General features: G+C 40.7%; 1 long non-coding RNA gene across 2 annotated transcripts; it reads right to left on the bottom strand.

Annotated features, from left to right (window-relative positions):
• Window positions 1-69,412: 69,412 nt before the first annotated feature.
• LOC123371921 lies at window positions 69,413-139,282 on the bottom strand. 2 transcript variants are annotated; one of them, XR_006580011.1, is made up of 3 exons: window positions 138,765-139,282; window positions 79,822-79,935; window positions 69,413-69,890 (listed from the first exon to the last, which is right to left on the bottom strand). It is a non-coding gene; the product is annotated as an uncharacterized LOC123371921 (long non-coding RNA). The 2 variants fall into 2 exon arrangements; XR_006580010.1 differs by lacking the exon at window positions 138,765-139,282 and adding an exon at window positions 115,123-115,252.
• Between the last annotated feature and the right edge of the window lie 4,897 nt (window positions 139,283-144,179).

The raw sequence follows: 144,179 nt of genomic DNA, 5'->3' as shown, positions 1-144,179 counted from the left end.
AAATATCTGCTGTATGAATGAGGCAAGGCCACATTCATCTTAAAATGGACTATCTTGAAAGAAGCCCATGCTCTAATATTGTACTTGAATCTCTTTGCACTGGCTACACATGTCTACAATGTCCACGGCCTTATGTCTTCTGTCTGCTGCAAGCCAATCACTGGAGCATGGAAAAGCCATCATACCTGTTAACTACCAATTAGAACACATTACAATATCCTTCTGTCAGGTACATTCATCCCCAAATGTGGTGCATGGCCCTTTCAAGGTGGAATTACAAATTGCAGAACCCCATTTTCAACTTAACTACTGGATTGGTATGTCATATATCCATTATATAGGCATACCTCCTCATTTTTCTCTAGAGGTGAACAACATGGACAAATCTTGTATGGTCTTAAGTAGGGTGATCTTGAGCATTGGAAGTACTCCAAAAGGTGAGAGGGACTTCTTATTCATTCCTATGATCATTGCATGATGGAACTGATACCACCTGGAACAATCTCTGCCCTCTTGTGACAACCTGGCATCATAAACAACACAAACAAGCAAGCAGCTATGAAATGCAAAACTCTAAAAATCTATTAGAACAGAATATCTGAGAAAATATTTTCTCAAATTTAATTGAGTGTATGGTTCTTGGTTATCTCGCTCAAGATAAATCAGAAGAAATATGAACACTTGTTGTTACTCAGAGATCAACACTGGACTAAAAAGATCCATGTGGAGTGCATATCGAAATTAAGGTGTGGCACATCAATCAAAAGATGTAGGCACATCAATCAAAAGATGCTTCTGAAGATCATAAAGATCCGTATATAAAGAGAGATTCCCTTTACATAAGATAGGGAATTCCACTGTTAATATCTCTCCAAACATAAGAAACACTAAGTGCAACCAAAAGTGGAATAGTAAAAGTTGTGTATTCAATGTCAGTGTTGAGAATTTCCTGGATTTATAGGAGATTGATTTCTCAACTTTAACACTGCTTTACTATTAGTTTCAGAATACAATTGCCTTGCCTTGCCCTGTCTTTTAAAGTGTGGGTGTGGGTGTGGGTGGGTGGGTGGGGGTAAGAACAAAAAAATTCCAAATCATTTAAGTTCTGGAGTATGTAATTTCCTTGATGAGGCACTTTTTGGCAGGAAGTTTCCTAAATGCAGCTATTATCAGCGGAAGCCTCCTGAATAAACTGCCCTCATATACTTTGAACTATCTCAAAGTTAAAACTTTCACAAACCAACTGCCATCTCAGAATTTCAGCCATCTCAAACTCTGAACCATCTCCGCAATTTCAGAACCCACCTCCTGTTTTCAGGACCCAGTTCACCCAAAAGGTGGCAATAGTTCAGGGTGCACATGCCCACTTCAAACTTTTATGTCTTTATTTCTATTAAACAGATTTTTCTTCAAACTTGGTGTTTTTGGTAGATCTCATTTAGATCTACTGGTACAAATCAAGTTATGCTTGAAGACAATGAGTTTTAAAATTACATATCATGTACTGTGTCAACTTTACAAATACATTGTTAAAAAAAAGACTAGAAAAATTCTACTGCACGTCACAATGTGGTGATTTGAAATGCTAATTTATTTAACACTAATTTTCTTCAACCTTGACTTGAACACCTTCTGTCTACAAAACAAACCCAGGCTGACATTTCTAGTTTCAATCAATTTTTAATTATGCAATAGCAAAATTTCTGTTCAGAACACATTATGAACACTTGTCTTTCCTCACACGCAACCAAAACCAGAAAATGCTGAACTATGTTGGCTAAAACAACTCCAGAAATGTTCTCCATTTGGTTATGATCAATACTGGAAAGTGTTTGAAGAATTTATGAATAACTATAAAAGGTGGCATCTTATTAGAATATATAAATTGGAATTTAACCTCATTTATAATGGCTACTACCTAAGTCTGCTATAATATATATCTAAAAAAAAAAAGACAATGGACCTAATTCTGACAGATCCTCAGCATAGAGGTGCAGGTGCTCAGCATTATTGCTGGTTATATTATTCTTTGTGCCTAGTATTTGCTGTCAATTTAGCCCTTTTATTCCTTTTGGACAAGAAATGAAGAATAATGTCCAACAGAAACTGCAAGGGGAATTTAGCAATAGTGAGGTACATGGTGGTGATTGTTTCTGAGAAGGCAGGGTTTCTTGTAAGGGTCTTGATGTAACAAGTTCTCTTTTTTCTTTTTGATAGTGTGCTTCTCTAATTGCCAAAAAGTATTTCTTTGTGAAATTATGATTTATTCAGTTTTACCAGAATGATTTGACAGTTTAAGAAAAATGATCATAGGATTTAGTAGGATGCAAACAGTTTGAGTATTTGATACATAGCATATTTTACGTCTGAAACTGTTTTATGGTTGCCAGTTGCATTATTTCTAACCATACAAATGCATTAAATATATGGGTACTGTTTATGAACTAACAAAGCAACACCAATGATCACCTAATAACACTGTGAAGAAATTCCTTTACTCTTTTGATGGTTAACTGATAATGCTACAAAGTTTCCTGCTACCAGCTTGAAAGCTAAATTTATCCTGGGCCTAATAAAGTGGATTCTTTTAACACCTTGAAACAAAAATCAGTGGCAAGATCAAGGGTCTTTGTTAGGTGGATAATCATCTCAGCCAAATGCGTCCAACTAATGCATCCTGGAAATCAGCAAACACCACCAGCACTATTTGTATTTGTAACCTGATCAAGACAGATAATTGTACATAATGATGAAATCTATATAGTTAGGTGGACAGTCAATGGAATGTTAACTATGTTCTCCTTTTCTTTTCAAGCACATAGGTATATGTGCTGATGTGGATGGAAATGCAGAACAGTTAATTTTTACCATATTATTAATGTTTTAACTGATATAGTGCTTTTCATAATCAAATGATTTACAATCATGAATTAAGCCTCACAACAACCCTGCTAAGTAGCTTTCCTCATCCCCTCTCCCTCCAATCGTGTGTAATACATACTTCAAATTAGATTGCAAGTTTTTCAGGTCAGGGCAATGACCATGTCTTCCTGTGTGTTTTTACAGTGCCTAACACAATGGGGTCACAGTCCTGATTGTGCCATAACACAAATAATAAAATAGTAAAATATAACAATCAAGGCCATATCAGTGTACAGTTACTCACACTGTAGACCCATAAATCCATGGGAGTACTTGTGTGAGTAACTGCTCACTAACTGGAGAAGGGTTCACAATTGAGTTAGAGATTTGCCCAAAGCCACCTTTCAAGTCCTGGGTAGATATGGGAATAGAATGTGTGTTCCTTACTTCCACTCCTGTGTTCATTCATAGCACAAGGTCATACATACCTCTCTCAAGGAAGATGATAGCAGATAAAAGCTAATTCTAAATATGTCTTATAATACAGTTCACAGAGGTTACTTCATTTCAAATGCCAAGGTATTTTATATCTATCATTCTCTTTTTTGTGCTGCTACTAGGGCTTTGTGATGTTTTTGCAGCAAAACTCACCTGCTTTCAGGATTTCTTTCAAAATCCACATGCAGACCACGTTCACTGCAGATTTAGTAATGTTCACAGTCCTTTCAAGTGTTCCTGCCTCCAATTTTGAGCATATGGTAGCAAATCTGGACAGATTTAGAGACTTACATCAAAATCATGTAGAATTCAGGGTTTCATATTGTTTAAAAAGCATAAATCAGTCATTCTAAGTTTCCTTTGACATTCAGGTTAAACAAACCAGCACCCCAACTTGAAACCTGGTGGTACATACTGCTGAGGGTTGAAACCAAAATAACATGTTCACATAAACCCCTGCAAAGTAAAATGCTGAATTTCAAAAAGTTCCAGCTGGAGCTTGGTGAAACTGATTAAAGAACTGGCTAACAGAAAGCAGAGTTTGATGGCTGAGCTGTGTTTATATTACAGCAAAATATTCAGAATTATACTGGGCATGAAGCAATTTAATTTGACCTTTTGCAGAAATGCACAAGAAAGAAAACCTGCTTTCACTTTGTGCTATATTGGGAAATTAAAAGTGAAGTCAAGAAAGGCCTTAACCTATTAGGAAAAACAAATAAACAATTAGCAGTGAATAACATGTTAGGATGAATTTTTAATAGTTTTTCCAGTTTCCCTCTTTTTCTTTTCCAGCCTTAGATACAAATTCAGGCAGTTTGTGGAGGCTCTTCGGGAAATCCACGATGCACAAAATTCCCTTCCCCTCAAAATACATGTAAAATAAAACATATAAAAGGTTTACAGAAAAAGACTCAAGGAATTATGTCACTTGTCTCTTTTGCAATGATCTCCTCAGTCCCAAAGTGTTTTGAAGGACTATGAGCAACCACAGTAGGCTCTGGAATATTTAGAGTTACTTTGTAGAAAGAAGACCCATGGACATGGGGGCAGGCAGCTTCCTCCACCAAATCTTCTATTTAGAAGATTTTGCAGCAAATGGCAGAGGGGTCAGAAGATAAGTGGTTCTACTTGTCATGCTTCCATAAAAACAGAGAGAAAGAGTAGTCTGGTGGATTTGGGCACTAGCCAGGGCTTTGAGAGCCTCATGTTCAATACCAGCTCTACCACATCCTTCCTGTCAAACCTTGCATAAGTCACTTAAACACACTGTGCCTCAGTTTTCTATCTGCAAGATGGATATAATAGGACCTCCCTACTTTAGAGGGGTTTGTGAGGATAAATATATTGAAGATTGTGAGGCAGTCTGATTTTATGGTGATGGAGATCACAGAGAGAGACAAAGGAGTTTAACAATTCATACACTGGGTGAATAATATCATTCCTTCCAACTTTTCTACTGACAGCATTGCCAACTCCAGTGTACAAAAATCATAGTCAGACCCCAAAGAAGATTGAGATTGGCTTAAAAACCATGAGATTTAAAAAATAATTTTAAAAGTGCATTCTTTTTATGTGCTTTCTGAGTGTTGAATCTTTACAACGCACTTGATACCAAGCTCTCTCCTCAGCCATGAAGGCTAGAAACATTTTTTTAAAATGAAAGCTGAGATTCTTGCCTCCAAGGAGCTGGTGATTTAAGAAAAACCTCAAATATCACAAGACTTATGATAAAATTGTGAGAGTTGGCAAAACTGGACACACTGAAGAAGTGTGGTTTCCAAATAACCATATAGGTCGAGTTAGGTACAAACTACGAATCTCCCAAACTTCCAGAGAACTGGCCTAATAGCCACTGCTCTAAATGATTTCCCAGCATGTTCTCTTGTAGTGACACTGGCCAACCATCAAGCAGCTCTGGAGTAACTATTAATTAAGCAACTTCCAGGGCTATTGTATGTGAACTAATTAAGCCAGTTTACAGAGCACCACCTACATTCTTGCATGCTAAACTATGAAGCGGCTGATGTTTGTGTCTTGTGCTTATATATGTAATTAAATGTATTAAAATAACTATAACATAATAGTTTTCAAACTGAGGCTAGTACATCCTGGCAATCAAAGATCACTTGCTTGTGGTCTGTGGAGAACTAGCAGATGATACTGGCTGCTGGCTTTCCTCTTTGTTTCATGTTGCTAAAGCACATTAAATACTTTCCCAATGTTTCATTTTCATGTGAGGAACTGCCATAGTTGTCACACTGTTCATTTGCCATTATGATATTACAATATGCTTTTCTATGGAGGTCCATCACCATAGTATGCAAGCTTCTCACAAACAATAATGAATTCTGTGAAGTAGGGAAGCATTGTTATTCCCCTTTTACAGACGGGGAAACTGAGGGAAGGAGAGACACTTACACAAGGTCACATTGAACCTGTGGCAGAGCTCAGAATAGAATTCAGATCTCCTGAGTCCCAGGCCAGTTTTTTAACCACAAGATGATCTGCAAGCAAATAGGGAACATATTGAAGAAGTTTTTTAATGTAATGTGATTCACATTCTCAATATATCTGTACCTTATTTTGTGCTATAGTCATAACAAAATTATCTTCATAGAACTGCAGAGCTTTTCTCCTGACTTGCCCTGATGTCAGACCAGATGGGTTGTATTAGCTCCAACCCAGAGACTAAATGTCTCTGAGTTTCACAGCCAAACTCAATAAAGAGTTTAGGATGTGGGGTTTTTTTATTTGCTTGTTATTTAAGTTAACAATAAAAATAAATCCCAGAAAGGGGGGCGAGGGGTTCAATTTGGGATTTATTTTTATTGTTAACTTAAAAATGTTTGCAGCATGAGCCACCACTTGTTGATAAACCTGGTACCGGAAAATAAATCTGGAATTCAGAATCTTGAGCGAATTAATGTTAGGAACCATTACAAAGATGGTAGTATGGTAAATTATGATCAGCCTGCAGAAAAGGACTTGTCAAATGTACCCATGAATAGTCCTGGGTCTCAACTGCCAGCATCAAAAGAGGTGAAAGATTGTCCTGCACTCTTGACCAGAGTACAGACATGATGTTGACGTTGATGTCTGGGAAGGAACACTGAAATGTTCTGCCGATGGATACAGATTGCCTGTACTATAGCAAGCAATGTCTGATAAAATATGATTATAGTTGACCTAACTGGAGAGCTTTAAAACTGCCAGGAAAAGCAGCCTAAAGTAACCCATTGAAATACTGTAATAAAAATAGAACTAAACCATCAGGCTACTCCTGTTTGTTTTAACACTTTGTATAGAGCCCAGATAATCTGGTGGTGGGAACTACTGAAACTGATAGACAAAAAACATACATGCATATATTAATGATTTGTATATATACAATGAATAAAAAATCCCTGTTGTCATTAAGTATGTACATTTGGGGATTGATTTGCACAAGTACTTAAGGGGTTTAGAGCCACAAGCTCCACTGAAAGTCAATGGGACTTGCGCTTCTAAAGCCACATGCCTTTGAAAATCCCATCCCTGAGGGTTTTGATTGAAGTGTTATAGGAGTAATTCTGTACAGTAAATAAGTATTCAGACACCGAGGAGCAATCAGGAAGTAACCCTTCCTACCAAAATGGAGCATCCATGAGGGGAAACGTACAGAGATTTCCTCACCCTTTAAACACCTTCCACAGGTTTTCCAATTGGAGAGGGTGATCTGTCTCCATATTAGTATCACCACAATTTTTTGTGGGTGAAAAGAGCTATTCCCTTGACAAAGAGGATGGGACCACAAGGAAGATAACAGTGATTTAAACTACATTTTGTAGTAAATGTTTTTTGTTTGTTTGTTTTTAGAAGGATGTACTGCGTATTACTGAAATTTCCCACAGTTATACAACGCAATGGAGCTATGACAGCTCAGCACTCCTGATAATCAGTCCCTTAACTTTATATGTTCCCCAGCATTTAAGCCCATGAACAAGTTTTGGTTTCCATGAGCTTGGCCAAAATCTCCACTCTAATTTCATTACTTTTGTAATCCTTCTGCCAGTCAGAGTTGGCAGCAACAAGGGCCAGGTTCAGTATCTAGGGTTCCTTTTCAACAATACGATACAAAACCAGCTCAAGCCCTGACCCAGAGTTCTGGGACAATTACACACCACCTCCTGAGCACCTCTAAGAGGTTATACTTCCCCTCTCACAAGCACAGAGTCTGAGTGTAGCAAAAAACTTTTAATAAAAGGAGGGAAATAATGCGGCATTAATTTGGGGAAACACCACAAACAGGGTTTATAAACACAAACCCTGAGCAAAAGACCCACACCAGGTAAGTTGGGCAGTGTCCTTTTCCCCTCAGGTTCTTAAGTCTGCAACCCAAAAGTCCCTTCTCTGCACCCCACTCACAGTTGCTGTCATTAGACAGTGCAGATCCAGAGTTCAGAGCTGCATCTGCAGAGTTAACCTCCCACCCTGGGTGGAGGGGGGGTAAAGAGGAACCTTACTCGCTCCAGTTTGAGCAGTCACTCGCTGCCCCTCTCTGTGGGGCTCTGTTCCAGCACTCTCTGCCAGCTACGCCTCTTCACCAGCCACCCTGCTGGCTGCTCTCCGCACCTCTCCACCAGTCGGCCACATCTCTCTGCCAGCCGACCTGCTGGCCAGTCACCGCACCTCTACGCCAGCCGCCCTGTTGGCCACTCACTACATCTCTCCACTGGCCACGCCTCTCACTGGGCTTTGGAACCCATGTCCCCTGCCTAGCGAGTGCTATTTAGTTGTAGGTGAGTCCCTTCATTAGGGTATGCCAGATACAGTTTTGCTTCCCTCAATTCACACCACAGAGATAACTACCCTAAATTACTCCAAGCTCAATAACAAGGAGACTGGGGCTCCAACACCAGCCAAAAGTCATCATTTGGGTATGCAATCCCATCATGCTGTGCACCTAGGCAAATGAGATCAGCTCCTGAAGTTCTCTTCCACAGCTCACCACTAGATGTCAGGGGAGAGCTCATTCAGACTCTGCTTACACTTTAAAGAACAGATAACAAAAGAAAACGTAGTATTGTACAGGTGCTTAAAATTGTAGGATTTAGAATGACAATAGGCTTATAAACTTCTGGCTAGGGCAAGAAGATAAAATTGTTCATTTATCATTTGTTTGACAAGTCATACGTTCATCAGCTGGTTGACAACCTCCTGGCTGTGGTTATTTTCCCATATATTATACATATATGCATCTTTCTCCAATCTCTCTCATTTTTTTTATTGAAATGCTGTTTGACTGACAAATGTAACACCTGTCCCTCACCTTCCCTCACTCACTGACATATATCATCTCAAATCAACTTTTCTCTCTTTAATGAGCTTAACTCCACCAAGAACTTCCTTAATCTAGTTGAAAATTAATAAAATGTGAAAATGACAGCCTTAGGTATTTGATCCTGATTATATGGAGTGTATACTACCAGCTTCATTCCCTGAGGTGCAGTTATGACAGGTTTGCTCAAAAATTGGCAGAGGTGGGGAAGGATTACATTAGCCTTTTACAAGAACCTAAGATTCAGCAGATGCAGCTAGTAGATTTTTCTGCTGTGGATCATGCAATTATGACAATTCTACATGATCTTTGAAAGCATGTCACTTGTTCATCTATGTGAATCATGAGACTATTTGAGGAGGATGTATATCAGTTCTGTCATCACTGGCATTCCAATGCTTAAATTATTATATATATTTTTACTACTCATAAATGCTTTAGTGATGTTGTCTGATCATTAGAAAAAATTCAACCAAACCAATGCAAACAGTCACTTGGGCCTAATTCTGTCCCCTTTACTTACACTGAGTTTATTCCATGATTAGTCCCATTGAAGCCAACATTTCAAGAACATATAGTGTTATTGACATCTGTTTAGATAGTTAACCATAAATAAATATTTGGAACGTCCTTCAGCCCAAAACTGATATTTAGCATGGCTTGCAGCAACTAACAACTAGTATACAGATGTCAACTCCCAAACCCATCATTTTAAAGAATTTTTTGATACTATTTACATTAATCAATTTCGCCAATTTCAAATTAATATTTTCTTTTTCACCTGAAGGTTTAATTAGCTCTGGCAGAAGGTAGAGGGAATGGTTACAAGTATTAAGCTTGTTCCAAAATGAAATGTGGGTGAGGGGGAACAGAAGAGGTAAAAAAAAGGAAGGGCACAGGGCTTGAATATTTTCATTTCAAATGAGACCATTTTACTCCCCCAAGTTTCAAGCATTACAGAATATGTATCTTGCATTCAGACCACATTCTGTTGAAACTTGGGGAACTAAAGATCAGTTTTTCTGTCTGTACTGTCAGGCAGGGGGCATACCGAGGCCATTCAGAGCACATCTTAGTTCAACATACCTTTAATATATCTTTAAATTTGACTAAGTAAAAGCTGGGGGTGGTATCCAGTCTCAGGCCCAGAACAGTTCAGCATACCTTTCAAGCTGTCTCGGGAAAGGATTTATGAGACTGTCCTGGGTCCCAGGATATTTGTAATAAAGTTGCAGCATCTCTGCCTCCATCTCCATTTCACACTGACAGGCAAACAGGGGAAAGGGGTTCAAATCTCCTTTGGATCAAAGAACTATATTCCAACTCAGGATTTTGTCCATTTCTATAATTATTCTTCCAAGACATGGAAGCTTGTACTAGCAAATTTCTCATGCAGCATGAATTCCAACTCGTACTTGAGGTTTAGCAGATGTGCAAATTTGTTAGGGCCACCTTCCTAGCACATCAAACCTCTCCATTCATTCTCATAAAAATCTTCCAGGCATTGTTTGAGGGGTCCAGTACCGCTGAATCAAAAAGCCACTTCTTTTTTCCATTCTGGTATTTGAAATACACCAATATGCCTGATAGGTGATCCAGTCTTAAAGAAAGAAAAGTAAAACTGGCAACATAGAAGAAATTATCCCCACCCTTCACCTTCTCACATTACAAACAATTTAATTTGTGAAAAATACTATTACATGTATCTCACTATTGTGTGTGTGTCTAGTTCTTCCTCATGAGTAGCAAGGGGGCTGAGAACCAGGGCACATAATGGAGAGAGACAGTTACATTCCATAAATGTTCAAAAGTAGCAAAATTGTGGCATTCTAGTGCAAAGCAAGGTTATGTGGAGGGATGTGTTAAATTTTCCCCATGGCTAAAATATAATCTTCCTTTTGTCCATTTAATTGTTAGGACCTTCTGGAGAAGACACAAATTCTCTCAACGAGAGGACAGAGAAAGAACATGAGAGAAGGGAGAGGAAGACGTAGAAGGGCCCTGGAGGACCTGTTGCTGGGATGGAGCAGAGAAATCAGGGCCAGAGAAGAGCAGTTTCTGCAGCACGAGTGGCTGTTGGAACAATTCCTAGCAGAGATGACAATGAACAGCCAAAATAGTGACCATACAATGGCTCTATTCTCCCTGGTCCCCCGCAGCAACCCCACCCTATATCTTAATCACATTCCATGAAATCTGTTAACAGGGGATCTAAATTGGTGTGAATCGTAGCAGGCACTGTAGACACTGAAAAAGAAGTCAGCCGCACAATGGCTGGATTTGTCCCCAGATCAGTCTCAGACCATAAATATATAGCGGAAAACATAGTGACAGTTGATGGAGGAATCTAAACCCAGTCAGTCACAACAAGACTGCAACTATCCCCTGAAGCAGCTACCAAACACTGTAGCAATCATGATAAGTGGCTCCCCATAGCATTGGAAATTGGAATAAGCACATTATGAGAAGCAATGCAATGAAACAGTGGCTGCAAGTGTTGTCAGCAAGATACCCACCCCAAGACTTAATCACATTGTAGCAAAGCTCTAGAAATGGGTTACATAGACAGATGAATTGTGAGAAGCATAAACACCTTGAGAAATGAATCCATCAGAAGACATCTGCAACTGTTACCAGCACAAACATCACTCCAAGTGGTAAACACATTCCAGGCAACCTGTAATGATGGGCTTTGTATAGGTGTCAATGTTACAAACACCCACATTAATATTCATGAACCTGCCTCTGTGGTCCGCCAAGCATTGCAGAACGATGGAATAGTGTCCTTTGTGGTTCACCTTATCCTTGTTATGGGCAAACTATTGGCATGAGTTTGGGAACCCCATCTATGAAAACCAGCAATTATTTCAGGAATGTTTCTTATGCTAGCCACCAATGGGTAAACCTCAGTGTTCATCACCTCATCAAGCTCCATATCCATGACCCAAACAATGGACTTGCCAACTCCAAAGTGGTCTGTAACAGACCTTTACATGTCAGGGCAATAGCAACTTGCTTCTCAACCAGTATGACTTCCTTAAACAGAGTGTTCTGGAGCTGGACAGTGGGTCCAAGCTCCTCACTTAGATAGACAAAGGTTCATCCCAAATCTGAAGAATGATGTGATCCCACAACCCCTGCTAGTTCTCGTGCACTAGCAGTGATGGTACACCAAAAGAGATTCTGTGGCAGTAGCAGCATTTAACATAAGTCCACTGTACCATGAATGAATTGTCATTGTCCCGCAAGGCCTGCTATTTTCTCTGAGCCAGAAAATGCTGCCAAAATGCCATCTAGCATTTCACCGATTGCCTACTTCACTGCATAAACATTTGTTCCACAATAAGGAGCAGCAGCACAATGACATCATTCAATTGATCCATTACTTCAAGTCCAGTTTTGCACAAATAGAAGTGAGGGTGACGTGATCTCAAACTATCAGCAGCACATGTATGAAGGCAGGGAACATTGTCTTCTGTGCATGGGTTCAGGAAGGCTTAGTGTAATATGTCAGGACAACCAACTCCAGAGGGGTTACACCTGTATTTGACTTCCAATGGGACTTAGGCTTCTAAGTGCCTAAGTCACTTTTGAAAAGAGGATTTAGGCTCCAAAGACATTGAGGTACTTCTGAAAATTCTACCTCAAGTCTATAAAAAATGGTTTACAGAACCATAATGGCACAACTGCTTGCTAAAAGCTGAAAATGGGCGACAGGGAATGAATCACTTGATGATTACCTGTTCCGTTCATTCCCTCTTGGGCACCTGGCATTGGCTATTGTCGGAAGACAGAATACTGGGCTAGATGGACCATTGGTCTCAGCCATTATGGCTGCCCTTATGTTCTCTTAACTAGACTTCATCTACATACTATTTTAAAAACAGAAAGTCTCAGATACCTTTCAGCTCTCCTGCAACAGTGCATATTCTTGTCTTTTTGTAAGATCTGTTAAAAAGCAACGTCTGCCTCTTTTATTTTCCATGTGAAATTAGTTTGGTAAAGTTCTTTTTTTTGTTACATTCTTGATCAATCCTTTAACCATAAAAGGAACAGATCTTTCCTTCAGAGGAATTTTGATACTAACATGACAGCTGAAGAAGGCTGCAGGGCAACAAAATTCATTAGAAGTGAATTTTAACACATTTATTTCTGTTCACTAATTATGTAAGAAAAAAACCCTAACGTATATGCTACAGTGATGTAGGATGAATAAAGCTGAGACGTGAAAGTAGGTCAGAGTTCCAGGACTCATGCCAGCTCAGAAGATTTACTTTTATCAGAAACAAGCATGCAGCATGCCATCTCTATATGTCCTGTATTTGTAGTCTAGTCTTGAAATTAAGTCTTCTAGTTGTTCCAGTGAGACAGAGCACTGTCTTTTGTACACACAAAGCATAAAATGCATTTTTCAATCTAGATGATTTTTATTTCAAATTAAGGAAAAATAGACAGAAAATATACCAAATCTTCAAGAGAAAGAGAGACAACTCCACAGTGCTCACTCCAACAGTCTGTATCTAAACTGAAACACAAAATAGGATCTGTCTCTGCAAACAGGAACAGGTCTTACAGAGAAGTCAAACACAAGAGTCAACAGGTGGGTACGGACACAAAGGGAAGCACAAGGAAACGATGAAAATATTGATCAACTTGATAAGCAGTGGTCTTAGCACACCAGCTGCCTAAAAGTTGTCTAACCATTTATTTTCTCCTCAACATCACCTGACAAAGATATTAAAATGTTCTTTTGCAGATAATACAGCAAGCTTGTTTTCTATAAGTCAGCTGAACAGGGCTGGTGCAAGAATGTTTCGCGCCCTAGGCGAAACTTCCACCTTGCGCCCTCCCCCGTCCCCGAGCCCCCGCCCTGAGGCGCTCCCCCATGGCAGCTCCCCCCCGCCCTGCGGTGCCCCCCTGCAGCAGCTCCCCACCCTCTGCCCTGAAGCACCCTCCCCCTCCAGCTCACCCCTGCTCCGCCTCCACCCCGAGCACGCCATCGCTGCTTCACTTCTCCCGCCTCCCAGGCTTGCGGTGCCTAAGCTGATTGGCACCGCAAGCCTGGAAGGTGGGAGAAGTAAAGCAGCTCACCCCTGCTCCGCCTCCTCACCGAGCACACCATCGCTGCTTCACTTCTCCCACCTCCCAGGCTTGCGGCGCCAATCAGCTTAGGCGGGGCAGGGTGAGCTGGGGCGGGGAGTTCCCCTGCATGCCGCCCCCCCCTTACTTGCTGCAGGCGGCCCTCTCCATGCTCCCCTGCCCCAGCTCCCTCCGCCTAAATGCCAGTGGCAACTGGGGCGGCCAACAATCCAGCCGCTGCGGTCGCTGCCGAAGAAAATGCCACCCCCCAAATCTTAGCACCCTAGGCGACCGCCTAGGTCACCTAAATGGTTGCACCGGCCCGGCAGTTGAATAAAATTGTCTACTATTGTCATACAGCCTCATGTACAATATAATACTCCATAACCTTATACTTTAACAAATGTGCTTCTCTTTCATTTGATTTTGTCTGCTTCTGCATCCTGGGATAAAATTAAGAATTTTATATCCCTTATCACTATAAGAGAGAAATGAATCAGTTTTAGCACTGATTATGAAATGTCTGACTCCAACAATGTCCCTAAAAGAGATAATTTAAGAAGATAAAATATCAAGCCATATATAGTTTGCTCAGATTGGCTTTCTAATATTTTAAATATTTTCAGGAGATAAATTCTTGGCCCTAAATTAACTGTCAATCTTGATTAACATTGCAGTCTTCTAAGAAAAAAGCACTACTTAAAATAACACGATTTCATTAATGACACAGAATGTATTGAAATGACAATCAAAGATGAAGCCCCTGAGCCAAAAAGTGTATAAAAATATGAAAAGAAATGGATAATGAAAAAATTAAACTTTAAACATTTTTGCCATCTTCCAAAATCTGCACAAAGTAAATGCAAAATCAGCTCTTCAAAGAAAAAGGTCCAAAAGAGTGCATTAATGAATATGTTAATATGACACAAGTTTTGGAGGGTTGGGGCTGGGAGAATTATTAAGAGGACTTAAATTCTAAAGTACTTTGGAAATCTTTTTAAAAGTTCTTATGTTAAACAAGAATATTCTCAGAGAAAGGAAATGTGTTGAGTGAGAATGCAATCAAATATGTTTTTGTAACTAAATACATATTGTGGTCAGAAAAAGTATTTCAAAGTAAAAAAAAGTCTCAGACACTATTGCTGATGCAATTTCTTGTGCTGTCATTTTCTTTTCAGGGCTTAATTTCTCTCTCTCTCGGTGAAATTCAACACACACATACAGACACACAGAGTACAGAACTTGAGAAAATGAGCTTTGTCTGTGAGAGTTGGGAGGCACCTGTGTGAGGAGATCTCTGCAACTACTCCAGCATCTGCACTGTAAAGCAGGCTTTAACTCGTGTGCATGCATGTGGTCTTTAGATCTGTTTAATCATGAAACAAATGGCCTTGTACCAATCTACCAACAGTGTTGAGTGAATCTCTGCCAAGCTCAGCGAGTGGAGAGTCCTCTAAGTGAACACTTTCTATCTGTCTTTGCCTTACACACCATAATGGCTCTAGTTACAAGGTATTGGGAGCTTTCCACAGCCACTCTCCCCACTGTGTAAATTTCACCCTCTGTCCTTTGACTCTTTCTTTCTTTTTATCTCTCTCCACCATTCCATTTCTTAACTTTATTCTTTTCTGCTGTTAAGCTCTCATGACACGTCGTGCTTCATGGGATATTTCAATTTTTCTCACTCTTCTCCAATAAGCCTTGCAGGCCTCTAATTCTGCCCCCAGATTTCATCACTAAACTTAACGTGCATAGAGCATTAGAAAGTCTAAAATTAAATTAACTTGTTCTCTCACCCTTCCACTAGAGTTAATATCATAACAGTTTTCAGCTCTGTTATATTTTTAAAGGAAACTATTGAATGAATATGAATTTAGGCTTTCGCACAGCTTAGCAACTGTTGATTGTAATGGTACTTCAGCTCCTCTATTTTGAACTGTTTGTAGAATGTTTTCATACTAGCCTAATTTACTATTATTCACTGTCACTTATGTGAACTAGTAAAATTCTGACACTAGACCTACACAATAAATTCTATTGTATCACCATAAACCTTCAAATTTCGGTGCCTAAAATTAGGCATCTAAACTTAAATTTATCACAGACTATTAAACAAAAACGTTATCTTTGACCAGCCACAAGGTAATCTTAACTCTTCTCCTACATTTATTGTTAACTAGGGCCCAAAGCACATGCCCATTAAAATCAATGGCAGTCTTTCCTTTGACTTTAAAGGCAGTGGGGGTGAGTTCTTATGACTTTTCAATATTATACTTTGGCTAATTGAGCAGATGCATATGTCATTTGCTCATCAGTATCAAATGTAATGGTTTACTATGATAAACTGTGTGTCTTGATGCTCTTGCATAAAAGTAATGTAATGTTTAGTCTATGCTCAAAAAGTAGTTTGGTTTCTTATGATTTGTCTATTGAGGATTACATGGAATTATTTTGCTCTGTAGGAAAAGATTGCTATTTGGATGTCTTTTTAATCTATGCTGTTAGCTACAGTGATAGAGAATCCTAAGACAAACAGATGAATGGTCTTGAATTTTTAAAGTATCTTTGATTTTGTTGTACATGGTTTTATGGAAAACCAAGCTTGTTGCAACATTTGTATGAGTAAGTTATGAAAGCCTGTGTGTGTGGTTCAGAGAGGAAACTCCGAGTTCTTTTATAGGTATTGTGTTTTCGTACACAGGTAGAGTTAGGTTGTTTGAATTCTGGACACTAAGAAAGTTTCCGTGTTGATTTTCCATGTGTGTAAATTGCTGGTTAAAGCGGTATCGGTTTTGTTTCATAACCATAGCTTGTTATTTACTTATTATTATTATTTCCATAATGTTAATATTTGGGGAGGAGGCATTAGCAGATGTATTTAATGGCCTATCTTCTTTTGAACTTCATCTTTATGACTTGTGGTGCTTGGACTTTCAGAAAGACTTTGACAAGGTCCCTCACTAAAGGCTCTTAAGCAAAGAAATCAGTCATAGGATAAGAGGGAAAGTCCTTCCATGGATCAGTAACTGGTTAACAGGCAGGAAACAAAGGGTAGGGAAAACTGGTCAGGTAAGCAGAGTCCCCAAGGATCTGTACTGGGACTAGTGCTGTTCAACATATTAAATGACCTGGGAAAAGGGGTAAGCATTGAGATGACAAAGTTTGCAGTCATTAGAAGATTATTCAAGCTAATTATGTCCAAAGCTGACTGTAAAAAGTTACAAAGGGATCCCACAAACAGGGTGACTGGGCAACAAAATGGTAGATGAAATTCAATGTTGATAAAGGCAAAGTAGTGCACATTGGAAAACATCATCCCAACTCTACATACTGTTGCATGTCTGAAGTGAATGACAATTTGAGATTGTCAAATAAGCTTAATTGGAATTATTTAATCAAAGATTATCAATCAGAGATTAGTACAGAGCCATACAGAATACAGAAAGAATGGATACATTACCACCCTGGATACAAGGTAAAGAGCTAGCACTTTCTCTCTTCTTCACTGTAACTGCTGGGATGTGGCATTTTCATTCCCCAACTAAGTTCCATAACTTCTGCCATTATAAAGATTTTAGGACAAAGAGACCCTTCTTTGCCAAAAACACTGTCCCAGAACCATATGTTATGATGTCATATCTTTTAAAATACTTACATTCTCCATTTACCTGATTGATGTGTGAAGGCATAATTATTCGCAGCTGAGAGGACCAACGTTCTTCAAGATAATATCTTTTAATGGGTCCTTCTTCCCCCATAATAATTCTTGCCCATTGATTCCCCTCTAGGAAACATCTGCCTTAACAATCATCCCTCACCAATCTCCCATGTTTATATTTGTTTATGTAAGCATTATGTGTGTGTGTGTGTTAAGGGTATGGTTTCCATAAATATCTGATGTTCTATAGACATGAAGGCACCAAGAATTATTGTATGCATTAGGCTGTGTCTAATTCCTGAATAGGGTTACTTATAGTTTAAGGACCAGTATTCTAAACCTTAGAATTCAAACAAGCACACTCTTTGTTAACATCATAAAGATTCAAAAATATAGTTAATGTATATATGAATAAAATATACAAAAAGAAAAAGGACTAAAATGGTTAATATTTACTAACAGATACTAACAATACAAAATGATGGGGTCTAAATTAGCTGTTACCAGAGAATAAAGCACTCTTGGAGTCACTGTGGATAGGTCTCTGAACACATCCACTCAGTGTGCAGAGGCAGTCAAAAAAGCTAAGAACCATTAGGAAAGGGATAGATAATAAAATAGAAAATATCATAATGATACTATATAAAGCCATGGTACACCCACAACTTGAATACTGATGTCCAATCTCAAAAAAGATATATTAGAATTGGAAAAGGTACAAAGAAGGGCAACAAAAATGATAAGAGGTATAAAACAGCTTCCATATGAGGAGTGATTAAAAAGACTAGGACTATTCATCTTAGAAAAAGGTGTCTAAGAGGTGATATGATGGAGGTCTATAAAATCATAAATGGTGTGGAGAAAGTGCATAAGGAAGTGTTATTTATTCCTTCACATAACACAAGAACCAGGGGTCACTCAATGAAATTAATGGGCAGCAGGTTTAAAAAAAACATAAGGAAGTACTTCTTCACAGAACACACAGCCAGCTTCTGGAACTTGTTGCCAGGGGATGTTGTGAAGGACAAAAATATAACTGGGATCAAAAAATAGTTACGAAGTTCACGGATGATAGGTTGGTCAATGCCCATTAGTGAAGATGGTCAAGGACACAACCCCATGCTCTTGGTGTCGCTTAACTTCTCACTGCCAGAAGCTGGGAGTGGATGACAAGAGATGGATCATTAAATAATTGCCCTGTTCTGTTAATTCCCTCTGAAGCATCTGGCACAGTCCACTGTCAGGAGACAAGGTACTGGGATAGATGGATCATTGGCCTGACCCAGTATGGCCATTCTTATGTTCGAAAACCTTTGTTCTGTGTCCAAAATCACTCCAGCATATACCAGGTTTCGCTCAATGGCAATAACTTCTCCATCTAATGTCAATTTAGATTGTAGTTGAACCTCGTATGGTTTGTGGTAAAGTAGGTGGACTTTGTTTTTGCTGGCCTCAGCTAGAATTTAAGTTCCTTTGCCCAGCTGGTTAAAATTTCCAAGTCCTCATTCAATTCATTTTGCAATACATCTGTTGCTGTGAAAATATGTGATTGTAGATGAAAGCATTGGGAAGAGACTTGTGAAAGGCTGGATCCCCACAGAAGAAAAGATTTATGAATAATACTGAAGTTCATTGAGAACAAACAGACAGACTTGCAATCTAAAGATAAACACCAGTATCCTGAAAAATGGAGGTGTAGTGGAAATTAATGATAAAGAGTCTGCAAATGTGCTAGTCAGATATTCTTCCAAGACTACCATGCTTATGTACAACAATGAGGATCAGTGGTGCTGGAACTAAGGGTTCTGGGGGTGCTGCTGCACCCCCCAGCTTGAATTAGTAATACCAAATACCAAATACATGGTTTCCATCATCAGCACCCCCACTATAAAAAATGTTCCAGCACTCCAATGAGCATGGAGTCATTGTGAAACACACAGGATGGAGGAACAAGAATCTTAAAAAGTGCACACAGACCCAACTGAGTACCCTTTTAGAAAGATATTTCTCATAGATGACCTAGAAAATTCATCATAGAAGCTCGAATCAAGAAAATCCCCTGGACTTGACTTCAACTAGGCCATATGATAAAGAACTTTGGGAAAAGGGTTAAAGCCAGGTTGTTTGACATTATCAACAAATCATGGATAAAAGGGAAGGTACCTAATCAGTGGAGGTCAGAAGTTATTGTTCCTCTTCTTAAGACTGTTAAGGATCCCTCTTCTCCGGGCAATTATTGGCCTTTATCTTTAACAGTCACCTCTCATATAACGAAAAGAAGGCTTTTAGGGTGACTTCTAAAACAAGGGCATTGACCCTAATGGCATATAGGCCTTTGCGCTTAATTACAGACTGACTGGTGGCCATCCGTCAGCCTATTAGTAATGGGTTTCAACAAAAGCCACCACACTTATCAATAGGAACCTTATTGAATTTCAGTGCAGCATTAAAGAGTTCGGCATGATAAGCTCTTTGTGAAACTCAGTGAGATGGGAATCTGTGGCAAAATGTACTTATGGACAAGAGACTTCCTACAGTGAAGAAAAATAACAGTAAGACTAAATAGTATTTTTTTCAAAGATATAGCCACTCATGAGTACTCCTTAATTTTATTTTAAGAACACACTTCCTATGAAAAAATCTTATTCTCAAGTGCGTAGAAATCTATACAGCTACATGAAATCTGGAGCTGTGAAATATTTCCTGCTCTGAGAAAAAGGTGACCAAAGAATCACGAGTTGCTTTTAATATTTATAGCATAATTGATTTTTGACTAAGTGTCATATGCCAATTTTTCCAAATTCTCAGTAAAATACTAAAAATTATTCTAGCCTAATTTAAATCTCACAAATCAAAGTTAGAGTGGGAAGAAAACAGGGCTTATAATAGACATCAGAACACTCTGATGTAGTTCTAGTGTTAAAATATTTAATTCACACCCACATTATCCAGAAAAGTAGAGAGAAAGACAAATAAATTGTGCAATTTGAGTTTGAAGTCTATCTGTGTAAAGAAAATTTAAAAAACTAAAGAGAAAAATGAAGCAAGTTTGACCCTTGAAAACTTCCAGATTCTCTAATCTATTCAGTCTGTATTTCATTGGTAACATATAATAATAAACTTCCATAAAGTAACTCTTAAAAAGTGCAGTTAATTATATGATGCACACACTTCACAACTATTCTGAACATATATTTTTAACCTGAATATGTGGCAAATCAATTATTGGCTGACTATCACAGATTAGCACTCAGGCGAAGTCTATACTATGGGCATTATATTGGCATAGCTATTATGCCATGGCTTTGCTACTATAACCCTGCATTGTAGAAGCAGACTACAGAGACAGATAGGGTTTTCCCACCAGTTCCCAAGCCACAGTAGCTAGGTCAATGGAAGCATTCTTCCATCAGCCTAGCTGCATCTACACCAGGCATTAAGTTGATCATAGCCACAGCATGCAAGGATGTGGATTTTTCACCCTCTGAGTGCCATAACTATGCCAATCCTAAATTTTAAGTGCAGCCCAGGGCTCGGTTTTCTAAATAATGTTATGTTTCACTCACTAGTTTGATTATTAGACTACAATAACATGAATTATTGTTCCATGGATTATATTCAACCTTCGTGCAGAGGGCCAGTGCAGACTCTGTACGAGGACTGTGTAAGGGAACTGGGTGGAGAGTCTGAGTTGAGGTGCCTGTGCATCCTCTCTCCATCCTAGCGCCACACAGGCTCACGCAACAAATTAACACTGGGGGGATGGATCAGGGGAGGTGCCTTGACATTTATCTATACATGGATTCTGTAGCACCAACAATGTACACAGCTGCAGCTTCAGTATGCATGCAACAGACTTGGGTTATATGAAGATGGAATGGATTTTAAGTCTATATCTGTAGAGCTGAATTTATGCTTCATGTAATGCCTGTCACAGTTTCAGGGCATCTGGACTGGTCTTCCCCCTATGTGGTACATCATTGACACCCACTTTAGGTTTCCAGCTCCCAGTCATCACCTCTCATGGGTGGAGACCCGTGTCTCACTGCCTCCTTACCAAGGATTTTAAGCAGGGAGCTGTGCGTGCAGCCTTTACACTGTGCTATCTCCAGCAACCCAGACTGCCAAAAAAGGCCAGCAACTATGCTTTGCTTTCTCATTGAGGGCTATGACCAGTGTATCACCCACAGTTATAAGTTGCCACACAGCTCTTTCTATGAACATAAGAACGGCCATGCTGGGTAAGACCAATGGTCATTCAAACCTAGTATCCTGTCTTCCAATAGGAGCCAGTGCTTGATTCTTCAGAGGCAATTAACAGAATGGGGCAATTTCTGGTGATCTATCCCCTGTCATCCAATCCCAGCTTTTGCCAGTCAGAGGGTTAGGGACACCCAGAGCATGGGATTGGGTCCCTGATCATTTTGGCTAATAGTCATTGATGGACCTATCTTCCATAAGCAAACACATTTATTCTTAAGCTAAAAACATTATGGAGAAAACATTAAAATAATGAAGAATCTATATGTATGCTAAAAAGTTTACAGGAGGTCACCTCCCACTCCAAACTAGGGATCTGGTAGATTTCAGTCCTTCAAACTCCACAACTGGGATTTCCTGGTGGTTATAAATTCATCCATCTTGTATCCAGAAGAAAGCCTAAGCAGATCACCTGTTTCTTTATACAGCTCAGGCCTTTGACCTTGGTCTTCTATAATAGGTGATCAGCAGACAATGACCATCTCCTCAGGACACAGATTTGAAAGGCTGCTTTTTTGTACAACCAGAGTTGAAGAAATTGCATTAACCTCTCCCTAGGGATTCCCCAGGAAGTCCACTTAACACTTACTGTCCCCAAAGTGAATACTTGTCTGGCACATTTTCAACATAGTCTTTTGAAATCCCAGGTCTCAAATCTATCACATCTCCCCCCTAGAGAGGTTACACACACACAACCTGTTCCACAATAATACATGCACTTAATACAATAAGGTCTTCCATGGATATTTCAGGAATTTGCCGTATCTGTCAATTCCATTTACAGCAGCAAAGTTACTCCAGGGATGAAATTGGTTCATATTCTTCCATTTCACTTTATAGAAAACAAATAGTTCCTGGCAAACAGAATCTCAGTTTATTTCTTGACCCATAAAAAGTTTATTTTTATACAATTTATAAGATCTTAAAACTTGCCATCCTAATATTTAAATATCTGTTTCTTCTGTGAGCTCATCAGTATTTCTTGTAGCTAATAAGTGTCAGATCACTCAACAAAACATGATTAGTGAAAAAAAATCTCTTTAAAGCTTTATTACTCCATACTGATGCACTTATTTAAAAATATTTCCATAGATTAAGCATCTTATCTTTAAAAATCAAACAGAACAGTTATGAATTATGGCGCACATTGTGTTCAAATTAACTTCTAAAATTGATATTTAGATTTCAGCTATCCTTAAAGAACAGCAACTCGAGGTGAATAGCAGAGCAGACATCACAGTAGACCTTAATAATTAAAGTACACATCAGGAAAAAACCTTGGTGAGTCATAAAACCACAAAATGTGAGAGGTCAGTTATCTTACAGTGACCTACTTTTCAACAAATGACGCAGGAAACCAATATCCTTAAAGGTGTATGAGAAAACCGGAGACATTTAAACAAACCTTTTAATGAATGTACTTGTAAACATTTCCAGATACAAACTAGAGCTATCTGGGCAATAAGATGCCCCTTGCTTCCCCCCCTCCCCCCACAGTCAAGAAATTTTTTGGAGATATCATGACACACTCAATTTCTAACTGAGTTTTCAGAACACTTTGTAATATTCCAACTGAAATAAATGAAAGTCTCTGTTCTCTACAGGCAAAACTGTTTGTAGCAGTAGTGGTCCTCAAAAACAAGTTGACAAGGTAAATTACATGACACAGTACCTTATACAAGACCTTTATAATAGAGGTATGTTAGCATTGCTACAGTTATGGTGGAATTTAGCTTTTGATATATATAAATTGCACCCAGAAATTATGTAGAACATTGAATTTGCAAAGTCAAACTCTCTAAAATTAGAAAATGCCAGAATTAAGTTTGTCCATCTTAATTTGCCCTCTAGTGTGTATGCATTATGTTATAGTGCTTAATTACACGATCATGCTATTTTTCACACAAGCTGCTTCATTCAGTGTAAAGGATTGATAGTGCTCACTAAATGGGTAGCTATTCAATATTTCGTTTTATCCTTACTATTCAACAGGTGACTCCAGTCTTTATTTGACTACAAAATATCCAAACTCTATAAAGTACACAGAATTTTTTATTTCCTTAAGCATTTTCCCATTATAATTATCATCATACCCCTCTCTAATCCCAACACCTCTAGCCTGTCCATAACCCCGCTTCTTAATATCTCCCAGCACGCACCATCTAGTCTTTCCCTGTCCATCCATCCTGCCCTGTTTCTTCCCTCCCCCATCCTTACCCCTCTGCAACTGAGCAAATCATGTTGCTTTTCCTCCATGCTGCCCAGGCATCAGCAGTGAAATCTTTGAGAACACAGGAGGGACAGTCACCCTGCTCTCTAATTCTGGTGCCTGGCTGCACAGAAGCCCTGGTAAACCAGAAGGAATAACTGCAGGACAAATTCTGTTCAGTTGGGCCGTGGGACACTTGGTCCTCTGTGGGGATTGAGCTTGCTCTGTGCAGATGGAATCTTTGGAGAATAATTCTGCCCATCCCTAACAAGCCTCTACTGAACATGTGCAAACTGTAATTTTCGGAAGCTTGTAACTTGACCAACTTTGAAAAGATTTTCATGGAAACATGAAAAGGTCCCTCTTGACAGTAAGGTGACCTCCCTACCATGAAGATTCTGGAGCTTCTCAATTAAATAAAGGAAATACTTTCCAGCACAGAATTTTGCATGTTTGAAAAAAAAAATCATCCCAAACCAGGACAAAACACCATAAACATGAACACTTTGATGAGAACAGTTTTTTAAAAATACAGTGAACAGGGGACCTCAAAGAGAAGTTTGAGAGGAAGAGAGGGAGATACCCCTGCCTAACAAACAAGGTGTGAACACTAATCATGGGGTGAGTGAGCTTGTTTGGCTGTTTGGTTTTTGGCTGTTTGTGGTTTTCTCTCTCTTTCAGGTTATTTTAAAGGTACAGGCTCAGTTGGGATTATGTGTTTGGGGGCTGTTTGAACTTTTGTTCACTGGATCAGCCTCGTGATCACCCTCCCATTGTGTGATTAACGAAGGGGTAAGGCTGACCTCGGAGAGAAGGCCTTAAAAGCCGGAGGCTAAACGACCAAAGGGACTGCAAACGGGAATTTGAGAAGGAGTTTGTTAAAAGGGAATCATAATTTAATCGCTATAGTTAGGAAAGGCCACATAGCCAGTATCAATACTGCTTCTGTCTCCTCCACCTGCACCTGTATCCTGACAGAGAACGTAACCATGGATGCTTCTACCCAGATCCTGGCATGGATTTGCAGAAATTGTGGCCTGCATTTCCCACTCTCAGAAAGCCAGGCTGGGGAAACTATACAATGTGAAAGGGGTCTGCTGGTGGAATCTCTGAGGAAGCAGGTGGGAGAGCTACAGGAGGAGGAGGTCAGGCTGAGGAGCACCAATGCACACAAGGAATTCATTGAGAGTATTCATATGGAGATGTCCAAGACTGAGGATGCTATCCAGCTAGAGGACTGCTGTCACATCGCTGTGGGAGGATGATATGGCTCTGTCACAGGGAGGACACTGGCTGCTGGTTACCTCTGGCAGCAGGCAGTGCTCCACCCCTACTTCCAACCCACCCACCACAGTGATGAAGAACCGTTATGCTGCCCTGGCAATAAGTGATGAGGAATCGACTCCAAAGGTGGAGGAGGAGAAGCCATGTACCCCCAAGGCTAGGAGGATCGCAGCCACCGCTTCCAGGAGGAAACATAGGGTAGTGGTGATTCGTGACTCTCTTCTGATGGGGATGGAGGCACCCATCTGTCAGCCTGACATGGCATGCTGGGAGGTATGCTGTTCTAGATTTGATTTTAACAAATAGGGAGGAACTGATTGAGAATTTGAAAGCGGAAGACAGTGTCAGTGAAAGTGATCATGAAATGATAGAGTTCATGATTCTAAGGAATGGTAGGAGGGAAAACAGCACAATAAAGAAAATGGATTTGAAAAAGGCAGATTTTAACAAACTCAGGAAGTCAGTGGGTAAGTGCCCAGGGAAAGCAAGTCTCAGGGGAAAAACAGTTCAAGAGAGTTGACAGTTTTTCAAAGAGAATTATTAAGGGCACAAAATAAAACTATCCCACTACTTAGGAAAAATAGGAAGTATGGCAAGAAACCACTCTGGCTTAACCAGGAAATCTTCAATGATCTGAAACACAAAACAGAATCTTACAGAAAGTGGAAACTAGGTCAAATTACAAAGGATAAATATAAAGAAATAACACAAATATGTAGGAATAAAATTAGAAAGGCCAAGGCACAAAATGAGATTAAACTCACTAGAGACATAAAGGGTAACAAGAAAGCATTCCACAAATATATTAGAAGGAAGAAGAACCACCAGGCCAGGTTAGATCCGTTACTCAATGGAGGTGTGTGTGTGTCGGGGGGTGGGGGGGGAACAATAACAGAAAATGTGGAAATGGCAGAAAAGCTAAATGAGGTTTTGTTTCAGTTTTCACCAAAAAGCTTAATAGCAATTGGACATCTAACAATGAATGCCAGTGAAAATGAGGTAGGAACCAAGGCTAAAATAGGGGAAGAACAAGTTAAAAATTACTTAAACAGGTTAGATTAGAGGTCGGCAACCTTTCAGAAGTGGTGTGCCGAGTCTTCATTTATTCACTCTAATTTAAGGTTTCACGTGCCAGTAATACATTTTAACGTTTTTAGAAGATCTCCTGTGGCACCTTATAGACTAACAGAAGTATTGGAGCATAAGCTTTCTTGGGTGAATACCCACTTCGTCAGACGCACGTGGTGGAAATTTCCAGAGGCAGGTATAAATATGCAGGCAAGAATCAGTCTAGAGATAACAAGGTTAGTTCAATCAGGGAGGATGAGTTGTTGGCTTTTGTAGTTGGCTAGCCATTCACAGTTTTTGTTTATTCCTGAGCTGATGGTGTCAAATTTGCAAGTGAACTGAAGTTCAGCAGTTTCTCAGCACAGTTAGATCCCATCTGGTCTGTAAATAGTTACTCAGTCTCCCTGGCTCAGTTGTTTTTGTAGTGGAAATGGATCCTGCATCAGCATTTGCTTTCCAGAAAAAAATTCAGACTGACAGTGAATTTAGTGACTAACTGATTTGTTTAAACCTGAACAAGCATTTGTCAGTACAGTTTAGCAGTTCATACCATTTTACCACTATAAATCGAGACTGTTCAGTATGATGATGTTCTGTTTTATCTCTAATCATATAAACTAAAATGTTAGCTATTTAACTATATGCTAGGTTGGAACATTACGACAAGTTATATTTCATTTCTCCCTTCTCTGCCTCCAAACACAGGAAAGATGTCCCAATTAATTTATGAAAAGATTAGGCATATGTGCATTTTCTAGACTTGGAGCGGCTACATTACTTTACTAGATTAATAGTGATTTTCAGTGTACTACAATTATTTACCTATCTTTTTAAGGCAAATATTGATACAAAAATGACTTGTATAGACTTGAAGCACCCAGTGCACACTTATGTAAATTGAACTATAAAATCATAATTGAATAATTAATAACTAAATACTACTTTGAGAATAGAAAGTCTCCATGCATATTAGAAGAGTTTACACTGTGCACATACTCAAAATCCTTTAAATATCTGCTTCATTGATTTTGTTGACACTACTGTATAACATTAGCTATATAGTACATTCAGGTTGTATGGTAGCCAAAACGGGGACTGGAGTAATTAAGCTAGTCAGAAGGAGGCTAAAAAAAAACAAAACAAAAAAACAAAAAAAGAAGAAGATTTTAAAGGCATATCTGCAGCCAAAACCCAAGTACTTGTAATAACCAAAACAGAAGTTACTGATACCTTAGGGTTAGAGCTGGTTCTCAGCCAAAGGTTACATTTAGGGTTATTGCTCAGCCACGGATTAGGGTTATGACAAGGACTAGGCAGCTGGTGTGCTGAGACCATTAACTATCATGCTGACCAATATTGTCTCATTGTTTCTTTCTAGTTCTCATCAGTCTGTCTGTATCCATCTGTTGTCTCTTGTTTTGTACTTACTGTAAGCTCTATTAGGCAGGGACTGTCCTTTTGTTCTGTTAGTACATTATCTAACGCACCAGGTCCTGGTCCATGACTAGGGCTCTTAGGTGCTACAATAATATAAATAAATGGTTAGCCAAATATCCACATTCCCACTGAGAAGACCTGCACAAATAAATGATTATTATAATTTAGAGGTGAAAGATTCAGAAGCAATGCTGCAGTCTCTGCAAATGGAAGATGTGAAAGAATTAGGAGGAACCCTAGAATCAATGGTGGTAGCAAAAGGTTCGGAAGCAATCTTAGGGCCTGTGGCCAGGGCGGAGGAGAAAGCTGTGGAAACAATTCCACTGTCTCTGCAAATAGAAGGTGTGAAAGAATCAGAAGGAGTCCTAGAATCTGTGGCTGTGGTGAAGTTGAATATCCACATTCCCACTGAGAAGACCGCAGGAATAAATGATGTTTATAATTAGACTGAAAGCTCTTCAGGGAAGAAAACATGTTCTACTGTGTGGTGTGTTTGTACAATGCCCAGTACAAGGTAGCCCCAATCCTGATTGGGACCTCTAAGCCTTGCAACAATACATATAAGAAGTAATACTATTCATGGGTATGGGTGAGATTTAAAAATGTGATGATTTTTCTCTTTTTGATTTTGTTTTAAATTCCATGAAGGTAGATTAATTTAAATGATGTTTGTTTTTTCTTTCCTTTCCTGTAGCAGAAATTCCAGCTTGATCACACTGAAGAAATTTGCAAAGCCTGGAATATGTTTCATTTGCTTTTACCCTATGACGTCTACTGGATAAACTACACTGTCAGATATCATCAAGTCAGTGCATTTTAAAATACCAAGTCTAGCATTTATTAGAACAATAGATACCCTGGGCTATTTTAAAGCAAGTCTTGTGATGAGTCACAAATATGCAACGCTTATTTGGGCTGTTCCATACTTTCATGAAAATATATGCTCAAGACACCATGAAGGAAAAAGCATCCCTTATCTCTTCAGTTATAAGCCTACAAAGCTATTGAAAAAACCCCACAACTGTTCTCTCTAGATGTGGAGAAATCATTTTCCTTTTCTCCCTTCTAAGATAGCTGTTCCATGTGTGAATGTAAAGGAGAGAAGAAGCAGGGAAGGGATGTAACGCAGTTTCTTTTTAGCTAGAACAGAAAATCATGGATACTTTTCAATTTTACAGATATTTTGGATCTCAGTCTCACTCCAACTTTCTCCCCTTTTCACAGAAATAATTCCATGACTAAAATAGCTATAGGTCTGTCTTGTACATTATGCATTACAACAGTAGTGTCTAGGAGTGTGTTGGTTATTAATGCAGATATTAAAAATTACATTAATGTTTTTTTCCATGCTATTGAGGAAAAAAATCAAATTCTTGACTACCTGCAACACTGCACATTTCTACTGATTATTACAGATGCCTTTACCCTGCACATAATCATGATATTTAAATAGTCTTCTCTAGTAATTTAGAAGTAAGATACTGCATTTCAGTAGGTTCTCTTTTCCATGTTGTTATTTTTAACCTTTGCTTCTATCCTTGTAAGAAAACTCTGTTATGTACAACACATTGTCTACATTGTTACCAGAATATATGGAGCACACTCTTTTGAACCAATTGTATTTCATGCTGTGATGGAGTTGTTTCACCAAAGTGGCACCTCCTGCTGGCCGTCTTTTTGGGTATTAGCTCTCTCAGCCAGTGTGCCCTTTCCTGGTAGTGCCTCTCCTGCCGCCGTCTCCATCTGCAGACCTGCCTCAGTCCAGAAACTGCAGTGTCCTTTTCATGACTCAGCCCTCCAGCTGTGTCACCATCCGTGTTTTTCCCCATTCCTAGGGGAAAGTATTGCCATCAATAGTCCTGCCACTTCCCCAGTGGTGAGTGGGAAAAACCAGGCCTGCCCACTCTACTGGTTCTCAGCCCAGGAAACCTGTAGATAACAGCCTCCTGCTGCCGCTCCTTAACTTCTCTGCCAGAACTGCTTAAATTCCCTTGGCCACTTCTTCACAGACCCAGCACCTTATTTGCCCTCTTCTCAGAGCCTCCAGCCAGCACATTCCAGCCGCCAGCCAGTCCTTTTGCTCCATCCGTCTCTGCCAGCAACTGCTCTGTCCAAGGTGCTACCTTCCTGTAGCCCTCTAGGAACACTGTCCTCTCTCCCCAGGCTCCTTGCAGCAACTGACCCTGCTATGCCTTGCAGCTCTCTTTTATGCAAGTCCGTTTCGCCCTGACTGGCTGCTCCATGCAGCCTCCCTCCAATTGGTTGCTTCCTGTGTAGCCCTCCTAGGCTGCTTGGAGGACTCGCCGCCACTGCTCCTCTCTGAGACGGGGTGTGACAGGCCCATGAGGCCTCTATTAACAACCTTCCTCTGCAAAGGCAGCTAAATTCTGTGAAGATTCCATCTGCACTTAACATGCCCCAGCCCTCCTATGAGTCCAGTACATTGTGCATGCACTATCTTCACAGAGTAAATGCTCCATCCCAAACCTGGAGATGGGGTGAGAAGGGAAAGCTAAGCATCTATGCTCTCTGTGTCTCCAGTCCTGGAGCTGGGAGGAAGGTTGAACACTGAAGCTCTCAGCCTCTCCCGCAGAAAAAATCCATTTGGTTTCTCTCAAAACTCAATTTTTTCTTGAAAAGTCTACCTGTGAAAAAAATTGCATTTTTGGCTTTTTGTCCTGGTTTGAATGTTTATTTTTTTCAAAATGTGAAATTTGTTTGTGGGAAAGTATGTCTGGCCATGTCTATTTGCAGTGGAAAGCAGAATATGTGCAATGGGTGGAACATGTCTTACGCTATTGGCACTATTGGTAATAAATAGCTGACTACACTCTTCACAATACCTTGGAGGCATTATGTCTTACATAAACTTACACCAGTGCTTGAACACTTTACCTGTTAACCTGCTTTCCTCAAGACTCCACTACCTTTCAAAGCTATAAGTAAGTTTATAGCCATTGAACTGGCAACTGACTGTATGGGCAGATCCCTGCACCTGCATGGAGCCCTATTGACTTCAATATTCAAAATAATAACTGGTTGAGGACTTTGTTTTGTACTCATCTTGAGCCTTTTATCTAATGATGTTACAACTTCCAGACATTGGATTACCTTTCTCTGCTAGACTGAAGAGTCTCTTATTAAATATCTATCTGAATCATTAGGTGAATACTTTTAAAAATCTAGTCCCCACACCAACATTTTGTAATTTGGGTGCCTAAAGTTACACACCTAAATCCATTTTAGGCATCTAACTGAAGTGTCTGAAGTATGGCACCCAGAAATTGATGTCTTCAAAACTAGAGGGTATTTTTGAATAACTGTGTCTGTGGTCACGTAAGAAGTGAGTACAAGAACAAATACAAAAGCACTGGAATTTGAAATGCCAGTTCCTGCTCTAACAAAATGACTGCACTTACCTCCACTAGTTTCTTTATCCAAAACTTTAACTGTCAAAAACTTAACATGAGAGAAAAGGAAAGGTGTTGTCAACTTTGAAAAAAACTCCTTATCTACTGAGGTATCTTCTACAGCTCTCACCACCTTTATAATAATAATTATTAATATTATTTATAAAACACCTTCTTTGAATGCCACACAAACAATTCAAAATATATTCACAACACCACACAGTCAAATCATTTGGCTAAACAATTATACAATGTTAACAGGCAAGAACATTTGTTCAAAACTCATAAGCAGTGAAAACTCATGTTTGCAACAATAATACGATGAATGGAACGCAGCCAGTTACTATATTTACTTACTTAATAAAACTAGCTTATTTCTAGCAATCGGTGGCCCATTATATAACAGACATGCAGACAGTAGCAAAATGTCAGTTTGACCCCTAGATCTTGCACATTGTAGGGACCTGGAGGCCATAACTGCCATGGACAATAAGAAGCAGAAGGAGCTGTTCAGAGACTCATGACTTACTTCCACACAAATGTTGCTGCCCCTCTGACATCCATGTGGTTTTCAGGACAACTGCAGTTTTAGGAAAGGATTCCTCTGACAGTTGAGAAGGTGAAAGATGTCGAACTATGATTCCACAGAGCTATGCTGATTATCACCAGCTAATGATAAGCCCCTTGAGATATTCATTAGTATTTTCCACTGGTTAATAGGTTTAAATATTGTGAGTTAGCATGGATCGGTCTCTTGGTATGATTTGTATTTTTTCTGTAACAGAATATATTTTTAACTTCTTACTTTTTTCCTAGATAAATTAATCTTTGCTCATTTACTTTTCTTAGGTTTAGTGGCCAAGGTTTCTGGGTAGCTGCGAAAAACAACAAACCATTAATTTGACTCACTGAAATGGGTGAAAACCCACAAGCGTAAAACAATGGATCATTATTCTCTTAAATTAAACAGTACTGCTAATTCATAAATCCAAATGAATTAATTTTTTTCTAATATTAGAAAGCCTATATTATAAACAGAAAACATTCCTTAGCAGAGATGGTTGAATTTCATAATTTACCTTAAATAATTGTATTTATTTATTAGTTGAGGTCTGTCTGGAATGGCAGAGCAGAGACCATCTACTATAATCTAGCTACATATTCATATATTTCATATGGATATACTTGATGTTCCTTAAAACAAAAAATAATGAATAGATATAGGGTGTCAATATGACGGGGTGCATAAAGCCTGAACTAGACCTGTTTATACATCCCAGGATTGCACTAGCCTTTTTGGCCACAGCATCGCACTGGGAGATGCTGTTCAGCTGACTCGCGACCACATCTCCAAAATCTTTTTCAGGGTCACTGCTTCCGAGGATAGAATCTCCCATCCTGTAAGTATCGCCTACATTCTTTGTTCCTAGATGTATATGTTTACATTTAGCTGTATTATAATACATATTGTTTGCTTGTGCCCAGCTTACCAAGTGATCCAGATTGCTCTGTTTGGGTGATCTGGCCTCTTAATTATTTATCACTCCCCCAATTTTTGTGTCCTCTACAATCTTTATCAGAGATGATTTCTAGGTTCTCTTCTTGATAGTTAATAAAAGTGTTCAATAGCATAGGGCCTAAAACCAATTCCTGCGGGAACACACCCATTCTATGATGATTTCCCATTTACAGTTACATTTTGCGATCTATCAGATAGCCAGCTTTTAATCCATTTAATGTGTACCATATTAATCTTATATCATTCTAGTTTTTTTAATCAACAGGTCATGTGGTACCAAGTGAAACATCTTACAGAAGTCTAAGTATAGTACACCAATAGACTTATCTTTATCAATCATGCATGTTAGCTCATCAAAAAATATCAAATTAGTTTGACAGAATCTATTTCCATAAATCCATGTTGATTGGCATTAATTATATTGCACTCATTCTTCATTAATCGAGTTCCATATCAGCCTCTTCACTATTCCGTGTGCAATCCATGTCAGACTAACAGGCCTATAATTACCCAGCTCATGATGTTTATCCTTTTAAAATTTATTGGCACAACATTAGCTTTCTGCCAGTCTTCTGGAGTTTATCCGATGTTCCAAGACTTATAGGAAATCAATGTTAATGGTCTAGCAAGCTGCTCAGCCAGCTCTTTTTATATTCTTGGATGCAAGTTACTCAGACCGGCTCATTTAAAATCTCTTATTTTAATATGTTGAGTACCATTAACAGCAACTAAATATTAAGGCCTTCTAGTGGTCCCTCTTTCTCCAGTGGGGAGGGAGGCCGCTCTACCTCACTATATTGGGCAGTAACCCTCAGGCTTGCGCTGAGCCGTAAGTAGTCTATAGTTCTGTGTCTGTCTAACAGAGGCAACAAACAATAATAGTCTGGTGCTTTTGTCCTCACCCTTGGGCGGGGCAGTGCGCGGAATAGTCTTTAGCTCGCAGCCCCTCACCTGGGGCTGGCAATACTTAACAGTCTGTAGCTCTAGCTCTTTGGGCGGGGCCAAGCAGAGAGCAGGCTGTAGCCTCAGCTTGCGGGCTAAGGCAGCCAGCATCCACACAATCTAGGGGCTCAGGTGGTGGTGGGGAGCACCACCACAGTCTAGGGGCTCCAGTAGGGATAAGAACCAACTGAGTCTAGTGTCCAAGCTTGATGGACAGTAGATTCACACAGGCCTCTCGGCCTAGGGTGGGGAGTCTGTTGCCCCAGGGGTGGGATGGCAAGGGGTAGGATGACACGGACCCGCCCGACTCCACCGTATCCCAGCCCATGGCTCTAACAGTGCTGGAGTGGTCCGCCACTGGGACAGCATGGATCCAGTCACAACACACTGACCTACAGTCAGTCAGCAGTGTTGCCAGACAGTGCTCGGCTGCCCCTGGGCTACTTTCTACCTCTCCAGGGTTTGGTATATCTATAATCCGGAGGTCCTCTGGCTCCTCTGGATACGCAGAGGCTGGCAGTCCGGCAACTACTCTTCAGACCCAGTCGCCTCCAGGGGCAGGGTGCTGCAGGGTGCAGGTTCAGCTCCAAGGTACAGCAACAGAGTGGTGGTGTATGTCTCCTTCCCTGGCTCCTGCTCCACTAAGCTGCTGAGCCCTCCCTCTATACTTCCTGTCCCACCTTGGTACTTTCAGCAAGGGTGGGAGGGATGGGTTTGGCTCCACCCACTAGGGGGAATGTAGTGGCCCCTCGCTCTCCCGTCCAAAGGGAGGCCACTCTACAGGCCCTAACATTAAGACTCTCCTCACAATGCATTCACAGGAAAATTTCTAACAAAGTTTATTTGTAATGGTTCACAAATAAAACTGGACTTTGAATGAAAAATCCCATGTTTAAAGATAAGAAATGTCAACATTAAAAAAACATGTTTTCCATAACTCTCCTGCCCTTTTCTAATTGATTAAGGGTAGCAAAGAACAACATGTACTAACTGATTCATAATATTGAAATATAAAATGACTTGTTAATGGTAAGATTAGAAGCTTATGCTGATAATTACAAATTATTTAAAATATAGCTATGTATACTGAACGAGTACAGATGAGGTAACACTTAGGCCAAGTCCTTGCTGGCATAAGTGTGGTTTCTCCAATTCTTTTTTACATAGAATTGCTAATCTCCTTAAAATATTATTCATGACAGAACAAAGGTAACACACTGTGTTGGAAGATGTACATAAAAGACACCCAAACATGTACTGATACATTTTAAAAAAAGAACCTTTTTCTGGGAAGACCAAGAGCAGGGTGACACAAAAACCTGATCCAGACATTGAAAACACATCAGAAAAAGTATGGAAATTGGGTAACTGAAGTTTGTGCATGCATAATATAAGAGTTATCTAAAATCAAAAGGGTTAATGTGCTAAAAGCCAGTTGGATAAAGATTAAGTAATCTGTAACATGGAAATGTACAAAAGATCTAAGTGAACATGAATCCAAACTGGCGAATCACCAAATCAGAAACTGAAGAATATGCCCAAGGGACCAGACTATCAGAGAAGGCAATGAAGGTGGAAGACCTTCCTGGTGACTCACAACGTGGTAAATTGGGTCCATACAAGGTTGGGTTTTTTTTAACTGATAGGGCCGCCTCCCTCAGTTGTGGTTTTTTGAGCATCTAGTAAAGTTTTCTTAAACAATTCCCAGTTATTATTCACACTTTTCTGATTAATATCTCCTCTCAACTGATTTGACTCAATTTTTTTTAGCTGGGTAAAACTGGACCTATTAAAGCACCAAGTATATTTTATATATATATATATAATTACTGGTCTGGACTTTATTTTGTTACACATTATAAATGGGATTAAGTCCTTATCACTGTACTTAAGATACCATTAATTTTTAGTTCTGTGATCAGTTCCTCTGGATCTGTCAGGATGAAGTCTAATATAGAATTCCCCAGTGTTGGCTGCAACACTGTTTGAGTTAGGAAATTGTCATCTATAATATTTAGAAATTCCAAGGATGTTCTAGTATTGGCAGCATGAGACCTCCAACATGTGTCACTCGGATTGAAGGCCCCTATGATCACACAGCTTTTTTCATACACATTATAGATAAGTGCTTAAGTGGCCAGTCATCCGGTTCCTTAGTGTGAAATGTTGGTCTATAGCAGACACCAACCAATACCCGATCTTTTGCTTTATCTTTTATTATATTGATCCATAGGCATTCAAGATCATTTTCTTCCAAGTTACCAGTGATCTGGAAACAGGTAATGACATTTTTGACAGTGCCACTTCCCCTCCTTTTTTGCCCACTCTATGCTTCCTAAATAGATTATAACCACTGATTTTAACATTCCAGTCATGTGAGTCATTCCACCAGGTTTCAGTAATACCAACTAGATTGAATTTATGCTCTTAAATAAGCAATTCCTGTTCCTCTTGTTTATTACCCAGGCTGCTAGCATTGTGGGATAGGCAATTAAATAATTTTGTCTCTTCATGGCTTTTGGTTCCTGGATTAACTTTGTTCTTGGTGTCTTGACTTCATACTGAGTGCACATATTTTTCCCTCTTTTAACTCAATTTCATTATTAATTTAATGCCTTCCTGCCTACTCTAGACAACCTTTTCCCAAGGAAATTGTTTCTCCGTCTACTGTGGTGAAGGCCATCCAAACTATACAGCTGCCTTTCCCCTTAGAAAGTGGACCCAAACCCTATATCCTCAGTGTCAGTGATTCACTTTCAGAATCTTCTGCCTTCTGTAATCCTTCTCACATGGGACAGGAAGAACCTTAGAGAAGATCACTTGGACATTCTTCTTCAGAACACATCTAAGTTCTCTGCAGTAACCTATTATCTGCAAGATATCCCATAATGCAGTGTCATCAGTCCCAATATGAATCATCACCAATGGATCCTTGCCCATCAACGTCTTGGAGTGATGTTCTTGTGCCTTGGCTCTGGGAAGACAGGACATTATCCTGTTGTTCACTTGTCCCTTGCAGAATGTTCTTTTGTTTTTTTCTGAATATTGAATCCCCAAAAGGATCATCTGTCTTCCTTGGACAGTTGGAGAACTTTTTGCAGGCAAGCTTGATTTTCTTAAAGGTTGGGCCAAACTGCCATGCACAAGTGTGTCCTGTATATCTCTCTGTTCCCATGAAGTAGTTGGATCTTTTCTTTTTGGCAAATTGAGAGTATTTGTTCAACTCATTGTACAGCTTATCTAAAGCTAGGTTACTCACCTTTTTGATGGCTTGCTTCTCTTCTCAAGATTTATTTTCTATCACTTTTCTGCCTTCTCTCAATTCCTACTATTTTCTGCATCTCCTCATTACACCACCATTCTTCATGAGCTTATGGTCTAACCAGTGTAGCACAGTCATCTAGTGCCTCAGCTTCTGGGATCAATACATTCTTGAAAATATACCACTCCTCTTCTGCTATTCCTATTTGTGTGTCTCTTGGCTCAAACCTTGCAACTTTCTCCCTAAACTTGTCTGCAGAGATGCCACGCAGTCTCCTCACCTAGATGCGTGTCTCATTGGAGCAGAGTTCACTTCAGGTCCATTTGCCACCTCTGACGGTTACCACCAATGGCTTGTGTTGGGGTATGACCATTTCACTTGGGGTAATCTTATAATCTTTAAGCATCTTCTTCTGGTACATGTGGGTTAGTAAGAAATCTATTTGCATGCTTACTGTGCCACTTCAATATGGGTAAAGATGAGTTTCTGTTTTCTCAAACCGAGTGTTGGCAATCTCTCACCCTAATTGCTTTAACACATGTGAAGCAGTGCAGTACACTCTGTGTTATGCCATACCAAAGTGCATTCTATCCCAGCATCTGTTCATAGTCTGATCAACTTGAGCCCATATGAGTGTTGAAATCTCCCAGAATGAGCAGTAATTTCTCTGCTACAGCTATATTTGCTAGGTTCTGCAAGATCTACCTGACCTCTTCTTCAGGGCCACCTTTTTCTGGGGTAGATACCAATAACATAAATAACATGCACTCTTTCACTTGTATTTAAACAGACATTAAACAGACATTCACCCTTATGTTTTCCTGAACAGTTTTACCAAGTTCATTGCAAACCACCATTTCTCCTTCCACTACTGCCACCTGCACAGTACAACTTACAGCTCCAACCTAATTCTTGACTGAATTTCCTAAACATCTGGTCTCCTGCACACAGAGTATATTGTTTCTTCAGACCAATAAAATACTACTATGATCCCTACAAAGTAAACATAAATCAATAAGCATAAACTCTGTCCAGTGACTTTTTTTGCACAGAGTATGGATTTTACTCAGGACTGTGCTACTAAAGACAATTAAATGAAGAACACAATCTGGTATTTCACTGCCCCATTTTAGGAATAGATAAGATGGCAAGGTATAGAAACTTAATTATGAAATAGAATCATGGAAATGTAGGTTTTTGTTTAAACTGTTAGTAAAAACCTCCTGTGAGAGAGATTCCACAACCTCCCTAGGTAATTTGTTCCAGTGCTTAACTACCCTCATAGTTAGGAAGTTTTACTTAATGTCTAACCTAAATCTCCCTTGCTGCAATTTAAGCGCATTGCTTCTTGTCCTGTCCTCCATGGATAAGGAGAATAATTTATCACCCTCCTCTTTCTGACAACCTTTTATGTATTTGAAGATTGTTAAGTTCTCCCCTCCCACACCCCGCCTCAGTCTTCTCTTCTCCAGACTAAACAAACCCATTTTTTTAAATATTTCCTTGAAGGTCATGTTTTCTTTAAAGGTCAAGGCCTTTAATCATTTTTGTTGCTCTCCTCTGAACATTTTCCATCTTTCCCAAAGTGTGGTGCCCAGAACTCGACACAGTACTCCTGCTGAGGCCTTATCAGTGAGGAGTAGAGTGGAAGAATAACTTCTGATGTGTTGCTTACAACACTCCTGCTAATATATCACAGAATGATGTTTGTTTTATTACAACAGTATTAGATTGTTGACTCATATTTAGATCCCCTATAATCCTCAGATCATTTTCTGCAGTACTCCTTCCTAGGCAGTCATTTCTCATTTTGCATTTGTGTAATTGATTATTCCTTCCTAAGCATAGTAAGTTGCATTTGTCCTTACTGAATCTCTTCCTATTTATTTCAGAGCATTTCTCCAGTTTATCAAGATCACATCGAATTCTAATCCTGCCCTCAGAAGCGCTTGCATCCCCTCCCAGCTTGGTGTCATCTGCAAACTTTATAAGTGTACTCTCTCTGTCATTATCCAAATCATTTATGAAGTTGTTTAATAGAATCAGATCCCTGTGGGATCGCACTCAATATGCCCTTTCAGCTTTATTGTGAAACATTGATAACTACTTTTAGTACACTTTTCCAACCACTTGTGCATCCACCTTATAGTAGGTTCATCTAGGTTACATTTCTCTAGTTTGTTTACAAAAAGGTCATGTGGGACAGTATCCAAAGCCTTACTAAAGTCAAGCTATATCATATCTATGGCTTCCCTGCTATCCTTGCTGTGTGTTACCCTGTCAAAGGAGGATATTAAGTTCATTTGACATGATTTGTTCTTGACAAATCCATGTTGATTGTTACTTCACATCTTATTTTCTTCTAGGAGCTTACAAATTGTTTGTTTGATTATTTTCTCTATTATCTTTCCGAGTACCAAAGTTAAGAAGACTGGTCTATAATTCCTTGGTTTGTCCTTATTTCCATTTTCATCAAGAGCTACTATATTCGCCCTTATCCAATCCTCTTGGATCTCCCCTGTCCTCCATGACTTGTCAACAAAAACTGCTAATGGCTTAGAGACCTCTTCAGATAGTTCCTTAAGTATTCTAGGATGTATATTATCCCCATTCCATGATTTATTTCATCAAGCCCTACCAACTTGAAGACATCTAACTTGTCCAAGTAATTCTTAAGTTGAAATCTTCCCTATTTTAGCTTCAGACCATGCTCCATTTACACTGATGTTCACTATGTTAGTCGTCCAATTCCTTTTTTGGTGAAAACTGATACAAAAGGGTATCTAACACTGCAGGCACTGTTGGGTTTTCTATTATTGTCTTTCCCTTCTCACTGTGTAATGGGCCCCAACTCATTCACCCTCGCTCCCAGATCACTGTAGTCACTTCTGATCTGCTCAGGATCACACATGGATGAGCAGTATGGGGTATTAGTCAAAAGGCTGGATGATTCTCTGCACACTATCTACAACAGATGACTGTGCTCTCATCTACATAGGGATAAAAAAAACCAAACTGGTCCAGGTGAGCTGACTTGGGCTCATGGAGATCAGGCTCCAGGGCTGAAAAAAATCACTGTGTAGACACTCAGGCTGCGGCTGGAGCTCAAGGTCCCAGATAGAGGGTCCCAGAGCTTGGGCTGCACCTGCGGCTAAATGTCTACACAGCAGTTTTTCAGCCCCGGACCCTGAGTCCCATGAACCCGAGTCAGCTGACCCAGGCCAGCTATGGCCATGACACAGGTCTTTTATCCCTGTGTAGATGTCATTTAGCATCTGACTTTTAAGCCCTTCTCTTCTAAGTCAGTCCTGCCCCTCATTAACACACAGGGCAAGCGTGAAGGATCAGTGGACAGGAGGCTAGAGCCTTGCTAGTGCCCACTCAGTTACTAAATAGTAGGCCTCTGGCTCCCATTCCCACATAGTCCCCACACAGACAGTTCCCAACAACCACACTGTAAACTTTAAGGATGCCAACAGAAAAACCAACCAGACAATGAAGCTCACTAACTCACCTGGTGAATTAGTGCTTGCTCCTTCTTCAGCAGGGGATCTCCCTCTCAAACTCCCATTTGCTATTTTCACTATTGAAATAAAATGAATGAAAGTCATTATTTTCATTTTCAATAGGTTTTACTAACTTCAGGACCAGACTTCAAAGAGAAACTGCTGAGTTTCAGTTCATTTGCAAATTTGACACCATCAGATCAGGATTAAAGAAAGACTGTGAATGGCTAGCCAACTACAAAAGCAGTTTCTCCTCCCTTGGTGTTCACACCTCAACTTCTAGAAGAGGGCCTCACCCTCTCTGACTGAACTAACCTCATTATCTCAGGACTGATTCTTGCCTGCATATCTATACCTACCTCTGGAAATTTCTATTACATGCATCTGACGAAGTGGGTATTCACCCATGAAAGCTTATGCTCCAATACATCTATTAGTCTTTAAGGTGCCACAGGACTCATTTTTGCTTTTTAGAAGAGCAACACTCTGATGCAGAAACTACAGAACCCAAACCACCAAAATAAGAAAATCAACCTTCTGCTGGTGGCATCTGACTCAAATGATGAAAATGAACATGCGTCGGTCCACACTGCTTTGGATCGTTATTGAGAGGAACCCATCAGCAGCATGGATGCATGTCCTCGGGAATGGTGGTTGAAGCATGAAGGGATATATGAATCTTTAGGGCATCTGGCATGTAATATCTTGCAACACCGGCTACAACTGTGCCATGCAAATGCCTGTTCTCACTTTTCAGGTGACATTGTAAACAAGAAGTGGGCAGCATTATCTCCTGCAAATGTAAACAAACTTGTTTGTCTGAGCGATTGGCTGAATAGGAAGTAGGACTGAGTGGACTTGTAGACTCTAAAGTTTTACATTGTTTTATTTTTGAACGCAGGTTTTTTTTGTACATAATTCTATATTTGTAAGTTCATCTTTGATGATAAAGAGATTGCACTACAGTACTTGTATTAAGTGAATTAAAAATACTATTTATTTTATTTTTACAGTGCAAATATTTACAATAAAAATAAATATAAAGTGAACATTGTACACTTTGTATTCTGTGTTTTAATTGAAATCAAGATATTTGAAAATGTGGAAAACATCCAAAATATCTATATAAATAGTATTCTATTATTGTTTAACAGCACAATTAATCACCATTAATTTTTTAATCACTTGGCAGGCCTAAAAAAACTCCATTAATTTCATGCAGTCACTTCTGGGTTTGCATACAGAAGTCATAACAGCACTAGTAGCACTACACAATTTGATGACACTAAGTGAAAATACTGTATCCAGTTAAAGCAGCTGGGAAATTTATGTAGCCAGTATGTACTACCCAAATTAAAATTTGGTCAGGATCCTATCACACATGCTCTTATTTTTTTAAAAAGTATAATGGGAATCTGCCAGAAGTGTTCAGGTCATTAGTTTTATGTTTCATTTAGAGAGACAGCATCTTCATAAGCACAAATTGCCCCCTAAACCTATACTAGTGTTGGTTCAATTCTGACTCAGAAGGAAAGGAAAACTATAATCTACTGATCCAGTAAGTCTCTCTTTAATAACATACGTTTAAAATTTTCAAAACAAGTCTATTATCTAAAGTGAGCTTCTCACAATAAAGCATATGCTTGTGTTCTTAAAACTAGACAGGTCATCTTTATAAAAATACTTAAGAGTTTAACTACTGCTAAATTGTTGACTAAAGGACAAAATGAAGTGCTATTAAAATGCAAAAATATTTTTTAAATAATGTGTAGAAAGAAGGCAAACTAGTAGAGGGCAATTTTTTCCTCACTATGGCTGGAATATTACGTACATATAAGAGTTTTATTGAAGGTCTCCACCTCATTCTACATAACAGACTCATATGTATTTTACACATGTGTAATTCTGTTGATTTCAGCAAAGTTACTCTGATTTACATCACTGTAAATTAGAGAAAAATTCAGCTCAGCATGCTGAAAATGTATCCCCAAATACTTCAATTATACGGTCACTGAGTCATTACAATGGAACATATTCCTGTATTCAGTCTAGTAGGATATGAACACAGATTACTAAACAGGGAACCATGAGATGATATTTTTATCACAGGAAATGTAATTAGCGACATAGCCACCACAAAGGAGACAGCAGTCCAGTTCAATTTGGAAAAGAACACATTTTTTCTAGCCACAGATTTCAAATTCAAACTAGATCTTAACTGTCCCAAAGTCTAAGTTTGTTTTGATCCAGGCTTTTGGAGTAAAGGATCAACCGCCACGTTCAGATTTGGGCATGAATCCAAAATTGGGAGATATTCAGAGCTGTGATTTTGGGTTTTGGCCCATTTCTAGTTTCTATGCTTTGTTTGCTCCATCTGAAATATGCTAAACTCTTGGACCTCCAAATCTGACAACAGAATTTTAATGAGATTCCCAGTAACTTTTACCTTTAGTCAGGCTGGAAAGTACCATAAGAAAAGTTTCTTTCATGCTGTTCCGCATTTTCATTTCTTGCCAGCCCTTAGAAATACAAGGTTTCAAGAATATTTTTAAAAAATGGGCTGAGAGAAATAACACAAGTTCTTAAACTTTAAGGAGGGTTCAGTTTTGATTCATTTTAGATTTGAGCAAAGGTCCAGGTTCATTCTTATGTTCTCTAAACTCATTCACTCATCCCTAATTGCAATGTCCCTGTTACTATTTTTAATATCATTTTATGAAGAACATCAAAAAATCAGCCAAGACTATTTATGAACATGGAAATATCATGCTTCGCTCTTGAGCCGAAATAGCCACAGCCTTCTATGCAGAACGAGTCCCAGTAGGATATGAATATGGCTTCAAAGCAGACTTGCTGTGGAAGATCAAAATGAGAAAAAGAAAGCAAAACTCTGCAATAGGGCAGAAGACCAGAGTTTCTGCCTTCCATGCTGTGCTATTCCTTGCTGTCTACCTGTTCATTCCAACTTCTATCCATATATTTGTACACTTCACCCCCACTGAGTACTGGATCTCTGTTATTACTTAAGAATTTTCTCCCCGTCCTCTGTACAGACCTAAATAGAAAAATAATTACTGGGTCAAAATCTGCCTTCAGTTGTATGAATATAAACCTGGAGTAACTCAACTAATTTCATTTCAACTTAGATCAGAATGTGGATCTTTGATTCCAGGTCTAGCCTGTGGACTGGAATTAAAAAAAATACACATTTAAGAATGGAAAGGGGGCTTTTGCTCCTAAATTTGTTAAAAATTCTGCTTGGGGCATTGAGATTTGTGAAATGACAGACTGCTCCTTAGAAGCAGCCTCATATCAAAGAGAGACTTCCTACTTTTAACAGGCAGGCTCCATGGGTGAGAAGAACCAAAAGTATTTGTACTGCAGAGAAGTGCCCTTGGGTGAAGGAGAACCTATGTTATGATTAATTTCTCTGCATTACAGTTCATATAACCAAAAAACTTTTCATTTTCTTGTCAGAAAACAAAATTATTGGTGTTTGCTTCATAAGGAAAAGGCTTTTTAAAATATTATTTCCTTCTGTTCCAGAAAGGCTGTACAGTCTTGAGTTAAAAACAAGACCCAAGCCTGCAAGCCCTACACACATGCAAATCTGCACTGAAGTTGCTTCTTCCTCACCTCCCCAGCCCCCTCCTGTTCACTCATTTACAGCTTATTTCACTTACTGAAAGTAGAAAGTTTGCTGTGACCTTCCTGGTAACATCAAGTGAAAAAGTCATGGGATTTCATCAGGAGTTCTTCAAATAGACACTGTGCAGGATTAGGCCATTAACTCATCTTACAGTCCTCAGAAATTCCTGCATATTTCTTTAGCCTCATTTTAATCCATCCTTCAGTTGCAGGCAGCTCTTTCCTTCAGACTAAATCTCTGGAGTTTAGATCAAACTTCTTACATTATTAACAACAACAAAATGGCCAAGCCCAACCTTCTCCTGCTACAATGAGCTGTCAAAGTGGTTTCTTCAGCTTTTGATAATACTTTACCTAAGTAGTTTATTTCAGTTTAAATTGAAACATTATTGCCAGACTAAGTTCAAGTTCAAGGCTCTTCTCCTACTCTTTCACTTGATATACCCATAAGGCCAGTAATCAAGATGAGTCAAAGCATTGTTTTACTTTCATGTAGTGGGAGAAATTTTCTGTGGGAGTGTATGTTTGTGCATGAGAAAAGAAATGACCCTAGAAAAGGAGGAGGAGGAAAGGAAGTAAACTATATTTAAATGGCATCAGAAAAAATATAACTAACCGTGGGAGAGGTTCTGAAAACATGGGTGATTATTTTATCTGTGTTTCATTCTTCAAAATAAAAAAAATACATATAAAGTTATGTATCTAGTTAGAAAACCAGAAAGTTATGTACCAATAGATATCTCTGCAAATTTAGGAAAAGTTGTAGTTTTGTGACATCCCCCCAACATTTTCTGGATTATTTTATTTCAACTAGAAAGAATAAATTGTACCAAATGTGCTAGCTATGCATAGATTAATTACATGTATATTTAGAAATCTGTATCTAAAAATAACAATAGTATCATATAAGAAACACATGTTAAAGTATCAATAGATCTGTGACTGGGTGACTCTTCACTAATTCCAGAGAAAGGTTATTTTATGGAAAGATTCATTTTAAAGTGAATATGAGAAGAAGAATAAATTCATTCTCATACAACTCAGTGGTAAAAACAGAATGACTTCTGTTAAGTTTCAGTATGAACATGTGGATTTATTTATTAACTTTTATATTTACAAACATCTCTTTTTTAAATTGAGGAGCTTTTGTTCATTTTATATTGCAGATTATATTGTTTACAATATAGTCCCCAATAGGACACTATAACAAATATACCAGGAGGCCTGGTCTTTGGCCAGAGAGCTCACAATTTAAAAGAAAAAAATTAGAAGAAGGAAATGGGGCTAAGGTGGTGATTGGCTAAATCTTCATAATCATAGGTTTTTTTTATAACGCCAAGTTTTTTTATTATTGTTTATATATGTATCTCACACTCATGGCCAGATTTTTGGCCCAACTATGCTCCTTTGCATTGCTCAGACGGTTCAAGGGGAGAAGCAATCTCTGAAGTCCTTTCCTGGGGATAGCCCCATCATGGGGAAGTTTCCAGCAGACAGAGCAAATTAAGCTTCCTCCTATGCCTCCTTCTCTAAAGACCCTAGTGTATTCCCCTTCCCTCGAGGGCATCCACTCTAGGCTCCTAGTTCCTCAGCATTCTCTCTCTTGGATACAGACCTGCATCCCTCTCCTTCCTGACCAGGGTTTTCCAGATTGCACAGTTCCCTGCCTACACCGTGATATTCCCAGTGAGCCAGACTGCCTAAGCAGGTCAGTGCCTGTACTTTGCTTTCTCTCTACAGAGGATATGAATAGTATAATGGCCCACAGTTACACATTGCCACAGAGCTTTTTCTAAGCAAGCACATTTAATTTTAAGGTGAAAGCACTTCAAAAACATGTTAAAAACAATAAAAGAACATACATGGATGCTGAAAAGCTTACCAGGGGTCACCCAACTCCAGTCTTGGTAGATGTCAGTCCTTCAAAACCCAAAACTGGGTTTTTCCTGTAATTACAAGTTCATAACAGTCTCAGATACTGAACCAGAACAATCAGCTGGGCAATTTATCTGTTACTTTATACAACTCTGGCCTTTGATCTCCAGTCTCCCAGGAACAGGATATCAGCAAACAAAGATACTCTTCTCAGAGCAGGGTTTTTGCACAGCAAGAGGTGGAGAATTTGCATTAACCACTCCTTATGTATTTCCCAGGAAGTTTATTTTGCACATATGGTCCCAAAAGTCCATTTTTGTTTGGCACTTTGTTCAGTACAGTCCTTTGATCACCAGGCCTCACATCACATTGCCCCCTAGAGCAAGCCCACAATAACACAAAATTTGCATTTAGTACAACAGACCCCAGAGTTACTTAAATTTAATTCAATAAGGTTTTTCAGGAATATTGCAGGAAATTGCCATACTTGTCATTCCTGGTAAAGTGAAAAAGAAGGGACATATCAGCTCAGAAAGAGGTGTAAAAAGAGAAGCAATGAGTGGTTTGTTCTTGCAATCCCCACATGACATATGGTCCTGAGGGGACCATAGATAGCTGACAAAGACTGCAGCTGTCACCAGGTTTATTTAAACTGCACTGGAGCCAAGTCTGGGACAGAAAATCAGAAGCTCTAAGTAGCAGAAGCTAGATACAGCAGAGAATCTGGCCCAAATCCTTTATTCCCAATTGCTCCTCAAACCTGTCATTACAAATTGGTAGAGCTGATTGGGAATTTTCCACTAAAATGATTTTTTCAACTGGAAAATCCAATTTCTGCAATATTGAAATTGTCCATAATTATGTTGAAATTTTTACATTTTCTGTCATGAAAATCTACATAACATATTTAATTTCAGGTCATCTTGGCCCAAATCAAACTATTTCGGTTTGTTGACTGACCTAAAACTTCTGTATGGATTCAGTTCATCATTAAACCTCATTTCCCTATGTGGCTGCATTGCCTTCTGGGAATGTAGTTCAGGTGTCTCAGGCACCCATTCTCTCCTATGGGCCAGGCTTGCTGCCTGGACTGCACCTCTCATGATGCAACTTGGTCCCCCTACAGACCAAGCTGCAGGATGGAACATGGGAGTCACATGACTGCAGCTGCATCATGAGAGATGTAGTCAGGGAGCCCAGCCCTAAGGGGACAATTAGGTGATCAGACACTTTCATAAGGCATTAGGAAGATGTGGTTTAATACTGAACTGACTCAAAACAAAATGTTTTAGCTCAGTTCAACAAGTGAAAATGAAACATTTCCATTCAGGAATATTGAAATGCTTCATTTTGATTAAAATAGTTTATGAAAAAATTCACCATTTCTAAGCTGATATTTTTCAGAACTTTTTGTTCAATGGCAAATTTCTATATTTCAACCGTTAGTCTAGATTTGGGATGAAAAAAAATGTTGACAAGATGGACTTTCCTATGGAATGGAATTCCGATTTTTCAGAGAGCTCTACTAATTGGTTAACTTCCTCTTTATGGAATGGCAGAAATAGGTTGTCAGGACTCAGAATTTGAAAGTTGAGAGGGTAGTGGCCTGCCAGAGCAGTTCAGCATGGATTTTCCATGTGCAGACATTGCTGAAGAAGTAAGAGTGGTTGTTGGAGAGGTGAAAAAACAGTTGGTTGGATCTTTAGCTGGTACAAATTGGCATAGCTCCATTGAAAGCAGTGGAGCTATGCTGATTTACACCAGCTGAGGAGCTGGTTCAGAGTGCTGAGGCTGGAGACACTGACTGAGCAGAGGAGAAGTGGAGAGGAATGGTGACACAAAAAGAAGGATGGATAAGTAGAGTGTGGCAGCACAGTGCAGGGCCCTGGCAGCTAGGACAAGAAGAGTAAAGATGAAGATCAACTGCAACCCCTTCTTGCCTTAAAAACTCCAGTCTGCCTTTGATTCTCCGCTTCCCTGCATACTTCAGTCCACCTCTCCACCTTGCTTATATGTTTCAGCTCAACCCTGCTTGCTCTTTCTCACTTTAATATATGTTTCAATGAGACATTTAAAAATCTCACCCCTTTTGAAATTCCCCCTTCCAAATTATCCCATCTTGGTGACCCAGATAATAACTGCCTCAGATTTAGTTAAAATTTATGGAAGAGCCCTTTTCTACTTATCTGGGAGGTAGACATGGTGCAGGCTGACCTGCTTGTGCATGGGAAAAAGGAAGGTGTAGAAAATGACCTGCTGGTGGTAGTGGGACAAGAGGACATAGCTGCAAAGGGGCTGAGCAGGAGCTACCTGGGGAGTGGCTACAATAAGAACCAAATAGGGAAGATCATAAGTGGACTGTAAGTGGTAGAATACTGATATTTCAAGACTATAGGAACACAGAATCGTAGAAAATGTCTTACCCAGAATGGTGGTCCACATAGTCCAGTATCCTGTTTATGCCACTACCAGGGGCTTCAGAAAAAGTACAAGGAGCCCTGCAGTAAGTAGTTATGCTACTTCCTACAGGAAAAGTTTCTTCCTAACCTCCCAATTACAAGTTGGCTTATGCATCAGATCATAAGGACATAACCCTGACAAGCTTTATTAATTATTATGCCTTTGTTTAATGCAGGGGTCGGCAACCTTTGAGAAGTGATGTGCCAAGTCTTCAGTAATTTAAGGTTTCGCGTCCCAGTAATAAAATTTACATTTACAGGGGCCGGCAGACAGAACCCCAGACCAGCAGCGAACAGAGCTGCTCAGCCCACTGCCGGTCTGGGGTTCCATCTGCCGGCCCCTGCCAGGCTGGATCTGTCCACCAGCACTGCTCAGCCTGCTGCCGGCCTGGGGTTCCATCCATCCAGGCCGGCAGCGGGCCGGCTGAGTGGAGCCGGCGGCCAGGACCCCTTTGGCACGCGTGCTGCAGATTGCCGACCCCCTGGTTTAGTGTTTTAATCCTTACCATTGCAATTCTAGATGTTCTCATTATCCATATAAAGCTCAAATCCTTTCTGAAACCTGCTAAGCTCTTGGTCTCAATTATATCCTGTGGCATTGAGCTCCACAGGCTAACTGTACATTTCCTTTTATCTTTTTTAAATGTAATGTCCTTCAGCTTGACTGAAAGTACTCTTGTTCTTGAATCATATTAAAAAAGACAACAAATCTAGGAAAGCTATAGAGCAAACCCCTTTTTATTTTTCCCTTTGCAGGCACTGTCCCACAACCATAGCCCAATATAATTCATTTGTATTGCAGTACACAAACCTTTGAATACATATTGCCTAAACACACATATTACCTAACTGATTGCTTCCTGGTAGCAACTTAGCAGGTATGATTTACAGAGAAATAGGCACTAAGTAAGGAACATTCCTTAATATATAGGGCAGGTGGTCACCCCAGGAGACAGTCAGGGGCGGCTCTAGGTATTTTGAAGCCCCAAGCATGGCAGGAAGGCTGCCTTCGGTCCCGCGGATTCAGCAGCACGCCTGCGGGAGGTCTGCCAAAGCCGCAGGACCAGCGGACCCTCCGCAGGCATGCCGCTGAAGGCAACCTGCCTGCCGCCCTCGTGGCGACCAGCAGAGCGCCCCCCGTGGCTTGCCACCTCAGGCATGCTCTTGGCGTGCTGGTGCCTGGAGCCGCCCCTGGAGACAGTAATCCAGAGACCTACACAGAGTGAGAACTACTTACATGAGTAAGATAAACAGGATTTGTCCCACATTGCTAAAGGGAACTAAGGGAATTCCTCAGAAGATGGAATTTGGAACAAGTTCAGGATTACACCTTGAGAGGGCTTCAGGAATCAAGAACCAATATCTCCTAAGGTTCACATTGGAACTGTTGGTAGTGTATATATGTCAAATAGGAGAATTTATTATAGCTGCACAAGACTGTATTCCATGGTAAAATATGTTGAACTGGAATTCTGCCTGAACTGATATTTTGTGCCATTACCTGGCAAATGTGCACTGGAATTCCCTCATTTTATCTACCTGATTATTTGATTTTCAAGTCTTTCCTAATTCTTAAAGTACAAATTAAAGGTGCAGCATTGTGTGTGGATAGCTCCTTTTGTTAACAAGGAGAAAATGTATGGTATGATAAAACCCTAAACCTATGACAAATTAATGTTAGCAGTTACAATAATATCAAATCTGTATTATCCATAAATTGTGAGCAAAGTTAAAAGAAATCTTCATGATAGGATATGGATTTTCAAAGTAAGGAAAGCTTTACGAACCGGATGACTTCTGCCAAGCTGGAGTTCTGAATTGCAGAGGAACCAGGCATTATTTTAGCTACAGGACACATTTGACATTCATTATTTTTGGCATACCCCTCAGTTCCTGTCCTTTTCAAAGAACTAAGAAGAATTTGTATTCATAATGATAGGCTGAATGACCCTACATGTGAAAAGAAGAAGAAACAAAGCAACTATCATGCTTTCGATGCACGAGACTTCTGTGCTACAAGAAACTACAAGAACTCTTAAATGTCTATAGGATGCAAAAAAATGTTTCTGTGATAAGGTAGGTCAAAGAAAAAGCTATGCACATTTTTGGATTTAGCCATTCAGAAGTATGTGGTAGATTGCTTTGCTTTAATCTATTTATAAGTTTGCTTAAAACATTTAAGATTGTTTTAATCTATTTTTAAGTTAATTCCAGTGACATATAGCTCTGCATGCTTACTAAAATTCTTTTACACTGTCCTTATTTAAGAGGGACACACTTTTTTTAGCACTAGAGTTCACATTTTACAATTCTGTCTCCAAAAAGCTCTCCTAACTGCAGTGTATTTCTCCACAGTTAAAAGGTTTGTCCTTGATTTGTCTCTCAAAAGGTCTCAGTTTAAAAATTTCCAGTATTAACAGGTATACGAGAATCTCACCAATTATTGTAAAGCTCAATTTTGAGAACGTGGGGAATGAATAACATTACTCAGGCAAGTATCAGAGGAGCAGCTGTGTTAGTCTGGATCTGTAAAAAGTGACAAAGATTCCTGTGGCACCTCATAGACTAACAGAAGTATTGGCGCATAAGCTTTTGTGGGTGAATGCCCACTTCGTCAGAAGCATGTCATGCCATGCCTCTGACGAAGTGGGTATTCACCCACAAAAGCTTATGCTCCAATACTTCTGTTAGTCTATGAGGTGCCACAGGAATCTTTGTCATTTTTTACTTAGGCACTTAATCTCATAGGGCCTGATCCTGCATTCAAATGAAAGGAAGTTTTGTCATTGACTTCAATGGTAGCAAGATAAACCCCACAGATTTCAGTGAGTTGAGACTACTTGCATGAGTAAAGTTATGCCCATATTAAAATATCTGCAAGATTGAGGATCTTATCTGCTCCATCTTATATTGGTAGAGGTATGTTATTTCCCTTTCTAACTCTTTAGGGTAGGGATTGTCTGCTACTCTGTGTTTGTATAGTGGCTAACACGAGTCCCCCAATCTTTGTGTTCCCTAGGCATCCCATAATAACTGTCCAGATGTCGTGGAATCCCCATCACTGGGGGGTTAAGAAAAAGTTGGACAAACACCTTTTAGGGATGTTCTAGGTCAGCATTAGTTTGGCTCTGAGTGATAATCTCTATTGGTAATTCCATGTTAGTGATTTATCTGGCAGTGGGGTGGGGATAAAAAGCATGTGAAATTAATGGGTACTGTAAATTTTATTTTAAAAAAATCACTTCACAATTAACTGGCACTCTAAATGTATCTGGTGCTTTAAAACAGCATATAGCCAGAGTTTATGAGTTGCTGAGTATCAGTTGCAATGACTCACTTGCAAGGGTTCTCAGCACCTAACAGGATATGCCCATAGTGTGTGATACCTGCGTGGCCCTTCAGAACAGGAGCTTGATTCCATAAAGTTTTGTGCGTTCACATTTTCCACTGAAGTCAATGAGAGTTGAGGGCATTCAACATTTCTCAAGAGATACAAGTGGAATTCACAGGCAATTCAGACTAACATGTCTGACCACTGCATATGATGAAGTAGCAATGAAAATGTGGAATGAACAATGAATGTGTCAAAATTGTTTAAATTAATCTTTGTTTAAAACTGAACATTCTTTCAGCCCTGAAAAATGAATTACTTTTGAGTGTGATACAAATCCCAATGGACAGATTTCCATTGACTTCAACAGGTTTTAAATCAGATCCTTAGTCAATACCTAGTCTTAGTCTGGATCACAAAAGATACACATTGTGCATGTGCCCTTAGAAAGTACATAAAACTTTTAGAACAAGAAATGCAAAGAAGCAATAGGATTATAAAAACAATCTTTTTCTCTGCATGATATATTTGGTTAATGTTCAAGATTCTTACTGATCCTTGCAGTTGATATTGATACAGTAAATTTTCTACCAATTCTAATCCTTACCTACTTAGAAAGACACAGATTCCTGGGGTTTGGACTGATGCATACAAGTCAACTTACTGGAAAGATGTCCTGAGGATTATATTCAATGTGAAGGTCGGTGGTCTTTTTTTATTATTAATCAGCAGCAGCCAAATGTGATTTAGAGAATTGAATAAAGCCTTTAACACAATACTCCTTGTATGATTTATGCCTCTAGTTGTATTTTAACACTTACACTTAAAAGTAGACTAAAATGTGTGTGTGGGGGGGGTTAGACTAAAGTATCTAAACAAAATTACCATTGACTATAAAAAAAATCAGTCCTTTTTATTCTAGGAACCCTTTTTAAGGTTTCCTCTGACTCTTTGCAACAGAACTTTGAAACATAACTTCATTTGTATTATAGACAGCCCAACGTTTTAAAACTTGGTATATAGAGGTATGTATATTAATCCACACTTGGGTACCTAAAATGGCCTGATTTTCAGAGGCACCTTCAAATTTTGGCCTAATTCTTAAATTTGAAGAATTTATATCTATAAATTAATATCACCATTATTTGTATTCTAAAATATGTTAGCACATTACTTTTGTAAGTGCATCTTCCTATTAATGTTACAGATTCTCTAGAGACCTCCAACATTTTGCAGTCAGTCAGACTAGATACAGTTATCATAGCATTTAGACCGCAAATCACCATAGTATTACAGTTACAGTTAAATGAGAATGGACTAGGTTAAAACAAATCCAAAGCCTAATAATTCTTAGGAATCCATGGGAGTCCAGGGCCACCCACAACAAAGCTTCACATCTCTGGTGCAGCTCTGTGCCACTGGATTCCCTGTGGCCTCAGGGACCTCCCTTAAATGTGAAGGGTGCTACAGAGGAGATAACAGTCCTGGGCTGTATTACCATTTCTGGATAAGTTCTGCAGAGCCAAAGAAGAAAGTGATGTAAATCCCCTCCCACCCTTAGCCCATCAACATTTTCCCCACTCCCTGCCCCCTTCATCTGGATCATTACACCAACAAAAAGGCCTCCATGGATACTAGGTGAATGGTGCCAAGGAGACAGCTCATCCCCAATTCTGCACAGGATAGGGAGCTATTGCAAAGGGTCCCCTCGCTATAGAGATTTTGGGGCTTCTCTATACAGATTTTAATGCTGCCTAAAGTTTTTCTGATGCTTTCCGGTGTTGGTCAGTTTTGTGGAAATGTTGATGAGTATTTCTTACCTATTCTTCCTATGTATAGATGTTCAATTGATTTCTGACAGATCAGATCTTGCTCATAGTGCTTTGAAGGCTCACTGACTACCATTATCAGTGTTTCTCCACTAATTACACTGAGCCACATTCTCTGCCCCAATTCTGGTTCTCCATGGTTCAAGATTCTCAATGTGAAGTTAGGACTGGTGTCTGTACAATAATGTTCCTGCCTCATCAGAGCTCTGATCTATTCTGTTTTCACAGATTGTGCCTTCCTCTCATTTTCAAGACAGCAAGATCTGATTGACAGAGGCAAGAGAAGCAGCACTATTTTTATTATTGTTTTAGAGAAACGGCAGCCTTTCCGTAGCTAGAATTGCAAACAGCTTTTGTTTAAAAGTCCTAGTTTTACTTCTGTATAACTTTTTGGAAAAATGGTTTGTCCTAAAAACTGCCAGATTTACTCTGAAGGCAAAAGGGAACATTTACACCAAACCTGGAGGAAATTTCACAAATGGTTTTCGAATTACAGATTATTACACAGTTACACTGAACTAAAATTTTGACTTTTGTAGAATTTATTTTTTTACCTATTTCATGTACAAAAACTGTCAGTTACTAACCTTTTAAATATTTAATATTGTTAAATCTCCTTAGAAATACATGTAAAAACACATTTTTGAAGGGAATAGCTTGCCATTAAGCAATGGTATTAATGATTTGTGTGTGTGTGGATAGCTTGGACTCAGTCCTGCTCTCATTATGGTCACTGGTTGCTTTATTTATTTATTTCAGTGAAAGCACAAACATGATCAGGCATTTTGTGCACAGAGGAGCACATTACCCTCTATCGGTCAGCTGCAGCTTATAAAGAGGATGCCAGCAAATATTCTTATGACAAGAAACTGGTTCTGAGGTGCATACACATGACGCTATTTCAAGGCTCTGGCTGACTGGTCAAGTCAGATGACCAAGGGTCATGTAACAGCTTAGAGGCAGCACTTTATATATAAGGGAACTTGGAAGCTGTTGAGTCAGAAGCAGGACCTGGGCGGGGTTTTGTACCAGGTGGGTGGAAGTGTAGTAGAGATACATGCAGGGAGCCGGGGTAGAAGACTTAATGGAGTGAGGCTTTAAAAAGGCCAGATAACAGTTCCCAGAATTCAAGATCGCATCAAGGAGGCTATGAAGTATTTATTTTGAGTTAATGTTGAGCTCTCTTGTTAAAGAAAGAAAAAGAACAGGAATAAAATTCTGTCACTGTTGGGAACTTTATTCCATGTATTGTCCTGTGAGTTGGCTATTCAGCAGCTAACTGAAGCCTCATTTCAGATCAAGTGGTAGAGGCCTGTGTTTTTGGAGTTGTAGGAACACAGCTCTAGTCCCATCCTCGTATGGATGTATATGGGTGGGGGGAGGGTTAATAGTGGAAAGGTAGTATCATTAATTGTCCTGTTACATATCAGATTCATAGATTTTTAGGAACTATTGTGATTGGCTAGTCTGAGCTTTTGCACAACACAGGTCAGAGAACTTTCCTGTAGTCCCTCAATAGCTGTGCCTGAATTTCAGAAAAAGATCCAATCTTGATTGTGATCCCTTTATAACTATATTTAAGCCTAAGAAAAATAAAATCATCATTCCTTCAAATGCTGAGGTTCAAGTCTTAACAATACCAGGAATTTGCTCTGATAAACGTCAATAAATTGAGCAAATACTCTGAGATTAAAATATTTCCAATTATCTTGTTTAGGAAGCTGCTGGGAAGTATCTAACATTTTTGTCTCCCTCTGTCAGCCCAAAGATATTGTATTACTTCACATAATGCCAAATATTAATACATATTTCTGACTACTCCAAAGCAATCTCATTGTTGTTCTTAATCCATTTACAGCATTTACATACTATAGTGAAATGTACTTCACAAAAGCAGATACATTTTGAAAATGTTTCATGCAAGACGCAGTTCTTAAGGGAAGAAACTGTAAAAAGTTTAAGAAATTGCCACTATCCAAAACCAAGCCAGGATTCATCTAATTGAAATTAATGAAGGTGCGGGGTGGGAAGAGAGGAAGAGAACTAATGGAGAATATATCCTATGATGTCCCCCATCATCAATATTATTATTTCAGTGTCCAAAACAAAGGGCTGGTCTTCACTACGAGGAGTTCAACACTGCTGCAATCAAGCAGGGGTCGATTTAGTAGGTTTCGACCACAGAGCACTCTCCGGTCGACCCTGGTATGCCAGCTCCCTGAGAAGATTAAGGTAAGTCGATGGGAGATCATCTCTTGTCGATGCAGCACAGTGAAGACACTGGGATAAGTCAACCTAAGCTATGTCAACTCCAGCTAAGTTATTAGTGTAACTTAGGTCGACTTACCCCGGTAGTGAAGACAAGTCCAAAGATACTGATAGGGTGGAGATGTATCGTTAGTATATAATGCATTCTCATCAACATATGCTTCCCCCCATGACCTTTACAAATACAATGCTGATTTGTGCTTGTAGTCTGTGCATTTTTGCACATAATTTCTTTCTACAACAATTTCAAAGCTCCTAGAGAAATCTCCTGCTTTACTACCAAGGCTGGAACTGCTCAGTTAATTTAATAATCCAGTGACACTTACATCAATAATGTATTTATTTAAACCCACAGCATCTTCATTTGTCTAAACAAAATGTTCGATGTAAACAAAAATCAAAAGAAAAACAAGGAAATTCCAAAACCAAAATTATTTTTTTTTCAAATTCAGTTAAGTTTGCCAAGTGTCAACTATACATTAACAGCAGCAAAGAATCCTGTGGCACCTTATAGACTAGATGAAATGAAGTGGGTATTCATCCACGAAAGCTCATGCTCCAAAACATCTGTTAGTCTATAAGGTGCCACAGGATTCTTTGCTGCTTTTACAGATCCAGACTAACACGGCTACCCCTCTGATACTATACATTAATGTTTCATGAACTCACAAAATCAAATTCTTTAAATCCAGGAGAGGAATGAAGGACATGATTAATCTTACACTTTCTATGTACTAAAAAAAATTATTTTTTTTACCAACCACCAGGAAATGAACATTTCATTACACCACCACAACCTTATTTCTGACCCCAAATTAAATACCATACATTCAACAGTAAACCTCAAAATATACACATAACACAACACCCTTTAAAAACGTAATTTGAAAATTATGGTATAGCTCATGCAGAATACAGACAATGGACTTCAAAAAAGCAGACTTTAACAAAGTCAGAGAACTGGTAGGTAAAGGCCCATGGGAAAAAAATTTAAGAGATAAAGTAGTACAAGAAAGCTGGCAGTTTCTCAAGGAAACAATATTAGAGGCACAACTGAAAAACTATCCCAGTGCGAAGGAAAGGTATGAAGAATAGTAAGAGGCCAATATGGCTCCATCAGGAGCTCTTTCACAGCCTGAAAATAAAATAGAAATCCTACAAATAGTGGACAAGCAAGGGACGTAAAAGTTAATATGAAGAGGTTGTTTAAATACATTAGAAGTAACAGAAAGATGAAATAAAGTGTTGGTTTTCTAGTTAGCAGGGAAGGAGAGCTAATAACTGATTACATCAAGAAGGCTGAGGTGTTTGACACTTATTTTGCATCAGTCTTCACTTTAAAAGCTTAATGATGACCAGATACACAACACAGCACCACAAGAAGGAAGGACTGCAAGCCAAAATAGGGAAAGAACAGGTTAAAGAATATTTATATAAATTAGATGTATTCAAGTTAACAGAGCCTGATGAAATTCATCCTAGGGTACTCAAGGAACTGGCTGAAGAAATCATGGAACAGTTAATAATTACGTACAAGAACTCATGGAGGACGGGTGAGGTCCCAGAGGATTTGAGAAGGGCAAACATTGTACCTATCTTTAAAAAGGAGAACAGAGGACCTATGAAATTATAATCTAGTCAGCCTAACTTCAATACCTGACATATACTAGAACAAATTATTAAACAATCAATTTGTAAGCCCCTAGAGCAGTGTCTCTCAGTGACTGATCTGGTCCCTGAGATTTCCCTGACACAATTTAGCAAGCTGATCCCTGGTATCTAAAAGGTTGAGAAACTCTGACCTAGGGGACAATGGGGTTATGAGTAATAGCCAGCATGGATTTGTCAAGAACAAATCGTGCCAGACCAAATTAATTTCCTTCCTTGACAGGGTTACTGGCCTAGTGGATGGGCAGAAAGCAGTAGACATGATATATCTTGATTTTAGTAAGGCTTCTGACACAGTCCCACATGATATTCTCATAAGTAAACTAGGCAAATGTGTTTTAGCTGAAATTACTCTAAGGTGGGTTCACTAGGCTTCAAGGGAGATTGCGGAATCCCTGTCACTAGAGGGGTTTTAAGAAATATGGGACGAACACCTCTCGAGGATGGTCTAGGCTTACTTGTTCCTGCTTCATCACACAGGGCTGGACTTGATGACCTCTTGAGGTTCCTTCCAGTCCTACATTCCTATGATTCTATGCTTTTAGCATGCAACCCATGGTAAGGGGGACTGCATAAATTTTCATCACCCCAAGAAGGACACCAAAAGGAATTTTGCCTCAGAGATGTATAGTGCCTTCAGCACACCCTACCTGTAGCTCCTGGAGAGGGATACACCCATTCAAACGGTGAGCATAACTCCTCATTGTGTGAACACAGCCAGCTCTATTGACCAGCGCATGATGGGTGTAGGCAGGAAATATGGAGACGTGGCTCTTTCTACTCTCCACCCTCCCTCCCCTTATTTTCTGTCATTGGAAGCATTTGGGGTGCATTCCTCATGCTCTCCTGAGTCCAAGGTCTACAGTTCTGTCCTGCCTTGCGCAATAAGATGCCTATTTCCTCTGATGCCTCTGCAGAACCAAAGAGGGACAAGGCATAGTATAGTTCATTCGCGCTCGCTCTCTCACACATACACACGTACGTGTGTAAAGGCATGTGTTAATCATCCTCAAATACACATCCAAACTGAGATTTTTTTCCATAGATCAACAATTAAATTACAAATAAAACATATTTCTCAATAGCACTCCCTCTGTCCGGTGTAGGAATGCTGTCCAATGCCAACAAACAAAAAGCCAGAATCTGTTTCAGCCAAGCTGAGTATGGTACTGCTTGAATCATCATCATTTAGAAATTCAAAGTCGAAAAACGAGGATGGATTTTTTTTCCACAGAGACATTTCTAAAGGTGCTAGTGTATATGTCTCTACATGGTCTGGGACTCACCCATCTTAGACTGTCTCCTGCCTGACATACTGCCACAGTATGATCAGCAAAGTTGTCTGAGCTGAAGCTGAAGAGAAGGAGGGTGATTGGCAGGGCATTCTCCATTAAGACCCCTGGAATGTACTTCCTATCACCTCTGATTCCCACCTCCTCAGATCTATAATAGCTCAAGTTTGTTAGCTTTCAGGGCACAATGCATGACCCACTGTTTCTCCCTGGCTTGTGAGGAAATGGATGTTCGGTAGAGCTGAGTGTGGAACACTAGGGGATCATGTGGGATGCCAGTTAATTCAGTCATTTACATAGGCACAGTCTTTATGAGTTGCTGAAGGGTGCTCAAGCCCTTCTCCGCCCCACTCTACCCAATCCCCCAAATTCCCACTCCTGCCCCGCCTCTTCCTGCCCCCCCACCTCTTCCCACCCGCTCCCTGAGCACGCCCTGCCCTCACTCCTCTCCCTCCCCCCAGCATCTCCTGCATGCCACTGAACACCTGATCCATGGCAGGCAGGAGGTGCTGGGAAGGAGGGAGGGAGAGGAGTTGATTGATGGTTCTGCTCATGGGTGGGAGGTGTTGGGAAGTGAGAGAAGAAGTGATTTGGAGGGGCTGCCTGTAGGTACTGAGCACCCATTATTTTTTTTCTGTGGGTGCTCCAGCCCCAGAGTACCCATGGAGTTGGCACCTGTGGGCATTTATGTTTTCATTGTTCATTTGAATTGATCAGGGAGAATTTTATTTTAGCATTTTAAAAGAAATTATCAAGACTGCCCAGTACATTGGATGAGCATTGTTTTATTACAGTCTGTAGCATCTAAATAAATAAAATAATAGCAATAAGACACTGGGTGAGTTATTATTGCTTAAGGCTTAAATCCTGCAAAGAGAACTGCCCAAGTGGAAATCCCATTAACTACTGTTGACTTCAATGTGACTCTGTATGGCCCACCCATGTTGCTCTCTGTGAAGGCTCAGGGCCTATGTGCAGGGCCGGCTCTACAGTTTTCGCCACGCTAAGCAGCGCACCAAATTGCCGCCGCGGACGGCGGGGGCAGTCCATGTGCCCTTAGGGCTGCAGGCGTGTTTCCACGGCGGCGGCAATTCGGCAGCAGCTTCTATGTTTAGCTGAAGCCGTGGCGGACAGCTAAACATAGAAGCTGCTGGCGAATTGCCGCCATCGCAGAAACGCGCGTGCCGCCCTAACGGCACACGGACTGCCCCCGCTGTCTGCGGCAGCAATTCGGTGCGCTGCTTGGGGGCAAAACAACAGGGACTGCCGCCCCTTGCAGATTGCCGCCCCAAGCACCAGCTTGGAATGCTGGTGCCTGGAGCCGGCCCTGCCTATGTGAGCAAGTTGGCTAGTCAGGATATAGTTGTATAATGTTTAAATTGCTTTGTATAGGAAAAGAACAAAACCGACGGGGTCTTATACCAAATAATGCTAAAACAAATAAGAAATCAGCAACTCTTGAGCACTAATTTTCCTTTACAATGTTTTCAGAATCTAAAACCTTTTAAAGTTCACACCTGTGATGTCTGCTCATTCTTTTTTAAGAAAACCAAACGTGACAGGTATGTCAGGACTGAAAAACCTGTGGGGCAATTAGTTTCAAGGCTTTGACATTTAAGTGGCTAAACATTATGACGGTACCTGCCACCAGATTTTTCATTCATATTTTAATTTCATGAAACATGAATGGTGAGTTTTGACTTTTTTGAGTCAATTGTTCTCATTGCTGAAGGAAGTCTTGTGTTTTGTAAATTTAAATCCCTGATTCTTGAAGGTCTCTGGCTAAAGAGTTTATGAAAACCTCCATTTGCAATCATGTAATTTAACAGTCGTGACATTTCAAAAAAAGCTTTCCTGAACTTTACAATGCATAAAGCAAACATTAAAGTTAATGTAAGGTTACAATAAAAAATGAATATTTCCTGCAAAACACTTTGTTGCAAAAACTGGATTGGTTTATATTAAGCATTTTCATTTACTGTAATATTGAAGCAGCAAAAAGAACAAAACCGTATGTCTTCAAGCCAAAAAATGTTAAAATTGTTGTTTTAAATAAATGCTGGAGGTTGTTACAAGTCAGACTAGGTCAGTCTGGAACCTTTATGAGAGCACATTCTATCAAAAACAAAAAACAAATAAACTCCAAGAGATATGCCTCAAAGAAGACAGAGCCCATTAGGGTCACACTAACAAAATAAAAAACAAAAATGGCATGTTTTTGTCTTCATGTCAAGTGTGTTTTGATTTTGTTTTGTGTGTGTGTGTTTTTCTCTCTGTTCTTGGACAGGCACTCCAGAATTTACAGAGCTCAGCAAAAAGATGAAAGGCATTATCCAAAAAAGAAGAAAGGCAGACAGACTTCTTAGGACAAATAAATAAAGCAAATGTTTTTACAGTCTCAGCTTGCTTACTTTAGCAGAAAAAGCATGATAGAAACTATGATGGGAGCAAAACAAAAACTTTTTTTCAGCAGATATTGTGCATTTTTACACATCCTTTGGGATTATGCCAAAATAGAATATTATATATGATAAACTTTCCCATTACAACACTTGCACCAAAATATTCCAGTTATTTGCTGCCTGAAAAGGTGTAGATATAGTAATTTGGAAATCTATACCCTAGGGAATAGGTGTACTGTATATATACAGTATACACAGTCAGGATGGCCAAATGGGATGATGGTCAGTCTCTCACTGAAGTTCTGTTCTCTGCTCCCTGAAACTCCTCTGTTCCCTTTAAATTCTTTTGAGGTTGCCATTTAAAAAACTCTTTCTTTTACTTCCTCCTCACTCTCCCCTCCCCCCACCCCCCCAGCCTACTGTAATACATTCTGGAGTCACGTAACCACATGCCTGTTACTATAGGGATCTTCTAGTGAGGCCAGGTGACCAATCACCCAATCAGCCATCTTTGAAACCTACAGTGTCCACTCCCTAGGTAATTCCAAAGATAATCTCAGGAGCCTCTAACTGTAGAGCTATTTATCAACTAAACATTTTGGGTTCTTATTTCCAAACATAAAACTCAGATTTTTTTTATATATAAATGTACAATAAGATGTACTATTAATAATTATTGATGAGTAAACGAACCAGGTTACAACAAGAACCCTCTCAAAAACCTTCTACCTCCTCTTGAGGCAAGAAAGTTTGAGGTGAGAGGTCCAAGCTACCAAACAGGGATCTTTACACAGATTTCAGACCCTCACAAAAAATTACCTAAATGTAATGGTGTGAAGATTAAGGGCTTTGTTTCAGCCTCTTAAAGACTCCAAAACAGATATTAGGATCCTAAATCCATGTTTGGGCTCTGTATCCCTAACCACCCAAAATACATGGGTGTTCAAAGTTCATGGGTTTAGGTTTGGGCCTATTTCTAATTAAGACACCCACCCCTATTATTTTCTTTCTGCAGTATGCTCACACATCTCCCTTACCTCACGCTCTCTCCTTGCAGAGCTTGGTACCTCAGCAGCACCACCATGACCACCACCACACAGTGCACTGGGAATGCCTGGAGTTGTCAGGACAGCTGTAGAAATGACAGGGGGAGTAGGGAGGAAGAAAGGAAGTGGGGATGGGTGGCACCTCCTCATGGCACCTCCACAGGTGATACCACATGTGGCAGAAGCTTTCTCAGCTCCTGGGTAGGGACATAGAAATGGGTTAGGCTCCCTCCCCTCATCTTCACCTTGGGCTCCTCCTGTGTCCTCAGCAGCCCACTTCCACTCTGGGATAACAGACTTCTACCAGCAGCTAATTTAGTTAGTCCTGCAGCTGTTGGTGATGCATGACTGGGTAGACATAAAGATGCACATAATATAATTTGTTTTCCCCCTTTTTCTCTTTTAAAAATCCTAGGAAATTACATACATCACCGCTCTACCCCCTCCCCCCAAATAGTCTAAGAATGTTATTTATAGAGATATAAAAGCAGCATCAAAACTTAAAGTGGCTGACACTTTAAAGTCTACTAATTCCAACAGCGAGGATTCAGGCTCTTTAGATAATTAGAAGCTCACCCTTTCTCTAGCTATTTAGGTTTGAGCAGCACCTGAACTGAATATTCATAAGTGTACATGTCCTGCTGATGGTTGTGCTGTATTTTTTGCATGCTGTGTCATACTCTGCAGTTTTCCTTCCCATTGACATCAAGAGGATTTACATTAAATCCAAGAAAGGATACTATGACGTATTTCAGTCACACTTTCTCACTAATGTGACCTTTTCACACGTGATCAGATTGGACTTGCTGGAAATGAAATGACTAAAAGGAATATGCAGCTAAGAATAGCACATAAAAGGAAGAACCAGAAAAAAAGCCACACAACCCAGACAGACAGAATCATATCAAACTGTTTTATCAGAATACCATATCTACGACAAAGCAAATCCTTCTTGAGAAAGGCCAACATTAATTTTAGTAAATTAATGTATAATATTTTTAAAAATGGTGGTGGTACTGCAGATGGTTAAAAATATCCTTGGGTAGCCCTTATAGAGGACTCAACATAAAGTCTCACACTAACCCTCTATTATTTGACCATTATTGTGGTTTGAATTTTTGAAGTCCATGAGTAGAAGTTGTATGCATAATTTGAGAAGGCAGAGCACATGATGTGCATAATTTGTGAATACAGAACACAGAAGTCAAGGTTGCACATATTCACAGTTTGGTCTTGTATGTTTTGGGGGCTGCAGTTTTAGATTTTACTCTTGGTTGGGTCTTGTACATACATAGCTAACAAAACATTTTAACATCCTGGAAATACTTTATTCAGACCAGTGCTTTGAAACACAGAGAGAATTCCTGAATAGTTATCATGTCTTAAACTGACCTGGTCTGTGCTGCAGGATATCCTGAAAGATTTTAGTTTGTGTAAATCAGATAGCTAACAATGCTGGACATTATGCTGAGAGTGAAAAAGTTTCATCCATTTTAAAAGTGTGCCAGTTTGAGAAACATTCCCTGTAATACAAATGTGGAATGCCATCAATATCTCTCAAAACAGAAATAACACTTTGTTTGACCAATGTATTTCCAATAAATCCCTCAAATCCAGCTAATATTCTGTTTTACTGCTGAGAATATTTCAATGAAAGGACCCTAGCAATCTGAGACACAGTGTCCCCTTTTTGGCCACCTTGAGCCCAAACCCAGAAACCATTATTCATGCAACTAATCCTTACACATACACATGAGTTCAGAATTTGCATGACTGAGCCCTTAACTTGGCTGCCAGTGGTTACCTGTAGTGGTTTGTAAGATTCTCCTAATACTTAGTCAATAGGCAGAGGATGCTAAAAAGTCATCTTTTGAGCTTGTGACATGCTGCCTGCGAGCCAGGAGGTAGGGTAGTTAAGTCTTTGAATTGTTAGTAATAGATTATGCTTCTGGATTTAGCCTCTCCTCATAGTTTTTAATGTTTATCTCTGTCGGATAAAGTTAGACTGAGTTAGACAATGTTAGGTTAGCATAAGTGACTTTGTATAGACCTAGTTGTGCTTGTGTCTACACTTAAATTTGTCACCCACCCATGTAAGTGCTCTGCTACAGCAACACGGTAACTCCACATCCCCGAGCAGCCTTGTACCATGGTCAACATGCTAAAGTCGATGCAGCATGAGTGTATACCCTGCATTATATATGTCAACCCTAACAGTCCTCTAGCAGCTGTCCCACAATGCCCAATACTGACTGTTCTAGCCACAGTTGCAAACTCCACTGTCCAGGGGTCATGGAGAATAGAAGACCCACTATGCTCCCCTTTAAAGTCCCACAAAATTTTGAAATGCCTTTTCTGGATTGTCCAGCTTGGTGAGCACACCTAGCAGTTCTTCATTATTATGTACAACTGCCCAGCTGACCATGCTGACTACACACTCCAGCTGGGAGTAGTCAGGAAATATTGGACCTCCTGTGACTGTGGAGAAAAAAGGCTGTGCAGGCACAGCTATAGATCAGCCACAGAAATGTGGACATCAGTGAAAAGATTGCATAGGGGTTGCAGAAAAAAGGGTATGACAGAGATCAGAAGCAGTACCCAGTGAAAGTGAAAACTATGCAGGCGTATCAGAAGGACAAGGAGAACAACAGTCAATCCTGCGCTAAGCTGCAGACCTGCCTCTTTTACAAAGAACTGCATGGCATACTTGGCGGAGACTAGCCACCCCTAGCAGACCACTATGGGATACCTCTGAGAAGCCCAGGACATAGGTCCCTGGCATGAACAGCAAGGAACAGGAAGAGATGGAGGAAGAGGGACATGTGACTGGGGCATCCAGCTATGCTGCAAGGCAAGACATGTTTGAGACTCCACTGCAGTTCAGTCAATCCTGGCAGTTGAACACAGGTGAGCCTGATGAAGGGGAAGTAATCTCAAATAAGTGTATAAATGTATTTCCCATTACAATGACGTATGGATGATACCCCCAGCTTAACAGGACACAGTTATCGACTTTTTATTAAATTTACTCGTACTAGAAGTGGTAGCTTTTTATTCCTCTGTACAGTTAGGTAGGGGTGACCATGCAAGGCAGTTTGTTTATATACACAGCGATGTCCCTTGAAACAGTCCTGAGTGGTACCTTCATGGAGGTATTCTGCAGTTCTCTTCCAAAATTTTCTAGGGACAGCAGCCTTATTTCTTCCTCCATGATAGGACACTTTCCCACACCAGACAGTGATAATTTTGGCAGGCATCATTGTAATGAACAGGCTAGCAGCATACAGGCCTTGGTGGTTTCTCTGTGCCTTTGTTATCCACAGGAGTGAGATATCAGCAAAAATCACCACCACAAGTGGTCAATGGTGCCAGTAATTCAGTGCAATTGCCCTATACTCATAGTTTCATGAAACTGAGCAATTCCCTCACCTCTGGAAGTCTATACTCATGATGGCTGGTGCTGCGAGTGGTGCATGTGCAAGCACTCCCAAGCAGAACGGTCAGGAAATATGTTTTGTTTAAAACTTTAGGGGAACAAGGAAAGGGATTTCTGAACCTTAACTTTTGCTTTCTGTTGTGGCAATGGTACCTCTGCGTGTTTTTTTGTAGCTGATGCCACTGTGGCCTTGCAGCTCACCCCCTCCACACTGGAGGAATGCTTGAGTCAGATAAGGAGGAGACAGAAGAGGACTCCGCATCACATGTTCAATGAGATCTTGCAAGCCAGTGCTGCATCAGACCATAAGCAAAGGGCCTGGATGGCGAATATTGCAGACAGTGGACAGAAGAAAGGTCCAGAAGTCCCAGCAGGAAAAGGAGAGGGAGATGCACCGGGACATAATGGGGTACTCTGGCAGCAAACACAGATGCTGCAGACTCATGTGGACTTACAGGTTCAACAACCATGGGTCCCAGAGCTCAGGCTCAAGTCAGAGTGTCTACCCAGTGATTTTTCACCCCCAGAGCCTGAGCCCCATGACCCTGAGTCAGCTGACCCGGGCCAGCTGCAGGTTTTTTATCCCTGTGCAGATGAGAGCACAGTGGTCTGTTGTGGATAGCATGCAGTAACTGGTTTAGTTACTCAAAATTCTATTATTTAGAAATTAATTCATCTTTATTAGATCACAAAATATCCTGAAGAGTGCCTAGAGGTACTGAAAACACTCACTTGTTACTGTACAATGTGACACAACTCATAGGAGCAGTGACAAACAGAGAAATAATCAGAAGTATAGCAAGTTCCACAAAATTCCTAAAAAGCCAGGGAGAGAACAGTACACCACAATGCAATGGCTCACTGTTAAAGTGCTCTTTCAAAGCTCCCCTGAGCTGTAAAGCTCTGTGTTGAGCTCTACCCGCCTTTGTGAATGGCTGCTCAAACTCCGCAGACAGCTGCTCTACCTTTCCCTTCTACCCTGCAGCAACTTTCCCCCTGTGCTTCACAGAGGTTTTGAAGGACACAACAGGCAGCTACAACCATTCGGATTTTTTTTTCCACTGAGGTCCAATTTTGTGAGTAAACTATTACACCATCCCTTCAATCTACCAAAAGCACATTCAACTGTCATTCCACACTTACTGAGCCAGTAGCTGAATCTTTCTTTAGTGCTATAGGGGTGGCCAGTGTATGGGCCAGGGAGCAAAGTGCAGGCTGGGTCCCCCAGGATCACTACTGGCATTTCATCATTGCCAATGGTAATCCGCTGGTCAGGAAAGAAAGTCCTTGCTTGTAGCTTTCTGAACAGTCCTGTGTTCTTGAAGACGTGAGTGTTTTGCACCTTCTCTGACCAGCTAACACTGATGTTGGCGAAGCATCCCCAGTGATCTACCAGTGCTTGCATAACCACAGAAGAATAGCCCTTTCTGTTGATGTACTCGGTGGCAAGCTGGGCATGGGCCAAATGGGGCTGTGTGTGGCTTCTATCACTCTGTCACAGTTTGGGAACCCCATTGCTGCAACTCCATCCACTATGTCCTGCACATTGCTGAGAGTCATAGTCCTGCGTAACGGGAGATGCTTGCATGACAAAGGCCCCCACTAGTGGATTTTCCAACTCCAAAATGATTCCCCACTGACCAATAGCACTCCAGCATGGCAAGTTTCCACAGTGTGGTCACCACTCCCTTCTCCACTGTCAGCACAGCTCTCATTCTGGTGTTCCTGCACTGGAGGGCTCACGTGAGTTCAGTCCATCGATCCAGGAATGAGGTCTTGTGCATCCAAAAGTTCTGCAGCCACTGCTAGTCATCCCAAGTCTGCATAATGATGCAATCCCACAAATCAGTGCTCATTTCTCAGGTCCAGAAGCAGCACTCCACCATTTGCTGCTGCTCCAAGAACACCAACAACAACCTTGAATTGATTCTTGCTATGTCCCACAGCAAAATCATCATATTCCCCACTGATTTGTTTTTTCTTGAGGCTCTGCAAATACCAGTGGATCATGCATCCTGTGCTTACAATACTCCTGACAATAGTGCAGAACTGTGCAGGCTCCATGATTCTGTCAGAAATGGCAGACAGCAAGGAGGGCTGCGTGGATTTATGGGATTTTTTTTTAAAAGGCACAAAAACTATGGGATATAGATATTATGGGATGGAGACAGTTGCATGCTAGGAAGGAGACCCCTTGCTCCCATTCACCCCTGGGTGACTCATTGCCACCCCACCATGCATTGCCAAACTTCCCAAAAGCAGTGCACTGCACGGGGGGCGGGGGAAGGAGCATTGCATACTAGGATATCTACCCATGGTGCAGTGCACTGTTCATTGACACTAGACTCCTGGTGAGTACACACAGCACCGACTCAAGGAGCAAAGTATGCACACACACAAGTGCTGTACTAACTGTAGTGGCTTTATGCTGATGTATCTTGCATTGGCAAAAGTTTGTAGTATAGACATGGCGTGAGGTATTTGAAAAGTGGTGTCCAAGAGATCAGACATTCTCTTGAGCTGGAAACGTTGTTCTCACAGGTTATTTTGATTTGGTAGCTCCTATGTTTGGCATTAATAAGCAGTTAATAGCTTTGGGAATGGATTAGGCTTACTATTCAATAATGTCCTTAGACTTTGTCTACACTTGGAACACTACAGCAGCATAGCTGCAATGTAGACACTACCTAGGCCAACAGGAGGAGTTCTCTTGTCATTTTAGGTAATCCCGCTCCTTGAGAAGCAGTAACTAGGTTGACAGAAGAATTCTTCCAACAGCCTAGCTGTATCTACACTGGGGATTTTTCACATAGCTGGATCGACCTAGCTTTATAGCGTAGACCTGCCTTACTCTTTTAGCAGCTTGCATGGAAAGGTTATTTTGAGCAAAATGCCTCATTTTTGAGGATACTGAGTCCATGAAGGAGATTTTGCCTGGTGATCTTAACTAGTTAGTGAGACAGACTCCCAATTAGTTATTAAATTTTAAAATATATCAGTTTCGTGTTTTCTGCTTCTTCATTTGTACTTAAGTTTGGTGTGGATTCAGGCAGAAGTGTCTTGTAGCAGCAATACACTTATCCAATACAAATACAGGTTGCACAAATTCATTATGTCACTTCCTACAATTTTATATGCTAGAGAGATGTATAACACGCTGTCCAAAATATTTTGGCTTAGTCCTTATCTCTATAAAACAGACTACACTCTGGGAAATCCTCTTTAAATTGGACAAGCAAATGATTCTACAGCCTTATGGAATTCATAAGAGGATATACACCTTGAAGCAACTATTTTAGGAAGTGACTAGATTACATTTGACACAGAATTAAAGGGTCTCTGCAGGTATGTTATGCTTAAACACAGGTTGAAACAAATAGTTGGGTAAAACAGAATTAAATTCCAGCCTTGCCTTCCTTAGTTACTCTCCTTGAGTATACTGAAATGTAGGACTATGTATTCTCATCTCAGTATGCAGGTATTCTGTGTATAATACCCATGAGCATTTACATGCTAATGATTTGAGATAAAAAAAATCCCTCTAAACAAGAAGGTGACTACAATACTCACATTTGATAAGTAGAATAAATCCCAATCACAGTAAACATAAAGCTAAAAGGACTGAAGCACAGGATATTTCCTGAGTATTAATGAACATCTAGAGGTAGATGACCCAAAGTGCTTTAAGGCATTAATTTTTCTTTTTAGGCATTAATTATTCCTCTAGCACTGTTTGTGCTGAAGTTAATCAGTCTTAAATTGGTGAACTTGTAAGTGCTTTGGCCCTGTCATAGAATTCAGACTTTGGAAGAGAAAAGTATTAAAAGAAAAATTCTAATACTAGAAACTGGAAATAGAAAACAAACAAGATGTACCATTGCAGGAGATTTTACTGATATAAGCACAAGAAATGTTTAAAGAAAACAGATGATTAACACAAAGAAATTTGACTAGGTATTACAGTACAGCCTGTATAGTGCAGTTTTATATTGTTTTAATTTTCAACAAGTAGGATCGGATATGTTAGTTTAACCTTCTCCTGTTATACTTGGATAAGTATTGTAAAATTCTAGCCTTAAAGGTTAATTGTAAAGCAAAAATGAACATCAAGTTAAACTCAAAATGCCTATTCAAAATAGTCTGTGAGGAGTTATTCATTGTAGAATTATGTTTTAATTAAACTTCTGAAAAATTTCCTTCTTCATTAAAATCCTTCCTTGGTTCTTCCTAGCTCACTCAAGATATTCCAGAATGCAACGGTGATGCCCATCTCAAAAACCAAAGCTCAATGTTGGTTGTTTAGATGGGGTCACAAACTCAACCTGCAAAAACAGAGGACATAGATCACCTGTGAGGAAGCCAGGACTGTGGTATTGCTATACTACTGAAAAACAGAGAATGTGATTTCTGAGCACTTGGGTTTGGTGAGGTTATCCTTCCAAATGCCAGTGTGGAAGCAACACATCTGATTCAGCCACATTACAGCTCTCTCATTAGCTCTTTAGCAGACTGATGTCACCTGCTGCTGCATTCTCCAGTTGAAAAATTCCGCTCTTCTCAGTTTAGTATTTGAAAAAACAACAACAAAACCCACAAACTTTCCATGCCTCTTCTCCCTCCACAGGGGAATCCACATTAGCATTGTAAATGGGTATGCTTTTCAGAGTTATGAAGGAGCGGAAAGAAGTTTCTGTAGGTGGCTGTCTGGCTAAGTTCCTATTGAAATGATTACTTTAATGCTGCTGAGTTTTTATTTAATTATTAATTATGTATTAGGACACCCACTGAGCAGGTGTCATTTTAATTATTTTTAAATCTCAATCAAATAAAAGTATTATAGAAAGATAGTCTCTCTCCATAGTTTAAATTACATTCAGGGTTCCATTATAAACCAGATTTTCACTCACTTTCAACTGCTTGAGATAGAAAAGTTCTTTGCTCTGCTACTTTTTTTTTTTAGTACTCTATAGCAGATTTTTTTTCTTGTTGTTTAAATCATACTTTATTAATTATTGTTATAGGACTCTAAAATAGCCCTTTTGAGACATTTCAGCTAATTTAAGAGTTGTTGTGTCCCTGCAATATAAAAATTGCATGCTTCGTACAGTACTTAGCATTTTTATTCATCAATGTATGGTTCTCCAATTACAGATGCAAAGATTTTTATGACCAAAAAATTAGCACTGAAACATTTAGATGTGAGCACTGTTGAAAGGTGGGATGGGGAGTGGGGAATTATAGGTAAGAACTTATAGCTGGACAAACTTTCTACATGAGCAGGATATATGTCAGACTTTTATTAAAAGCTTTTCTCAGCTTGCATTAACATTTTAAATGTTGGTACTTACTACAGAATGTTTGGCTCTCCCTCACAATTACAGGTGTGTAAAATTTCAGTGGTCAGAATTTGAGCATTTTATCTTTTTAGGTGAGATAAACTTGTCGGGGCGGGGGGGGACGGGACTTGGCATATCAGCAACTCCGGCAGTTTGAATAGGTTTTTTTTTTTTTTGCGCAAGTCTCTCTTTAAATGTGCTGGGGATTTTAGTAGAGATTGGGATGGGAAAACTATTTTTAGTAGGCTTGAACAAGTTTTTGTTTGTTTACACTGCTATTTGTCATATCGGTGTTATTTAAATGATCTGTCTGAGCAACTTGTTGCAGATAATTTTCTGCATGAGAGGATTTATGTTTAAAAAAACCTTATGTAACCAAGTGGACTCATTCAAACATTTCACAGAAAATCTGATTTGGTGCGTGATCCTCATTTTTCTCTGCTAGACAAAAACAAGTCTTGGATCTTTGTCTTGCAGTCCCTGCCAGCAATCCGGTCCATGAGATGCTTCTAAGACAATTATGGTTTTTTAAGAAGTTCAGCACTCAGTCCACATGCTTCTAAACTTAAGGTTTCCTGATCAGTGTTGAGCTTGAAAACCCCATATACTCTGGATGCACCTGGAAAGGATTCTATACCCAGGGCCACTGAATTAATTTTGCATTGGAATGGCTAAGAGGAAAGGCAAGTTACCTATCCTATCAAGAAGTTTATAGTTTGTAAGTTATTGTGTCCTTCAGTCAGGAGCCCGTGTGCAGATTAGAAACTTAATTTTAGATATAGGTTAGCCATAAGTTTTTATACACTGAAATTAAATCAGCACAAGGAATTTCACCCTAAAAAAATCTTATACTAAACCACTTGTGAATCCAGTACTGTTCTGAATTGGCTAGTATGCATGTGTGCCATTACTTGCTACCTGGATGGAATTATAACTGCTTGACTGTATGTTCCATATATTGCACTTAATCAGTTCTTTAATTTAAATTCTTTAATTTTTCTCTGTCTGATCTTCATACTGCCTCTCTGCTCTTTACATTTCTTATTTGCACTGTAGTCTGTGTTCTAATCCATTTGTGGTGTTAGGCAAGTTCTCTGTTTTTAGCAAACACTGTTGGAAGAAAGAAAATTATGTCCTTCTCCATTTAACCATGAAGATTTAAAAAATGTATTTGCCCCTTATGTGCACACAAATCTGCCCCTCTAATACAATGTTTTTATAGCAAATAACCTAGAGGTTCTCTGTTTTTCTAAATTTTTTAACTTTGCCCTTCTGCCTGCTGCTAAATATTTTCCTCAGAGTTTTGACGTCTGCCCTTTTAAAATTCATTGTCACTGTGTTACTCCTAGAGGAGTCACTCTGTTATTATTATGATATTAAACCTAATTGTGCAGTGATTACTATTGCCCAATGGTATGCATACATTTACTGCCTATGTTAACACCAGCTTATACATTCACAATGGCACTGGATTTGGCTACACCACCATATTTTATGGATTTCTGACAATATCTCAAATTCCATGCCCTGGTTAGTGTTGATTTTTCAGAATAAGGGCCATTCTGTGCATTGCAACAAAAATCAACACACACAGGTCTGAAAAAGTCCCAAAATTCCAAAAGGATGCAGCCTGCTTTTACAAACCAGTATTTCATAAAATATCACAGGGAGAACAGATTGCAACCAAGAGAGTCAGAGTATGGTATATGCTACTACATCTCAAAGACTGCATTATTCCTTCATAAATATTGCTCAACTCCTGCTCATCCCCAGGAATCAGGTTATTATCTGAGTTACAGAATCCCCACAAGGCCCCAACTGAGATCAAGATCATAGCATTGTAGGATGGCACCTCGAGGGGTCGTGTAGTCCACTCCTCAACACTCATGGCAGGACTAAGTATGATCTAGACCATCCTTGACAGATGTTTACCACAACTGCTCTTAAAAATTTCCAATGATGGAGATTTCACAACCTCCCTGGGAAATTTATTCCAGTGTTTAACCATCCTGATAGTTAGGAAGTTTTTCCTAATATGTCCAACCTAAACCTCCCTTGCTGCAATTTAAGCCCACTGTTTCTTGTCCTATCCTTAGAAATTAAATAGAATATTTTTTCTCTTTCCTCCTTGTAACAACCTTTTATGTACTTGAAATCTACCATCATGTCCCCTCTCAGTCTTCTCTTCTCCAGACTAAACAAATCCATTTTTTTTAATCTTCCTTCATAGGTCATGTTTTCTAGACCTTTAATCATTTCTGTTGCTCTTCTCTGGACTCTCCCCAATTTGTCCACATCTTTCTTGAAATGTGGCACCCAGAACTGGACACAATATTCCAGTTGAGGCCTAATCAGCGCAGAGTAGAGCAGAAGAATTACTTCTCATGTCTTGCTTACAACACTCCTGTTAATACATACCAGAATGATGTTCACTTTTTTTGTGACAGCATTACAGTGTTGACTCATATTTCGTTTATGGTCCACTATGACCCCCAAATCCCTTTCCGCAGTACTTCTTCCTAGGCAGTCATTTCCCATTTTACATGTGTGCAACTGATTGTTCATTCCTAAGTGGAGTACTTTGCATATGTCCTTATTGAATGTCATCCTATTTACTTCAGACCATTTCTCCAGTTTGTCTAGATCATTTTGAATTTTAATTTTATTAATTTCATAGCATTGGATTAAAAATAATCAAAATAGGGTTATTTTTAAATGCCTTCTGGTTTCTGAGCCTTTAGATTGTATTTTGTTTACACTTTCAGAATTGTCTCTACATCCATGAGGGCTAGAAAAAAAAATTATATGGAAGATGTGATTCTCCCATAATCAAATGTTTTCAGGAGTTGGAGCTTTAAGAAAAACAAGATATCACAAGACTCACAATAAAATAATCTTTCACTGTTGGCAGACATGAGTGGGCTAGATGGACCATTGATCTGACCTAGCATGGACATTCCTATGTTCTTAAAATCACAAGAGTTGGCAACACTGAGTCACACATGGAAGATAGCCATTGATGGACCTATTAGCCAGGATGTGCAGGAATGATGTCCCTAGCCTCTGTTTGCCAGAACCTGTCTGTTCATTCCCCTGGGGACACCTGCCATTGGCCACTGTCAGAGGACAGGATACTGGGCTTGATGGATCTTTGGTCTGACCCAGTATGGCTGTTCTTATGTTCACCTAAATTAGCCAATTTTTTCAAATTAAAAATTGGTCAAAACTGACCCATTACTAAAAATTGTTGTGTTTTGACAAATCAGTGTTTTCCAACAAAAAAAGTGTTTCATCAGAAAATTCCTGACCAGCTCTATTTATAACACAAGCTCAAATACTTTTTTCAGCCTAATCTAATGGATCAAAGTGCAGACTCATGTTAAGTTGGAAAAACAAAAACAAATACCTAACACCTCAGTGGAAAGAGAGTGGGTGAAGGTCAAATCTTTATTGTATTGTTGCTTTATATGAAGAACCACCCTCAAAAGCTGTGTAGAATAAATACCTGCAGCCTTCTACAGGCTCAATTCCAGAACACAAGAACTATGCGCTCTAGTTCTGGTTCATGGGTCAAATGCTACAGACTGGATCATTAACCCTTTTTTGACATAATCAACACTTTAACATAGAGAAAAGGTTCTAGATATTTTTAGAAAATAACTCCACTTGTAAGGAAGTACAGAAAGCTAATCATCATTTATAATCTCCCTTTCCAACCCAGTGCACCAGTTATCAAGCTACATAATTATGATTCCCCTAGTGGTTTATTTTAACTGCTGTACTGATTAACAAAGTGTCAGAAACACCTAGGAAATGCTATTCCTCAGTTTTTATGATTTTTTGTACTTGAAGCTAGAAAAAAATCAAACAGGAAATACAGCACAAATCTTTACTACTCAGGGTAATTAACTATTGGAAGTAGTGGTGGGTTCTCTTATCACTTGCAGTCTTTGCATCAAGACTGAATGTCTTTCCAAAATATATGCTCTAGTTCAACTAGTTATTATTGGGGTTAATAGAAAAATTACTAGGTGAAATTCTATGTAGAACCCTGCCTACTAGTCAGGTTTATTTTGGAAATCTCTCTAGTTTCCTGCCAGCTTGTTCACCCCATTCCTCAGCAGCCTGCCTGAAGAAGTGATAGGGAACTGTGAGCCTGGAAGCCTAGCTCCAAACCACCGAGACTTGTGGTTCCCAGGACATCCCCAGTTCTCAGGCAGCACTTACAGCAAGATCCAGCTCCCAGGCACTTTGGAAGTTCACCTGGGTGGATGCTGTAGAATTGGGGTTATCAAGGACCCCAGCTCCACAAGTAGCTGAGAGGATAGCTCCCTGCCTGGACCATTCCCCACATGTCCTCCTGGAGTGCCGACAGGTGGCCAGGCTGCATGAACTCCCCAAGCACTGGCCAGACAGAGAGGAAGTTGGGCAGCCATTTGATTAAAAACTCAGATTTTCCTCCACACCCATTCCTCTTTGGAACTAATATTTTTTCAAAATCTCAGAATTCCTAATGCAATATAAAATCTCATGACTGCTCAGCTTTGCTGTGAGGTGCTGCGTTCTACTGGATTCAAGAGACTTACATTCAAATCTTAAATCTAACATGAAAATTATATAATAATGGCAGACCTGCTCACTCAAATGAGAGAGATGATGTAATCTCTGCCATTTGTTCCATTATCTTCCCCAGCCTATAAGTATTATTTCATTCTTTTCTGGGTTAATTCTTAAAAAGCTAACTCTCACCCAAGCCCCAGTCTCTGCTAACCATTAGTTAACTTATTCAATTGCATTATCCAGGTCCTATGAAATGGAGATATAGAGCTGGATGTCATCATAAGTCTAAGGCACCACAGATCAGACTGCCTTATTAACTCCCCAAACAGCATAATCAACACATTGCCAAATACTACCCTCATCTTCCATGGTGAGAACCTAAGTAGACTTGAATAGAATAAATACCTTCTGCGACATCTCAAAAAGAAAGGAGTATAGCCATTCAAAAGCAACTCCATCCACCAGGACTAGGGCCCACAGGAATGTTAATATTTGATGGTTACTTGTAAAAAAAAGGCAGCTGATCGACATGGGTCAAGGAAATGAGGACTTCAGAAATCACAAGAGAGTCATCTCATCACAAACTTCACAACTATCTGTCTCCAAAAGTTGAAAAGGGTGTAATACTTAACAAAACTGTCCTCAGCAAGAGTTGACTTCTTGACTAGGGGCCAACAATCTCTTTTGAATATGCTTTAGTAGGAAAAGAAAGTTCTGAAATGGGCAAGTGGGAGAAAGCCTTATGTATGACTATTACACTCCCATTCTCCCTGCACCTCAGCTTCACTCTTTGATGAAACACAGGCCAGTATTCGGACTTCTCAGGACTTTTCAGAAATAATCAGAGTTAAATTTCAGGCCTCTTGTATGTAAAACCCTGATAAATAGATGTTAACAGTTCCCAGTCACCTTCAAAGAGACCTTATCAAAGTTTCTTAGTGAAACAAACATTTAATGCATGCAGCCCTTGGGTTAATAGCGGACTGGTCCTCAGTTGCTGTATCCAAAGTGGTATAGGTATTGGAGATCAGCATATAAAATATGCATTCCCTGGATCTCTACAAGTCTCTCTCTCTACAGAGCACTATCTTTTCCTCTATAAGACTAGCCAAGTCAGATAAGAATTTACAAACTTTCACCTCACTAAGTGATGCCCCTTCTCTTTAACTGACACAAAATCCAATTTTTAAAAGTGTTAGCTGGTAGCAAAATGTATGTTCTATAGGCTCTGTAGCCTCCAGGGGCAACAAAATGCTCCCTCTCGTCCTTCCCTCTAGGCCCATAAAACACACTGCACTGAGCCAAACAACATCCTAATAGTGGGCCTCCGTAGTAAGTGAGGATGGAATTGCACTTACCTATATCCAAAGCTGTACACATATTAGGACCCAGCCCTCACATCTTAGTCCTGGGTTAATCAGCCACTGAGTCCACAGAGCTGTCTAACTCCTATTTATAACCTTCCACTTCACACTCTCCTCACCTGCACTCGGGAGGATGACTTGATGTCAGGCAGATTGCCCAAAATGAAAACTTCCTATACTGCTTCAGAAATAGCTTCCAAACATGTCTGGTAACTACCACCCCCTATTTCTGGATGACCCTTTTAGCCAAGCTACCCTCCCCTACTCTCTGCCCTTGTGCAGAGACATAGAATATTCCAGGTATAATTAATGTCCCTCCCCACTGCTTCTGTCTCTTTCTTTGGGCTAAAGTTAAATGCTGTAGTATAAAGCTTATGGGTTAAATTTTGCTAACATTTTCTTTCATCATCTTTTCATTTCTAGGTGCCCCTACCCTTCTGGATTCCAGAAATAGTAACTACTACAAAAAACTTGTGAGATTTCCAGACAGATTTTGCAGATCCAAGAGGATCATTTTATTTGGAAAAACATCTGGGGTGAAATTTTAACTCTGCTGAAGTCACTGGCAATTTTGTCATTGACTTCAGTGGGGTCAGGATTTCACCCTGGAGTTTTTTGGGTGCTTATCTGAACCAAACCGGAAGACAACCTCTCTAGCTTCCCCTTGCCTTACAGCTTATTGATTATGAGAGAACTGGAGTTTTGCTGTTGACTTCTCTGTGAGAAGGATTAGGGTCTATGCACATGTCTTACCAGAACACAGAGAGAGTAATAAAGTAAAACAAGTAACAAAAACACCAAGCAGGAATTAAATTAATTATCCCATTTAAGAAAGAATTAGAATAGGAATCTGTCTCCCAGGACCACACTAAGAGAAAAAGAAGCTTAAATGTACATTGCTAATTCATGTGAGAACATTCCCCTATTGACATTAATTTTACAACAGTAATAGAAGAATTTAGGAAATATACTACATTCTGCCATATGCAATGAAAGTAAAGCACTTGGTATTATCACCTAATCTACAGAGTGAGCACATAAATCAACCAGATAACTGGCAACATTAGCTTTATCGAGAGGAGAAAGAAGATTCATGGCCCACACAGCATATGAAGAACAGAAACATACTGTTCCCAACAGGAGATCATAAAAAGCATAATTATGGTATGCTGTGTATTATATACTAGATAAGCTAAAGTGTATGCACCATATTATCAAACTGGCAAACACAGTAAAAAAAAAAAGTTAGTATTTGAAATGCTTGTAAATAGACAAGCTCATCTCCAATACTGTTTGATTACAATCCATAACTGCAATCAGTTTAACAGATTGTTTTTGAAACAGGGTAATCTGTTACAATTTAGTTTGAAGTGCCAGAATAAGAGGACATTTTAAATTAGTTAAAAAGTCACCTAACAGGTTACCAAAAGAATAAGCACTGTCAGCAATAGGTGATTGCCATGAAGAAGATGCAAACTGAAATTTACTGGAAGAAAAACTGAATCCCTTATCTGACTCATGCTAATGAGTCATATTACCGTCCCGGAGGGAGTTAAAGGTGGACCAAGTTTTTTAATTCATATATAAGGAACAGATAATGAGTGTTAAATCTGCAATAAGGTATTGAACTGCAAAAAAAAAAAAAAAAAAAAAAAAAAAAAATACAAGTCCCAAACTAATCAATGTGACCATTGTATTTATTTAAAGTATATTGTGATCTTATTTACGTTTATACTGGTCTGAAATATTGCTTTCGACACTGATAGTGCATGTGTCTCAACAAGTGGTTGGACTGACACAGCACAGTAAAATGTCTGAGATATAAGAACACGTCTGCACAAGTATGTGTCTGCCATGCAAGAGTCTGCTTCTTGGATGTACTCAGTATACCTTATTTTAAAAAAAGGGTAAAAATAAAACCTCAAAAAAATTGAAATGTTTTATTTCAGATTGAACCAAACATTTCATTCAACCAGAAATGATTTTTCTCTCAACTTTTTTTGGTTTACCAAGAAATTTGAAAAAAATTCATTTCAGGTCAACCTAAATGTTTTTTTTTTTAAAACTTATTTGGAGTTCAAGCCAAAAATAAATCAGTTATTTGCACAGCTCTAATTTAGACAAGACACTTTAGATCTCTCATTATGTGTATGTACACCATCTAGCACCTGGGACCCAGACCTCAGTTGGGGCCTCATGGACTATTATAATATAAATTTATTCTTATTAATTAAAACTTTGCTTTCCTACCAGTAGTTGGTGTCTACAACACCTTCTGTACTCTGAGTGTTGGTTGACTTAAGTGTCCTGCTGTGCCAGTTTCTGATCTTGCACAGATGAACGGTAGGACAGTATGAAAAGGACAATGGATTGTCATGCAGCCCTGATGGCAATTAATAGATTCCTCCTGAAAACCACAAGAAACCGAGAATTTATCACCATGCAACAGTGTTATCCATGTGGAACTCATACATCATTCTGACAACTCATTTGATTTGGCAGGTACATTGTGATGTACTTTGACCAGCAATATAAAATTACTAGACATCTCCCATCTTATTTATATGGAAATGAGACTAAGATTTCTGAAGAAATGAATTTGCTCACAAAGCTTCCTTGCAAAGTTATGAGTGCTTATTAATGTAACTTTTAAACACTAGAAGGTCACCTGAAAACAATCATCTATAGTATGTTCCAAAATCTTAAATTTGGATCTAGACATTGTCATCATATATGGATGGTAAAAAATGGAATACTGTATTAGTAATCTTTTCAAGTACTGTAAATTGGTTTCCATAATCTGGAATCTTCAAATTTATACTGTGATTGATTACACTTATTTCATATAATAGCTCTTCTATTAATTTATTTTACTTTCAGGAATTATAGCCTCACTTGATTTACCTCACAGCCTTGATCGCAAACACTTTCCGTGGTGCACTGTAATTATGGGGCCAAATCTCATTAACAAGGAAGGGAATTTGTGCGTACACCTTCTGTGCCACTGTTTTGAAAATCTTCCCCGCTCCAATTCTTCACATAAAACTTCAGAGTCACTCTTGAGGAGATAAATCCAAGCTCTTTTGGAGAACTTTCACATGGTTTGTCTTGCCAAAAGAGGAGAGGGGAATTCAAAAACAAATGTTTGTAAGCAAGCAGCTTTTAAGTTATTTCATGTTCCAAGCTGATGGATGCACTTGCTATCATGTGCAATGTTTTCTTTGTAATCACTTGTTATACTTATTCTCCCCCCTCCCTTTGATTGCTTGGCTTCAGAGGGCTAAAAATTGGCTATTGTCTTGCAAGGGAATGTTAGTAAAATAATAATAAGATGCAGAAACACAGCAATGTTTTGCCATCCTTACTCAAGTTGAATAGCCTATTGCTTCACAAGTAGTCCAATAGAATTCAATAGGGCCATTTGTGGAGTAAAGTGTACCACTCAGTGAGTAAGGATAGCAGGATCAGGCTCAATTTTTAGTAAGACAAAGATAATTTTTCATATTATACAGTATGAGAAAGGAAGAAGGAAAGAAAGAAAGAAACCATGCTCAATTCTGTAGACAATGTAGGTCGTCCTTTCTGTTATATTTTACCCATAGTCCCTTCCTATTAGCTAGGTGCAATCATAGCAACATTCCTGTTACAAATATGAGATGCAGGCTTTATCTGTGACATAGCATAGTGCTCTTGGTAGATAACATTGAATTTAAGCTGTTTATTTAAACTACCGGTAATTTCCTGTGCATTTCCTTTTGGTTTAGTGATCATTGCATTTCCTAACTTTTTAAAAATGATTAAAACTAGCAAGTATGCCCATGTATACATATTTTCTAGTAACATATTAACATTGGTTCACAAACTTTTCCATAGCAAGACCTTCTTTTCTATAGTGGAACAATCGCAGGACCCGCTACCACCAATTTTGCACTAAGGGAAAAACTGGGTGGTCATGAAATCCACATTAAGAATCCTTGAATATAATATAGCAAGCTAGCTCCATGGACTACGGGGGAAGGAGGGGCATGGTGGGATGGGAAGAGGGATTCAGAATTCAGGTACACCAAATCTCCACTGGTTTAGGGTGGCATAAATCAGTGGCATAAATTAAAAGTCCCTGGCAGCAGTTCTAAATGACATCAAGGCCAGGGCTGGCTCTCAGAATCCCTCCTTCTGCATCAAGCAGAGCTCTGCTATGTGCCAGCTTCTGCCTATCTTTCTTACATAGAGGTAATACCTTGTCTTGAATAATATAATTGTTTTCAACAGGATTACTCATGGAAATCAGCACTAAATAATGTAAGGATGGCAGATTCTAGCATTAAGAAATTTTTTAACACCTCTACAAGAGTAACAGTGCCTTTTGAAATGAAGCATTTCATTAATTGAAATACAGAGAATGTAGTTTCTCAATATCTCCGTGTGCCTTATGTTGTGCTGGTCAAACTGAAAATGCTTTCAAAGAAAAATATGCAATTTGTAATGGACACAATGCTTACCTTATGGACAAGCATTTCAAACTATATCCTCATTATAGCAGAAGTAGCTTGAGGAATATGGGTATAAAATATCAGGGCCGCCAGGGGGGGCAAAGGGGGCAATTTGCCCCAGACCCTGGGACCCGCAGGGGCCCCCATGAGAGTTTTTTGGGGCCCCTGGAGCTGGGTCCTTCACTCGCTCTGGGGGCCCCAGAAAATTCTCGCGGGGCCCAGGCCCCCGGAGCCTCTTCCGCTCCGGGTCCCGCCACCGAATGCCGGGTCTTCGGCAGTAATACGGCGGCGGGGGGGCCCCACCGCGGGTCTTCAGGGCACTTCGGTGGCGGGTCCCGGAGCGGAAGGACCCCCCACCACCGAACTGCCGCCAAAGCAGGGGCCCCCGCCACCGAAGACCCCAGGCCCCCTGAATCCTTTGGGCGGCCCTATAAAATGTTATACTGGACAGAGGAAATAACAAACATGCAGAGTGCTTAACTATATGAGACACAGGACTGATGGAAAAACAGAACTGTTGCGCTGACAGCTCCTTTGCAGCCACAGCACTTTCTTCCCTTGTGCTCAGTGGATATGGATAGAGCTGAGAATCTTAAGCCAATACGTTTAGAAGAGTCTGTTGATTCCCTTCAGTTCCTTAGAAATGCTCTGTTTTATTATTTTTTTCTTTAGCAGTGGCAGTTCAGCACTTCTACTTTGCATTTCAGTGGGTTTGCTACACTGCAAATTTTATATGTAGGTTTGTTTAGGGCAGACAATCCTGATAATAGATTTCCAGCTAACACATGCTGGCTAAGATCTAATGGCACCTTGTACCACAGGATGAACTTTATGATGTAATATGAAAAATGCAGATTAATTATGCGTCATAGTGTAAACTGACAGTAGTGGGTGCCATCTGGTTGCCTTGTCTGTTTCCTCTCATATTTCTCACCAGGATTGCTAATTACCTTATAATAATATTTCCATATCAATCAATTCAAATGGAATGTGTGTTACGCTGGGTAATATTGTTGTTCACTTGAAGCCTAGGAGAACAGCACTGTGTTTTTGTTTCCAAACAGAAGAGCTTTTGGCTTGATGTAGGAAGTGTGGTTTAATGTGGCAGGCTTTAGTGTGCTGGAAACTGTGTAAAATGATAACTGATTTACAGCACTTTACTTGACATAGCAGCTACTGTATGTTTGCAGACTTCAGGCTGTCTAAGATAAAGTATGTGGAGGAAGCTTGTTTAAAAAAAATAAATAAAGTTTGCCTCAAGCTTGCTTAAGGAATTCCTCAGTAGCTTTAAAAAGAACAAAATGAAATGCTATATTTATTTTCAAAACATTTTAGAGATTTAAGGAATTTGGGGCAAGAATCTGATCTCACACTGGTGTAAACTTGGAGTAACTCCACTGAAATGAATGGAGGTACACATGGTAAAACTTGAGAGGTGAATCAGGCCATTCAACTTGTACAAAAAAAAAAGTCTTTAATTTCCTCAAAGGAATATAAGGGAACATTTTTTATACACTCTCACAGCATATGGCATGGGGCTAAAAGCAGAAGCTTGTGTTCTGAAGGCTCAAGGGATTTAAAACATTAAGAAAACATGCAATTTAGAAATTTAAATAAGAAATAAATAACATCCCATGCACATAATGTTATATGGTGCACAACACTGCAAAACTGTAAATTGCACCTCCCTTCATTTAACTGTAAGCAGAGTCAGGATGAGATCTACCCTGACATCTGGTGGTACATTATGAGGAGTGGGCAAAGGAATTTTAGGAATGTGCATTTGCATTGGTAAACCCACTCCACTTAGCATAACACACGGCAGCATGGGATGGTTATTTTCACACTGTGGAATCCCCAATTCTTTGTTATTGGGGCAGGAAGGAAAAAAAGTGCTGTTACCTTAATTATGTGAATGAGGAACTATGAGACTGCTTTACGACAGAAATGACTCAACCTACATTAAATAGTACTTGCTAGACAAGGGACATGGGTTCCAAAACCCAGGGAAGAGAGAGAGGCTGGGGACTGGTGTGTGTACCTGATGGTATGGGCCCCTTTTGAGGGCCTGGAACACCAATTGCACATCCTCCTCTCTCCACTGTTAAAGAGCAGAGCTAATTTTGAATCCTTTAGGAGTCCATCTGGAGGCTGCTGACCTGAATTCACATTGGGCTAAGGTGGCACTGGGGCTCCTCTACTACAAGTTGAAACCACTAAGAGCTGAAATCACTAAAAGAGCTAAGCTTACTGAGCTGAGATCACTGAGTGGGGGAGCCTGAAGATCGATCGCTAAGCAGCTGGCAGAGCGGAGCAGTCTGCAGCACGTTGGCGCAGCCTGTGGAACAGTGAGCAGTGTGGAGCGGTTCGCGGGGACGGCTGATGCCGTTCACGGGTTGGCTGGAGGAGCGGCACAGCTGATGGAGTGGAGCCAGTCGTGGTGAAGGCTGCAGCAGAACTCCATGGAGAAGCGGGGCAGTTGGCCCTGGCCCACGTAAGGTGTCCCTTAACACCCTGCGTGTGCCCCCCCCCCATTTCCACCCAGGCTGGGGGGGGGGGGTTAAAACTCTGCAGATAAACTTTTGAACTCTGGGGTGGCACTGACCAGAGACAGAGACTCTTGGGTTGTTGGACTTTGGGGTGATTGGACTTAAGATTCTAAGGGGGAAAGGACAGTGCCAAATGTACTTGGAGGTGGGTTTTTTTGCTTATGGTTTGTGTATAGTCCTGTTTGTGGTGTCTCTCCAACGTGATGCCGCATTGTTTCCCTCCTTTATTAAAAGGATTTTGCTACACTCGGACTCTGTGCTTGCGAATGGGGAAGTATTGCCTCCTAGAGGTGCCCGGGGGGGTGGTAGGTAATTGTCCCAGGTCACTGGGTGGGGGCTCGAGCCGGTTTTGCATTGTGTTATTGAAACGGAACCCCTGGATACTGAACCCGGCCCTTGTTGCTGCCAACTCAGAGGGGCAGAAGGGTTACATAACTAAGGAATAAAATGGGACTAGTCATTTGCTTTCAAGTTACACAGGCGTAGAAAGGATGGTTGAAGGGCTGGGGCATTAGACAGTCCTCAGGAGACCTAGTTCAGTATTTGGTTTGGTCACAGGCTTAATATGTGCCAAATCACTTAGCCTCTCTTTGTCTCAGTTCCCCACCTGTAAAATGGAGATACAGAATGTCTCTGTTGCTGATCGTTATGTTGAAGTCCATTAACAGTTGTGATGTGTCATACTACAGTGGTGAAGGCTATACAAGTACCTAAATAGACAGAAGTGCTTTGCTGGATCAAGGCCCAAATGAGGAGCCTATAATGGCTTGGCAGCAGGGAGGATGTTACATACCTAAGGGGAAGCATAAAAAAGGTGCAGAGATAGGAGTGAATTCTTATTTGTCTGTTGTAAAACTCCTTTAAGAATTGAGTGTTACTAGCAACACATTGTGACCTATCATGCAAGACACCAGGACCTCCTAAGAGGCATGGAGTGAATACCCTCAATTTCCATGGGAGCCAATGGAAGTTAATGTTCAGTCCCTCACAAAACACAGAGCTCCAAGAACTTGTTCAATGATATTACCATTCAGTATCAGTGCTCAGGGTCCCATTTATCATAGCAGCATCCAGTCCTATTTGTAAAATGTGTGGTTATAGAATTCCCCATTGGAAGAACTTTAGTGTTGTCTCTTTTCCTCTATGGTGGTTCCCCAAAAACATCTTTTAAATAAAAAGCTTGATAAAATGATGCCCAAATTAGCCAGTGTGTGTGACTTAAGCACAGAAAAAAAAAACTTGATAAAAAACACTATGTAAATATTTCAGTACAGAAAAACTAGAAAATTCAAAACCCTTTAACATCTTCTTCCTTCCTAACCCAAACACATTATTTCAGTTTTTCTTGACATCTGGTTTCTTATCAACACCTCCCAGTATCAACAGATTGAAGGTGAAATCCTCACCCTACTTAAATCAATGGCAAAACTCCCATTTACTTCAGGGGGTGGAATTTTACACCCTTCTATTTTAAAGACTAAAACAAGTCTTTTAACCTCTAGCTCCTTCTTCTCAACTCCTAAGAAGACACTCTGCTTCCTGTATGGTCAAGATTCATGTTTCGTTTGTTTCTATTTAAGACTGAGGGTCAGTTACGTCTCCTCCCAACCCCGCATTTTAGTCCCTATGTGTTTGTTGCCCATCCCAAATCTTTTTCTGTATTCTGTCCAAGTAAGAGCCTTACACTGCAAGTTCTTTTGGTTGCGTTGACACTTCATGGATGGTTTAATGAAAATGTACAGTCTTATAGGTCCCAGAACCACAGTGGATTTTGATTGAGGAAGAAATGAATCTAGAGAAACTAGGGGCTGATTTAGCTCTCATTTACACCAGTGTAAATTAGAAGTAGTAAACTGTAAAGTAAATTCAAGTATATTGAGTTGAGTTAAAAGAAGAATCATGTCCAATGTCTTGATTGCTATTAGATCGCTGATTTTTCTTGCTAGCCCAAATTACTGGTATATTATTTCTGTTTCTCTGTATGGTTTGAAGTATGCTAGCTTAGTTTTAGCCTATTATTGCATGGATAAGCTTAATTTAAAATTCTTAGTACATGTTTATCACATAGTTTTATCATTTGTTTCATTTAATAGGTTCTTGGTTTTTTAAAAACATTGGCTCACTTAAAATTTATGTTTTAAAAAAGTAAAAGTGACTACTTAGTTGACCATAAAAACAAATAATGGTACAGAATCACAGTTTCACAGGCCACAACATGTGCAGACATTTACCCTTGTCACACTGCTGCAGTGTGACATATTTTAGATGAACTGGCAATATGAATTGACATCGGTTTTCCCAGCTGAAACTAGAACTATACTGCTTTAATTTTTTTTTAGCAGGAAGGCAACACCGTCTATTTAGGAGCCTCAAGCACTGGATTAAGAAATTGGCAATAAGATATTTCCTTCCAAAAGATTAGATTCTTATAAGTAGTAATATAGCTTCACTTTCCATAAATTGTATACACATTGTTTTGGACTGTGGCTAGCCCTCAACAGAAATGCAGGTGTAGGCATAAAGAGCTTTCTATATTATGTCACATATTATGGCAAGGAACAACTGTAGTTAAACTCATGGAGCAGGGAGGAGATAGGCTCTGTCCCCCTACCTGAGAAAGTAAGCTACAACCCACAAGGCACATAGCAGTGTGTGTGCTCTTTATACATGTGCAGAAACTCATGGAAACATTCAGCTTCCTTGAGACAAAATGCCTTCCGGTTTTTAGCTGTAAATCTCCACACTCATACCCACTTGCTCCACTTCCCAATATAGGACTGTGTCTTGCTGCACAAAAGATTCAGTTATGTGTTTTAAATGAAGTCTATCTAATCTGTCTAATGTGATTAGATGAGCAACTGGAGAAGATATTCTTCCCATTTCTTCTACTATATTGTTGTGTAGCAGTGTTGGCACAAAAAGGCCACTCCAGAGGTGGCGGCATTTCAGTGGTGAGTGACCCTCTCCCTTCTGTGCAGTATTAAATGTAATTACCACAGTAGTAAAAGTAACTTTGTTTTATTGGGTTGTTTCTCTTACTGCATTCAAAACAAATAAATATGAAAATCAATAGAAGAGCAGGCAGGATATTTGTCCTGCGATACTACATTGTTATAATTGTATTAGGAAAAATTGTAGATGGGGCTCTGAAGACACTGGGCTCTGAAGAAATCTCTTCAAATTCCTTTTTGGGGTGCTAATTGTTCCTTAGCCTTCTCCACACAACCTTCTTTTCCCTCACCCCCATTCTTGTGGGATCTTATTCCATCCTCAAAGTTACTTGGCACTCTGGTTGCTACCTGGAGATGCAGCATGCCCAAGGAAATGGGCCTTGTGGCAGCTGCTCCCCTGATCTATAGATGCTCCCAGGAAAAGACAATGGAGAGGACAGGCAGCTGGCTATACAAGTAGGAATAGGAGCAGAAGAACAGGAGTGTGGAAGGGGCAGCGACTGGGAAGGCTTATGTGAAGGAGCAACCTCCTGGATCCTCCATTTTCTGGGCAGCAGTTGCACTCTTTAATGAGGTTATGAAGATTTGGCAACTTTCTTTGCCCCTCTCTTCCTCTGTGCTCCTGCTCGTGCTGGATTCCACCTCCTTCTGTTCCTGTCCCTTCCCACAGGCAAAAAAAAAAAATTGCTCTTCCCACTGGTTTTCCCCATTGGCCATTTGGAGTAAATGGGAGGAGAAGAGTGCTTCAGTCTTTCTACCTATCAAGAGGTATTCTTAGAGCACTCATCACCAAATGTAACCTGGACCTCTTCCCACAGCACCGGATCTCTATATGTCCCTTCAGGCTTGCGAACTCCAAGGGCAAGGACAATAATTGTGCTCCGGAGTAAGGTACACCAATAGTCTTATATTCTGGCTCTGAAAATGGCTGATGCCAGATGCTTCTAAGGAAGGCCATCCAATCTCCCTCCTTCTCAAACAATACCCTTTCTTGATTGCACAATGCTATCCTGTTGAGGGAAGTTTCTGCCCAAACATAGCTAGATATCAGTTTTGTGAAATCTAATGATTCAGGTAGCATAGAAGAATAAAGACATATTTTGAGTCTTAGGCCCATTACACCAGCTGGTGTAATGGGCCTATCAGAGCTCTATTAAAGTCCATGGAGCTACAGCAATAAACAACTGAGGAGGTGGTCCTTAGTGCAGAATATAGGGACATTCATAGCAAAGGGCCAAGTTTAAATCAAGGATTAAATTTAATTTTTTTTAAAGGGACAGTTAAAATGGAAGGCATAATTCCAAACTGGATCATTGTGGATGGCCAGGCGTGGTGGCTCGCTTATGGCAGACCAATAATGCACTCTACGAAGTACGAGCGCGATGGGGCACACAAACCTAACTGAGAGGAAAAAGAATGAGTGAGATACAGGACATTGTGAGAGTGTGGAGAGGTGAGTTGGCCTTTCAATGGACTGGGGAACGTTTCCCCTTAAATGAATTAATTATGGGACTATCACAAGCCCAGTGAAACAGAGTTCAGTGCAAATGAAGATTCAGAAGTACTCTGTAAATGAAGGAGCACCATGCCTGGGAAAGTTAAGGAGACAGCAGGAGAAGCTACTACTGTAAGTTTCAGTTCATTACAATAAAGGTCTATTTAACTTCTCACCTGATTGCTTATCCTATATTTAGGACTATGCAATAGATAGAAAAATAGAACTTTCTGTTTAAAATTTGTATTAAACAAACATCATAATGGTACATATTCTGGTTATTGTCATCCTTTAAACTGATATAATAGCCCGAGTTCTAGTAATTCAATTTCTAGGAGAGTTCCCATGAAGTTAAATTACCTAAGCTGTTCTACAGATTTTTAAACTGACCAAAACTGAAACAGAAAACAGAAAAAAAAAAAGATATTAGTCAAATGATGCTTGAAGTTCAGTGGAATTCTCTTGGAGGGGAGGAGAGAGTGACATCTCACCACCAGAACATTGAATTCAGCTTCTATTTTCTTACTTCACTGAGCTTTGCTTCACACGTGTCCTGCCATTTATATAGGCAGTTTGCTCTTCATGATGAGCCAGAATACATCCATTCAGCTTATTCATAAAGATGTGTAACGATTCTTGGCAACAAACACAGACAGACACTACACTTGTCAGCTAATCATGCATACAGCACAAAACCAGAACTCATGACTTTCAACATCTAATATACAAGCACTTTCAGGGGATTGAATGGAAACACCTTAAAAGCAGGACTGAGCAGTAGAAAGTAGAGTGATATGCATACTGTAAGTCACCCATCACAAATGAACCTAAAGAAAGGTGTTAAAATCAAGCAGAGAAAGTTTGATATTCAAGTGGGATCCAGCAGAGTAATGGAAACATAATATGGAAAAAACACATCTGGACTTTATTCTAAACTGTGTGTGGTTTGAGGAGAAGAAGCTGGTAATGGATTGACCCTAAGGGTATGTCTACACTACAAGACTATTTCGAATCAACTTAAGTCGAATTTGTGGAATCGACCTTATGAAGTCGAATTTGTGTATCCACACTAAATACACTAATTCGACTGTGTGAGTCCACAGTAACGGGGCCAGTGTCAAATTTGGAAGCGGTGCACTGTGGGAAGCTATCCCACAGTTCCCGCACTCCCCGCTGCCCATTGGAATTCTGGGATTTCCCCCCAATGCATGCTGGGGGAAAAAATGTGTCGAGGGTGGTTTTGGGTAACTGTCATCATTGAACCATCAATCACGCCCTCCCCGAAAGCGCCTGCGGGCAATCTGTTCGTGCACTTTTCTGCTCAGTGACAGCGCGGGCGCCACAGCACTGCGAGCACGGAGCCCGCTGCAGTTATGGCCATTGTCAACTCCTTGCACCTTATCCACAGTCAGCTGCTGAGAAATCGGGCTACTTTTCAATGGTGCTGCGAGCACTGGTGGACTATGGGGGACGTTTTACCAACATGAACGTTGGGTGGCCGGACAAGGTTCATGACGCACGTGTTTTCAGGAACTCTGGTCTGTTTAGACGCCTGCAGGAAGGTAGTTTCTTCCCGGACCACAAAATAACTGTTGGGGATGTGCAGATGCCTATAGTGATCCTCGGGGACCCAGCATACCCGCTAATGCCCTGGCTCGTGAAGCTCTGTGCAGGCGCCTTGCACAGCGACAAGGAACTCTTCAAGTACCAGTGAGCAGCGAGCAGCGTGACCTGTGACTGTTCAGTTTCTTTACAGAGAAGCTGAACCTGCCCGTTTCTTTACCAAGTTACTGTTGACTAGCATCTGCAGTTACATACCCCGTCCACCCCGCTTCCCCCACTTCCAACACACGTTTAAAAATAAAACACATGTTCCACTGTGACTTTACAAAGGTTTCTTTATTGATGACTGTGTTAAAGGGTTGAAACTGGGACGCAGACTGTGCTGGGTAGGGTGTGCGGTGATGTAAAGACCGCCTCTAAGCTCGAGGAATGACAGGCTCCTGCTCCCAGAGCGGTCCGCAGTGCCGGACTGGTTGTTTCAACGGAGCCTGCCATCCCTCCTTTTTGGGACCCTGTGTGCGGGGGCTATGTGGCCTTGCGGCGGGGGAGGATGGATACAGATTCCTCTGCTGCGTGGCTCTGTGGTCCAGGACAGGGACCGTTGCATGAGATCTGTAACCCCCCTCCCCCGCTACAAAGTCACATACCCCCCCACCCACACAGAACCTGCAAACCACCTCCCATACCGACCAGGGTGCCTACTGACTGCACTGTGTGTGTGACCTGCTGCTGATCCTGCCCCCGTCTCTGTACCCTGCTAAAGGTGACTGTCCTATGCAATACCCTACCCCCTTCCCCACCCACCCACCCACCCACACCTTCAAACACAGCGTTGTGTAAAAAAGCATGACGGAAACAGTAATTAACAGCAAAGTATTTTTAATAATTAACCAGACAGTCAGGGGATGAAACTGGGATTGGGGCCTGGGTGAGTCAGGAAGGGAAGGAATTCTCAAAAATTAGGGTATGAGAGCTTTTGGGTACTTGAGCACTCTGCTGGGGTGCAGTGACAGTTTTCACGGCCCCTGGCGCCACTCCTTCTGGTTACTTTGGGTGACGGGAGGTATGGGACTTTGTGGCGGGGGAGGGCGGTTGCAGATACACTGCGGGGGGGCTCTGTCCTCCTGGCTGCGGTCCTGCAGAACATCCACAAGGCGCCGGAGCGTGTCCGTTTGCTCCCTCATTAGTCCAAGCAGCGTTTGAGTCGCCTGCTTGTCTTCCTCATGCCACCTCTCCTCCCGTTCGTTGTGTGAGCGCTGGTACAGAGAGAGGGTCTCCCTCCACTGGCTCTGCTGGTCCGCCTCGGCTCGGGAGCACCCCATAACTTCAGCGATCATCTCGTCCCGTGTCTTTTTCTTTCGCCGCCTAATCTTTGCCAGCCTCTGTGAGGGGGATGCTGCGGCACGTCTGGAGAAAGTCGAAGCTGTGTGATAGGAGAAAGGGAGTGAATTCCTTGCAAAGATACATTTTTGCGAACAATGAACACAGTCTAGTCTGTGTCTGTGAACAACACCATGCATAGCACCTATCTCGTCCGCACTCCTGCAGCAGGCAATCCTGAAACCATAAACTCTGCCCCTGTTCTACCCCATCGCAGTGTCCCCCGACCCTTGCACTTTTGGGTTGAGATCCCAGTGCCTGATGGTGCAAATTTCATTGTCGCGGGTGGTTCTGGGTAAATGTAGTCAGTCATTCCTTCCTCCGGGAAAGCAACGCCAGACAATCATTTTGAGCCCGTTTTCCCTGGATTGCCCTGGCATACACCATAGCGTGGCAGCCATGGAGCATGTTTTGCCTTTTGTCACTGTCACCGTATGTGTACTAGATGCCGTGGACAGAGGCGATTCAGCAGCGCTACACAGCAGCATTCATTTGCTTTTGCATGACAGCAGAGATGGTTATCAGCCATACTGTACCATCTACCATGCCATTGTAAATTGGCAAGGTGATGATGGTTACCAGTCGTATTGCATTATACCTTCTGCTGCTGTCATAGGTGCCCCTGGCCGAGATCAGCCGGGGGCGCAAAAGACAAAACTGGGAATGACTCCCTGAGTCAATCCCTCCTTTATGGTATCTAAAAATAGAATAATTCCTGCATAGAATATGGGGCTAGTGTAGTAGAGATCCAGCGTTTCAGAGAACCAGAGAGCACAGCCGCTCTGTGTCAGATTATTCAGGAATGATGAGCTGCATGGCATTCACAGGGGGTGCTCCTGCAACAACCCCACCTGTTGCTTCCCTCCTCCCCCAGCCTTCCCGGGCTACCGTTGCAGTGTCCCCTGATTTGTGTGCTGAAGTAATACAGAATGCAGGAATAAGAAACAGTGACTTGTTACTGAAATGAAATAAGGGGAAGGCAGCCTCCAGCTGCTATGATTGTCCAGACAGGACATTAAGCAGTGTGTGGGAGAGGAAAACAGCATCCTGCTGCTATGACAGTCCAGGCAGTACAGAATCTTTTCTTTACACATGAAGGGCGGGGGCTGATGGAGCTCAGCCCCCTGTTGCTATGATGAAGACGGTTAGCAGGCCGTCTACTTATGGGCTGATGACGAGGACGGGTACCAGTTGTATTGCACTACACCATCTACAGCAAGGCTGATGATGATGACGACAACGGATACCAGTCATATTGCACCATCAGCCACCCATAAGGGGGGGGAGGTTGCTACAGTACAGTGCCGCAGCATCGCGTCTACACGCAGCATTCAGTACACATAGGGTGACATTTAAAAGAGTCAAGAGATGATTTTTTTTCCTTTTCCTTCTGGGGGTGGGGGAGGGGGTACATTGACGAGCTATGCCCTGAACCGCCATGGACAATGTGTTTGACCGTACAGGTATTGGGAGATCAGCCAAGAATGCAAATGCTTTTCGGAGACTGCAGGAACTGTGGGATACCTTGCGTCCTCAGTCCCCCCTCCCTCCATGAGCGTCCATTTGATTCTTTGGCTTTCCGTTACGCTTGTCACGCAGCAGCGTGCTGAGTCTCTGCTATGCCGTCTGTCCGGAGATTTTTTAAAAATACTTTGGACCAGGCGTAACATTACAGTAATTCCCCTAATTAGATGCAGGAGTCGCCGCGCGAGATCGCCCTGAGGAGGGTCACTGAAGGAGATAGAGAGCGCATGCTGCGTGAAAGCCAGCACAAACCAGGGCCCTATGCAGCCGTACTCGGGGAGGCAATGCTCCCTGAGTACCTCATGAAAGCCTGGCACGGAAAAGTGTGCTATCATGGAGCACCCAATAAGGCAGCTCTCCCCAGGAACTTCCTGCGGAGGCTTTTTGATTACCTCCAGGAGAGCTTCGTAGAGATCTTCCAGGAGGATTTCTGTTCTATCCCCATATATGTAGACCTCCTTTTCACATACTTCAGCTTCCTGTTATATTAAGAATAAAAGTTTACATGTTTAAAGCTCTTACCGACTGCTCCTTCCCCTGATTCAGGGTCCGGGTTAACGGCCGGGGAGGGTTGGTAGGGGATCTCCGTGACGGTGATGAAGAGATCCTGGCTTTCGGGGGAACCAGCGTTGTAAGCGCTGTCGCCTGCCTCGTCCTCCACAAACCCTTCCTCATCTTCCCCGGCCGTGAACATCGCCGAGGAACTGTCCGTCGACACTGTCCCACTGTCAGAGTCCATGGTCACTGGTGGGGCAGTGGTGGCAGGCTCCGTAGCGTCCGTTTGCCACTTTGATTTTTTGGTAGCCTTGTCTGGGGTCCTTGATTTTCACGCAGTGCTGCATTGCATCCCGCCTGTCTCTCATGGCTTTGGAGACCTTCTCGTAGGTCTTTGCATTCTGTTTTTTGGAGTGCAGCTCCGAAAGCACAGACTCCTCGCCCCACACACCGATCAGATCCAAGACTTCCTGGTCAGTCTATGCTGGGTCCCTCTTTCTATTCAGAGATTACATGAACTCCTCTGCTGGAGAGCTCTGCATTGCTGCCGGTGCTGCTGAGCTCGCCCCAATGTCCAACCACGAAATGAGATTCAAATTGTCCAGACAGGAAAAGGAATTCAAATTTTCCCAGGGCTTTTCCTGTGTGGCTGGTCAGAACATCGAAGCTCAGACTGCTGTCCAGAGCGTCAACAGAGAGGTGCACTGTGGGATAGCTCCCGGAGCTACTAAGTTCGATTTGCATCCACACCTAGCCTAATTCGACATAGCCATGTCGAATTTAGCGCTACTCCCCTCGTCGGGGAGGAGTACAGAATTCGAACTAAAGAGCCCTCTATGTCGAATTAAATGGCTTCCTGGTGTGGACGGGTGCACAGTTAATTCGAATTAACGCTGCTAAATTCGAATTAAAGTCCTAGTGTAGACCAGGCCTAAGACAGACAGTGATTCTGAGGAGGCAAGTTGAAAGGAAAGATGGGGAGCACATTTATTAAAACAAAGCCGTACTCTTGTTTTTGTCAAAAAGCATTAGCGAAACAGAAATTGAGGTGGGAAAATGGAAGCCCTTAACACAGGGGTGCTGGAACAATTTGTACAGTGGGGGTGCTGAGAGCCATTGAACCAAACTGTAAACGCTAAATGAAAACCTGTCCAAGCCCGGGGGTCTAGCAGCACCTCCACCACCCCTAGTTCTAGCACCTATGCCATAACAGCACTTTTCAGAGCATTTTCTCCAAAAAGGTTTAAAAATAGTCAACGGAAAGGAGAGTGAGAAGCTGTCTAACAATTACAGTTAATGATGGAAGACAGGACCTCTATGTTCTATTCCCAGCTCTACCATTAACATGTTTTACCAACCCACTTAGGTTCTCACTGCCTCTGTATACCCATGAGTAAAATAGGAATAGTTCTACCTCACAAAAGGAGTTGATTCATATTTGTAGAGTACTTTGAAATCCTCAGCAAAAATCTTTATGGCTGAGATTTTTCAAGTGAGCCCAAGGGATTTAGGCACCCAACTCCCATTGAAAATTCCAACCCACATAAATGGAAAACATTAAGAGACAAGAACCCCATAAAAGCTTTAATAACTGTTACTTTATATGTTTAGGATTGTGATAGATTTTATTTTAATTGATTCCTCTTCAGTATAACTACAGGATGGTTTTTTCCTTTTAATTTATAAAGCATTCAAGACAGTGTGATTGTTTTTTTTTTTTGTTTGGTCTGTATGTTTAGTTTAGGTTTTTTGCTTGAGGCATGAGAGGAGAAAGACTCAGAGGTTCATTATTTTATTTTAGTATGTTCTGAAATGATCTGCATTTCTGGCAAGTAAAGAAGACTGATTTTAAATCTGGAAGACAGCATAATAGCCACTGTTCAAGACCCAGAGGAAATCTTCACAGAGATAAAGTTATTCCAGCCTCTGAAAAGACCTACACCCACACACACTGCCTGAGTTACATATCAAGCAGATCTGAGCTATGGTAGATGAGCTGTTACTACCATTAATGCGGTGACTCTAGGGAACTGCCACATTTTAGGAAACACTGGTGAATGCTAACTCCAGTCACACAAGGTTTTTTAAATATTTTCAATGGTGGTAAATCCTAATATTTTGCATTAAATGGTGCTTTCTTTTCCAGGCTCTTGTAGTCCAGGAGGAGCTTTGCCACAGCAACTATTAGTAAGTCCCTTTCCCATGTAGTCTGTTGGAGTAAGCCACTCTCTTTCACTGAGTTGAAAAATTTGCAACACAGCTCAGCTAAATAGCATGACATATTTAGCTAGTTCTTTGTTACATTTTATGCACTTGAATTCTCATTCTACAGGACATTTCACAGGCCTGCTCATTTTCCAAAGATCAGCTTGCAAAGTCAGAAACAGAAACGTGGCATATACAGAGGCTGGGCTGGAAGGTTCTTTAGGGAGAATTAAAATGGTGAACATAACGCTTACGCTTAGAATATGGGTTTGCCAAGCACTGGCTTATAACTGTATTAGAGGCCAGTAAACTTGATTACTAGAGTTGTTTAAAATCTGTGTGTTTTTTTTAGTTCATGTGAGATTTGTGAAGGTTTAACTTATCTGGATTTACGCCACTTCATTTTAACTTGAAGCTTCAGTGAAGGAAATTGAAAATACCATGTAAATCTCAAGAAAATTCCAACAAAGCTAGCCTTGGGATTCTGGTCCTCAAGAAGCCTTTTAAAGGTGGAGAGGAGTGGGAAGCAAGCCTGTGGCCCACTAACTCCCAAGCCAAGATGTGAGGTCTTCTGGTAACACATATCTAATCCCCATTTAATCCCAGGCTTTTCAGGAGGCTGCCATCAGATCTGCTCCCCCATTTTGTAAGAGGAAGGGCGGCAGAGGTAGTGCTACTACCCCTATGGGGTAAGTGACCTGCCTACATTCTCACTCCCAACCGGTAGGACTCCCCACTTCAAAGTCTTCTTACTTCAGTCCTAAGGCTCCCAAACTGCATTGCGTCTTCAAGGACTTCTACAGAGTATCTCAGACCTCAGGCTAAATAAAATGTAAAAGACCATTGGAACTGCAACAGTGGTACTAGCTGGAGCCCATTAGAATCACATGCTTCTATAACAGGGGTGGGAGATAGGCAAGGGCAGGCCACCCAAGAAGATCTTTCCTGTACATGGAGGCAAAAGGTCTGCCATTGGCATCTCCCCAAGTATCCAAATAAGCGGGTGGGGGGCGGGGAGAAAGACAGCCAGCCTTCCGGAATCTGGGGAAAGGATTCAGGAGAAAGGAGAGGCCCAACAATCAAACTGCTGAAAGCATCTTTCAGGTGCAGGGACAGTAGACAACCAGACTGCTCCCCCAGTTCAGGGGTCATTATAGCATCCTGGGGTAAGGGCATGTGATCCAGTGAAACTCAGTCAGATTTAATTCAGATTTGTAAAAGTCTCAAACCTGAGACAAGCATCAGCTTTGTCATGAAACTGAATTGGACAATTTTGACCCCCCCCCCCAGTTTTGGGTTAGGTTGTGACACACAGCTTATTGATGGACTCCAATCTAAAGTCAAGCACCAGCAGCTTGCTAAAGCTATTGTATAAATGTCATTATTTACAGTCTTTCTTGCCTTTAAATAAAGCTGTGGCCTTTTCCCCACAAACATATCTTGTCATCATTTCAGCCTGTCTTGGGGCAATGTCACACAGGCCAACTAACATCTTTAGCCTTCACTGAATGACCTATCTTTGGAAGAAAAAAGTGATCCAAAGCCAACCAAACTACAAATCTGAGAGCTCTTATAGCCTGTATCCATTAGATTCCATCTAAAACAATCTCCTCCCAGAGATCCCTGTAATGAAAGATCCAGAGTAATCAATGATTCAAAGGGCTGTATTTACACAGTGTGGTGGGGGAGTGAAACAAGGCAAGGCATCTCCCCAACTTGCTAAGGACTCACTATCACATCCACAGTCTCCTTTAGCCAGGTTAGTTGTCCCAAAAAAACAAAAACAAAACAAACAGTTAATTGCATCATCCTCGGCTATGGTACTCAAGGGCTTTGCCCCTTTACCTCTCAGATTCTTGCTGCCTTCCCTCCCAGAGGACGGACAGACATTTCTACTTCCTAGCTCTGACTCACCAGGTCTCTGACTGGATTGTCTACCACTTCTGCAAATCCAGTTGCCCTCTTTTAAAGCCTATTCTGGGTCAGCTGATGTGGCATGTCTTAAAGGGCCAGTATCATCCTGTGATATGGAGTTGTACAAAAACTCCTTGTGATGGGTTCCCCACCAGGATGCCACTTGGAACTGGGGTACCGCTGAGCCTGCCTAACTCACCAGCCTGGGCTCCCTTTCACGCTGTGGTGTCGTGATAAGTTGCCAAGCTCTCCAAGCTTGCTCGTTCACCAACTTACACACAAATAGGGACACACCCAGCTGCAGCTTCACACAGATGCTGAGATCACCTCTGTATGGGAAGGCTCAGCTAAGGAACGTCCCGGTTGCTAAGGCACACACCCCACTCTGGAGTGTAAACCCAAAATTATACTGCCTTGTGCTGCACAGGGAACCATACCATATAAGCTCATAAAATTCACCCCCTCCCTCAATGTGGACTGCTTGGAAATAGGGACCATAATACAATAGCATTCAACATCCCTGTGGTGGGAAGAACACCTCAACTGCCCAACACTGTGGCATTTAATTTCAAAAGGGGGAACTATACAAAAATGAGGGGGTTAGTTAGACAAAAGTTAAAAGGTACAGTGACTAAAGTGAAATCCCTGCAAGTTGCATGGGCCCTTTTTTAAGACACCATAATAGAGGCCCAACTTCAATGTATACCCCAAATTAAGAAAAACAGTAAAAGAACTAAAAAAGAGCCACCGTGGCTTAACAACCATGTAAAAGAAGCAGTGAGAGATAAAAAGACTTCCTTTAAAAAGTGGAAGTCAAATCCTAGTGAGGCAAATAGAAAGGAGCACAAACACTGCCAACTTAAGTGCAAGAGTGTAATAAGAAAAGCCAAAGAGGAGTTTGAAGAACGGCTAGCCAAAAACTCCAAAAGGTAATAACAAAATGTTTTTTAAGTACATCAGAAGCAGGAAGCCTGCTAAACAACCAGTGGGGCCCCTTGATGATCAAAATACAAAAGGAGCGCTTAAAGATGATAAAGTCATTGTGGAGAAACTAAATGGATTCTTTGCTTCAGTCTTCACGGCTGAGGATGTTAGGGAGATTCCCAAACCTGAGCTGGCTTTTGTAGGTGACAAATCTGAGGAACTGTCACAGATTGAAGTGTCACTAGAGGAGGTTTTGGAATTAATTGATAAACTCAACATTAACAAGTCACCGGAACCAGATGGCATTCACCCAAGAGTTCTGAAAGAACTCAAATGTGAAGTTGCGGAACTATTAACTAAGGTTTGTAACCTGTCCTTTAAATCGGCTTCGGTACCCAATGACTGGAAGTTAGCTAATGTAACGCCAATATTTAAAAAGGGCTCTAGGGGTGATCCCGGCAATTACAGACCGGTAAGTCTAACATCTGTACCGGGCAAATTAGTTGAAACAATAGTAAAGAATAAAATTGTCAGACACATAGAAAAACAAACTCTTGAGCAATAGTCAACATGGTTTCTGTAAAGGGAAATCGTGTCTTACTAATCTATTAGAGTTCTTTGAAGGGGTCAACAAACATGTGGGCAAGGGGGATCTGGTGGACATAGTGTACTTAGATTTCCAGAAAGCCTTTGACAAGGTCCCTCACCAAAGGCTCTTACGTAAATTAAGCTGTCATGGGATAAAAGGGAAGGTCCTTTCATGGATTGAGAACTGGTTAAAGGACAGGGAACAAAGGGTAGGAATTAATGGTAAATTCTCAGAATGGAGAGGGGTAACTAGTGGTGTTCCCCAAGGGTCAGTCCTAGGACCAATCCTATTCAATTTATTCATAAATGATCTGGAGAAAGGGGTAAAACAGTGAGGTGGCAAAGTTTGCAGATGATACTAAACTACTCAAGATAGTTAAGACCAAAGCAGATTGGGAAGAACTCAAAAAGATCTCACAAAACTAAGTGATTGGGCAACAAAATGGCAAATGAAATTTAATGTGGATAAATGTAAAGTAATGCACATTGGAAAAAATAACCCCAACTATACATACAATATGATGGGGGCTAATTTAGCTACAACGAGTCAGGAAAAAGATCTTGGCGTCATTGTAGATAGTTCTCTAAAGATGTCCACGCAGTGTGCGGAGGCGGTCAAAAAAGCAAACAGGATGTTAGGAATCATTAAAAAGGGGATAGAGAATAAGACTGAGAATATATTATTGCCCTTATATAAATCCATGGTACACCCACATCTCGAATACTGTGTACAGATGTGGTCTCCTCACCTCAAAAAAGATATTCTAGCACTAGAAAAGGTTCAGAAAAGGGCAACTAAAATGATTAGGGGTTTAGAGAGGGTCCCATACGAGGAAAGATTAAAGAGGCTAGGACTCTTCAGCTTGGAAAAGAGAAGACTAAGGGGGGACATGATAGAGGTATATAAAATCATGAGTGATGTTGAGAAAGTGGATAAGGACAAGTTATTTACTTATTCCCATAATACAAGAACTAGGGGTCACCAAATGAAATTAATAGGCAGCAGGTTTAAAACAAATAAAAGGAAGTTCTTCTTCACGCAGCGCACAGTCAACTTGTGGAACTCCTTACCTGAGGAGGTTGTGAAGGCTAGGACTATAACAATGTTTAAAAGGGGACTGGATAAATTCATGGTGGCTAAGTCCATAAATGGCTATTAGCCAGGATGGGTAAAGAATGGTGTCCCTAGCCTCTGTTCGTCAGAGGATGGAGATGGATGGCAGGAGAGAGATCACTTGATCAATGCCTGTTAGGGTCACTCCCTCTGGGGCACCTGGCATTGGCCACTGTCGGTAGACAGATACTGGGCTAGATGGACCTTTGGTCTGACCCGGTACGGCCTTTCTTATGTTCTTATGTGGAGAGAGATATGCAACAGCTTTCTACCCCAAGTTATAATTTCCACACACTGGTTTTAAACACAACAAAAACAAGTTTATTAATTACAAAAGATAGATTTTAAGTGATAGCAAACAGATCAAAGCAGATTACCTAGTAAATAAACAAAACCACAAACTGAGCTTAACACACTAGATAGGTAGGATATGAATTAGCAAATTCTCACCCTGAGTGATAAACAGAATAGCAGATTCTTTAGGTACAAGCTGCCTTAGCTTTCACAGGTTTTCCTACACAAGCTAGCAATCCCTTAGCTTAGGAACATCACTTGCCCCCCAGTTCATCTTTATTCCTCAGGTGGTTCCAGGTATGTTGTTGTAGGGAGATGAGGTACCATCATGATATAATTATCCCCTTTATATATCATCATCTTCCCACTTGCTGGAAAGCTCTTTTGCTGTGACCTGGGTCAAACAGTTCCTGTTGTGTAGTATTATCTCTGAGAGGTTTCTATTGTACACCATTTCCTGGGGTAATCCTTGTGTGCATTTCCTCAATAAGCCATTAACCTTGTTTGGCCTTTTTACTGTTGTACCTGAAAGGCTGCTTGTGGGTGTTTTCAACCTCGCAACATGTTTCAGTAACACACACATAGCCAAACATCATGAATTCACATACAATCCAATGAGATATTAATGTCTAGCAGATCAAGACTTTTAAAATGATACCTCACAAGGCATACTTTGGGCAAAACATACCCTGGCACACCAATTAGGGTATCACACTCCTCATCTAGAAATAAATGAGAGTTGTATGGTGAATTAAGTATACATAATGTAATTTCAATTGGAATTGGGTCAGAGAATGGGAATAGTGGCTGAGCCTGGAAAAGTTATAAGTGAAATTCTGTCCCCAATGAAGTCAGTAGAGGAAGGATTTCACCCTATGTGTCTAATTCTGTGCTGTATTACAGTGGTTTTATCACTTATACGGTGTTTTTCATCCATGAAAGTCCAAGTGAGCTACAAAGGAGGCATTTGTCATTATCTACACGTTGGCTAAAGTGAAACTGAGAAATAGAGGTGAAATGCAACCTTGCAATTGAATGCTTTGCAAGTGATTATTTAGCAAATGCAAAGAGTAGAAATTATGAGCAAGGTTTTATGCTACACCTAAGAGGAGCACAGAAGGCAAAACCCAGAACTGGGGAAGGGGCAAAAATGCCTTTACAGTACTTTTGCACCTCTAGATCTAGTGACACAGCCTCCATCATAAGTTAGAGAAGCCCTAGGCCTTGATACTAATTAGGCACCCTCATTAGCCATCCCAAAAGAGAAGCCATGTATTGAAGGGGAATGGAGATTGCTAGTTGTTTAGCCCTAGCAGCAATTTCTAAACTACAGTGTAAGTAAGGATGCACTACCATTTTGCATACAATGTTTACTATAGATATAAAGTGGCCTTCATTCTCCAGGAATGGCTGACATTCAGTATCTTACACAAGTAATAAAAATCTCACACACACGCCAAAAACAGCTGGCTATATTCTTTTTGGTAGGCGAATTAAGTGTTTAGCACAGGGGTCGGCAACCTTTCAGAAGTGGTGTGCCGAGTCTTCATTTATTCACTCTAATTTAAGGTTGTGTGTGCCAGTCATACATTTTAACATTTTTAGAAGGTCTCTTTCTATAAGTCTATAATATATAACAGAACTATTATTGTATGTAAAGTAAATAAGGTTTAAATGTTTAAGAAGCTTCATTTAAAATTAAATTAAAATGCAGAGCCCCCTGGACCGGTGGCCAGGACCTGGGCAGTGTGAGTGCCACTGAAAATCAGCTCATGTGTCGCCTTTGGCACACATGGCGTTTAACATCTTCATATTATTTCCATGCCCATCAGTAGTCTAAAGTGATATCTGCAGGATCTCTGCTTCACAGAGTGCTATCCAATGCAACATCTTTCATAGCAAGTTCCTCTTTAAAATGTATTGTATTCCCTATGTAGTTTAGAATACAAAACATGAAAGCACAGCTAGCCAGAGGCACTGGAAAGAGACAGTTACCACAAATATGTCAATTATAATATTCCCGGAATCCTCATTTATATGTGTTTATATTTCCCCCCCCAGCACAAAAAATGCCTGATATTGTCTCTTTCTATTCTGAAGCACATTAGCAACTGAAACCTGAAATATTTTATAAAAAACATTAATAACCAAATGCGTTTTCAAATTATTTTACAACATGTTGACATTCACAGAAATATTTTTTCTTTTAATTAGCATTCTTGAGTAGAGAAATATTACAAAGGACTGGGCAGCACAAGGTCAACAAAGGTATACTAGAACATGAAACATCTGTCAGAGCTCAGGAATTTACAGTATGGCTGAGCATATGAATGGATGACAAAAAAATCAGTAATCAAAAGAATCTACTTGACATTTGAGATAAATGAGTTGCAATATTTATCAGTACATAGCAAAAGAAAATGCTTTTGCTTCATGCTGCACTTTTTGTAGAAATAAACTTGAGAGTTTTTTAAAGAAGGAATAAATAACCACTGCTGAACCTAATCTCAAACAATCCCAGTTTCTTTGGCATCTGTGATCTAGCAGACATCTTGTTCTTGCCTACTGGACTTTGTTTTATTGACTACATTCCCCACTTCTTCCAGTATGCTACAAGCAACCTCCTAGATGTCCCTCCTGATACCTGCCACTGCTGTGGCAAGAGCCCTCTCCTCTACAACCCCGGCTCGCTGAAACAGCCTTTCTTACATCAAATCACCATCTGTTTTTGAGTCTCCTCAGAAGATACAGTTTTTCTCCCTTTGCTAGTCTATTCTGTGTAGTTTGTTATACCTCATTCATTACAGTAGTACCAACACCTCTTTAATTATCCCGCTGTTCAGTTTTTATAATTTAATCATGTCATGTTAAGAGAAAATACAAATCAGTGGTAGAATCATACTGCAAGCAAAATTCAAGAATATGGAAAGAGTCTGCTTGATGAAACAAAAGCAAGAGCCTCTTTCCCCAATGAGATCTTGAAATGGAATGAGACCATCTGAGAGGCTGGGATGGGAAAAGAAAAAGAAAAAAGAAGTGTTAAATTTTGGGAAGGATTTTCAGGAGTATAAAAAAAATCCAGAAAGATAGTAAAGAGGTAGCAGCTGGTAAGGCTAAAGCTATGGAAGACTTGTATCCCCTTTTTGAAACAAAGGAGGGTACAAAAGAACTATATAGACTGGCAAAGATGCACAATAAAAGAGCTAAAGATAATGGTGAGATCAAAGTCATTAAAGATGAAAGTAGAAATACGTTACTCAAGAAGAACCAGATTAAGGAACTATGGAGAAATTGCTTTGAAAGGCTTATGAATGAAGAGAATCCAGGAAAACCATGCTGTATGACAAAATGAAACCAGGGTCTGGTGGCACCAGTCCTAGAAGAAGAAACTACAGAAGCATTGAGCAACATGAAAAATAAGAAAGCTCTTGGAGCAGGTGGCATACCAGCAGAAGTATCAAAATGCCTAGGCAAGTAAACAGTTGTCAGTATAATCATGTATAACTATATCAAGAGGACTGAAGATATCTCGATAAAGAGCACATTAGATCCAATTTTTAAAGACTGTGATAACTACCACAAGATTAAACTCATGAAGATCTGGAAGAAAGTTATTGATAAGAGACTATGAAGAGAAGTAAGGTCAGTAACAGTGAGTTTAAATTTGTGACCGGAAAATTGACAATGGATACAATCTTTGCATTAAGATTTCTTGTAGAAAAATATAGACTCAATCTTGAGACGGCTCATGACCACGTTGTGAGAGAAGTCATCCACTGATGTATGAGAATGAAGTTAAAGGCTAGTCTCAGACTCATCCTGGACACATACAAGGGTGCTGTTACCACTTCAAAGGCCATGTGGAGAAACGGAATAGTTTCTAGTAAGAGTCAGAGTCGATCAAGGTTCAGCACTAAGCCCCTTTGTGTTCATATTGATGCTTAATGCATTTACAGAAAACATCACATGCTTTTTGCAGATGATGTAGTGCATGAAGGGGAGAATAAAAAAGGAAGTGGAAGAAGATTTAGAGAGAGATTGAGATGATACTTGAAAGAAATGGCATTAAAATCAGCAGAAATAAAACAGAATATATGGTCTGTATATTTGATGATACCTTACAAGACGACAATGAGATTAAATTTGGGGGGAGGAGGGAAAAAAATTGGCCACTACCAAAGATACAGATGTTCAAGTGCCTAGGTTCAATAGAACAGGGTTATGGTGAATTCAATGATAAACTTATAAGCAGAACAGGAGAGGCACTTATCTAAATGGAGAGAAGTGAGCAATGTGATCTGTGAGGGAAGAATGCCTATTAAATTGAAAAGTAAGATCTACAAGATGATAATTAGGCCTGCACTTTTGTATGGCTCTGAATGCTGGATACTGAGAAAGAGATAGAAGCAGAACTTGAATAGAGGGGAAATGAAAATGTTAAGATAGATGATCAGAGTTACAAGGATGAACCATGTTCAGAATGACTGAATTAGGGGAAGCATGAAGGTGATAATTATAGAAAAACTGAGGGAATCCAGGCTTAGCTGGTTTGGCCCACTGCTTAATTTGTAATGAAAGAGGTGCCAGGGCTCGAGCAATATTTTTTAAACCTTTCATAACTGACACAGCAAGCCCAGAGGTGCTGAAGCGATGAACTGCCAAGCCAAGAGGTACTGGGGCTCAGCCCTGGTAAGCCCCGGCACAAATTAAGCACCGGTATGGTCAAGTGAAATGAAGAGCAGAAGAATATATAGGAAACAAGAAGTTTTGAGGGTAGGAGAAAGGTTTGAAGGCACAAAACTGGATGGATGGATGGCATACAGAAGGATTTGATTAGCTGTGGAGTTTCTGAGGAACTGCTTCAAGACAGACTGGACTGGAGGAGGAGGAGGACTATCTGATTCCCCCTTATTTATCTCTTTGCCAAGTTGAACAGTCCCAGTCTTTTTAATCCATCCTCATATGGAAGCTGTTCCATACCCCAATCAGTTTTATTGCCCTTCTTTGCATCTTTTCCAATTATAGCATATTGTTTTGATATGGGGGTGGGGAAGGACCAGAACGGCATGCCAGGTGTGGGCATACCATGGATTTATATAGTGGCATTATGATATTTTCTACCCTATTATCTCTACTTTCTCTCATGGTTCCTAACACAGTTAGCATTTTTAAGTGTCGCTGCGCACTGAGCCTCTGTTTTCAGAGAACTATCCACAGTGACTCCAAGATCTCTTTCTAGAGTGGTAACAGCTAATTTAGACCCCATCATTTTGTATGTATACTTGGGATTATGTTTTCCAATACACATTACTTTGCCTTTATCAACATTGACTTTCATCTGCCATTTTGTTGCCCAGTCACCCAGTTTTGTGAAATCCCTTTGTAACTCTTCACAGTCTGCTTTGGATTTAAATATTATTTTTATCATCTGTAAACTTTGCCACCATGAGTTTGGCCTATTATCTGGGGGAGGGAGGTTCCAATTCTCTACTGCTGTAATGCCATTTGAAATCAATGCAGTTACACTAGCAGAGAATTTGACACAATTTCTAAATCTAGATTACTGTTGGAACTGATCAAGTGATCATCTCTCTCAGTACCTAGAACTATTTTTTTATGAATACTAGTATTATTTATTACTAGTATTACAATCACCATTAAAGGCCTCAAATTGAATTAGGGTCACCTTCTGCTAGCCATTATATATGCGTAGGTTAAAAGACAGCGTACATTCAGAGTGTATAATTACCTATATGATAAGATGCAAAAAATTGTGGGGTTTTTTTGTAAATAAATAACCCAATAGGAGAGAGAATAGAAAGAAAGGACAAACGGTATCACTAATAAGAATGGTATCATAGGATAAATAGTGCACAAAATGAGTTCTGATTCAAAATTTTTGGTTTGTTTTTGTTTGGGTTTAGCCTTCTACCTATTTCATTTTAGGAAGTTAAAATAAATTTACTTTTTATTTTTAAAAATTGGGAGTTATGAAATTTGAATGAATGGGAGTACATTTTATGTCATGAATAATGATAAATAAGTTTATTATTTGGGTCTTTAAAAAGGAGCTCAAAGGGCAAAATTACCCCTACAATCTGCACAGCCAAAATGTCATTTAATTAAAAAAAAAAGCAAAGCTGAAGAAATCTTTCCTATCTCTGGGATTTTGAACTTTCACACCAGAGTGGCAAGAAGATGGACACCTGAAGGCAAGCGAAAACAAGGCTGCCCGAAAACAACATGGCGAAGAGCTATGGAAGCCAAGCTAAAAAACCTTGGGCACAGCTGGGAACCATTAAAAGACTTGCCAGAAACCGACAGGAGTGGAGGAGCTTCATTGCTGCCCTAAACGTCAGACATAATGGGAACATAATGATGATGATCCCTTATTAATTTATAGTTTTAATGATGTGTGTCTGTCTGAACAACTATTGCAAGCAGTACTGCAACAAGACTTCTAGAGCCTTTGGCTGACTTGAACATTTCCTTTCATGTTTCAGAGTAAAAACAAAAAAGCGAACATATTGAATCACTTATCAATCAGTTCACCCATCGCACTATATAAATCCAGGGTTTTATTTTTATTTTTATTTTTTTCTGAGCCATGTAAGCATGAGTCTGACCTAATGTCTATTTATTCATTACAATGGTAAGGATAAACCACCCCATAAAAATAAAAAAAAGGATTTATCTGAAGGCATATGTTGCTATAGGTTTTATATATGGCCATAAAAACTGTACTTGGATATAGCTCATGTATCACAGAACACTACACAAAGACATTTTAAAACTGAACCTGGGATTAAGCTTCTAAAACTTTAAGTAGGGCTATTGGGGTGGGGGTGGGGGTGTCTTATACTTCTGAAAGTTGATCATATACTGGTTTCTACCAATATATTGGTGATCACAAAATAATCACTCCTGATTCTCTGAGATGTATAAAATCCATACCTTTTTTGTAGAGTCCTGTGCAGACTGCAGAGACAATAACCACATAGGATCTACTGCAGATGTTCCATCAAGTTAGTTGTAGATGTAAAGAGGCAAACATTGACAATACTTCCATTTAAAATAGATGTCTTCAAGGTTAGCATTAGAAGCTTTTATCTAAAAATGTTACTTTTCTGTCAGTTTTAGAACAGTATGTAGGGAAGTCAGAGGACTTTGCTACCTCCAGTGTCAGAATGAATACACCACACAAATTGGGATTCCACCCCAGGAAACAGATGGCCACATTTTGAGAAAGGTGATGTTATTTAATAAGAACTTCAGTTAAAAGTTACTTCCTGAGCATAAATAAATGCAGTTACTTCCAAGAATTTAGGGGGAGGGGAGGAAATCACATATACACACACTGCATTGCTCTCTCGGTTATTCTGAAGTCCAGATGAAGCTTTGCACAAAGATTCTGTAATTTCTGTCAGATTTGGTCATTTCTGTCTTGCAAGTTTATTAATAAAGCTTCACGTTCTTCATGTATAATATAGGTCAGGGGTCGGCAACCTTTCAGAAGTGGTGTGCCGAGTCTTCATTTACTCACTCTAATTTAAGGTTTCATGTGCCAGTAATACATTTTAACATTTTTAGAAGTCTATAATACATTACATACAACAATAGGTTAGTTAAGTAAATAAGATTTTTAAAATGTTTAAGAAGTTTCATATAAAATTAAATTAAAGTGCAGAGCCCCCTGACCGGTGGCCAGGACCCGGGCAGTGTGAGTGCCACTGAAAATCAGCTCATGTGCTGCCTTTGGCACTCGTGCCATAGGTTGCCTACAGGGGCAGCTCCAGGCCCCAGCACACCAAGCGCGTGGGGGCGCTCTGCCGGCGCCGCGAGGGCGGCAGGCAGGCTGCCTTCCACGGCTTACCTGAGGAGTGTCCGCTGGTCCCGCGGCTTCGGTGGACCTCCCGTGCTTGGGGTGGCAAAATCCCTAGAGCCACCCCTGGTTGCCTACCCCTGATATAAGTGGAGCTGAGAGCAGCACCTAGAGTTAGGGTTGCCCAACATTTCCAGTTATAAGACCCTGTTTTCAGTTGCTTATAACTTTGCCAAACTTTAACCATTCAGGCTGAAGTTTCCCATGTTGGGTTTCTGGCTCAAACTGAATTGTTTTGGAAAGCCTCAGCAAAAGTCATTCATATATAGGAGCAGAGAGGAAGGAAGGTGAGGAATGGGAGAAGATGGGTTTGGAGTCAGGATCTGGCAGAACCAGCTGGGTCTATAAACAACTAGAACATGTTCTCCTACAGCAATGGTTCTCAACTTTTCCCCAGTACTGTACCCCTTGCAAGAGTGTGATTTGTCTTGCATATCCAAAGTTTCACCACATTTAAAAACTAATTGCTTACGAAATCAGACAAAAATACAAAAGTGCAAGCCACAGTATTACTAAAAAATTGCTTATGTTCTCATGTTTACCATATAATTATATATTCCAATTGATTTATTTTAAATATTGTACTTACATTTCAGTACCTACTTTACAGAGCAGTATAAATAAGTAATTGCCTGTACAAAATTTTAGTTTGTACTGACTTTGCTAGTGCTTTTTATGTAGCTGGTTGTAAAACTAGACAACTATCTAGATGAGTTGATGTGCCCCCTGGAAGATCTCTAAGTATCCCCCGGGGTACACATACCCCTGGTTGAGAACCACTGTCCTACAGAACCTGGAACTGAATCCAGGAGTCCCATATTTCTATATTCCACTATTGTCAGCAAAAAGCAGTGAAATCCATTAACAATATGCATGTCTATTTCCCTTCTAGCACCTGGTCCATCTAGAGCAGAGGTTCTCAAACTGGAGGTGGGGGGAGGTGGGCACAGAATGTATTCCAGGGGGAAGGGAGAGGGGAACGTGAGATGCTGTAAGGAAAAAAAAAGTAGGTTACTGGGCACATTTTATCCACAGCAATGAATAACTGAAGGGAAAAGCTGATTCCTACAGATATATCAGGTCCTCAGATGGCACTGTGCATTTTGATGGATTTCTGTTAAGCTTGCATGGCGTTATACAAAGTTGTTGCAATCTGTGTATTAATCTGTTTGCTATGACATGGTGTGCATATTTAATTATAAGCATGGACGACAATCACGGTTTTGCTTTAGTTCTTATTTCAATGGATCGTTGCCTCATTTGTGCAACAGAAAAAAAAAGTGAAAAACAAAGAAGCTGAAACTGATTCAAGTGAAGCACAGCTGCCTCGTATCAGCATATGTACTTGTGTGGCAGGGGAAGGAGGGGGTATAAACTACTACAGACACAAAGAAGTAGGGCACGATCAACTAAGTTTGAGAACCACTGACCTAGAGGACCAGGCCCTACTACTGCTACCAATTTCTCCCTGTGCTCAAGTGGTAGAGGTCTGTGCTGTGAATCCTGCAGATGACCCAAATTTGAGGTCATTATGATGCCACAGAACAGTTTGGGGTTTTATTAAATACACAAAAATAGAAGTTACATAAAATACATTAAAAGAATATTAAGGTTGCAAAGTCAAGCACTCTAAAGTTAGGCTACATAGTGCTCTTGAACTGAATCAATCTTGTCTAGAAAAGGAGACTATTATTATCTGTAGGATTCCTGCCTCATTTGTTGCAGAAGTTGAAAGGTATGTAATGAAGGAGAGAGGGGTCTACAGGAAAAGAAAGGACATTCTCATGGCTAAGGCAGTTGAATACTGCCTAGGAGAGTTGGACTCTATCCTTGCCTCTGCCACAGAGTTCCTACAAGATGCCAAGCACATCACTTAAAAGGGAAAATAATGCAGAGGCAGGCACTAACTGTGTTCCTCATTTTCTGAATGCCTGGCCTGAGACATCTAGGGCCAGATCATCACCTGCAACTGAAGCTGATTGGAGCTGGGCTTGGAATATATGAAGAGGTATAAAATATGCCAAGTAGTCTGAAAAAACTAGCCCTAGGTGTCTCCAACTGGATAACCAAAATTAGTGAACACTTGACAAGTCTGGCCTTAATCTCTATGCCCATTCCCCAGTTGTGAAATGGAAAATAATAATGTCCCCCATTCTAACAAAGAACTCATTAATGTTTGTGAAGCACTTAGCCACTATGGTGAGATCATCACAGAAAACTCCAGGAGAAAAAATGAATAAGTTTGTGTTCAGGGTAAGGTTTTGTTGGTAGGCAGCAAATTAGACCTATAGCTGCATATTGAATGGGGAAAGTAGAGGGGTCATTCACCAACCAGTGTACCTCCTCATGGCTAGACATGGTGCTGCCTCTCCAACTCTAGCTCTAAGACTGTGGTGGTTTTCCTCCCTCTCACAACTCAGCCCTCCAGGCAGGTCATTTTATAGTCCCAACCCCTTCTAGGGTAATAAAGAGTCCACCAAAACAGAAGTCTAGTGTCCTTATTCCAGGGCTTCAGCACCACCCTGGTCTTAAATTAATAATCCTAGGTCTCCTCCCGCCTTTTCCATCAGGAAGCTTTTACATTCTTGTGCTTGAGAGTCAGTCAGGGAAACCAGACACTTCCTCTTCTCTGGTTTCCAGATAGGGACCCTGTAATAAGCAAGTAAAGTCAACTTACTCAGGCCTGGTCTACACTAGGCGTTTAAATCGGTTTTAGGAGCCTAAAACCGATTTAACGCCACAGCCGTCCACACTAGGAGGCACCTTATATCGATTTTAATGGCTCTTTAAATCGGTTTCTGTACTCCTGCCCGACGAGAGGAGTAGCGCTAATATCGGTATTAACATATCGGAATAGGGTTAGTGTGGCCGCAATCGACGGTATTGGCCTCCGGGAGCTATCCCACAGTGCACCACTGACCGCTCTGGACAGCATTCTCAACTCGGATGCACTGGCCAGGTAGACAGGAAAAGCCCCGCGAACTTTTGAAATTCATTTCCTGCTTCGACAGCGTGGAGAGCTCATCATCACAGGTGACCACGCACAGCTCATCAGCACAGTTAACAATGCAGTCTCCTGAGAATCGAAAAAGAGCCCCAGCATGGACCGCTCGGGAGGTAATGGATCTGATCGCTATATGGGGAGAGGATTCAGTGCTAACAGAACTGCGTTCCAAAAGACGAAATGAAAAAGTATTTGAAAGAATTTCTAAGGCTATGACGGATAAAGGCCACAGCAGGGACTCCGTGCAGTGCAGAGTGAAAGTTAAGGAGCTCAGACAAGCCTACCAGAAAACCAAAGAAGCAAACGGAAGGTCCGGGCAGGTCGAAAAACATGCCGCTTCTATGATGACCTGCATGCAATTTTAGGGGGCTGCGCCACAAGTACCCCACCCCTGACCGTGGATTCCGAGGTGGGGGTTGTAATCTCTGCCATGTCAGACGGGGAAGATGAAGAGGAAGAAGAAGAGGAAGACCTCGCAGAGAGCACACAGCACTCCGTGACCCCCAGCAGCCAGGAGCTTTTTATCACCCTGACGGAATTACCCTGCTCCCAGCCCTCACAAGCAACTATTCCAGAGAATGACGCCATGGAAGGGAGCTCTGGTGAGTGTACCTTTGCAAATAGCAAACAGTGTTTTTTAAGCAAGCCTTTTTTAATGATTGATTTGCCCTGAGGACTTGGGACGCATTCGCAGACAGTATAGTTACTTAGAAAAGTTTGTTAACATGTCCGGGGATTGAGAGGAAATCCTCCAGGGACATCTCGATGAAGCGCTCCTGTAGGTACTCCAGAAGCCTTTGCAGAAGGTTTCTGGGCAAGGCATCCTTGTTCCGCCCACCATGGTAGGACACTTTACCATGCCATGCATGTAGCAAGTAATCAGGTATCATTGCGTGGCAAAGCATAGCGGCGTATGGTCCCGGTGACTGCTGGCATTCAAGAAGCATCCGCTCTTTATCTTGTTCTGTTATCCTCAGCAAAGTGATATCGTTCAGGATAACCTGGTTAGAAATCAGGAATTTAAGTAAGGGGGGTGGCCATTTTTCTACTGGGTTCGTGGAATGCAGCAGCTTAAAAAAAACACTTTCCTGCACGTAGCCATGGGGGGGAGGGGAGGAGTGAAATGCCGATGATCTTTTCTGTTTGGTCATCGGCGAGGCGATCTTCCCCAAGCTACCGGACAAGCAGTGGGTGGGGGGGAGGGGGAAGGTTGTTGATTAGCAGGGAGCTAGCGTGGTATTAGCCATGCGTTGGGGGGGAGGGGTAAATCACTGAGACAGTGGCTTACCATGGCCGCATGCAAGCTGAATCCTGATGCCTGGACCTGTGTCTGAGATCTGTAACCCAAGAGCTGCAAGCAGGCACTATTAAGATGAAAAATGCGACCTTGTAGGGAAATCACATGTGCTATGTAAGGTGAATAGTGCTTTTCACTGTGAAAGAGTATAACCATTGTTCTGTAAAATGTATCTTTCTAAATATTTATCTCCCTCATGCAGCTGCAAATTTTTCAAGCGTCCCTCCTCCATCCCAAAGGCTAGCACAGATAAGGCGGAGGAAAAAGAAGACGCGAGATGAGATGTTCTCGGATATTATGGAAGTTACACGCAATGAAAGAGGTCATCTGAATGAGTGGAAGGACGTGGTTTCAAATTACAGGAAAGAGGCCAGTGAACGTGAGGACAGGAGGGACAACCGAGATGAGAGGTGGCGGCAGGAAGACCGGCAGGAAAATCAGCGGTTGCGGCAGGAAGATCAGCGGTGGCGGGATGCAACTCTGGGGCTGCTGCGTGATCAAACTGACATGCTCCGGCGTCTTGTGGAGCTTCAGGAACGGCAGCAGGATCACAGAGTGCCGCTGCAGCCCCTGTATAACCACCCTCCCCCCTCACCATGTTCCTTAGCCTCCTCACCCAGACGTGTAAGAACGCGTGGGGGGAGGCTCCGTGCACCCGCCCACTCCACCCCCGTGGACAGCCCAACCAGAAGGATGTCGTTACTCTGAATTTTTTTTTTAATGGCCTTCTCCATCCCTCCTTTCCTCCTCCCAAAGCACACCCTTACTTCTCTCCCTCTTTTTATAATGAATCAATAAAGAATTCATGCTTTTTAAATGAGAGTGACTTTATTTGCATAAGTAAGCTGTACTCGAAGGGGGAGGGGGAGTTGCTTACAGGGACTGAGTCAATCAAGGGGGTTGGGTGTTCATCAACAAACACAGCAGTCACACTGTACCCTGGCCATTGATGAAGCTCGTTTTCAAAGCTTCTCTGATGCGCACCGCTTCCTGGTGTGCTCTTCTAATCTCCCTGGTGTCTGGCTGCGCGTAATCAGCGGCCAGGTGATTTGCCTCAGCCTCCCACCCCGCCATAAAGGTCTCCCCCTTACTCTCACAGAGATTGTGGAGAATACAGCAAGCAGCAATAACATAGGGGACATTGGTTTGGCTGAGGTCTGAGCGAGTCAGTAATGTGCGCCAGCGCGCCTTTAAACGGCCAAATGCACATTCCACCACCATTCTGCACTTGCTCAGCCTGTAATTGAACAGATCCTGACCACTGTCCAGGCTGCCTGTGTATGGCTTCATGAGCCATGGCATCAAGGGGTAGGCTGGGTCCCCCAGGATAACGACAGGCATTTCAACATCCCCAACTGTTATTTTCTGGTCTGGGAAGTAAGTCCCTTGCTGCAGCCGTTTAAACAGAGTAGTGCTTCTGAATACGCGAGCGTCATGAACCCTCCCTGGCCATCCCGCGTGGATGTTTGTGAAACGTCCCTTGTGATCCACCAGTGCTTGCAGCACCATTGAAAAGTACCCCTTCCGGTTTACGTACTGGGTGCCCTGGTGCTGCGGTGCCAAGATAGGGATATGGGTTCCATCTATCGCCCCCCCACAGTTAGGGAATCCCATTGCAGCAAAGCCATCCACTATGGCCTGCACGTTTCCCAGAGTCACAACCTTTCGTAGCAGCAGCTTAGTGATTGCTTTGGCTACTTGCATCACAGCAGCCCCCACAGTAGATTTTCCAACTCCAAATTGATTCCCGACTGACCGGTAGCTGTCTGGCGTTGCAAGCTTCCACAGGGCTATCGCCACTCGCTTCTCTACTGTGAGGGCTGCTCTCATCTTGGTATTATGGCGTTTCAGGGCAGGGGCAAGCAAGTCACAAAGTTCCATGAAAGTGCCCTTACGCATGCGAAAGTTTCGCAGCCACTGGGAATCGTCCCACACCTGCAACACAATGCGGTCCCACCAGTCAGTGCTTGTTTCCCGGGCCCAAAATCGGCGTTCAATGGATAGAATCTGCCCCATTACCATCAGGATCTCCAAAGCGCCGGGGCCCGCGTTTGAGATAATTCTGTGTCCACGTCCTCATCACTGTCATCGCCGCGCTGCCGTATCCGCCTCTTACTCGCCTCGGTTCGAAGGTCCTGGTTCAGCATATACTGCACGAGAGTGCGCGAGGTGTTTAAAACATCCACGATTGCGGTATGGAGCTGAGCAGGGTCCATGCTTGCTGTGCTATGGCGTCTGCACGGTTCACCAAGCAAAAAAGGCGCGAAACGGTTGTCTGCCGCTGTCAGCGAGGGAGGGAGGGGTGAGGCTGTACCCAGAACCACCCGCGAAAATGATTTTTGCCCCATCAGGCACTGGGATCTCAACCCGGAAATGCCAAGGGGCGGGGGAGGCTGCGGGAACTATGGGATAGCTACGGGATAGCTACCCACAGTGCAACGCTTCAGAAATCGACGCTAGCCTCGGACCATGGACGCACACCACCGATTTAATGTGTTTAGTGTGGCCGCGCGCACTCGATTTTATAAAATCTGTTTTACAAAACCGGTTTATGCAAATTCGGAATAGTCCCGTAGTGTAGACGTACCCTCAGACTCACAACTGTTTCCCCAGGCTACTCCCTACCTTCATCTGCCTCCAGGCCCCTTTAACAGAGCAACTCCTTTCAGTGCTTTTTCCAATGGAGTTTTTGGCAAATAGTACCACTTTCTGCCTGTTTGTGGCTATTGCAAAGTCCTATATGGTTCCTGCATTCCTTTCCTCAGCAGCCAGCTCCAGCTGAGCTCTGATAGCCTTTTTAGCAAGTCTAGGTGCTTGTTAGCCAATTAGCTTCCAAACCAAACACCCATGCAGTCAATTACTTTCAGGTAAGCAAAGATGGGATCATTTTCCTAAAAGAAGCCTGTCAGGGATAGATTGAGCCCTAAGTCCCCTTTAAAGGGCCAGCCAGCCCTGGACAGGAGGATATAAAAATGAGTACTCATTCAGTGAATGCGGCAGAGGTCCTGTGGAAAAAATAGTATTTGTTCATGTAATTAAAGATTGTATCATAATGCATAGGCACAAGGGGGCTGAATTAAGGTTGCACAGTCAATAACCTATTCAATTGTCTTCAGTGGGTGAAAGATCAGGCCCTTGTTCCTCATAACATAATTACAACAGAATTCATTATGATGAGCACAGGCTAAAACAGCAAACAGTAAAAGAACAATACATTCATTCTTAATAGAGCTGGGGAAAATACTGCAATAGATTAACCACAAATTCTCATTTGAAAGTATACATTCATTCATTCTGACCATATTTGCACCCCTCATGTATAATATTCACAGATATTCATGGGCTCAGGGTTTTACTAGCATTAATTAATTAATGCTTGTGTAACCCACACACCTTCTGGGTGTGGTGTTCTGTCCCATCTAGCAGTGGGGTGGGGAAAGAGAAAGAGAGGTTTTAATGAGTCTGCTCTACAGCCTTAACTAACGGGCAGTTGTCTTTTAGCTCATGCCATAGCGGCTCATCCACTAAGCTCCAGAGGTCCCAGGTTCAATCCCACCTTCTGTCAGCCTTACACTTGCTTGAGTGCTCAAATATGCATAGAAAGTGATTTTTAAATTTACATCCTATAAGCATTTATACTAGACACTCAAGTATAAATAAATGTAACTTGTTAACTATGTCCAAATGCATCTACATCCAAGTTATCCTTTTTCAGTTACACCAGTGCAACCCCACTGATTCCAACTGAGGTGCACCAATTGAAATGAGAAGCGAATTTGGACCATGGTTCCTAAAATAATTCAGTCACCCACAGCATGGAAATGTATACATGTGCATCTCAAGATGGAATATTTTGCCCTCTGTTGGGCAATCAGAATGATATGAACCAGTCTATGCCTACATTGGTTTGCTTAGGTGCATCATCTCTACTTTACCAAAGACCAGTCTTCTACTTTTGGTGGATGGAAGAGGGATGTGCTCTAAGGCCCTCACAGAACGTGCATTCATGACTCCCCTGTGGAGAGGCTTTTGGCCCAAACTAAGATGCAGTGCTTTCCAACAGTATAGGATAAATAGAGTTGGCTGAAAATGGACAGAGAGGAAATCATGTCAAATTTTAATCATTTTCATTTCCCAGGTTTTGAAAAAGGAGAATTTTTTTGTTTATTTGGAATTTTCTACAAAAATGTTTGTCAAAAAAACTGATTTTGAAAAATATTGGTGTGGAAGATTGAAAGAGTAAAAGAGGAGGAAACAGGAAGAACAATGAACCAAACTAAGACTAATTTTTGTTTTCCATTTTTCATAATTTTATTTTAGGGTCAAAAAAGCAATTTGTCTACTTTTTTAAATCATGATTTTTTTTTTAACCAACTCTAACAGCTAGATTTTCAAGGTTTACTCAGTCTTGTTCCTTTATGTGGCTACACCTATGTGGGTCTCAAAACCAAATTAACTCTACAGTTCCATTTGTCAGAGGAGAGAACAGTCCTGAAGATTGTGTGATGAATAAGACTGATTACATTTTCTTTGATTTAAGGGGAAAATATTTAATGTTAAAGATAATATCTGTAGAATTTCTGGACACTGGAAAAGAATGTGCTTGGAGTCCAAAAAGCAACTAGTGATCATTGTGGTAGTTGCTTGACAGTCTTCATTAAATAATTCAGCTCATCTGGCTACACATACTTCTCAAATCTCAGAGATTATCTGAGAAAATCAATTTCCTGATGGACAGAATTATTTTTCTTTATTATAGCGAGTCTTTTCCAGGAGCAAAATTTGATAAAAGTTTAACAGGGTGATGATTTGTTTGTTTTGTTTTTACAAATTATAAATGGTTGATAATTATACAGTGGAATAAGAAATAAATTAAAACATTAAGACCTAAATTATGTAACATTTTAAGACACATCAGTCATTGTGATTAAGCAGTTAGATTGGAACAGGATTGGGGCCCTACTGTTTGAGGCACTGCACAAAGAAGGACTCAGCTTCTGTCCAGATAATTTACAATCTAAGAGAAGCAACATGTGACAGGTGAGCAATGGATACAATAAAATTATATATCACACACACACATTGTATATATTTTTTTATTTTATGAGTTCTGTAATTACAGCCAAGATTCCAAAGATCCATTAATGTGCAGTGTTGTGTAGGAGCACATCTCTGCAGCTTTATGATACAAAAAGATTAAAGTCAGGATTAAAATTCAAAATGATCTGGACAAACTGGAGGAATGGTCTGAAGTAAATAGGATGAAATTCTATAAGGATAAATGCAAAGTACTCCACTTAGGAAAGAACAATAAATTGCACACATACAAAATGGAAAACTACTGCCTAGGAAGGGGATCGGGGGAAGGGAGTGGGTTGCAGTGGATCACAAGCTAAATATGAGTCAACAGTGTAACACTGATGCAAAAAAGGGAACATCATTCAGGAATGTATCTATAGGAGTGTTGTAAGCAAGACATGAGAAAAGCAATTCTTCTACTCTACTCCACATTGATAAGGCCTCAACTGGAGTATTGTGTCCAGTTCTGAGTGTCACATTTCAGGAAAGAGGTGGAGGAATTGCAAAAAGTCCAGAGAAGAGTAACAAAAATGATTAAAGGTTTAGAAAACATAACCTGTGAGGAAAGATAGAAAACACTGGGTTTGTTTTGTCTGGAGAAGAGAAGACTGAGGGGGGACATAACAGTTTTCAACTACCTGAAAGGCTTTTACAAGGAGGGTGAAAAATTATTCTTGCTAACCTTTGAGAATGGGACAAGAAGCAAAGGGCTTAAACTGAAGCAAGGGAGCTTTAGGTTGGACATTAGGAAAAACTTAACTACTGTCAGGTAGTTCAGCACTGGAACAGAGAGGTTGTAGAATTTCAGTCATTGGAGATTTTCAAGAACAGGTTAGACAATCACCCATCAGGGATATTCTAGTTATTATGTAGTCCTGCTTTGAGTGACTAGATAACCTAATGAAGTCCAGTCTTACATTTCTATGATTCTATGTACTTATCCTGAAGCCTAGAATAAGTTTCAGTCTTTGTTATTTCCTAAAATTCTCCCTGTATTTTCATTCATGGTTGTTAGTCTTTAGGCACTTTCTCCTCTAAAAGCCTACAGAGTTGATGGTACAGAATGGTAGCTGTGTTCTACTGCAGTGATGGTAGCATACAGTTGGTGACTGACACCAAGATATTCAGCCAGTAATGCATATTGAGACACTTCAGAAAAATATGAGGTACAAAATTAGAGGTTCTGTTACTGTAGTCCCTCCTACTCAGACAAGAGTCAAATGGGCATTTTGACAACTACTCCTGGATCCTGCTGGCTGGAGAAAATTGGCTAAAATTAAAGCAGCCTCAAAAGGATGCTCAGATTTATGCCCATTGGCCCCGATTGCACAGCAATCAGTAATCAGGAACACTTTGGCCCCATTGGCTTTCTCCCACTTATCTCTATCTCTAGGACAAGGAGTGGAGTGGTTTAGGAACACACACAGGGAATAGTCAGGGAGCCAGATTCTCCAGTTTCACAGCTCCTTCAGAGCAGCACAAAGCAGCTGAATCAAGGGCCGGGATCTGTCCCATTATTACTTTTAAAACTTGCTTCTTTTCAAAGACGTTCCATTTAGTCTCAGGGTGTAAGTTTTAAATTCCCAAGCACCAAGGAGTTAAATATAATGTAAACAAACTGAAAAAAAATATATACAGAAAAATCAACGAGAATCTCCACTTGAAAGACATTGTTTAAATCAAATGTTTTACCTCCAAAGAAGATGTGGTGAATCTAAGATGCTAGATCTCCTACTGTAGCCTTTATGAATTTTAAAGTGTCTTTTGAAAGAGAAGAGTGCATACATTTCTGTTTTAAATTCTTAGAGTTCTATGGAATTTCAGGTGAGATAAAAAAAAATGTCATCAGGAGTCTCCAGGCCCCCTGTATCACTTTCTGAAAAAGTCAATGCCTTCTATGAAACAGTAGCAAAGCATTGATGTAAAGGATGACGATGGTGCACCACCGTATGTGTCAGTGAAAGGGGATCTTTCTTGACAGATGTCACAGCTGGCATTCCAAAGCCAATGTATCGCAATAGCACTATACACTGATTAGTCTGGCACAGCAGAAGACCTACAGTAAACTGGGAACCATATAAAACTTGAAAAAGCAAAAGGGAGTAAGCATCTTATTTCTTATGTCTGAACATCATATGATATTGCTGGGCAGTGGGGAGACCACCAAATAGGGTTTCCAACCCTCCAGAATTGTCCTGGAGTTTCCAGGAATTGAAGATTAATCTTTAATTAAAGATTATGTCATGTGATGAAACCTCCAGGAATACATCCAACCAAAATTGGCTACCCTACCACCAAATGACTGATGCCTAGACAGTTATCTATCCAAGTTTTAATAACAGCACCCTTCACCACAGTATCGGAGTCTCTTCCAGAGCTAGGAGTTACCAAAATGAAAATAAACAGATGTTAATCAGAAATAGGAAAGGGATGTGGAGAAAAACCACAAAGGTAATTAGTTGAATTGTTTCATTTGTTATTAATTCAGCTCAATTATCACTTGTGTCTCCTATCATATTACCCCTCTCTCCCTCTGCTTTACTAATGATGCTAGGTTCCGTGGTTTTAGGAAAACCTGTAAGTATTGGGTAGAACAGCAGTTTCGTCCTCTACGGGTGATCGATCTGGAAAAGTAAAGCCAACGACAGCAACTCTTTCCCCTTTTCCAGTGCAACAGAACATTTCATTACATGTTCTATCTCTGTCCAAGGTGTGGATATGGCTACCATCAAAAGAATCTCAGCACTTCACAACCTTTAAGCCACTTATTTGTCAGAGTGTCTTACTACCTAGTGCTGGCCAGCATCAGGCAAAGCAGGGCCTTGAATGTGGGTTTCTTACATACCAGATGAGTGCCCTAACCAGCAGGTGGTCTCCTTTTCAGAAGTTCACTCTGGAACTGAGAAACCTTCCTGACAAAAATTTCATTGAAACAGAGTTTCAATGAAAAAGCTTTGGTTTCAATGATTCAGCATTTTCTGATGGGAAAAAAAAAGTGTCAAAAATTTCTAACCACCAAAAACTCTCTCTTCTTTTTCTTCCATGTTGATCCTTTCACATGAAACATCATTCCTACCTCCCCCCACGCACATCCCACTCTGGTTGCTGGTCCCTCCTGCTGAAACCTGCCGCAGCTCCTCTAGGTGCTGTGGGAAGCCTCAAGCCATCAGGGATGGGGAAGGAGTGTAGTGTGGAGGCAGGGGCCGGGGTGCCACTTAAGCAGGCACAGGAAGGTTGTTCATGGCCCTGAGCCAGGCTGCATGGAGTTGGTGGTGGAGAGATTGGTTCCTGCCACTGGCAGCATCATCCAAGGGTTAATAGTGCTGAAGTGAGTTCCCAGAAGCCCAGCCCACCAGGAAGTTGTGGAGTGGGGGGTAGGGTTGAGGAGCCTGGGCTGCACCTCTGCTGGGGCATGCGCTCTTGCCAGTCCTGGAAGCAACAGCAACTTCCTCTCAGGGGGAGCAGAGCTGGCTGTGGGACACAGAAGGAAAAGCCCTCAAAATCCCTTCCCCTAAAGAAGCCTCAAGACAGCAGGCTGGGGTAAGCAGGGGTTGGGGGAAGGCAGGGAGTCCTGCTTTCCTCGGTCTTGTAACTATCTTTTTAAACTCTAAAGCTCTTGGAAGTTATAAGGTACTCAAATCCTTGATATGTTTGCCAATGTATCCCATATGTGTATGTATTACTATTTAAAAATAGCTTACACTTTTCAGTTCTTCGAAATATAAAAAGTGAAGCTTGCCCAAGGACAAAAAAATGTAGTTCTTAGTGGACTTTGTAGCCTGCTAAGAACAAAGAAAACTGAGTGGGAACATTGCCTGGGACATGACCCAGTTTACAATAAGATCCAGGAAGAGGAGGCAGAGCATTGGACAGTCCAACCTGCAAGGAAGGAAATAGTAGCTCTATGAAGCCTGCTTCCTTTCCCTTCCTGTGCTTCAGCCTGTGGTATGGGTAGACCCATGCAAGAAAGTGACGTATGGCCCCTTAATCGCTTGTGCAATGACATATAGCTAACAGTCTAGCTCTATGGGACTAAGGTTGCAGTCTGCCTTGATATATCTTCTGCTATTTACTATTTCTTTGCCTCCTTGCTTCCCAGATGTCACCATAATGCTAGCAGTATTAGGCTATTTTAGGATGAAAGAAAAGGATGTTTTATAAACAAGTACTATATTTTATTAATCTTTTAAAACAGTGCCAAGTAGTTTCCATTTTTTTCAAAGCCATATGTCTTGATATTCTTGAACCACTAATTTTGTCCCTCTTTCTATCATACATGCCTTTGAATAGCCACGTGTTTCCAAACCCATGCTATAGCAATTAAGTCCTTGTAGACTGGCTATCTTTATTTCATTGATGAAGTCATGACAAAGTTCTATTATTTGATTCTTATATAAAAAGGCAACTATGCACATAGCTGGGGCCTTGCTATAAAGTATGAAACATACAAAAATAAAATTGAAACAGCGGATTACCCCCTGACAACAAGCAGAACTGAACCCTCTACAAAACAACAAACTCTTCCTAATCCAGAAGGCTTTCATCTTGGGTTGTTCTTTTTCCCCCAAGTGGGATGCTGTAGTGTACCATGGAACCACTAGTAGTCATCAACACAAGTAAACTGATTTCCATTTTATAATCTACTGCTTCAATTGATATTTCTTGAAGAAAAACTGCAGAAGAACTACTGCAGAGATGCAAGAGGAGACATTCATCCAGAAGGGTAGAACTTAGGGGCAATTTTAGCTGGCATCAATCCTGTTCTTGAAGATTTTATAATAAAGACTACAAATATTGACTTTGGCCTCTTTTTAATTCATCTTTTTCAGGAATACAGTTATGTCAGGGTTCCCTCCCGACTCTGAACTCTGGGGTACAGATGTGAGGAGCTGCATGAAAGACCCCCTAAGCTTATATTCTACCAGCTAAGGTTAAAACTTCCTCAAGGTACAATTCCTTTGCTTGTCCTTGGACAGTACTGCTGCCACCACCAAGTGATTTACACAAAAATTCAGGAAAAGGGTCACTTGGAGTCCCCATTCCCCCAAAATATTCTCCCAAGTCTCTATACCCCCTTTCCTGGGGAGGCTTGAGAATAATGTGAATACCGACCAAGCTCTTTGATTTTCAGTGTCCTAGAAACAATCAGGTTCTTAAAGGAAGAACTTTATTTAAGAAAAAGTAAAATAATTACATCTGCAAAATCAGGATGGAAGGTTAACTTTACAGGGTAATAAAAAGATTTAAAACACAGAGGATTCCCCTCTAGGCTCAGCTTCAAAGTTACAAAAAACAAATAAAACTACCTCTTAGCATAGGAAAAATTCACAAGCCAAAACAAAAGATAGCCTAATGCATTTCACTTGCCTACTTACAATTTTTGTAATTTTACCTGGATCATTCCAGGTATATTTTCAGGAGATGTTATCCCTGCTTGGCTTCTTTCTCTGTCAGGAGAGGTAACAAAGAGAGCACAAACAAAACCTTTCCCCCCTCCCCAGATTTGAAAGTATCTTCTTTCCTTATTGGTCCTTTTGGTCAGGTGCCAACCAGGTTATTTGAGCCTCTTAACCCCTTACAGGTAAAGCAATTTAGTACAGCTTCCCAGGAAGGATTTTATGTTACCTTTACAAGTTATTTCCCATAAAAATCTGAATTTAGTAAGTTAGATCACTATAATGTAAAAATGTAGTATTTTCCTATGTCTAGATGTTTTTGGCATGCCTCCAACTGAAAAGGTATTTAAAATGAAATTCTTCAAGTAATTATGTGATAATGGCTTGTACATGATTACATTTAATTAAATATCAGAGTGATTTTTTTCCTCATTTGTCTGGTAAAGTAAGAGAATTTTTGACATTTGGATACTTCTTGTGCCAAAATCAAAGGGCTTTCATAAAGTGAAACATCTCACTATTTGAAAGCTCTAAGGCCATTTCTTTCTGTGATATTATTAATGTTATAACCATTTGATCCAATCCTAGAGGGCACATTACAATTAACTACAGGGATTCATTACCTAATATTGCTTAACAAAAATCTTACATTGTCAGTCATGACCCTCATATCCTTACTGTTATTTCTAATATCTTCAGAGAGAAAAGAAAATCAAGATTTGACACTTTTCAATTCATAATCTTAGCATTAAGGATCCAGACCTCTGGTTAATGATATGTCTGCCCTAAGAAACAAAACAATATCCTCTCTGCATCATACAGTGCTGTGTCTTCTAAAATGACTGTTTACAGTGCATAAAATTGGTTTTAAGGAGACTGAGATGTCTTTGGAACTAATCTGAAGGTATGTTAAACTATCAGTCTTGTGAAAAGATCAGCTACTGAGCAGAGGCTTGAGGCAGGAAATACAAAGTGAATTTCTATGGTCTGTGCTGTGCAGGAGGTCAGACTAGATGATCACAGTGGTCCCTATTGGCCTTAAAAACAAATTTGTGAAGAGTAACACTTTTTTCTATGCTATAGATATTTAGAAAATAGATTTTCACATGGTGTAGCAAACAAGATACAGTAGTCAAATTAATCCCTGCTATATTTTTGTTCACTTTGTTGGTACTTACTCAGGACTATGGTGTGGAAAATGCTAAGGGCAGCAAGGATCTTCTAGCAGCGACATGGGCTATCTGGAGATCAGACTGCAATGGGTTGAATGAGAGGGAGGGAAAAGTACATCCTGGGCACTGATCTGTTGGGGTTGGTGGGAAGTAACAGGACTTTTGGACTAACCCACCCATGAGCAAGTATTGGCACCTTGCAGGGTTGGGTGAGTCTTCCTGATTCATTGTAGCAGGTGTTTCTTGTTAATTTCACTCTGAATACAAGGGAGATGGAAATATCTCTTTAGTGAGAAAGTGTTAAGGTAGAGAGTTCTCCACAGGAAAACTCTAGAAGCAGCCCGGGTTAGAGAGAAAGCTTGGGCTGATTACTTTTTATTGTTTATAGAGCCATCAAGAAACCCACATTGCAGAACTGGTAAAGATTGACTCCATATAGGGCTCATCTTCACTGCTACAGATTAAGTGAGTACTGTGAGGTAATCCATTTGAGCTAGCCTTTCTGGAGTGAGCATGCAGGGAAAGTGACATACTGTGAAATGCTCCACCTATGCAGAGGGACTGGACTACCAGCTGATGAGCTGTAATTCAAATGGCTGCATTCACACTGTACTATTATTTCAAGTGTCAGCAGCACTCATGCTTCAACCCCTCCCCGATAGACTAGCTAGCTCAAGTTTAAAGAGCTATGTCAGGTGCTGGTTTGTGCCCAACCCATAAAGGGCCCACTGTCATGCACCAAGTGTCTTTCTAAGCACACGGTTTTATTAACCAAACAGAGACATAAATCAACACAAAAACAGTTCCTCAGCCCACCCTAGACTATATGTCACAGGGGAATTTCTCCTTTGGCTTTCTCAGTTCTTTCTGCTTGAGGACCTACCACAGGAGTGTCCCTTGCTCTTTAAACTGAGCACTGTGTCCCAGGGCTTTCTTCTTAGTGGCCCTTCCCCAGCAGATTCCCACTGCCTCTTTCCCCCCAGGGACTTGGGTAGCTTTTCCCAGAGAAGACCCCCTTCTTTACTGACAGCCTGGCTTTTTATAGCCCCACTTACTGCCTTGCTCTCAATTTGCAAACTGGAAGCCCCTTTTCTAGCACACGGAAGCTGGACCTATTTCAGTTACATGGGCCAGCTGCCCTATGACACACCATTTAACTTGAACTAGACATGGGGGCCAGGTGCTGGATTATGGGCAAAACTTGAGTTACAAAGCAGTGAAACCACACCCATAGTTGGCGAGATTCGCTGCAATGCTCTGGAATGTCAGAGAGTCAAAGGCAATTAGCCTATATCAGAGAAACTGGCTAAATTCTGTTCTGATCATGGTGGGAATGTCAGCTACTCATACTGGTTTAAGAAGGAAAGATCAGCTGAAGGTCAAATACTAACATAGTCAGATTTTTTCCCCGAAGTTTGAAGATATACTGCATGAGAAGAATTTCCAAATGACTTCCAGTTTTAATGTTATTTCTCAATGTTTTATAGAGGAGAATGATTTTAAAATGTATACATGGGATGACATTGATAAGTGATCCACAAGTAAATACAGTCAAGCTATGAACAGTATGTTGTATTAATAAGAAATGGACACTGGAGTGGATATGCTGTCTAATTGGACGAAACATAGATGCTTCAGAATTGTAGTTTTCAGTAATATTCATCTTTTGAAAAACAACAACACTTTCTGAGATATGGTTTACCATTCTGTCATTAGCTCATACCATTGTACATGTTATATACAATCATGTCGTGTTCTGAGATTACTAGAATGTCAGAATGGCAATATGAGTTATGGATAAATTAACAGTCATGGTTTTAGCTCTTAAATTCCCTTGTTTTGAGGTTGCAACACAGCATTTGTATTTATGTAGTTTTAGTTTAAATATCCCATTCCTTTTCCTGCAAATTTCACTGACTTAAAGGAAAGTATACTTTGGTCTAATATCAGTTGCTAGATTTAGTGTGCAGGTGCTGGGTGGTATTGGTGACCTATGATGATCTGGTGGTGCCTTCTTGCCTTAAATTCTGTGAATCTAAAAGTAGCAGTTAAGCACATTAATGACCACTAGCACCACTATCATTACCACTCATTTAAGATTGAAGAAGACTGATTCATAATGAAAAATATATACATATATAGTAAGTTTCCATCTCTTTGTTGTGGTAACATGGGGTTTGTTATGCAGCTCAGCAAGAAAAGCTATATCACTAGGGAGGGAGAAATTAGAACCTGAATATTTTTCCATTTCTTTTTCCTTCTTAAAGAGAGGCAAGTTGCTGATTAAACTCCCAGCGGCTAGAAGGAACTTCAAACATCACTAGCATAATAAGAGATAGTCTGTTATAAAGATGTTTGGAAAGTATAAAAGACATATATAATAAAAATACAGCTTTTCTGAATTACTTGAACTACCAAAAGAGAGACAGGTTGCAGAGATACAAAATGTGCCAGGTTTTGAGTATTGATTGATGCTTAGCTACTGTATCAGATCCATGGCCTAATACAGTCAAGTTTCAGTCAATGGTTAGAATTCAAATCCCAGGACATCTCATCTGCAGCATTGATACTAATAGTTTCTTTGAAACTTGTCTCATCAGATCATCTTGGCTATAAATCACCTCAAATACTGTATTTTGAGTCTTGTGTTAAAAATTTATATTTGCTTTCGTTGAATAGTCTAGCTATTTAGTTTAATAGCAGGAACATTTGCCAAAACAGCAAGCTTTATGCAAATATTTCAGAGAATTAGTAGGGAAAAAAAAATCAAATTTAGAACTATGAGGAAGACAGTTGTTACTTTTCATCGGTTGCGTGAGTGTAAACAACTCGGAACTGCTCAAATTTCAAACAATAAATAGAATTACCTGCTCACAAGCAAGCAACACGGCCAAGAATTATTCACAGAAATGTGGAATGCTGAACAAATTCCAAAGTTTCTGCAATCTGTTCATGGAAAATTTACATACAAAAAGTAGGATTTATTTGTCCAACTGATTGATAAGAATGAGTTTTCCAAGAGCTCTGGAGCTGTGACCGTCTTTTTTTGTTCTGTTTTTGTACAGCACCTAGCACAACAGGCTCCTGGTTTATGAGTGAGGCTCCTAGGCTCTACTTTCATACACAGAATAAACAAAATAATAAATGTCTGTCCAAAGGCAGGACTAAGAGGACTCTGTCAACATTCCACTCAAGCTGTGTGGACACTCTGGTTTACTTATTTGGATAAGTCTACACTGGAGCTGGAGATGTGATTTGCAGCTCATGTAGACATATCTGTGCTACTTTAATCTAGTTATCTCACTAAAAATAGTGGTGAGGACGTAGCACCACAGGCTGTAGCATGGCCTGCACATGCCCTCCTGGCCTCCTGGGTACATATTCACTTGTGCAGTCCATGCTGCAGCCTGCACCATGGAGTCCTCACCACTATTTTCAGGATGACTATGAGCTACCAATGTGATGTGGCCATGAAAAAGACCAGTGCAGTCCTAGGATGTATTAGGTGAAATATTGCCAGTATAGATAGGGAAGCATTAGTTCCATTATACATGGCATCAGTGAGGCCTCATCTGGAACACTATGTGCAATTTGGTCTCCCAAATTTAAGAAAGATAAATTCAAACTGGAATAAGTGCAGAGGTCTACTAAGGTGATCCGAGGAATGGAAAATCTACCTTATGAGAGGAGACAAAGAGATTGGCTTGTTTAGCTTAATCAAAAGGAGGCTGAGGAGAGATCTGATTGGTCTCTATAAATGCATCAGAGGAATAAATACCAGGGAGGCAGAGGAGTTATTTAAGTTAAGTGCCAATGTGAACACAAGAACAAATGGATATGAACTGGCCATCAACAACTTTAGACTTTAAGTTAGACGAAGGTTTCTAACTATCAGAGGAGCGAAGTTCTGGAACAGCCTTCCAAGGGGAGCAGTGGGGACAATAAACCTAACTGGCTTAAAGACTGAGCTTGATAAATTTATAAAGGGGAGGGTATGATGGGACTGCCTACAATGGGATGTAGCCAATCTGTGACTGCTAGCAGCAAATATCTCCAACAGCCAGTATAAGGAGAAGGCTCTGAGTTACTACAGAGAATTCTTTCCGAGGTGTCTGGCTAGTGGGTCTTGCCCACATACTCAAGGTCTAACTGATCGCCATATTTGGCATTAAGGAATTTTCCCCTGGGTCAGATTGGCAGAGACTCTGGGAGGGTTTCACCTTCCTTTGCAGCATGGGGCATGGGACACTTGCAGATTTAAACTAGTATAAATGGTGGATTCTCTGTAACTTGAAGTTTTTAAATCATGATTTGAGAACTTCTGTAACTCAGCCAGATGCTAGGCGTCTACTTCAGGAGTGCTAGGCGTCTACTTCAGGAGTTCTGTGACCTGCAATGTGCAGAAGGTCAGACTAGATGATCATGATGGTCCCTTCGGGCCTGAAAGTCTATGAGTAGCCTTTGAGGACTACATGACAATATAAGCAAGTAACAAATATACATTTTACTGCAAATTTCTAAACACACACAACACCATGAGAGATACACAGGCCTATGCAAAAAACAATAAAACCCACATATAAAATTACTGCCTCAGTTTCCTCACCACTCCCAGAGCCCTTTGGGATTTGGTCAGTGTATTTTCAGGGGTCAGGATTGCTTCTTTCTCCTCAGCCTTGTTGGATCCCCTGTTTCTCTCTCTACAGGGCTGAGTCTATATTATAAAGTTGTAGTCCCCTGTGTCATGTGGCCACACTGAGTTGCTTCAGTTGCTTCAGCTGTTTGATTGTGAAATGTGACAGTCAGGGTCCAGAGACCCCCAAGGGGAGAACAGAAGGTTTCAACCCCAAAAATAAGCAGCTATTCAACTAATTGCATACTGTTATTGTATCATAAAATATAGCAAGTAAGATCTTTTATAAAAGTTTGTAATGTACTGAACTGGATGATTATAAGATATGCATACAGACTGGTTATGAATTTATGTGTTTGTGTATTTCCCCCTCTGACTAACCAGAAGCCATTATGGACTAAGAGACAAAAGTATTTTAAAAAAAACTATAATAAAGCAATGGGAGAAGAGAAGGTAATTTTATGATTTTGGAACATGCTGGCAACGGTGGATGCAGTCTTGTTATTTTTATGTTCTAATATAATTTTCTCCTATTAGGATTCCACTGTAATACTGTAATTGAAAGTAAATTTACATGAAAATAGTATTTCTGATGCAGAAAGTAAGACTACAGCAATCAAAATACTCTATAAACACAGCAAGCTACACATTATCTGCTTATGCAACTTGTGTTATATCTGAAGAAATCAATATCCAACAAAAACTTTGCTAAACTACTCTTGATATATTATAAAAAAAAAAACTAATGATTTTTCCAAGCCACAGCTTTTCAGAGACCAGAGTTACATAACCAGATTTTTTTAGGATACAGCTGCTTTCAAACAGTAGGCGTCGTGCTGGCAGTTATGCTAACACGTGGAGTCATCCCAAACCCTGTTAGTAATCATTTAAAAGATTTCAATAGTATTTAAAAGGACATTTCATTTAAAATGACTATGTCTTGGTTTGATCTAGTAATTAAGTGACATGACCTTGTCTTTTTAGTCAGTCTGAATTCCAGGATTTGTTTGCTAACTCATGACCTAATATCTTAATACACATCAAAGGAAAAGGATAGGAAGTTTAAGAGGAAGTTAAAACTTCATGACAGCATGCCTCAGAAGAACTCCTCTAGTTTGTACAAACCATTCAAATTTTAGTATTTCCTCTGGAGAAGGGTGGGGAGGGGAGACGGAGACATAAGGGGTGAACTCCACAAAGCAAATTAGTTGCCAAAGTTAGATGCCTATGTCCCCATGTGTGGCACTACTGCCATCCATAAAACTCCCACTTGGCTACTGCGTACCCCTGTAGGAGCCTAAATTCAATCAGCATTTAACTTTCCACTGTAAAATTTTCCTAGGCACCTAGGTTTTAGACCCTGGGACATTCACACTGCTGTTTCCCTCTAGGTACCTGGATGTCTATCTCCCGTCTAAGCCCCAGAGTGATTCATGAACCAGGGGACGATGGGAAGATAGTAGTCCAATGGCTAGGGCACTTAACTGCGTTGTGGGAGTCCCCAGTCCCTCTGCTCCACTCACTCATTATTTATTCACAGTGGAACAGATTCAACAAGAAAAACTGAGGGAGCCCTGCATCAGATTATCCCATAGCTCAGAAGCTAGGGCACTCTCCTGAAATGTCAGATACCCAAGTTCAAATACCTTCTCTACATCAGGGGGAGGGAGAAATTAACCTCAGTCTCCCACAGCCCAGGCAAGTGCTCAAACCACTGAGCTAAAAGTTGTGAGTGGCTTCTCTTCCAGCCTGTGTGTGTGGTGTGGGGCAGGTATCTAACATAGGGCCTAAATTGCCTGACTCCAGGCAGTGGGTTGTGTTCATGGATCTCAGAGACAGACACTTTCCTGAAGCCTGGATTTAGGCAACAATCTCAGAAAGAGGTGGAGCTTAGCACATTCCCTTTCATCAGCACTTCCCTTTGCTAGCTTAGGCAGCCTACACCCAGCATTTTGGGTTTTTTTATAGATTGCCTTCTAAGGCCCCTTTCTCCCCCCATTCGTTGTATGGGGAGCCTAACCGCCTAACTCAGCTTTGTGGATCACAGTGCTGTTCCTGTGAGTTTTTAAAGGCACCCAGAAGTTAGGCACTGTATCACTCAGTGCTGCAAAGCCTAAGTCCCTTCATGGATCCCACCCAAGGAGTCATGCTAGTCTTTCTTAATAAAGAAAATAACCTTCACAGCTGATTCTTAGTTGATCAGTCTTGGAGGTGTTAACAGTGAAAGAGACTGAACTATTCTGTTTCCTACTAATGTACAAGATAGACAAAAAGTTAATTCAGAAAATGTTTCCATGGAACAGGAAGACTGTGAAAGAGCACCTTAATTCCAACAAGCAGAGGACACACCATACCATAACTCACATCAGGCTGACACACTCATTGGCCCATGTCACTGTTGTCAAAAATCTGTATCTAAAAGGTGTCATGGAAGGTGTCATATGCAAATTATAAAACTCTGCTCATTAATATTATTGTGTGGTGTATGCACAGGTGGTGTATAAAGAACACTAGATGATTGCTAGAAATATGTTTTCAAAATGTGTTTGGCAAGCAGTGCCTAAGTGCAGCCTGTCCCAGACAAAAGAATACTGTGTTTGACTGGGTAGCCAATGTAAATTAAGTAAGGTTAGGCCAGAAATAATGAAAATATATTTACATAGAAGGTAAACAATGCCATCAAACTGGCAAGTGGCAGAGATGTCCACTTAATGCTCATGATCAGGGGACAGAGGCTGTAGCCCCATGAAGCCATCCTGGCTCCTGAAACAGAGACAAAGGACTTTGGAAAATATAAGTACAAATAAAAAGCCAATCTAAGTAATGCATACCTCTAAATCTCTCTGGACAATAGATCTAAATCCTGTGTAATGATCAATGCTCCCAAAGGGTTGTTTCATTACAACTAGCTCCCATTTGTAGTGTAGTGTTAGCAGCTGCAAGTATTTTTCAAAGAGCAATGGACAATTTATTCCAAGGCATGCCACATGCCTGCGTATACCTTGATATCCTGATTACAGTGGAATCTGACTCAGAACACTTGCAAAGCTTGAAGTGGGTACTTCAAAAATTGACTGATGCAGGCATGCACCATAAGAGGGAGATGTGTATTTTTCAGGCCGCTGAAGTCATTTACCTGGGACACAAAATTAATGTAACTGGCTTACATCAGGTAGAGGAGAAAGTATGGGCCATTACTGAGGTGGCCTCAGTGACCATAGGTGAGGCCTCATGTAGACTATGCTGGTCCATTTATGGGGAAAGCATATTTATAATAGTTGATGTTCATTCAAAATGGATTGGGGTATACATAATGCCCTCCTCTACAACTGAGCCTACTATCTGATAATAGTATTATCTAATACTACAACTATTATCAGAAAGTCATTATGCACCTGCTACTGATCAAGGACCACAGGTGTTTCCATTGTGCCGGTCCAGATGATTTCCTAAATTTGGATTTGTAATAGTAAGGTAAATATGCTAGAGAGGGCAGAATAATCCTTTTAATTGCTTGAAGATTAGGGTAATCTACTCCAACCTTTTAGTTAGGATATTTTGTTGTTATAGTATTAATGATTTAAGTTTATTGCTAATGATTTAAAGGAGGAGAAGTGTAAGGAAATTGTAGATATTTGTTATTCTTATTGCCAGCAGGTGGCCAATGTGAGAATAGCTATTTTACTGTTAGAACCCATAAGCATGCTCCAGGGGGTTGAGGGCATGTGTATGAAGAAGTTTTTCCAAGGCTAATTAGTTGTCTATGTGAACCTGTACCAGAATAAAAAGATCTCCTTTTTTCAGTTCTCATCTGTTTTGGGTCTCTGTATACAACAACAATACAGATTTTGCCAGCTTCAGAATACCATTACCCAAGAAGAGAATCATACCTAGTGATATGACATGAAAAGTTGGCAGTATTTCATTTATTCATTCATAACCCAACACTTGAGCTAAAATTAAAAACAGTTTTATAAATACATCCTATACAAGACTGCCTGTTTTCATAAAGCCTTGCACATTTTGGAAGAACTATTTCAAATTATATGCTTCATATGAATCTGCTGTAGTATTGTGCACGCGTTGGCCTGAGAGCCCATATAATGCATCACTGGTTACTGGAGCATTCTAGGGAAAATATGACTAAGAACAGCCTTGTCCCCACCCCTACATTTTTTCCCTTTAGCAAGTAAATTCATTTGGAAGTTTTCTTCTGCAACAGGTTCTGCAATAATTGGAAATGACTGATGCTTACATTTGCATGCTGGAGAATGTTATTGCTTCTCTGTTGTGAATACAGTATGGAATGATACATTTTATTCAAATATTTCCCCCTAGAGATAGAGGCATGATATTGTGAATTTATAAAAGGAATGCAAATCTTTTCAGAGCTCTCAATTTCTTTGAAATGTGTCTTTTATGAGTTTTGTTCTCTCTCCACTCCCCCTGAATGTTTCTCCTTTGGGAGTTTCAGATATTTCTTGGGCTTATGTTATGAACTTGTCATGTTTTTTATACGAAAGGAATTTATGAGTTAAGGGACAAGATTTTCCCAATTTTGTTGGTCACCTAGTTATATTGGAAAGGATGCACCTAGTCCACTTGAAAGTATTTGTTGGGAGGATGAGGGAAACTAATCTGGAAACCATGGGCTATGCAAGTGACCACGGTGAAAGTAACTTGGTTGGGATATGGGAAGAACTCACTGGGTGGAATCATGACCTCTGCCAAGTCAATGAGAGTTTTGCCATTGACTTCAGTGAAGCCAGGAGTTTCACCCTGTGCCTTTACTCAGAGGCTAAAAACAATGGTGAGTAGCAGTGGAGTTACACACTCTAAAGTAGCCTAGAGCAGACAGAAAAAGGTTGGTGAGGTTCATTTAAAACTATCTTGCTAATGAAGTACTTGTCTCCTCTGCTTATCTCCAGGGTGCCTTCCCGCCCCTCCTTCCTTTTATATTGCCTTGTTGATGAGCTCTCAGACAATTTCCTTCTTCCCCTTCCTCCAGTTTGCTCAACAGCTAATCCTCCTATTCATTCAAACTGAAGATAGGTGCTGAACCTTCTTGAAAGGAAGGTTAGGAAAATCACATAACATTTTTATGAATGTGGGATGAAATATTCATTGGAAATCCCACTCTCCCAGTTAAATTCATACCCATTTAATATATGGAGAAACAGGGACTCAAAAAGGATATGTGATTAATTGAGGTTACAAGTTAGTGACAGAACCTGTAGTGACTGGTTGTAAAGGCATGTGCCAGCCCTGCATGCCCCACATGCCACCCCTTCCCCTGCCCCTGTGGGACTGCAGGTATGCCCTGCCTTAGTTTGCAATTGGGGGCACTGTTGGTTGTTAAATTGAACCTAAGGCAAGGAGAAGCCAACACACACTAACCAAACAACATGTCCGCTTTTAATAAGGTCTCAGGACAGGTGTAATTACAATAAACAGTTCATCAGTACCCTAGTTCAGAGTTCTTAAAATTAATATTCACAAAACAAAGTCTGAGTTAAGTTTGACCAGTGTCCTGGATCCTGAGCAAGAGACCCTCAACCACTGCAGCCCGCATGACTCTTATTCCCCTCTCCCTGCTCTGCTTTCTGGTCCTCCTTAAATAGCTCAATACCAGAGTTGGGCAGGGAGACTTCTTGATTATCCTCAAGTTGCAGGTTGTATGCTCCATCTGGCCCTTAAAGGGGTAGTATATGTCTACAGTTAGAAACAGGAGAAGAACCCATGCGGATCTTTATTTCCTACCAACTCATGGCTGTGGGCATCTTAACTTCAATTAATGTATTGATTTCCCAATTTGTAAGACAGAGTTTTGGGGTGAATTCCATCACACACTGACATGAGCTGAAGGGCTCCCATTGAATACCACAGGCAATGATTGCCACCAAAGAGACTTACCTGGCAGGCATGGTAGTGTAGTGGATTAGAAATAAGGCAGGGCATTCAGAAGACTTTGGGTCAATGACAGACCAAGGTCGGACTCGTTATATGACCTAAGGCAAGTCATTTACTACCTGAACCTCTGTTTTTCCATCTCTCCAATGGGAGAAGTAATATTTCATTTCACAGGAATATGGTGAAGTCTAACAAAATAATACTTGTAAACTGGGGATATGTGAAAAACGTTATTAAAGCTAGTCCACAGTAGAAGTGGGTGTATCTACACTGCAATAAAACACTGGAAGCTGGCCCAGGGTCAGCTGGCTTGGGTGAGTGGGGCTCAGGCTGGGAGGCTATAAAATTGCAAAGATTTGTGTGCTTACAGTTAAGGACATGCAAATAGTCACATTCACATAAGTGGGACTATTCATACACTCATAATTAAGAGCTTGCATAAGTCTTTCCAGAATTGTGGCCTAAACCTTTACATACAAAAGGGCTTTCCACATTTTTGTATGCAGCAAAGTAGTTCTGATAACTCTTCTCACACCTCTAATTTTCATCACTAACTTTGGCATTAACCAAATATATATATATAATTTTCAATATAGCGCCATCAGAAGTAAGTGTTTAATTACTGGACTGTAATTTACATGATAAAGAATGGATGATGCTGACTGAACAAAGACTAAAAGAGCAATTCAGTATTTCCCCAAGTAGGCTTTGAACAGAAGTGTAAACATGTGTACAATTCAGATATAATTCTGCTATTTATGGGCTAGTCATGGTGCCACAGATAAAGGGCCTGAGGGTTGGGAGACTGGGGGTTCGAGCTTCAAAAAAAATGAAAAAGCTTTGTATTGTAATTGGGGGGTGGGGTTCTCACGGATGCTACGTGGCTCCCATTCCCCAGTCTCACCTCTCCCACCAATGAATGATGCCACCACCAGAGAAAGCAGATATACCCCCAGTTTAACTGGGATAATAAATTCCTCTCATTTTTAAGAAATTAAATTGAGCTAAAATGAGAGATATGATAATAGAGTGAAGCCAAGAGCATCTGATCACTAAAGCAAAGAATCAGCCTGATGGGAGCAGCACAGCAGAAAATGGTGACTTGTTAAATCACGTGTAGAAACTGCTTACAAATATGCCAGCCATAGCACCAATCCTGCAAGCACATATTTAACTTTGCACACAGAAGTAGCAACCTTGACTTTGTCATTATCACAAATTGCAGACATGCTTAAGTGTTTGTAGGATTAGGGCCCATGTTTCCATTTCAGTTTTTTTAAACCTCTCTGTACAGATATTCATCAGTTAAAGAAGTTTAGATGTCTTGTTTAAAATATGCCACTATTCATTCACATCCCTGTCAGTTTCTAGAAACTCCTTGAATCACACTGATCCTTAGCTGAAGGGGTTTCTTTCCACCCCTCCCCCCTCCATATAAAGTCCTTTGTGGAGAGATGTGAATATTTTGCTAATGAGGTCTAACATTCACCATCACATCCATACATTTGTTTCTGCATGATTTGAACCATTACCTTATTTGCCCTCAACTCCATTTTTGTCCTCTCCTGCCATGCACTTCTCTATATTATAAGCAGATAATAGTCATGTTAATGCTGAACCTAAAACATAGGTGAAGGGTTGGGAGAACACAAAAACTGATGGGATTAATCAAAGAAAAAATAGGAAATACCAGAATTAAGGTTGTCTCTGCAAACTTAATTCAACTCCCTTGTGCTTATGCAATATGACACAGTCTTTAATTACAGGATCACATTTTTTTTCCCCAACTCTGTCAGTGCATAGGATAAACTTGCTCTGGGGATAAATCAAGGTTGTGTGTTGAAGGATGCTGTTGTCTGTATTATTATTTGTATTACCATAATAGCTAAGAGCCCTAGTCATAGGCCAGGACTCCCTTACGCTAGGTGCTGCACACACAGAACAAAAGGATGGTCTCTGTCCCAAGGGGTACAATCTAAGAATAAGGTGAGAGACAAAAGATGGGGATGGAAGTACACGGAAACAATGAGACAGTACTGGTCAATGTGATAGGCAATCGTTTCTACACACAAAATCAGTTTTTTGTAGGCATCATGGCAAAGCAGGGTTTTGATAAGGGATTTGGAGATGGACAATGAAGTAGCTTCATGGATATTTACAGGAAGTTCCTCCCAAGCATGTGAGGTAGCATGGGAGAAAGCATGAAGGTTCTTGTCTGAAAACATAACAAATGTGTGATGGAGGCTGGTATCAAGGGAGGTTTCTTTCCTCCCCCCACTGCCATTCCCTGTTACCTTCTGCCCCAAAGCCCAAGACTTCTGTCTCCTTGTCCAGCCAGTCCCAGTTTTCTCCTCCTAGTTCTTCAACCAATCTCTCTCCTCCCCCACAACCTCCAGTCATCCTCCACCCCCACCCCCACCACACCCCTACTGGCTCCTACTCCCAGTCTTGTTTCCTGGGCTCCACATCCTATCTGAGTCTCCCTCCCCACCTCCTTGTCATAATATTTGTTCACCTTGTTCCAGTTCTCCTTTCACCCCAGCCTCTTATCAGATCTGTCTCCCTTTCTCCAACCTCTGTTCCATCCTCTACTGGTTCCCGATTCCAGTCTCCTTGTCCAGCCAGTCTCCCACACACTCTGTTTCTAATCTCAGTGTCCCTTCAAAACCTGGCACCCAATCCATTTCCCTCCCCTGACTCTGTCTACTTACCCAGGCAGTCCAAGCATCCCCTCTTCCACCACCACCCTCAGCTCTTAGTCCCAGTGTCCTTTACCAGTCATCCCAGCCTCCTCTCTCACTTGACTAGTCTCATCGCCCAACAAGCCACAGTGTCCCCAACCACTTCTTCCAAATATAATTTATCTCCCTTACCCATCACCTCCAGTCCCAGTCTCATCATGCCCCTTATCCTAATCTATTCCCCCCCCTCTCGCATGCAGATCTTGTTCCCTCTTCATTTGAGTCAGATGGCTTCCTCCTCCACTGCCTACATCCCAACATGGAGGTCACTGAGAGAAAAGGAGAAACAGGCTCTCTACTCCCAGTTCTAGTGCCTGGTCCCACCCCAAGGCAGAGCAGCAATTACAGGGAAAATCCAGCTTTATCTTTATAGCTCTGATCATCAGTCACTCTGAGGTATGGCACATGTGCAGTTTGGTCAGGACCCAATCCAAGAGCTGGGAAGCTCTGCAGGATGCTCAAGAAGAACAGACTCTTTGAAGAGTTAAGTTCTGAAACTCTAAGAAGTCTCTGCTAAACGTATATGAACTGAGATTTTTCAAAGGCTTATAACTTAGCCAAATTTGGGTAGAATTTCCCTGGAACAGCAAAAGGGACATTCTTGACACAAAGGCCAACCCTCTGCCCAAATTCTCAGCAATAGACTTTCTCAAAGAAAAGGTTCACAGATTTCTTTAATTAAAAATATATATTTTTACCTATCCTTGTTATTGGAAGTGGCTAAACCATTATGAAACTTTCAAAAAAGCTCAAACCGAGAGACACCCAGCATGGATAATTTCACCCCAAAGGCATGGGTGGTGGGTCGCATAGACTGAGGAAGGCTTTGCCTCCTCAAACAGCCAGGCATGACCGCACCCCCTGCCGTGACGCTCCCTGTGTGTCCGTCCAGTCCTCCAGCTCCAGCCCTGCCTGCCCTCCGGGGCTGGGGAGGCTAGGGCCATGCCCCACCCTCCCTACCGGTGCTCCTGGGGGGCTAGCCATGGGACTGAGCCAGTGGCCACCATTGGGGGGGCCCCTCTGGGCTCCAGGAGGGGAGGGGAAGACTCAGCTGGAAGGGGTGGGGCTAGGGGCTAGCCTCTCCCAACTGGCAGTTCATGCATCACCCATGCCCAAAGGGTTTCAGTTTTGGAAAAGTTATAAGCAAATGAAAACAGGGTCTAGTAGGCAGTGTTGGACAACCTTAATAATAGGCAGTACTACCAGCCCTGCGTATAATACCTAGAATTTTTATTTTTAAGGTCAACATAGAGTGCATTATGATCAGCCTAAGAATCCAGCTTCAGATTTAAGTCTGCAATTGCAGGCCTTACTGTTTGTGATGGGGTGCACTCACCTCTTGAGCACCTCCTAGCAGCTGGGTGTGGTACTGGAATCTTTTCTCCCCCAAATCGCACTGCAAGCTGCCAGCCAACCTTGGTGGGTCTTCAGTGGCTTGGCCCTCCAGCTGAGTCACGTAGTCCAGATGAACCTCTTCCAAGGTATTAAAGAGTCCAATAAATGAACAGCACCATTGTCCTAACTCAAGTCTTCACCCCCTGCTTTGGAGGCTTTAAATTCAGCCGTTTGTTTGGGCTTTCAGATGAGCCTTTTCCAATTCTTGGAGTTTATGCCACTTTATCTGTGGGTTCCAACCTGGGGACACTATAGATTGCAGCTATGCACTACTTGATTTCAGTTCATTGCTACTTCTTCCATGGACCTCTGCCTACCTGGCCCCTTTTCACTTCACCCTTATCTCAGGTTTAAGGTTCTTAGGTCCTCTCTCTCCCTGCAAACTCAGCCAGAAACAAACTCTGGTTATCCCACAAGTGCCTTTGATCGGATAGAAACTCCCTTCCTTACCCCCTCTGATCACAGCTAAGAATCATCCTGCTAAGCCCCTGCAGCTCCTTTTATCTTTGCCTGCTGGGCTCTGATTGGCTTTCTGTGAGGCCTCTCTAGGCAGGCCTGGAGGACCCACCTTCATGGCTCCTTTCCTGTCACTTTGCTGCTTCCTGGGTGGGGGTAGGAGGACCACAGGCCTTCTATAGGGTGCCAAATATACCCAGATGCCAGATATACCACGTCACACTTATTTTAGGCTTGGATCCTACCTTGGGATACACTAACACAGACCTCCTGTATTCCATAGGAATCCCACTACAACCAGCAGTACTCCACACAAACACTAGATCCATGCCAGCTGATTCCAAAACAACAGGGGCTTTAAGCGATATAAAAAGACCACGTGTTATCCTACATCTCTCCCATTATGCCAGCTGGATCAGCAGGGTGAGACCCATTTTCTTGAAATGCAATGAGGAAAAGACAGGAGGCAGTGCCTTTTGGGCCCAGGGCCCACAGTAATGGAATTCTTTTCCCCTTCCCAGAAGCAGAGGTGTATCATTAACTGTTAGGAGTTTTCAGTCTTCCACAGTAGGTTTTAAAATTAGGAACATTAGTTTAAAACATGAAATCCCAATAAACATACATTTTAAAATTTGGATCATATCAATTTCCTCTGATTGTTTGTTTGTGATTCAAGATTTGCTGATCACTAGCACTAGTGAAGTTGGTAATTTTCCAAGGAATTTAATTAATACTCAGTAAAAGAGGTGCCTTGAGGAGTGCACTTTAACACAACACTGTTATAATGCACCAGGCCATTTCCCTACTCAGAGCAAGTAGCTGTGCAGCTTTTTGCTACTCCCACAACCAGAGAAGCTGTGGAACACTTCCTTTCCTCTCTCCCTCAAGTTCAGGGCCCTGGAAGAACCAATAAATAAATCATGCATTGAAGACAGGACTGATAATGCATAGCAACTAATTCCAGTTACAAATGTCATTAAATCCTAACCTTTATTTTTGTAATCAGTTATTCACACCAAAATGTGTTCATTCAAAAAATGTAAGTTTCACATTTTATCTCAAAATTGCCTTTGCATTATTTAGTCTGGTTCTTCTTTATTATTATTAATAATATTTATTACAGTAACATCTCGAGGCCTCAGTCAAGATTAAGCCCTCCATTGTGGTAGGTACTGCATATCCGTATAGTAAGAGACGTTCCTTGCCCTGAAGAGCTTACAGTTCAAGTCCCTGACCCTCCAAGAATTTATGTATGTGCTTAACTTTAAAAAAACAAGGGGACTAGCCATAGGAAAAGGGACTACTGTCAAATTCAGTAAAACATTTAGACAGGGTCTTAAGTCTCACTGAATTCAAATCCTCCACTAAAATCAGGATTGAATTCAATGGTACATAATATATGGTAAAAGTACTTTGCTGAATAAGGGCCCCAAGATGCTAATGAGGCAAGATAGGGTAAATTACATTTTACAGACATGGTGCAATTCACTTGTGTAAATTTCAGTTCACACTTGTACAATGCAGATATTTTTGTTAATGTTTTAAAAAAATGTTTATTCCCTTTGAAAATGAGTATTTCCTTTTAAATGAATACTTATGAAGTAGCCTTTGCCTAACCAGGAGCCTGGCTAATATTTTTATCACATATCCAGACATTTTTCTAACCTCATTTTCTTTTCTGCTGACCTTGAAGTTATTTTTTTTTCTTTTTGCAGTATAAAAATCAAGTGAATATTAGGTGGTCAAAACACTGTACTAATATATTCCAATGATGTACTAATATATTCCCCATGGATTAATTAAGAAGAAATATAGAATTTGCCATTGTACAGGATTTCTCCACAACCTTGTCTTTTATAAAGAAAAGTTTTCTAAAAATGTTGATCTATTAACTTTACTATCCTTTCATATATTAAAAATGCCAAGTTAATTTCTCCTTATGTATCTTGAACTAGTACTGTGGAAATCAAGACAACCCAGATAAATAATTTCTTTTGAATAATAAGATTAATTTGTGAAGAGATACTTATATTATTAACTTGTAAGCAGATACAAACAAGTTGAATTTTAGACAAATCATTATTCATAATTTTCTTTTTTACTTGATGACTGATAAAGATGCAAGTAAAACAAGTAATTCCTGCAATCAACCATGGTAAAACCATTTTTAGATCTGTGAGATAATTGAGGGGAAAGTGATTATCCAGGACATGTGCCTTCTCAGTTTCTTCAGTGGAGCCTAAGATGATATTGTATAGGAGACTGGAGATGAAGGGCAGAGTGTCTCTTCCATGAAGATACCCTACTGGAATGCCCAGTGACAAATCAGTCCATAATCTTAGAGACATATGTGCCTTTAACTGCATGAGTCATTCTACTGAAGTAAGTTTTGACAATGAATTTAGTGATGGCTGAAGTATTGATACAATTCAGTGTTGCCAACTCTTGCAGTTTTATCACAAGTCTCAGAATATTTGATCTTAAAACCCCAGCTCCTAGAGGCTTGTGAATCCATAAGAATCTCAGCTTTCATTAAGAAAAAAAGTTTATATTCCTTGTTAGTGTAGAGAAAAGCTTGAAAATGTGATGTAAGTACACTCTAGCAGTCCAAAAACCACAGGTAAAAAAACAGGTATTTTATTTTCTGTTACTTTAGAGACAAATCCCTGATTGGAGAGTGAGCAGGGAAGTAAACACAGTAGGAATTGTTCCTCTTGTTAGAGCCTCTGTCAGGTATTCTTACTACACTATATATTCTCATTTTTGTTCATCATGATGGATATGTGATATCCCCCAATACTGATTTTGCAAATAATACAAACTTACAAAGAATTTCATAAAACTGGCTTTTACCATACTGTATATACACTATACATAATTGCATGGTTAGCAGGCTTTAAATTTTCAAAACAAGGTTTTTTCTCCCAATTTGCAAATTTCAATTAAATCTCACCTTCCATTAAATGTTTTAGGATGCCGGCCATTGCAAAACTAGCTGCTGAATCACCTGGGATAAGAGTGTAAACTACACCACACCCAATGTCCAGTTTAGAAGTTAAAACTCAGATTCCAAAGCCCGAAGGGACCATTGTCCCTGTATATAACACAGGGCCATAGAACTTCCCCAAAATAATTCCTAGACCATATATTTTAGAAAAACATCCAGTCTTGATTTTAAAAATGATCAGTAATGGAGAATCCAAGACCCTTGATAAATTATTCCAATGGTTAATTACCTTCACTGTTACACCTTATTTCCAGTCTGAATTTGCCTAGCTTCAACTTCCAGCCACTGGATCATGTTACACCTTTCTCTGCTAAATTGAAGAGCCCATTATCAAATATTTGTTCCCCCTGTAGGTACTTACAGACTGAGATCAAGTCATCTCTTAACCTTCTTTTTGTTAAGCTAAATAGATGGAGCTCCTTGAGTCTATCACTGTGAGACAGGTTCATTCTTGTAGGTCTTCTTTGAACCCTCTCCAGTTTTTCAACATGCCTTTCCTTTTTACATTGTAGACACCAGAACTGGACAGAGTGTTCCAGCAGCAGTATCGGTGCTGGAACAAGTTGTATAGTGGGGGTGCTGAGAGTCATTGAACCAAACTGTAAACCCTGTATATAATGAAAACCACTTCAAGCCGGGGGGTGCTACAGCACCCGCCACACTCCTAGTTCCAGCACCTATGAGCAGTGGTCACACCATTGCCAGAAGTAAAATAACCTCTCTACTCCTACTTGAGATTTCCCTGTTTCTGTATCCAGTGATTGTATTAGTCCTTTCGGCTTCAGCATCTCACTGACAGCTCATGTTTCTACCTCGTAGGGTCCTAGAACCCAGGTAGCAGCCCAAGCCCAATGTCTACACCTCAATTAAACCGCACCTTAGCACAAACCCCACGATCCTGAGCCTGCTGACATGGGCCCGCCATGGGTATTTAATTGCAGTGTAGACATACCCATGGTGCGCTATCCTCCTCTCAGTGGACAGTGTGTAGAACAAACACATAGTGAGGGAGTAATACTATATATGACTTTAACACCAGTGTAATATCACACAAAGCATTTACATCTCTCTTCCCTCTCTAGGTTAAATCTGAAAAAAAATATTCATAGTATTTTTACCCTACTTTACCACAAAATCCTTAAGCCTTTAAAATAAAAATTATAGTATGTCTCTGGTGAGAGTATAAATCTAAAATCGAATTCATTTCTAGGAATATATATTTATATTTCTGCAAGGAGTGACTAGGCAGGAAAGATTTCTCTATATTTTTGATTCTCTCATCAACTAAGCACTAAGGCATAACTTTCACAGAACATTTGATGGAAATAATAGAGATTTTACACTTGTAATAGATAGCATAACTTACATTGTTTATACACATGAGACATGCACAACGACATAAATAATGGAGCGGGGAAATATCCAAAAAATGAGATGCAGCAGAATGTGTTGTCATATGGTGCATTTTAATCTACACTTAGACCATCTTTTTCTTATTGGACAAACAAGCAAAAGGTCAGGATCTCAATTTCTATTTTGTGTTTCACTTCCACATTCTGAAAATCATTTGTTATATGTGCAGCAAATTGAGAACAAACAAATTGTTAGCAATTTGAGCAGCATTAAAAATGCTAGTGCACTGCATTGCTCATGCTGTTACTGGAGAAATAGTATATAGAGTAATAAAAGACTGACTCCTAATGCAAATGATGTTATAAGATGACTGAATTATGGTTCATATGCCATCCTAAATCTATCATTTCCTGTTGAGTACTTAACCATGCAACCTTAACATTACCTTAACATTCAGAAAAGTATTAAAAATGTTAAGGTTACAAAATCAAACATTTACAAGTTAGGAAATAACAGAATTGAGATTGCCTCTGCTAATGA

This window comes from Mauremys mutica, chromosome 5 (assembly GCF_020497125.1).
Source record: "Mauremys mutica isolate MM-2020 ecotype Southern chromosome 5, ASM2049712v1, whole genome shotgun sequence".
Classification (NCBI taxonomy): domain Eukaryota; kingdom Metazoa; phylum Chordata; order Testudines; family Geoemydidae; genus Mauremys; species Mauremys mutica.
This window is presented reverse-complemented; position numbering and strand designations above follow the sequence as displayed.